Source organism: Lissotriton vulgaris, chromosome 4_1 (genome assembly GCF_964263255.1).
Source record: "Lissotriton vulgaris chromosome 4_1, aLisVul1.2, whole genome shotgun sequence".
Taxonomy (NCBI): Eukaryota; Metazoa; Chordata; class Amphibia; order Caudata; family Salamandridae; genus Lissotriton; species Lissotriton vulgaris.
The window spans coordinates 819,475,937-819,620,115 of record NC_141691.1 but is presented as its reverse complement, the minus strand read 5'-3'; positions in this window follow the sequence as shown (position 1 = coordinate 819,620,115).

Below are 144,179 nucleotides of genomic sequence, written 5' to 3'. Positions count from 1 at the left end.
AGGGGTTCACTATAGGAATTGACTATAATAAATTGTTTTAAATACAATAGCAGGATCTGTCACTATTGGTAAACATTTCTTTATGTAAAATGAATGTGTTACCTTACATTGTGCCCTTGAAATGACAGACCATGGGAATTGTTCGGTAATCTCAAATTAAAATATTCAATAAATACGGTATTCATTGAAAGAAATACATTCTATTCTTCAGCAATCCTTGTACAATATTTTTAGCAGATCGTGTGTCCAAGTTTTATATTAAGTCCAATGTACACGCATTGAGTGATCAATCCAGACAATATGCAAGACTGTTATTACTTTAGAGATTTATCTCTTTATGTAGTAGAAACTCCTACTTCCTCATTGTCTGGGTGGGGACTCTTTCAACTAGAAGGTTGACACGTCTTACCCCATGTTGTTTAGGCCTCTTCAGGGCACTATACAAGGATATGCAGGGGTCCCAATCTACAAAAGCATGTATAAAAGAAATACCTATTTACTGATTAAAATAAGCCAGAATGAAATTTTAATTACACCCGAGTAATCCGAGTAATTTAATTATGCAATAACGCCAGCTTGAGTAATGAACAGTAATTCAGGGCAAAAGATCCTAACGCAGGAGAACAGGAACAAACGAGCAAGGGCCAGATATGTGTACACCTGGTCACAAAATTACTGGTCATAAATTGTAACCAGTATTTTGCAACCAGTATGGTAATTTGCAAACTAATTACTAATTAGTAATAAGTCAGTTTGCAAATTACTCATTCGAAGTTAGTCACAATTCGACCTCCCTCATGTATATTAATGAGGTAGGCTGCAAACTGTGAACTGTCTAGGTATCTCAGCCATCAAAGTTTGCGGTCAGCAGACCACCATGTCTGTGATTGCTTTTACATAAAGCATTCTTTCATCGTTAAATGCAATTCAGCTTCCTTAAAGCAAAATCGGATGCATTTAAACAAAAAATATAAAAGTTTAATTTTCATATTTTAAGAATAGGCAGTGGTCCATAGACCCACTGCCTACCCTTAAAAACTTCTTTTCAACATTCACAAAGAGGAAGTAGTCCCTTGGGGACCTTATGGATGGCTTACCACTTCCTTTGAGGAGGTGGTAAAATATTAATGTTTTGCAACCTGAATTCGGTAGAAAAACATTAAAACAGAGCATTCCAATTCAGTATTTGAAAGGTACACTCCAAATATGCCCTTTTTCAAATACTAAATCTATATTTAGTCACATACCTGAATTGTGATTTAGTAATGTGTTACTGAATCACAATTTGATGTTTGTACATTTAAAAAGAAAATGTTGCTGTCGCAAATGGCCCAATTTACGAATTGGGCCATTTGTGACCTCAAAAATACTTTGTGCCTCTTGCCTTAAGGGAAAGTGTGTGGCATGCCGGCTACTGATGTTCTTGTCTGTAGCAATCGGTTATATTTACTAAATTCAAAATGCATGCTCAGGCCCATTTTGGATGCACATATGCATTTTGCACTAAGAAAATATCACTAAATACTGGATTACACTTCTCAAGCAATTATGCATAATTACAAGTATTGTAGTAGTAATTACAAGTAATTATACTAGAGAGAATTAAGCCACTTACACCCACCCCAATAAATAACAGTTTATCATCCCATGGTCCAATTGATAAGTGTGAGCCCCATCCAGGAGGGCGTTGCAAAGCCTGTAGTCAAATTCACATACAGTTGTGCACTGTAACATCACATCTCATCTAGTCTCAAAGACATATTTTAATTTGCTAGGAAGCATTATAAAGTGTTAAGATCTTATCTCATGAGTATGTGGTTTACATGCAGTATGATACAGGCAGCCTATGGAGCCAAATATACGGTCTGATTTCTCTGGTCCATGATCTGGTAGATGTCTTTTTTTCTGGTAACCTTAAAAGGTCGAGACAGGGTGTCCAGTCTCTCTATGTAAGCCCATCTAGCAATTGCTCAGTCTCATTAAGGGCATAATGAACAACATGTCTAAGGGCCCGCTTACGAGTTCGGCTGTCCCAAGGCCGCCATACCCGAGGTGGCTGTCTGACCACTCAATTACAAGGTTGGCGGTCGGACCTCCGCAGCCTGACTCAAGACCGCCACCACTTCCAGGATCCTGCACCCCGATGGGCAGCGGTAGAGAAAGTGGTGATCAGTGGTGGCTGTGCTGATCACGACCTGCCTTTCCGCCTGCCTGTTCATGGCCAGACCCTGCCATGAAAAGGTTCACAGAAAGTATGGAAATGGTCCGGACAGGGCCGCAGGGTGAACTTTCCCACAGGGGTTGTGCATGTTGGCACATGTTGTGCCTCCTTCTGCTTGCACTATCATGTGTACACTGTGTGCTATACACAATTTGGAGCATGGTGCACAGTGCACTGTCATGCAAGTGGTGCTGCTTCAGTGCCGGCATATGCTTTAGGCTCTTTCTGTGAGGCAAAGTATGCCACTACTGTGGCACCACCGACAAGACACCACCAACCCGACGATGTTACAGTTATATGGCAGTCAGGATGCCGACAACTTTTTGGCGTTCTACCAACCGATGCAGCAGCGGTTTGGCAGTCGATCCGCCAAACTCAGAGTAAGGCCTCAAGTGTTGTCGCCAGACTGTAAATCAGAATGAAAAGGGCAGTAACTACAGCTGCGGTCTTACTGGGTGCGGGGGACGACCAACTTGAATTATGAATGCCAGTCCAGTATGGCTTTATTGTGTGCACCTGTATTAAACTGAGTCAAACTGTAAATGTTAAAAACGTCCATAGCAAAATGGTATAAATGGACTCAACTTACTATGTGGGAAAGTAAATGACCAAAGCTCTGTTCTTACCGTGAGTAGTTGACAGCTGAATTAAATTGCAAATCCTAAACTGGTGCACATCCTTATGAATTGTAAATGACATGGAGGACCCATTATTTACACGGCGGCTGTCTCGACTAAAACAGACATCACATGTAAAGTGGTGATAAGCCATAAAATTAGTCATGGGAAGGAATTACCAGTGCAAATTCTGTAACTAAGTATTCCTAGTATTTCTAATGATGGTGGGAATTGTTCAGAAAATGTTGTAGCACTGCCACATTGATGCTAACTATAATAACTGTGACAACTATGATTAATCTGTATAGAAACTTCAGGTCCCAAAAGATGCCTATCACTCAGGTGTCCCTTTCATTTTGTCCACCAATAGAATCTGCTCATTAATAACAGCAACAAAATGAACCATGTGTCGATGACACACAGCTCACTTTAAAGTCTCTTCCACCCCAGACATCAGCATCCATATCTGAAATAACAGCACATACAATAAATGTTGATTATGCTCAAAGTCTCTTTATTAAAGAAAGTAAAACTATTCCTCCAAGAAAGTGACTTCAGAACTGCTGTTCAAGCCCTTGTGATATCACATTTGATCCATGGCAATCCCCTGCTCCAGGGCCTCCAGACTCCACACTGCCACCCAACGGGTATCCAACATGTTGCAACACACCTCATCAGGGACCAGAAGAAATGTGACCGTATTCTTATGGAACTTCACTTTTTTCCCCTAGCTAGCCTACACCATCTTTAAAACCAGCTTCTTCTCTACAAAACCTTCATAACCCCCTGCAATCTGAATGGCAAGCTCACCATCTCTGGTGGCGTTTGGCCAACCAGCATCTATTACACTACCAGATATGAGATGAAGAAGTGTAAAAGAGAGAACATATGGACACATTCCCTTTCCATTATGCACCCAAGATCTGTATCAATGAGCAATATCCATCAAATCAGCCTTAACACTGCTCCAATTTTGAAAAGAGCTGAGGGCGCATTTTTTTAAAGAATGCTACTTCATGACTAAAGTAATAGTTCCTTCAAAGCTAAATTACTCTTCCAATCATTCATTGAATGTATTGTTGCCCTTTGACACTGTGCAGGACTCCACTGCATATCAGCTAGGTCTGAGGTATAGCAGCACCACATACATGCATACCTAGCAACAATATATATGCCTAGTAATGATCAGTGGTGCTGCAGCCTTCCTTTTATAAAATCGCATTGACTGCACATTATTACAACCAGTGGTACTGAAACTTCTAATCTCCATGTCATTGTATATTGTATGGCCATGTCTGTCCTGCAGTAGAGCCTCTCTAACTCTGAGTTAATGTGATCATACCCGGTTCATCTCATGGGCTAGTTCTTGATAGCTATCACGAAAGAGAAAGGAATGATTCTTGTTGCTTGGACTCAGTTTGAAAACAATAAAACCAATTAAAAGTGGTTGTATGTCAGAACCACGCCAGCCATTAAAATGCATGGCTTTAAAACAAGAACTTTCCAATGTCCCATTTTTACCACTGCATTCGTTTATCACCCGTGTCTTTATCATGCGCATCGACTTGCCTTAGGGAAAAGTGCTGGACTTTGGAGAGGTGTCAATTAATATCCCAACTGCAGTCTGTGCAACAGTAGGGAAAGCATTAGGCTTCAAAGTCCAATGGCAGGTCATTGTAAAGACTCTGGTGGTAAAGGAATGAAGTGGTAAAGACGCCTCGCTATAAAGACCACGTTGCAAAGGCAGTATGTGGTTTAGACATTGTGGAAAATCCTGTTTCCCATTAAAGTTAAACATACCATACCATCAATTAATCATAATCACAATAATAAATAAAATCTTCACATTCATAGTAGGATAACATACATCAGTAATATAAATAAAAAAAATTATAACAGCTCCTAAAAATACAGCATATTAAAACACTACAATTTTATGATTAAGACACATAATTTTTCCTTAGCTTTATAGCAGCAAGAAAGTACAGAGAAACACATTTCTTCTGTAGCTAGGGATTGCAAATACCCCAAATCATCTTTATATGTGATAAAGTGCTTATGCAGTAGAATGGGGCATAACAACTGACCTCTTAGCAAGCAATACAAATAACAGAATAGCATAAAATGCACAGTTCATTGCGAAGAGACAGCATCACATGGGCAAGGAGGACAAAAGGTAACCCAAGAGTCGGCCGGAGTAAATGCAGCTAGGTGATGGACCTTATTTAGTCTTAGCCTTGTCAAATCAAATCTGTGCTGAGAGATAAATAGGATTTCAAACCTGAAGCATTAAACATTTGCTTCTAGCTGATGATCATTGCCATATTAAGGGACCTTTCGGTTTTCCTCCCTATATGAAGCAAAAATTATTTTGACCCTGTCTTTTGTTTGAGGACCTACTGCTCCAGGAGAGTCGAAAGGGTATTCAGACCTAAATAATACAAGCTATATTTAACATAGGCTACCCACAGTATGGCAGCCATATTCTCAAGATTTAAGTGATCCTCCAGAACTTCCCTCGAAAAGCCAGCTTTGGGAGTGCTCCATATCTTCAACCACAACTGTAGAGGAGCTACCCCAATAAAATCCTCCAAAAAACCTAATCCTAGTTCTAGGTGTAAAATAAAACTTTGTGTGCTTTGGAGAACTGTTAGAAGTCTACAGAAAAATGTATTCTCTGCTACCTGCAACTTCCCTGGAGCGGCACATCCCCACCCTCCTGCACCATAAACACCAAATGAAAACACTTTGGGGCATATTATCAAGACAGGCGATAAAATTATCGCCGCTTTAGCGGCAGAAAACTGCTGCTAAAACGGCGATAATTGGCTTGATAATATGCTCTATGGAATTCCAATTGAAGCCCATGTTAAATGCGAAGGACATCTAACATGGGCTTTATTTAGAATTCCATAGAGCATATTATCAAGCCCATTATCGCCGTTTTAGCAGCAGTTTTCTGCCGCTAAAGCGGCGATAATTTTATCGCCTGTCTTTATAATATGCCCCTTTAAAGCTGGGTCATCTCCCTAATTGATTTACAGAGGATCCTTTTGCCAAATCTAAATCTCATTTCACATGTCGCCCCATGTTATGCATTTTTTGGTTAATTAACCTCTCCCAAGACCCATTAACATCAAGCAAAAAGCCTGCATAATTAAAAAAGGATACCTTTTCTATGGGAGTCCCCCAACGTTAAAAAAGTTTTGACTTTTTATGTTTGGGCCCACATGTCATTATAAATGATTTATGGTGATTCACCTAAAGATTACATTTTTTCATATAATTATTAAAACCGATTAAAAGCTTCTGAAGGCCATTTGCTGTTAATGCTAAAAAGTGTTAAACATACAAAACATAGTTCCATATTAGAAAATGAGAAAGGCACGTACAGTTTTCTACTCTTTTGAAATCAGTGGCAGAAAAAGTAGAATACCATCATCACTGCCATTCATTGCCAGCAACAAAGCATCAACCGTGAGCCCAGTTAACAAAGCCATGTAAATACACAAAGGACGACTCCTCCATACAAATCTAAAAATACAGTCACAAAAATGAAAGTCAGGCCCAATTCGCTGAATTTACAACCAATGCTACATAAGTATTACCAATGTCTAACAAGGCTCAAAGGTACAGCCACTAAACCTTGAAGTAAGTCAGACACCACAGTGACTCCACTTATAGGAATCGTAGTAAAATCACACCAAAGCCAATAGCGGATAGTAAGAACACTGATAGGAAAAAGGTCAAGAAATAAAATAAAAAGTGACAACTGTTTAAATCCACCCACAATGAGCTCTATAACAACAGCCACATACAAGATGAGAAGTGTTCTTCTCAGAGAGCTGCCATATTAAGTCAATCCATCACACTTGCATGGTTCATTTGACCACCTGCTTAGCGAGAAGATGATGGGCTGACTGTAGGGGTCGTCCAATATGGCAAGTGAAGGTAGAGAGAACCCAGATGCTCACCTGGATATCCTATGTGTGTGATCTGAGACATAATATTGTAATTGCACCTAAGTGGGGTGGTGTTACTGGGGAGTCATCTGGGGATAACAGCAGGGTAGGTTTGTATATATGTTAATCCAGTGTAACTGAAACAATCTTGGTCAGCACACTTGGAGACTGCCAATCTTGATGATACATTAAGAAGTGTATAATAATTGTTTGCAAAAGCCTTAATATAGAGCCATGGCAATGCATCACATGGGTCAAATCACATGTTGGATGAACCTGTCAACTTAATGTGCGTCTTTTGCAGTGTCTGCTTTATGAATGATCACCCTGCACAATGAAGTTATAAAAGGAGATAAGCAAATAAAAGTCAACAGAGAAAACCAAAGAATACTAAAGAATATGTTTTCCTCTGGTGCTGTCATTATTGTGCTATGTGTTCTAGAAATTGCTTTGTTTAAACTTTCATGGCCTTATTTACAAGATTTTGCAGAGGGCAGCATTTATTTATTTATTTATCTGGAAGTCTTCTATAGCGCTAGCCAGACCCGAGGGTATCGGAGCGCTTTACAACATGATGAAGAGGAGACAAAATACAGGGCAAAGGCATAGAAGGAGAAATACAGACAAGGTTCAAAGGGGAGCTTTACAGATTCTGCTGAGTGTCAGAGGTAAGCAGTTGAGGGAGAAAATGTTCAAAAAGGAGGCTTTACAGTTCTGCTGAGTGTTCGTGGTGATCCGTTGAGGTAGAGAGGTCGAAGGGGCCGAGGCGAGGCATTGAGGAGGAGGGTCAGGAGGTAGTTTCAAAGTCCCAGGGGAGGCATGACTGGTGCTGGAAAAGTTTGCTTTGTGGTGCCGACCCAGAGGTTGAGAGTTCGGAGATGTAGAAGAGGTAAGAAGTGGTTGTGCGATGACTGAAGGCTGCCAGTTGGGGGAGTGCTGATGGGTGGCAGCCTGGTGGAGGTGAGAGCATCACGTAATTGCGTTCGGGAAGGCGCAGTTGAGGTAGAGAGTTTTTAGGAGGCTTTTGAATTTTGGAAAGGAGGGGGTGGTTCTGATGTTGACTGGGATGGTGTTCCAGATTTTCGGGGCGTTTCCTGCAAGAGAGCGGGCAGCAGTCTTTTGTTTACGCGTTTTTAAGGGAATGAGTAGGAGAGAGTTGGAACTCCTGAGGCTTCTTGCTTGTCCGGCTTTCTTTAGCTTGGAGGCTAAGTATTCCGGTTTCCCTGTGTGCAGGGCTTTGTGTGTGAGGCAGGCAGTTTTGTAACTGGCCCGCATTTCAACTGGGAGCCATTTTAGATCTCTGAGCGCAGGAGAAATGTGGTCAAATCCCGGAGAGAACTGCGTTCCCATAGTCCAGTCTGGACAACATCAGGGCTTGGGTGGCTTGCTTGAGGTCAGAGGAAGAGATGTGGGTTTTGATTTTGTTAAGGAGCTTCAGATTGAGGAATGATTCAGAAAAGGGGGTGGTGATGAACAGAGTGTCTGAATTAAGCAGACCACTCTTACCCAGTCCAAAGATCAGGGCTTGATCCATCACCGTTTATTAGCTCACAGCACCATCCCAGCTCAGAACTTGGCTATATGCAAATTAGTCTGACCCTGGCCCAGTCCATCATGGGAACAGGGCAGACCAAACTACCAAGCCAATTCTTATACTGGGAAGGAAACAAGCTTCCGGGGACCGGTTTCTGGCATTTCAGCCGTCTTCGGCCCGGCTTGCTTGAATCCTGATGGTGCAATGAGCAAGGGACTCACATCTGAGTATACCCTTCCACGCGAATGGTGGACAAAAATGATTCAGAAAAGGGGGTGGTGATGAACAGAGTGTCTGAATTAAGCAGACCACTCTTACCCAGTCCAAAGATCAGGACTTGATCCATCACCGTTTTTTAGCTCACTTTACCACCCCAGCCCAGAACTTGGCTATATGCAAATTAGTCTGACCCTGGCCCAGTGCATCATGGGAACAGGGCAGACCAAACTACCAAGCCAATTCTTATACTGGGAAGGAAACAAGCTTCCGGGGACCGGTTTCTGGCATTGCAGTCGTCTTCGGCCCGGCTTGCTTGAATCCTGATGGTGCAATGAGCAAGAGACTCACATCTGAGTATACCCTTCCACGCTAATGGTGGACAAAAATGGTTCAGAAAAGGGGGTGGTGATGAACAGAGTGTTCTGCTTAATTCAGATACTCTGTCCATCACCACCCCCTTTTCTGAATCAGATTGAGGAAGGCGCTCTTGGCGGAGTTCTTGATGAGATTGGACATGGAGAGTTTGTGGTCAAGGGTGATTACCAGTGATTTGACCGAGGTTGCCAGGGTGAGATTTCCGTTGAGGGCATCAATAGCTTTCAACCATTCAACAATTTGTGGGTTTTCATCCTTGTTGGAGATGAGGAGGATCTCGGTTTTACCCTGATTGAGTTTGAGGTGGTTCGTTGATAGCAATTCTTGGACTTCATTGAGGGTATTGTTGAGACTTTGAATGTCGTTAATGGAGGAGGTTTCCAAGTAGATCTGTGTATCATCTGCATAGAGATGAAAGGGGATGTTCACTTTTTTCAGAATGGAGGTGAGAGGTTCCATATAAATGTTGAACAGTTGAGGGGAGAGAATGGAGCCTTGAGGAACGCCTCTGTTAACGGGAACGAGTTCGGAGGCAAAGGATTTGATTTTTACTCTTTGTGAGCAGTTTTGGAAGAAGGACGAGAACCACTGAAGGACCACTTTCTCTGTGCCTGCCCGTTCTTTGACAGCTTTGATGAGAAGACTGTGGTCTACAGTGTCAAATGCAGCAGACAAGTCTAGGAGGATGAGGAGACAGCAGTGGCCAGCGTCGAGGGAGTTGAAGATGTCGTCCATGATGTTGAGGATTGCAGTTTCGGTGCTGTTTCCTTTTCTGAAGCCAGATAGGTGTTGGTCGAGCAAGTTTATGTTGTCAATATGTTTGTTCAGTTGACGAAGGACACATTTTTCGAGGACTTTGGCAAGGAAAGGGAGATTGGAGATGGGTCTGAAATTATTCAGGTCGGTTGCGCCTAGGCCAGGTTTCACTTTTAAGAGAGCAGTCTTTGTCTGGGGGAAGAAGGTTAAGGTCCAGAGAGAGTTCGATCAAGTTGATTTTTTCATTTAAGAAGTTGGCAAAGTTGTCGCATAAGGTTTTTGAGGGCTGGACGAGGGATGTTGTTGGTTTGGACGTTTATTTTTTAATGAAGTCAAAGAGTTCTCTAAGTCTGGTTTTTGGCCTGATCCAGCACGGTGCAGAAAAAGTTGGATTTTTCGTTGTTGATATGTTGTTTGTACTTTCTTCTTGCTGCTCTGAGTTCCTCGTAATGGCTGAAGGAGGGGTATATTCTCCAGAGGCGTTCAGAGGCTCTGAGTTGCCTTCTTTCCTCATTAATGTCCTTGTTGAACCAGGATCTGGAGGGAATGTTCCTGGATTTTTTCAGTTTCAAGGGGGCTAGTTCGACAAGGATGGAGGTCATGGTAACGTTGTAGTGGGTTGTGAGTTGTTTAGTGGAGAGGCCTACCGGGGAGATGGGCAGGCTGGAGGATATTTTCTCTTCTAACTCATCTGTGTTGATCTGCTATAAGTTTCTCGACCATGAGGGGGGGGTTAGTGATGGAGGGCAGAGGCAAGGTCTGATGAGAGAGGTGGAATAGGATAAGGTGATGGTCTGACCAGTCAACGGGAAGGATGTGGTCTATGGTGATTGCGTCATGATTGGCGATGATGGCATCCAGGACAGCTCCTTTGTTTTGGGTTTCTTGAGAACAGTGCTGGGTGAGGTTGTTGGAAAAGAGAAGGTCATTTAAGCTTTGTACAGGAGCACTGTTCTTATCATTCCAGTGAAGGTTAAGGTCGCCTAGAATGATATTGCTGGAATCTTGGAGCGAGCAATGTGAGATTAGGTCAGATAGGTGCTCTGTGAAAGTGACGGAGTTGCCTGGGGGGTGGTATAGGAGGTGGAAGTGCACTAGGTTATTTTTGGTGGCTTTGATGATGGCGGTAAGGCATTTAAATGAGTTGTATATGAAGTTATCGATTTCGGACATCGATAGGTTATTGTTGTGGATGATTGCCACGCCTCCACCTTTTTGGTCTATTCTATCTTTCTTGATGATAGAGGACCCCGGGGGGACGAGCATATCCAGGATCGGAGAGGAGGAATCATTGAGCCAGGTCTCGGTGATGAAGGCAATGTCAGTGTCATGGGAGAGAATGGCTTTGGCTAGTTCTGTTGCATGTTTCGAGGCAGACCTGCAGGTTATGAGCATGCAGTTAGTGCGGTGGGTCTCATTCATTGGTTCCATGGGGATGGTGATGAGAGAGGAGGGGGGTCTGAGGGGTTTCTGGACAGAGGGCTCAGTTCTGGTGCCGATTATTACCTGTATTGCTGAGGGCAGGTTGGGGGTTGGAGGGGAGAAATAGGAGGGGGCCAGCTCGATCGCTTCCTCCGGGGACATGGCATCCTTAGCCCTCCTTGGTCTCGGGGCCTGGGGAAAGGGAAGGTGGACTGACTGCTTTGGGGCGCGGGGTTCGGAGGCCAAAAGTGGGTGTAGGAGGGTGGCGGGGGCAGGGGGTGGTGGTGAGGGGGAGTGATGGGAATTTGGTTAGGATGAGACTCATGCCCTGTAGGAAGATGGAGAGTAGGCGTTCAATGTTGGCGAGGCGGCAGTCTGTGAGATGCCGTTGGGGGTGATCTCTTCAGTGCGGGGGAGTGCTGGCAGATTTAGGATGACTTCTATTGTTAGTGAAGTGATGGGTTGGGTTATGGAGAGTGAAAGGGGATCGGGGAGAGATGACCTATTGTTCTTGTTAGGGGGAGGAAGACAGGGGGGGAGGCTTGCGGAGTGGGTTGTGGGTACCCAGCATAGGATGTTGTGGGTTCCGCGCCGGAGGTAGGTCAGGGGGGAGAGGTAAAGCGGGGGGAGCATCATTGGAGAGAGTGGGATTTCCGATGGTCAGAGGATGCGCTTCGGAGGATGGGGTAGCAGGAGGTGGAGTGTGGTAAATGAGGCCCTTAGTTTTTATGCTCTACGGTGCTGTGCACAATTAAAAGCTCATTAAGCATACCACAGACAGAGTCATATTTCTCAATATAGCATGGAGGTAAGGAGCACTTCTGAATGAGAAGGGAATTTAGTACATTTATTGTTTAGGAATAACGATGAGGTGAGGCTCGTATGGACTTAAGGGACAAAGCCATTAGTTCGTTTAAGGGTACAGGGGTGCTTAGAGATGCTGACCAACAAAAAGAATTGTAGCATTCCAACTTTAAAGATCTTCGATAACAAAGGTATGCTAAATTTAATGCCAGAATATGAAATGTGTGCTCAAGAGCAATCGTAGATTAGCGGACCATGTACAGCATAAATGTAAATCTGATATATATTAATGGGGAACACTATGAACACATGCTACCTAGCATCAATGATGAAGAGGCAAATTGAAAGAGGAGCACAATTATTCAGGATCTGGTTAATGCAAACTTCCTTCATGCAATTCTAGTGCTGTTGCAATTTTACTTACAAAATTAGCATTGATGATGGGTTTACAATGCTTGATTTGTGCTTGTAGTATAACTTAGTCATGGAGATCTACAGTTCCTGCTACTATCATTCCAGAACTCTATCCATGTGTTCAATTCTGGGCTGCTCAGGGTTGCGGAGTGGGTTGTGGGTACCCAGCATAGGATGTTGTGGGTTCCGCGCCGGAGGTAGGTCAGGGGGGAGAGGTAAAGCGGGGGGGCGCATCATTGGAGAGAGTGGGATTTCCGATGGTCAGAGGATGCGCTTCGGAGGATGGGGTAGCAGGAGGTGGAGTGTGGTAAATGAGGCCCTTAGTATTTATGCTCTACGGTGCTGTGCACAATTAAAAGCTCATTAAGCATACCACAGACAGAGTCATATTTCTCAATATAGCATGGAGGTAAGGAGCACTTCTGAATGAGAAGGGAATTTAGTACATTTATTGTTTAGGAATAACGATGAGGTGAGGCTCGTATGGACTTAAGGGACAAAGTCACTGCAGGCCTTCGTGCTGCGCTGCCCTACGGCAAAAGAAAAGGGCAGGAATGTGCCATATCTATCATATACAGCACATTCCTGTCCTTTTCCCTTGCGCTGGTGCAAAATGTGCTGCCATGCACCAACGTAGGCACCTTTGTGCGATGGTGTAAGGGTACCTGTGTTGCAGGGATGATTGTTTTTGTGCAGGAAGCGACCTTCCTTTGCAAAAACAATCACAAGAGGCATCTTCCTCTTTCTATGTGTGCTGCACAATGCAGCACAAGGAAAAGTATTAGGAGAAATAAAGGTATTTCCCCTTGTTTTACCTTCTTTACACTTGGGGTGGCGTATGTTTTTGGCGCTGCCTCAGAGTTACGTAAATTTGGGGCATTCTCAAAAAGACATGAGTGTTGCTGGGAACGCCCATAGCAACACCCTTTGCACACCCCTTTAAAAACGGTGTTAAAGGAAACAATATTTTCAAGGCTGCATTAAGCCATGCAAAGTAACTTAGTGCTGCCTAGTAAATATGAAGCAGGCCCATTCGCCACCGGAGCATTGCAAAAGCGACGCTCTGGTGCTACAGCCTCATTGTAAATGAGGCCCTTAGTATTCATGCTCTACGGTGCTGTGCACAATTAAAAGCTCATTAAGCATTCCACAGACAGAGTCATATTTCGTAATATAGCATGGAAGTAAGGAGCACTTCTGAATGAGAGGGGAATGTAGTGCATTTATTGTTTAGGAATAACGAGGAGGTGAGGCTTGTATGGACTTAAGGGACAAAGACATTAGTTCGTTTAAGGGTACAGGGGTGCTTAGAGATGCTGACCAACAAAAAGAATTGTAGCATTCCAACTTTAAAGATCTTCGATAACAAAGGTATGCTAAATTTAATGCCAGAATATGAAATGTGTGCTCAAGAGCAATCGTAGATTAGCGGACCATGTACAGCATAAATGTAAATCTGATATATATTAATGGGGAACACTATGAACACATGCTACCGAGCATCAATGATGAAGAGGCAAATTGAAAGAGGAGCACAATTATTCAGGATCTGGTTAATGCAAACTTCCTTCATGCAATTCGAGTGCTATTGCAATTTTACTTACAAAATTAGCATTGATGATGGGTTTACAATGCTTGATTTGTGCTTGTAGTATAACTTAGTCATGGAGATCTACAGTTCCTGCTACTATCATTCCAGAACTCTATCCATGTGTTCAATTCTGGGCTGCTCAGGGTTGAACTATTCAGTGGTGGCTGGTACGGATAGGGGGTGGCGGGGTGGGGAGTAAGGGAGGTGTATGAAAAAAAAAGTACCTTATAGCCGCGTCTCTCCCACATCGTCTCTCCTCCACGTTGGAGATGAACAGGAAGCAGGAAGCGTTGTAATTGGTCTGAGTGCTGTGGTTCGGTGCTCAGCCAGGGAATGGCGGCCTAGGCATGTTCTCCACCCAGGCGGAATGCAGCCTGAGTGGAGAAATGCCACGTGTGAATGACGTTTGGCTGGTTCGAGACGGCCAGCCAAAGAGTCACGCTCACTTACAGTGTGTGCCAACCCCTCCTCCCTTGCCCTGCTCATGAGCAGAGCAGACCCGCCCCACCCAGCCAACACGCTGCAGCAGGAACCCCAAAAAATGCTAATTACATCAAGTTCATATCATTTTATTTTTCCTTTCTTGCACTGCTGCTAAGCAGTGGGGCGACGCTCTCCGCCTTGGCGGAAGAGCTCCCACTGGAACTACTAGATACTGTTCAGTGGCAGAAAAGTTGATAGTTGTGATGCAGTTAGTACATCTCTAACTTGGGTAGCTCAACTTTAAATTTTCCTTGAATTGATATGGGGTAAACTGGGTGCTTGATATCTGTAAAATGAAAATTGAAGGGGGAGCTTTTTTCAAGGTCTGAAAGATTCCAGAGTTGTGAAGGTTGTTTGTGGAGTTTATCTAATAGCCTAACATGATGGTTGGCCCATTTCTTCAGGTGATTGCCATAGCTTTACACTCTTTCACAATAGGTAAAGATACGATGACCACGTGCCAAAGAGATAAGCACCGTCATAAACTAAGTAAAGCCTAAAATATTGATATTATTGACTTGGTAGTCAAAATGAAGAAAATGAATCATATTCTAATCAAATCTTCTGATATCAGAGCATCACACGATAATTGGCTATTAATGTACATATGCATATATGTGTTTATGTATGTGGTGTATGGATAGCATGAATCTAAGCTAAAGGCAGAAGAACACTGTAATGGGTCAAAAACAAATACACAGTCAACAAGTGATTGTTGTAGGGGTATGTGGGTTTGGAGAGTGTAAGTGGAATGGGACAGTGCCATGATGTAGTGTCCTTTAAGGAGGTGTGTCTTTAGTTCTTTCCTAGAATGGACATGTTTGGGTCATTCCTAAAAGATACGCAGATTTTTTTTCCAGGTTCTGGGAGCATATCTGATGAAGGCCTGCTGCCTTGTTTTTTGATTTTTTGCACTTCTTTGTCTCTAGTGTAGTAGTGTCAAGATGCACCAGCAGACCAATCTATCATGACTCGATAAATCCAGGGAGTGGGGCAATACATTTTAAGTGGATTGATTGGTATGCATTAGGGCAGAAGCAGAAGGACTGGTGGAGTACTTTAGGTAGGGCTGTATTTGAGGTCTTGAATGAGTTCTGACATAATATGGAGCTTATATAATTTCTGAAACTACGCCTAGGTAAGTCTGTTAGACAATGTTCTCAACTCACAAAATGAAGTAGGAGTGAGAAAATAATAAACCCTTAAAGAGTTATAGTAGAAAAAATCAACGTGTTTGAAAAACTGTCCCACCCATATAAATGTGGCACGCTTCATCATAGGGCTGCTAACAGACCCCTGCGCAGACCAACGCCTAAGGTGGAGCAATAAGGTGGGGGAGACAAAACAAACACAATGAATAATGGGGATCAAGTGTGTAAAAAGTGGATAAATTATTGTTAAAACTAGCTCAGGGATGTCCCAAAGCCTATTTTATTACTGGACACCCTGGCCAAGATTAAGAAGGTCAAACTACGTAGAGGATGGTGGTGAGCAAGGTCTATTATGCACCGTTCGCCCCTCCTTACTGCATAATGGAGAGGTGTGGCTCACTGGTTAGAGGCGGCAGACCCGGAGGCTGAGAACGGCCCGGGACCAGGGTTCGATTCCCGATGCGGCAGGGTCGAGGACCAGGGTCAGCGGACTGATAATTCTCGCCTCGGTGTCCACTTTGGGCAGTGATCACACTCGGTAACTCTGGGCATTAAGCTTGCCTCATCTCTACAACGGCCCCCCACAGACGCCGGGGATGCCTGGCTTCACCTTGGAGATACCCAGCATGGGACCATCTCACAGGGAAAGCCAGGACGGGTTCCCCAGCGGTCATTCGCGCCAGGATACTCCAGTAGTAATTGAGCGCGCTATAAAACACCTTACATTTACATTTACATTTACATAATGGTCAACTTGTTTCAGCCGGCTATTTGTGTCTTCCCCTGCTTTCTTCAGGACTGAAAAGATCCCTGCAGTCCTGCCCTCCTTTTTATATTAGAGGGTCTAAGACTAACCCTACACTTACGTATGGGTCTTATATCCACACTTTGGATTTTGATATGTAAGTGAAAAAATAATAATAAAGTGAAAGATATGTGTTCGTGTTTGCATAAAAAAGCATGTTGCACTGTCACTCTGAACTTAATCAGCACGTACGGTTAATTGCATGTATATTTAATAACCACATGTTAGGATTAAATCTCCCCAAATTATCTTGACAATTGGAAATCATCATTTAAAAACTCAAGGGCTTATTTACAAGCCTCTTGCCCCACTTTTGCGTAATTTTTAACATGGGAAAAGTGACGTATGGGTGGCGCAAGTCGCTTCTAAATAAGCCCCAGAATTTACCACCATGTCCCTCTCCTTCTTAGGGCACCTTTATTTTATACTGAGGAAAACAAGTGAAACCAGTCAATCTTCCCGAGTTTCACTGTAGTATGTGCTCGAAAGGGCATCGGAGTTAGGGCAGCACCCTGTAGTCACACACTGATGTGGAATTAAAATGATAATGCATGAGAGGTTAGGGGCAAATCACATACATAAAGTGCGAGGTCAACTGTGCCAAGGATGTCCCCTCAACCTTATATGCTATAGTTGTTAGCTATTAGTGTGGGTGGTCTAATATGCAAAAAATTGACAAATAAGATCATCTCACTGTCTCATGCTTCTGCAGTTATTGCAAATAGCCCCATGAGTGCGTGGAGACACAAAGGAATCTAACCCTACCTCATAACCCCCAATGACAATGTTCTGTCTTACGTAAGCTAGACTGTGGCCTTAGATTTCATCACCAGCATCAATACGGTGGCCAGAGAGAAATTTGGTTTTAACACTTCATACTAGTAACTACCTGCAACACCTCCACCTTCTTTCTTTGTAGTCCTTTGAAGAGCTACATATTAAGCATGGGCGAATTTTGCGAATCTCGCGTTCGCGAATTTTGCGGATTTGCGAACTCGCAATCCGCAAAATCCGCAAATTCTCGCGAATTTGCGGATTTTTTTTTGTGTTCGCGCGGGTTTCTGCCAGTTCGCGAGGGTTTTGTACAATGTCGCAAAACGCGAACTTACCTGTCGGGTCGCAAGTTTCGCGAACTTGTTGTTTCTACGTGTCCAGCCTGTTTGGGACACTCTTCTTCATCACTGCCACTCTCTGTCACCACTGCCACTCTCTGACTACTCATGCCACCCTCTGGCCCACCCATGCCACCCTCTGTTTCATCACAGCACCCTCTGGTTGTCCAGTCAGTGTACATTATTGTGGCAACGCAAGCACACCTTCCCTGCCTCAAGTGACCTGAATTAATTTGGGGCTGATTAATGTGTCACAGAATATTTTTTTAGCTGGCACCTGCTTCCTTAGTGCTTCCTGATTAGTGATCTTTTGCACTTGCTAAGTGCTTTCATTGTTGCAAAATTAGTTACAACACCTGCCCTGCCCCAACCGACCATAATGAATTAGGGGCTGATTAATGGATTTGAACTTCCAGCCTGGCTCCTGCTTGTCTCCCTTAGCTGTAATTCAGGACCTTTGTGGCATATGTGTAACTATTCTGAGGTTCAGAGCAGGGTCACATAATAGTTGCAACTGGCAACTGAACTCTGGAGGGGCCCCTCAGGAAGCACTACAGGAAATGGCTACTAATGATGAGCCTGAACTTTTGAACCTGGTAAGTAGTTTCAGTTTTGCTAAAATCGTATTTCTGCAATTTAGCGCTTATTTGCGGGGCGCGAAGTTGTACTGGGAAGCCGCGAACTCACGCGAACAGTGCGAGCAAAATCCGCTGCTCGCGGATTTGCGGATTTTGCGGGAGATTCGCGAATCTCGCGGATTGCGAATTTACCGAAAATCCGCAAAATCCGCGAGCGAAACGGATTTTCCGCCCATGCTTACTACATATTCTTTGTAACAAAGTTAAATCGGGCTTATCAGCTGATCCTCTAAAGCCAGATCTGTTCTTTGAATTTCAGTGTTGTCTTTTTCCACTCTGTCCCAAGCTGATTAATATTTCCTTGACATTAGTATCTTTACCGGCTTCTTGGAAACATGCCAAAGTAATTCCCCTTCTGTAAAACCCTGCTTTTGATGCTTCCCAACCAGGAAACCTTCATCCCATTTCCTTACTGCCATTTCTCTCCAAAGTCACTGAGACATATATTAATAACATCTTAACAATTTTTTGGGAGACAAACCAAATTCTAGACAGAATGGTTTTAGACCACAACACAGCACCAAGTCGGCTCTGCGTGCTGTCATTAAGCATCTTCGCGTCTTTTCATATGAAGGCAGAACTTCTGTTCTGAACTTGCTTGACTTAAGTGTCGCTTTCGATACTGTGTCTCATGATATTTTGCTCCAGTCTATTTAAAATGTATATTCAACCATTAACTCAGGTCTTGAAAGCCCTGGGGTTCATGTTGGTGTCCTATGCTGATGATACCCAGCTTGTGATCTCTCTTTCCAACAAACCTACTCTGGATCTGGCTAAATTCCAGTGCAGCATGGTTGCTGTTGCAGAATGGATGGTGTCCAATTACCTGTGACTGAATACAAGTAAAGCTGAAACCCTTCTTTTAGGAATAGATATCCACCATTGGGGTGACCATTCATGGCCCTTTTCTTTACGCTCCCTCCACAGCCCAAGGTGGTGGTAAAAAATCTAGGTGTCTGAGTCTACAATGCTTTGACTTTTGAAGCCTAGGCAAAATCGGTGGTAGGCACGGTCTTTGGACTTCTATGTGGGCTCAAACCTATTCTTGGATTCTTTGACTCCCACACCTGACAGATTACTATTCAGTCTACCATTCTCTCTAGGTTAGGTTTCTGTACCTAGGGTCGAACAAGGCAGAGATCAAAAGACTCAAGTGGGCTCAAAATGCTGTAGCAAGGTTGCTATTTTCCCTTATAAAGTTTTACCCAGTCTCTAGCTTCATCCGCAGGTTGCATTGGCTCCCTGGTGACAAGTGTGTCCACTTTAAGGACCTGTGCACAGACCATAAAGTCCTACCCTCCCAAGGGCCTCCCATTCTGTCCACTTTGTTCCTTCTATTCCTGCCCTCGCGGGTCCTGCGCTCAGTTAACTCCAATTTGGTCTGTGTTCCAAGTGTTAAAAGTTTAAGAGCACCTGCTCCCTGGAACACACATCTGGATCATTCAGAACCACTGGGCATTCAGGAAAGCCCTGAAGACCTGGCTGTTCTCTCTTTAAATGCTCCTGTGGTCCTCTCTGCTAGTCTTTTACAGCTGTCTTTTCCAGAGACTAGCGGTGGGACACACTGTTGCTGGGGCAGCCATGCACTTTACAAATATTTTAACATAACATAAGTGTGCATTTGATCTCAGATTCTGTAGAGATCAGAGAAGAGTGGCTGATTGAATTATTTGATTAGAAGATGATGATTCCATTGTCTTGTCCAAGTCTCAGCCATAATGGATAAGTGCTGGACAAAACATTAGCAAGTGCTTTCCTAAATATATTAGGAAGTGCTATTCTAAGGGCCATCTAGGCAGCGAGGCGAGTGGGTGGCTAGTAACCAGTCCAGAAGGCCTGCAAGAATAGAAAAGTGTACCTTGAAGGCGCAAATTACAGGCAAAGACTTTGTTAATGTGAGTCTTTTGAGTTTTAATGCATGTCATTATCCAAATGTCATACATCACTTGCTTGGTAGCCAATGATGAATATTCCACCTTGTAATGCAAGACTGTGTAACAGTCTAGCACTACTAACAGTTGGCACCGGGAGACCCCCTGTGGGTAGCTGCGTGCCTTATAAATTCAACTACAAATACAAAATACAAAACAGTTCAAAATGGTATTGCACACAATTTTTGCCTCTACAACATGCTACGTCAGAGAGTTCTAGGCATTTGAATTCTGATTTGAGATTGCCAAAAGGCTTCTCTATAATATTGTGTGTTTTTCTGAGTGCAATATTGTATACTTCTTGGGAGTCAGTGATAGGATTGCTCTATAGTGTCATCAGCTGTTATCTCAATCCACTGCTAGTAACCTTTGTCATCAAATAAATAATGTAATGTGCATATTGCTTGTCATTTGACACCAGCTTTAGTGGCTGCTTGCACCCATTAGGTTATACACACCTACCAAGAGGCTTTGCCCATAAATACAAATGTTAAGATGGTGATATTATGATGATGATATCATGGCTGAAAATGTAAAATCCTGTCTACTTTCTTGCCGCTTGGCTACCACATTTGTAAAGTAGTACATTTCTCACATACTGCCTTCACATTAATGGTGTGTGTTCCTGTTCCACAGCAGGTGTACAAATGTAATGTGTGCAATTTATGGCACCTTTGAGATTGAGGAAATTTACTGCAGCAGAGAAGCTAGCCTTAGGTGCTGTGCTGTGACGGTAAAGATGATTTCCGAACCATGTGTCAGAAAGGCAAAGAATGCTGATTGTGAAACAACAGCTACTGCTGCCTAGGGTAGTAAGTACCTTTATATCTATTGGTATGGCATGTGACCTACCAGCTGTTGGCTCGAGGACAGTGTAATATGTTAAAGGAGGTCTCATATAATTATGCACCTTGTTCTGTATTTTTACTTTATCATGTTCTATGTTAATCCAATGTAACTCACTGTGAGATACTTTTCTCTACACTGTGTTCTCTTGGTTGGCTTCCTTTGTTGCCAGCGGTAGTTTTCTACGTATGTGTGGTGATATAATGGCCATAATTCTAGCTCACATGAGCAGAGGCTTCTATGTGCCATTTGTATAAGACACATTATTGACCTTTTTACAATTGGTGCATGAGTGTAAAACAGCAACACTTACAATGCGGTTGTGTAATAAAGTGGGTTTCTATTGCAGTAGCACACCTAATTTTTGCCAGAGTTCTGATGCACTTTGACTTGATGTGCCCTGGGTCATAACCAATCAGGTTCCCAGGGCTGTGCTCTTTCCCAAAACTGTACCTTTGAATTCACAATTGGCACACCTCTGACCACAGGTAAGCCCCTTGTAAAAGGTACCATAGGTACCAAGAGCACTGTGACGAGGGAAGGCCTCTAAGGACAGCAGCACCTATTGTGCCACCCTTAGAGATACTGCACCTTAACACCCACACACTGCCATTGCAGGCTGCATGTTTTGGCGCAGAGAAAAGTGAAGAGTCAACATGGCACACATCCCTGTGTGCAATGCCTGCAACCCACTGCCTATGGCTTTGTTTTAGGTTTGACCATAACAGCACCAAGGGTAAACATTTGTTGTTTTCCATGAAAAGGACTAATCGCTATCAAAACAAATCATTGCCATGGAAAACGAAGTACCATTGGCATGCGGAGGGAAGTGAAAAGATTCTTCCCTCTACATTGCAGGGTGAACAAATATTCTCAGCCATTGGTGCATCTAAGGAAGACATTAAACTAACTCATTCGCACTGATGCCATATCCACAGCCTCTTGGGACCAGAAGCTCGAGGAAGAGATGGTGTAATTAGTGGCCAGACGATGTCAGGAAGAGAGAGGCACACAGTACTTCAGAGTTCCTGAACACTACCACAGAAAAGCAACACACACTAGCCTGGCATCTCAGGGGTACAGCACAAGCAACTGCTTCCGAATGGACCAATGTCAAAGCGGGCCATCCCCAACTCGTGTCCACAGGAGAACTTTATGCACCAACAGACAGGTGTGGGATCTACAGGGCATCCTAAACTGCCCAAGCGTATGGGCTGCCAACATGAACCCTACCTGAGACTCTTGCGTTCCTCCTACTGAGGAGTACTAGCCCAAAAACTGCTACCCTGCCTGGGAGTAGAGCTTAGCACACAACCTACCCAAATTTCTCTTTAGCCCCTACCTAGCAGCTGTAGTGAGAAAAACAGAATGTCCCTCTCAAAACCCCACTCGTTGCTGGAGTCCCACTTGTTTTGCTGGAAAGTTCCCCCTGCCCTCCAATGTTGATATTCCTAACATTCCAACTCCTGTGGAGCCGGATGTTGTGCTTCCAGGAACTGCAGAGGCTGGCTCTTCACCCCTGGGATCAACCCATATTCTTCCAATGTGCCTCGAAGATGTCTAATGTAAAGATGGGTGCAACAGAGTCCGCCATCTTGAACTATCATACTTCCTAGAGCGCACAATGTAACAGGTCTGCCGTTCGTTCATAAGTAATTGCTCAATGTGACAGATAAGACTTATAGCTGTATGTCAGCTCTCTAGTTGCCTAAAATGTTTCCTGCGCGTGCGAGCACTAAGTGCGTCGCATGAGTCGCCTTTCAATTTGTCAGCTTCTGATGTGAAAAACAGGCCTACTACCAGTGGGCCACATTCTTTGTGGCAGGTCACTTTTACTTCAATATACCAGACCTTCAGAGGGATGAAGCAGCCATCCATTATGGCCATCCATTTTGAGAGGTCCCTTCCACAAAGTCAAACAAACCCACATTATCTGCTAAGCAGCAGTGGTGACCTCTCCCCAGTCCTTCCTGCCCACCCACCGCATAATTCCAGCACTGCTAGTATTGTGGTAATTCTTGCACTATTGTAGGCATGCATTTCACAGTAGTGCCTACCACTGACAAAATATTGACCCTGACAATTTGTGACAATGCTTGGCATATCATCGGTGTCCATGGAACAACAGTGTCCACCACCTTATCTAATGCTGCCCACGCATCAGGGGGATAATATTTGGAATCTTGTGAGCATTTATATCATGATACTGCCTAACCTGCCTTGCTAATTCTAGCTTAATGGCAGTAATTCCTCGTATATTGTGGAATCCAAGGTTTAATGGTGCCAAGGCATGAATTAATATATTTCTAAATACATTAAAGCAGGTACGTAGACCAAAAGGGGAGTGGGGGTGTTGCTAGCACTTCCTAACGTGTATGGTTGTGGACATACTTAGAAATACCCTCTCTTAAACCCAAATCAGTTTTGTTGCCTATTTCTGGTTTTGGAAATAGGATCATGACGGGTCAGACCTCATGCCTTTGTAATTGGCTGTTAATACGTTCATTAATACTTAGGTTAAAGTTGGATTTTGATGTTTAAAAAAACCTTCCAGTGTCAGAATGTTCGAAGCTATCAGCCAGGCCAGGCAAAGACACGCTGCCATTTGCTGTGGAAATCAAAACATTTAAGTGGTTAATTTAAAATGAACAACTAACAAGCTATTTATGTTCCCAGTATGCTGACAAAGTGCTTTCTATAAACTGCAGCACCACGAGAAAAGTGACCTGCACCCACAAAAACATAATTGTTTTTGCATGTGACTGTTTTTGTTTCCCTGGTTCTGCTTGCGTGATCTGGTTTCTGAAGAGAAAGCAACAGTTTAAGAAATCTTTTCACTGAAAGCTGCAAGAAGTAAAAGTTGTTAGAAACAAAGTTTCATTTGTTTAATATCTGCAAAACGGGAAGTTCAGTTATGGAAATTCAATCTGTGTGTGCCCCTGTTCCAGCAACATATATTTAGTGCCAATGGAAAAAAAACATTTATTACATTTATTGCGCCAAGACTGAAGGTAATTGGCACGGGGCGCTCTTCAGATTCCTCCTCTCGTTGTAATAAACTCTATCAGATGGTTGTTCCATAAAAATGCTGAAATACAAACGTTCTGTGAGTGTGCGAGGGTAGGAGTTTATTGAAAGGCAGAAATTGATGATTAAATACTTTTTTCTTGGTATGACCTATTGTCTATAATAATCACTGTTCAAAAAAATATAAACCGTTCAAAAAAAGATGAACCCAATGACTAGTAAAATTCCCAGTTTTCTCCAATTGTCAAATTAACAATTGATTAAGGGATGTTGTAGGAAATGTAAGTACTTCAAAGTAAGGACCACAGGGTGTACTAAACAAGGCCCTTTTTGTTTAGTGAAACTACATTCCTAAACAGAATTTTTAGATCAAAGAGGCAAAACACTCTTTCTTGGGGGCACAAACCAGTTCTCATTTTATGCAACATATATATACAAACATGTGCTGGATCACTTAACGGCCACATGCATCAATGTTCCCGTTTGCGAATTCTTATTTGCGAAAATTAAGGAATCGCAATTAAGAATTCGCAAACGGCTATGCATTAAGAAATCACAATTTTTTTTGCGATTTCTTAATTTTCCCTAATTGCGATTCACAATTTGTGAATCGCAATTAAGGAACCTCCTTTCATTGACTGTGAAGGCATTCTCATTTTGCGATTCGCAATTAAGGAATCGCAAAATGAGAATGCAATTTCAAGGGTGCAGGGGGGGGTCCAAAGGACCCCCCCCCCTGCACCCCTGAAATGTACCTTTAAGTACTTTTTACACACACACATGCCCCAAGGGCATGTGTGTGTGTAAAATGAAACTTCCAAAAATTGAAAGTTATCGCAAATTACCATGAAGTTTAACTTCATGTTAATTTACCACTTCCTATTTGCGATTTAGCAATTTTAACAAAATCATGCATTGCATTTAAGAAATCGCAAATAAATTGTGATTTCTTAAATTGCGAAAAAAGCAAAAAAGCTTAAAGATTCCCAAATCAATGAATTGCATTCGCAAACGGCCGAATTTTGCGATTCGCACCATTTGCGAATGCAATTCAGTTTGATGCATGTGGCCATAAGCCTTTTTAACTGGTGTATTTCACCTACTCGATGGTAGGATAAGGCAGGGCTTTTTGCAAAGACCAGGGCATACTTACTAATAGTTCACATAACAAAGTGCAAGGCAAGTTGCTGTGCTGCATTGAGTGGACAGAAGAGAGCTAAACTACTCCATGTTTGCCAAGATATGGCACTGTTCAGTTCCCTCTATACGCTAGCACACTTTTTGCTGACTAGTAATTGATCAGGCACCCTTACACCATCGTGCAAGGGTGCCTGTATTATGGGCAGGATTGTTTTTGTGCAGGATGGGATACCTTTCTGGACAGAAACAATCCTTAGAGGTGTATTCCGCTTTCTATTTGTGCTGTAAAATGGAAGAAACATGGAAAGAGGATGTATGAGGAGAAAAGAAGATATTTTTTCTCATTACACTTCTGTCGGGTAGGGTCACCATTTTGGCATAGGTCTAGGTTTCCAAGTCTTTGTATATCTGGGTTTGCTTCAAAATACATGGGAGGAGGCACAGGAATGCCCATGCTACACCCATGCAATGCCTATCTGATGCAAAGCAATACAAGGCAAAGCGTTGCATTACTTTGTATTTACTAAACCATGCACAGCCATGTAAATCGACCTGCATGGATTAGTAACTGCCAAAATGGTTTTCGCATTAGCTGCACCACAAATGTGGCACAACCAACGCAAAATCGTAGTAGATGTGGGCTACTTTTACCGTTGTGCTTTGAATATATGTTTCTGAAGGTTGCAATGTGTGATGAGAATAGCTGTGCGTATTTGTTGTGAGCCATTTTTTGCAGCAATGAGGTGGTCTGTTATTTTTCGTGCTGCTATATTGCAATGTGATGTTGCATGCTCTTTTGATTGTTTTGTTGTGTTGTTCCCATTATATGTTAATCCTTTCTGTGTGGGTGTAAACAGTGACCGATATCCGTGCTGCCTTCTCAGTGCAGCCGGGGATGCTTGGAATCTACAATGCAAGCACTGGAGGCTTCCTTCTCTTGTTTTTCAGGTCATGGTCAAAGTAGAATTGTTTCCACTTCAGCTCACATTCCTTTCCACCCAGTGTGTGATGACCATTTTCCATATGGTGTGCTGATGTGACAGATAGAAATAGAAATTTGTAGGTGCCATTAGTGCGAACTGGCTTCAAATCCTGATCAGTGTCTGGCCATTTCTCTGTCTCACCTACCCCGATCAGGATGGGAAACATCCAGTACTACGCAGCCAGAACCACGAGTTACGGAAGCTCTCAAGCGTAACCATGCCTGCCCAAACAACACATTTGCCTCAACTATACACATGCGTGGTTAAGGCAAATGAGCTCTAGTGTTCGGGATGGGCTTGGACTCAAAACAGGAAAAGGAACATCTGAAAGGGATGCGGACAAGGAGAAGTAAGTGGGGCAGGGGCCAGGTCTATGGGTCTCTTTTGGGGGGTGGCTGGCAAGTTTTTAGGGCTTAGGGAGGGGGTCAGGGTACATATAAGAAGGGGGCATGGTTTTAGGGCTCAGGGCAGGAGGAGGGGTTTGGGGTAGGTTTAAGGGCTGGGTTTGGGGGGTATTTAAGGAATGGGTTGTTTTTAGGGCTCAGGGTGGGAGGGCCGGTAGTGGGTTTGTAATTTAGGGTAGGTGCAGGTGGGGGGTGTAATTTAGGGCTCAGGGCGGGGGGAGACAGGTAGGAGGTTTGTAATTTATGGTTTAAGGTGGGGGGCAGGTAGGGGAGCATGAAGTGTGGCTCAACGGTTAGAGGCAGCAGACCCAGAGGCAGAGGTCGGCCCGGGACCAGGATTCAATTCCCAACGCGGCCGGGTGCAGGACCAATGTCAGCGGGCCCGATAAATCTCGCCTCGGTGCCACTCTAACCATGGGGTCCCACGCTACAACTCTGGGCAATAGCTTGCTTAATCTCCACTCCGGCCCCATCACCGATGGGGATGCCTGGCTGCACCTTGGGAATGCCCAGTAAAGGGACCATCTCACAGGGAAAGCCAGGACGGGTTACCCAGTGGTACAGTGCTGGGACGCTTCCGGGTAACCACGCGCTCTATAAATCCAACATTCATTCATTCATTCATTCATTCATTCATTCATGAAGGGGGGTTGTAATTTGGGGCTTAGGGCAGGGGTAGGGGAGTCAGAGTAGTGGCAAACTTAGCCCCGCATACACCCTTATCATTCATGCCCTTGCAAACGAAATTGAGCGCTAAAGGCATGTGTGGTAAAGGAATCTGTGGCTAAGTCACATTCGTGGTTCGGGCTGCGTGGTAGAGACACACATATTTGAGCCTTGCGTGCCTCTATCCTACAACTGATCAGGTTGGGAGAGGCAGTGACGGAAAAGACACAATGTCCCAGCACTGTCTCTTCCTAGTGGATCCCTGTTTGGAAATCCCCATGAATTGTGCACTGTCATATATACCAGGGGGTTTTGGGGTGGGGAACTGCCCCTGGTGCATGGGTCTTTGCTTCCCAACCCTCCCTGACACTGTCAGGCTTTCTGACACTCAAAGGGTGTGCATGGGGATACTTACCCCCAATCTGCTTCTCAGAGAGGTAGACAGACACTAGACACCAGGCAAAATATTTTGAAGGGGAGGGGTGTCCCACCCTGCCATAGGGACATGCCCTCAATCCAAAAGGTGGTAATCCAGTATTTCTATCCACCAAGAGGTAGATTGGGCATTGCCCCAATCCTCCCTCACCAGGGTGTAGAAAGCTCACTAGACAATCAGGATTTTTAGGCCTAATTTTGTGAAAGGGGTGGTGTCAGCATACCCTGGAATTGGGTCATGCCTGCACCCAAAATGAACAATTCAGTCTCGTTGCCATGCCTAGGAGGCACATTGGGGCAACAAATGATGCCTGTAATGCTGGATAAATCAAACATTCTCCCCCAGTCAAGGGATCTTAGTTAAATACATCCTTATTTTGCTCCCTACTCCACCCCAGTTTGGACCCAGCCATATGCAAATCAGTCTTGACCCTGTTCCTCATAGGAACAGTCCAGCCCAAACTGCCAAGCAAGGTCCTCCCTGGACCAGAAACAAGCATCCTGGGACCAGGTTTGCAGTTTATCACCCCTAATCAGCCAGGCTAGCTTGAATTCAGTGGCACAGTGATCAAGGAACCCATGTCTGGGTTCGCAGTATATCACCCCTCATCAGCCAGGCTAGCTTGAATTCAGTGACCCACATCTGAGCATACCCATCCCACTTAGGACAAAAAGTGCTGCGGCAACAAATGATAGATGGAATGCTGAATAAATCAAACATGCTCCCCTAGTCGAGAGATCTGGGTTAAATCCATCATTCTTTTGCTCACTATGGCACCTCAGTTTGGACCCAGCCAAACCGGTCCCAGGATGCTTGTCCCTGGTCAAGGCAGGACCTGGCCTGGTAGTTCATATGGCTCGGTTTAAACTGGAATTGCATGGGGAGCAAAAAACAATGACTTTAGGCCCAGATCTCTGTACTGGGTTGAATGTTTGACATTGTTCAACATTCTGTCAATCAATTGTTCTTTCTGCTTTTGTAGGAGGCAGGTTGTGGCATTTGCCCAAAATTCACCACCCCCTGGGATAGAAAGACCTTCAGACACCAGGAAATGTTAAAACATCATGTGGATGTCCCACTCTAGCACTCTGCCATACCCCACCCTGAAAGGGGCAATACAGTCTGTTGTAATTTAGCAATGCTTAGGTTAAGCATTAGCAGAAGACATCTTGTATTTAGAGACTATCTTGTCCGTTTTACGGAATCCATTTTGTATTTCTGTCGGCCATTTTGTTTGCCATGTGCTCTGTCCTACCTTCCTGTTAACTGCTCTTGAAATATGCCTAGCGACAAGATATATTTATCCTCTTTTGCTCTGCACATGCCCAGTTCAGCTTACAGCTGTCTCCATTTTGTAACTGTCAAGATGTGTCCACCAGAATTAGCTTACTGTCAGCCCTTCCCACTTGTTGCTAGCACACTCTCTGTATGACCTTGTATATATTTGAAACCAGCATTCTGTACCTTGTACCGCCTTCTTTTGAGCCCCTGTGTGGGTATAAAAGGACCAAGCTCCTTCCAGTCAGTGTGGTACCTCATACACAACCGAAGGGTGTTGTGTGAATGTAGTTCCACCTCATGAGGTTTAATAAACTCTGTCTTTTCTATTCCAGTTTCTGTGCCAACTTCTTTTTATTGGTCTAAGGACTCTGAGCAGGAAGGGCGAATCCCTTGGACTGGTAGGCCTGGCAGATGCTTGCTACTACAAGTCTATAAACCAGGTATTTTCTCTTTTTTAATTAAAAAGAATATGGGATGTGGGTGGGCCTACCTAACGTTGGACCTAGGCTTCACCCCTAAAGCCCCATCATTCGTTCTGCCTCCTTGGGATATAGAGCATCCACAAGGCAAACAAGAGACATTTTTGATTCTTTTGGGCATAGTGTTGACATATGGAGCAGCAGAGTAGGGGTAAATCTAATTTCCTCCTACATGCACTTCAGGATGGCTGCATTATTCAAGCCCGTGCTAAGCCGCCACCTAGGGAAATCAACTAAATCCAGAAATACCTGACAAATAGATACCTAGGGTGTCCAGGGAGGTGTGCCTTGCAAGGATCTCATAAGGTGCTTGCATGGATCTCACATGCTTTTCAAACCTCAATCATTGCGTGAAATCACAAATATTCCTCAAATTTCTGTGACCCAGATCTCCTGAATCTGTGGGGGATCTACGTTCCTACCCCCTGGCATCCTCACACTTCTAGCAATAAAAAGATATTCACACTTGTGTGGCTTGTCCGAGCACCAGTGATACAAAGGGCACCAACAGCCTGATTCATGAAGTGAAATTGCGCCCGCAATCGCTGCGAAAACGCAAATGCGGGCGCAATTTCCGTAATCGGCATTCAACAACAAAAAAGCGAATTCGCTAACACATATTTGCGAAGTCGCTAATATAATCGCAGAATCCCTGCTGCTGAGCATTAGCGATTCGGAAATTGCGACACACCACGGAATCTGCGAAAACAATAGCGAATACGCAATAGAAAATCGCTATCGGCATTCAAGAACAATCGCAATGTGCGAAAAACCCAAAAATCGCTATTTGCACGGCGCTAAATAAGGACAACTCAAAGCAGGTGGTAACCATGAAAGGCATAGAATTTTTTTTTCAAAAAACCGTTGACCTATCACCAACAGGGCCAGGCCTGACCAATCACACATAAGGACATTCAGCAGCAGCATTAGGCTTTCCACAATGCCAGGGATGTACATGGTGGTGAGGCGGCGAAGGCTACAGCGAGCAGCACGGAGGAGACGCATGAGGCAGGCAAGGATTTACCGGCTGCGGGTCACCTTGCTGGGCCAAACCAGAGAACAAATTTATGCTAAATACAGGCTGAATGGGGAAATGATCACCTGGCTGATACAAGAACTCGACCCCATCATGCAGCACCCAACAAGGCGAAACAATTCTGTGCCCACACATGTGCAGGTATTGTGCAGCCTGCACCTCCTGGCCTCCGGCAGTTTCCAGGGCATAGTAGCCGCTGCTGGGGGGATATCCCAGCCCACCATGTCACGCTGCCTCCACACTTTTGTTGACGCCATGCTCAGCCAGCTCCACCGGTACATCACATTTCCCACGAGCCAACAGGAATTGGACCTCACTAAAGTACAATTTTATAATGTTGCACATTTTCCCCATGTCCTCGGATGCATAGACTGTACCCACGTCGCCATCTGCCCACCAGCTGGCACGGAGTATATGTACCGCAACAGAAAGTGCTACCACTCCCTCAACATACAGATGGTCTGCAATGCCAAGAGCATCATCACTGACATTGTGGCCCAGTACCCAGGGAGTACCCATGACTCCTTCATCTTCAGGCACAGCGGACTCCACACACGACTGATCAGGGGAGAGTTTGGGGAAGGACACCTACTTGGTAAGTACACTTTGTCGACAATGTCACATTGCTATGAAGTAACTGCGCTGCACAGGCAATCAACATCTGCTCCTCTCATTCAGGTGACAGTGGCTACGCCCTACGGGAATACCTCCTGACCCCTTACCTCAACCCTGCCACACCTCAGCAACGGCGCTACAATGTTGCGCACATCCGGACAAGGAACTGTATTGAAAGGACATTTGGCCTGCTCAAGAGCAGGTTCCGTATACTGCACAAGACAGGTGGGGCCATGTATTACAGTCCTGCAGCGTGCTGCCGCATTGTGGCTGTCTGTGCTATGCTTCATAACATTGCTACCAAGCGGCGGATACCAGTTGACATCTCAGGAAGTGAATCTGAGGGGGACGATCGGCCACCACCAAATGCGCACCATGCACGCGGGGAGAACCCAGCTGAAGGCCACAGACGTCGCAACCACATCACAGATAACTATTTCTAGCCCACCCCCTTCCCCCACCCCACATATCACAATTGCATGCTAAATATAATGATAACACAAGGCAAATGTATGCTTCAAAATAAATGTATTTCTTTGATTCACAACAGAAAAGGGACATGGAAAGAACTATTTACAAAAAAAATACAGTATTCCAGCATACTGCATGTTATTTTGCTTGGCAGGCTTATCCTCAGCCTGTGCCTGTGTCCCTGACACAATGTCAATGCTGCTTCCTGCGCACATTTCCCAGTCGCCTTTGAGGCTCCTCATCCTCATCCTGGCCAGATGGACCAGGCGTAGCCCTGGTGCTGCGCCTAGGTGGGGGGGCCTGCGTGGCAGAGTTGCTGCTCACGCTGGAGGCAGCCTCACTCCCATCGTCTCCCCCAACGACGGCCGGTACCACAGGTTGGAGCAGTGGGACCACGGCGGTGGTCAGGTGCTCCAGCACTCGGGTGATCTCCTCGCAGCACTGGACGAGCTGGTGCTGCTGGGTCATTGAGCGTCGGGAGAGCTGGGTGGTGGCATTTGCTGCCACATAATTGGAGCGACTATAGGTTGCCATCTGGCTCACCAGATGGTGGTGGCGCCTGCGTGCAGCACTGCGCTGCTTCCCCAGCGCAGCAGTGTTGGCCTCCATAGCCACCGCCATGCGCTCAATGGCCGCCGTCATGCGGTCCACCCGCTGGCCCACTCCTGCCACATTGCGGCCGATCTTCTGCAGCTGGAGCTGGATGGCTCCTTGCTGCTGCGACTGCCTCTGGTGGAGACGGAGCATTCGCCGCTCCACGGACATGCAGGCATGGAGATGCCCTTTGCCCCTCCTGCTCTTTTGCCGCTGTGCTGCGGATGTGGCTGGGCCAGATCTTGGAGTGCGAGCTGCAGGTGTTGTGGCAGCTGGCGTCGCAGGTGCGGCAGGCACTGGAGGCACATTGGTGGGGGGCCTGAACTTGGCTGGCGGTGGTCCTGCGGATTTTGCTGCAGGTAAGGTGGTGGGCCTGGCTGCTGGTGTTGCCGCAGCGGCAGGGGATGGTGGCAGGGTGGCGGGTAGGGATACCTCCTCCTGGGCCTCCTCCTCCTGCTGGGCCAGCCTCTCACTGTCACTGCTATCGTCTGCACCTGTGAGGGTAAGTGGATACTCATTAGGTGCATGTGACTGTCAGACGTGCAGATGTTACATGCATGCTGGGTGACATTCCCTGGATGGCTGTGGATATGTGCGCTTAGGAACCTTTCAGGCCGCATAGTGGTACAACTACATTGTGGACATACTACGTCTCCCACAATGCCTCAGGGCATTTCCTGATGCACAACATAGGCATGATTAAGGGCCAATGAGTGAGCCTATTTGGGCAGGGACGGTCATAAGGGACAGGGTCGCAGTCGCATGCCACTTACCTTGGGTGTTGTGGGTTGGGCGGGAGGAGTCCAGGGAGGTCACACCAACACACGCCTCCCTCTCCAGGGTGTCCTCAACCTGGTCCTCCAGGGGGGTGTTGGGTGGGACAGTCGGTCCACCACCTCCGGTGCCTGATGACTCTCCGAGACGCGCCGCCACCCTCTCCTTGGCACGCCCTCGGAGGTCGTACCAGCGCTTCTTGATCTCTTCCACCGACCTTGCCGCAACACCAACTGCATTCACGCTGGAGGCAATCCCCACCCAGATCCTCCTCTTCTCCTGTTCGGGGACCCTCCTTGAGTTTGCACCAAACAGCTGGGCGTGGTGGGCCACCACCCCTTCAATGAGGTTCTCCAACTCCGACTCGGAGAATTTCAGCTTGCGCTTTCGGCTAGCGCTGTTGCTGGGGCCGGGCAGTGGTTCTTCAGCCATGGCGGGCGCAATTTCTGCCGGGTCGGGAGTCGCTATCGGCGGTTTGGCGGCTGCTTTCCGTCGTGTCGAGTCGGATGATTGCGTCACTGTGGTGTTTGGAGGTGGGATTTGGCAGCTTCCTGGTTGTGATGTCATCACGGTGCTCGGAATGCGTAATCCCGTATTTCCGGATCCCGCGATAATGCGACACGCAATCCCGATCGCACGGGATTGCGAGTCGCAAACCCGTGCGATCGGGATTGCGTGTCGCAATCCCGATCGCTGGTGGGCGGAAATTGCGATTTTTCTGCGTTTTTTGTAGGTCGCTAACGGGATTTGCGCCCGCGTGCAAGTCGCTATTTTTTCCCCGAAAAATACATGAATGCCGTTTTGCGTTTTCTCAATAGCGAGTCGCTATTATTCGCTATTAGGGACACGCAAAACGGCCCGTACATGAATCAGGCTGTATGACACAACATGGCGACCAGCAATAGGATTAGTGGAATTTTGAGTCAATCAGTACCATACTTGAGCAGCGTTCCTGGAAGGAGAGCACATTGAGCACATTATTAGCAGAATCTGAGACTAGAGTTGCGTAATGTTCCTATGTCCTGAACCTTATAATGACCTCATACATATTAAATTTATTTAATACACATTAACAATTTTATATTTCAGTGAACCAAAAAGGTGTTTTTTAAATGAATCCTTATGCCCTTGATATTTTCAGTTTGTTCTCAGAAACAGTTGTATCCATTTTGACACAAGTTTTATACATTTAGTTTGAAGCTGTCCCAAGCTCAGGAATTATAGGAAAAGTGTTTTTAAAGCATTAAATAAAATAATTGAACATAATTTGGTGCCATATCCCTTGATTGCAAATTTAGAACATGTAAAAGAAATCCCAAAGTTGAGATGGAACCACACTAAAAAGGCTCTCATGCTAGGGAAACGCGGGGTGGCCTTGGCCTGTGGGAGGGGTCGCCTTCATGGGTTTGACGACTGGCCACGAGATTTAGTATGGTGTAACACATATTCGGAGTTACATGCAGCACTACTGCTGAGTGCACCTAAGCCGAAAGACATCTGAGGCCCATTACTCATATATCTTGTGGGGAAGGAATAATGAACAAGACCCCAAGCAAATCACAAGCAGGGACTATAAAATCAGGAGAAAAGATTAAGAGGTTTAAAAGATCATCTTTTGTGGAGATTGTATGTCGTGTTAATAAAATTTGTAACTCAATCTGTGGTAGACAATATGCATGAGCTATTGATACCAGGAGGGGTCACATGAATGTATTTCTGTAACTTCTACAGTAAAATAAAAGTAAAACATAAAAAAACAGTTTCACCTTTGTTCAATGATCTTTCTAGCAGTTTGCCCATATATTACATCTTCTTAGGTAGCCAAAGTATATTCCATGCACTGTCTATTTCAATGTTTTCAGCTACATCAGTTATCTCAGTTTTCTGACTGGGCAGTTCTTTATTACTCCGATTCCATGGTTTCATACTCAGAGTCCTTTAATTACCTTCCTCCCTAATCCCACACGGCTTCTCCCACAAATATGGCTAGGTATGTATCAGGAAGATGATGTGGAATAGGAACCTACTATGGTGGAATACATACCTAGCAGTAACTGAGAGAATACAGACTTATTTATGGATTAGATTCAGCAATCCTGTCCATTGCTGTCTCTTTAACAATGCAAAATGGAATTAATGACCGACGACTGACACAGTATTGGGGTAAAAACTATTGTTGACAAAAATATTGTGGCAAAAATGTGGTAGATCACAATATTGTGCCCCTAAACTTATAATGGTAAGTACCTAAATCTTGGAAAAAATATCTTTGATCTTATTAGACTCATAGCATTTTGGAAAATGTCTGGGGATCCCTGGTGCACTACCTCTCAAGGGCCTTAACCCTGTGTGCCTGCCCCACTCGGACAAGAGCCCTACATCTCTTTCAGTTTTGACCGGACTTTGCAACCACTTCAAGGAGTTGAACTTGACAAGGGGTATTCCCCGCCGCACTCCTTCGCGGGCAAGCTGGTAAGCTGAGATATAGACACACATAGCTAGATGCTCAGAAGTACACAAGTGTAACTGAGGGGTTGAGTTGGAGGGTCGGGGTAGGAACATGGGCGTTAGGGGGGGTTTATTTTATTGTCTACACAGTAGGCGATAAATGTGATCTAGTTATATGACAATTCCATTTGAGCACAAGATACCTCAAAATAGCTATGAGGTCTATTAGGATGGCAGTCGGAAAATCACTCTGAGCGCCATGGTAGCAGGAAAACACTGCCTGCTAGGACCGCAACATAACCACCGGTCCAATTAATATGCTCCGCAGTCGAAATCTGACCGCGGCAGTCAGATCCCAGCATTTAACATTGCAGTGGTTGATGCTGCCAGCAGCACCGCCGCGATGTCCAAAAAAGCATGTCCTGCATATCCCTGCACTGTATGGCAGACCCTCCACAGTGCCTGCCATCTGGTACAGGCACATCCCAGTGCACCCACATTGGGAGCACACAATGGGCTCCCGGAGACATGCTCTGCATGCCTTTCCATGGAGGTTCCACCGCTGTGGAAGGGCTGGCTAACGCCGGCATCATAATCATGCCAGCGGAGCCTGGGCCTGCACCGGGCCCGTTTTAGCGGTCCGGCTCTTCCCACCAGGCAAGCGTGTGTACTGCTACCGGCGTAAAAGTGGCAGATGGACAATCTCACGGCCGTGGTCGTCACCGCATGCTATTGGGACCAGCGGTTTTCTGGGTTGCGATCACAGGCAGATGACCGCCACCGGCCCGGCGGTGGTCATCAGACTACCATCCTAATAGACACCTATGTTTTTTCTGAAGGAATTGTTTCATTGCAGGATTGTACTGAATGACTACTTGAAAAATATTAAAAACTGTTTTGACAAAAGAAAAGATCAAAAAACTATACAACAATATCAATTTCTTAATATAGAGTTTAAAGTAGTAAATGTTAAATATTTTAATATATAAATGTAATTATATAGTGTCAATTAAATACATTCAACTAATATTTCATGCTATATAAATAAATATGTATATAAACACCCAAACATATGTAATATATATCTATATATCTATGTATGTACATACAACTAATATGTCATGCTATATAAATAAATATGTATATAAACACCCAAACATATGTAATATATATCTGTGCATGTTTATATATATTTATATATACATACACACATTTATATATAGTGTAATGGTAAACAGACATAATATCGAATCCAAAATATAGACTGGACATAATATCGAGGAAAAAATATAGACTAGACAAAATATCGACCAGAAATAATATAGACTACAAAAATATCGAGTTATATCGATATTAATAGCCAAAATATCGAATCAAAAATATAGACTAGACATAATATTGACTAGATAGAATATAGACAAAAGAAAATGGAAAATAAGGTACATTTTTAATAATTGTGTAATATAAATCTGTAGCGGGTAGTGGGTTTATAGGGGAATAGGGTGGGAAGTAATTTAAATATAATTAATTAATTATGAAAATTGATATTAATTGTAAAATAATTAATAATAGTTAATTAAATAAAAAATAATTGGTAATTAATAATAATTGATTAATTGATAAATAATTAATTTATAGTAAATTAGTTTCAGTAGCGGGTTGTGGGTTTATAGGGGAAAAGGGTGGGAAGTAAAGCAATAATTAATTAATTAATTAAGTTAATTAATTAAAGTGTTTAATTAATTAATAATTGTCCATGAAATTAAAATTCATTGGTAAATAAAAGTTATTGGTATAGGAAATTAAATTTACTTGGTACTAATATTTCTATAAATTATAATTAATTATGAAGTTTTGCCTTTTTATACTGTTGCACTCACTGGAGTGGGAATAGTAATTTTTACCCCTACGCTATCCAACGCTTTCCCTACTGTAGCACCCACTGAAGTGGGAATAGTAATTTTAACCCCTACGCTATCCAACGCTTTCCCTACAGTTGCACCCACTGGAGTAGGAATAGTAATTTTAACCCCTACGCTATCCAACCCTTTCCCTACTGTTGCACCCACTGGAGTGGGAATAGTAATTTTAACCACAACGCTATCCAACGCTTTCCCTACTGTAGCACCCACTGGAGTGGGAATAGTAATTGTAACCCCTATACTATCCAGCACTTTCCCTACTGTTGCACCCACTGGAGTGGGAATAGTAATTTTAACCCCTACGCTATCCAATGCTTTCCCTACTGTTGCACCCACTGGAGTGGGAATAGTAATTTTAACCCCTACGCTATCCAACGCTTTCCCTACTGTAGCAACCACTGGAGTGGGAATAGTAACCTTAACCCCTACGCTATCCAACGCTTTCCCTACTGTTGCACCCACTGGAGTGGGAATAGTAATCTTTACCCCTACGCTATCCAGCGCTTTCCCTACTGTTGCACCCACTGGAGTGGGAATAGTAATTTTTACCCCTACGCGATCCAGCGCTTTCCCTACTGTTGCACCCACTGGAGTGGGAATAGTAAATTTTACCCCTACGCTATCCAACGCTTTCCCTACTGTTGCACCCACTGGAGTGGGAATAGTAAATTTTACCCGTACGCTATCCAACGGTTTAGGTGTTGTAGAATTTACTACAGTTGTTACAATACATTTTAACCATTTTGCTATGCTACGGTAACATTATTATATATGTTTATTTAATAAAAAAAAATTATATAAATATATATGTATTTTTTTTTTAATTTACAATAAATATTTATTAATATAACATTAATGTAATAATTTTAAGTACGTTTATAATAAATATATTTATTATTACATTAGTTTTAACTTAATTTAAAGACATTTAAAAAAAACGATATTTTTACAGTCTATATTTTAGTGACTCAATATTTTAGAGTCGATATTTTAGTACTTACCTGTTTAAAGATAGCCAGTCGATATTTTGTCCATCGATATTTTCTCAACGATATTATGGCAACTCGATAATTTTGAGATCGATGTAAATTCAGTGATCCTATATATATTATATATATATATATATATATATATATATATATATATATATATATACATATATATATATAATTCCACTGTCTTTGACTTCATTCTGCAGCCGGCAGGCATCCTCTAACATACAAACCCAGAATGAAGTCAAAGACAGTTGAATCGAGGTGAGAGGCCACTGTCAATACAGGATGGGAGGCCTGCTCAAGGCATATTTAATTTGTAAGCATTTGTCTGGTAGCCAGGATATATGGGGGGAGTATCCTCCAGGCATGCCGGGTGCGTAGATGAAAATTATTTTGCAGAGATTTCACGGAAGTAGTGAAAAGATTTCGATAACAAATACATGTGAACTGCAGAGATTGCGCCTCGATGAGTCACCGAGTATACTACTGTTCTGCTTTATAGGAAATTGATTTCTCTTTGAGACAACACAAGTGCAATATTGTTTAAAGTGACTGGAGGTGCTATAAACTGTGGAATTAAGAAGTGGAATGTCAAAAAAATCCAAGTTGGGTGCAGTTGAGCGCACCTGATGCATTGTGGGACTTGTGGTCTGAGCTAAAAAAATGGATTGAAATAGCATAATGAAATCCTTTTTTATAACAACCAATGGTGAATATTCTTTAAAAACATTATTAAAAACTGCTAATAATAACCATGGTACCCAATATTAACGACTACAATAGTGCTAAAAAAAGTTGGAACATCATGATAAGTCAGCTGCGGTCCATCTTCAATGTTTAATGTTGTGGCTTTAAAAGAAGGACAACTGATCAATTATCTCATGATGCATATGATTAAGACTAAGGAGGGTCGAAATGTGTAATGCAATGAACTCTCTGCAAATAAATGAAAGCTTGAATGCTACTTACAGGCTGGTGGGCTCGTTTTATCCCTGGACGCAGGGGTGATTTCATGCTAGACTATATGAGCTGTGACGACCGTCTATGAGTCCCTATCCGACAGGCTGGGCATCCATTTTAGCGTCAACTTCGTTTGAAGATATATATATATATATATATATATATATGTATATATATATATATATATATATTACACACGATAAAACCATAAATCATATAAACAATGCAATAAGCAAAAATATATTAATGTATATTAAAGATTTAAATCCCCCAAAAATACATTTACTGAAAATACTATAAACAATAAAATAACATTAAAAAAATGAATAATATAAAATATTTGTTTTAAACCAATTAATTCTTTAAAATCTATTTTACCAATAATATTAAAAATATTGGAGTCTAAGGTTAAATTTACTATTCCCACTCCTGCTTTAGCAACAGTAGGTAAAGTATTTGACTTTGGATGGGTTACATTTATTACTCACACTCCAGTCTGTGCAACAATAGGGAAAGCCTTGGTCTTTGGATGATTACATTTATTATTCCCACTCCAAATTGCACAGGGAAAGCATTGAACTTCGGAGGGCTAAATTTACTATTCCCACTTCAAACAGCACAACAAAGAGCACAATAGTAGAGAAATTCTTGAACTGCAAACACGCTAATCTTACTATTCCATTATGATGATGGATGCCAAGAAGGCTTTTGATTTAGTAGACTTGAGTGCTTTATCTTTTATTCTGGATAAGTTTGGTTTTCCGAAGCCAAAATTATCATTAACAGATCAGAAGCCGGTAAGGTAAATATCAAGCGTGGCACACTGCAAGGATATCCAGTATCCCCCCTACTGTTTTCTTTGTTTATTGACCACTAGCTGTTAAAATTTGGAAGAATTTAATGATATTGCCTCCCATGGAGGGGACGGCAAAAATCAAGCGATATGCGGATTATATTATTTAATATCTCAAGGCAGGGGCTTATAATGTACAGAATGCACTCGATGAAATCCAGAATTTTACACAGGTGGGGGGATATAAAGTAAATCAAGCGAAAACTGAAATTCTTACATTTAATTTGATTCTCTAAGATATTCCAGCTTTCCATTCAGTTAAGGCCACCGCATCCAGTTAGATATTTGGGGATACAGGTTAGAAATGATTTTGGGCAATTGTTCTCCTCGAATTACAATAGCATGCTCATGAAAGTGGAAACATTATTAGATAAATGGTCCCTGCTTCACTTCCTAAAATATCCAGATAGAAGATGATACTGACATTAGTAGAAAGAACTCAGCTATTCTTGAATTACACAAGATATTCCAACATTTCATGCTTATACCCCTATTCAGGACTGTGCAGTAGGAGGTCTTATATTGTCTAGAAGGCTTTATCAAGCATGGCAAGAACTAGGTTTTGCTCAGCTTGGGGATTTTCATAACCGTGAGACAATAAATACCTGGTAAATGGTTCAATCGCAAGCTAGTACATTAACTACTGCCCTCCCTTTGAGATTTCTTCAGCTAGTTAATTTTCTCAAAAATAATTCAATGATGGGTGAGGCAGCAAGTCAAACCGCCAGACAGATGGCAAATAAAATAGTGAGGGTTGGATGTTGGTATCGACTTTTACATCAAAAGGCCCATTCAGAAGAGATTTTGACAAAAGAGCTCCAGAAATTTACCTAGAGACGGGTTGCGAGTTTAATGTTAAAGAATGGAAACAGCTTAGAGAGCTAGCGAATAAAGCACCTAGAGGTGCTAATTTTAAGAGAATGAATTTCTTAACTAGATGGTCAGCATATGACCCCAGAGATTGCACAAAATGTTTCAAATGAGCCCGAACCAATGCTTTAGAAGTAACAAACAGGGTGATGGAGAATGGGTGCATATATTTTTTTATTGTAATAACTTACAGCAATTCTGGGAAGAGGTCTTTGCCAAGATTTCTCTAATTATGTCTTTGATAATTGATCCATCAGCTATGATGGTTTTATTTGGTTCCTCTGGGAAGTGAAATGCTTAACTACTTTATACTAATCTCCGTAGCAGTCGCTAGGTCACTTGTCCTCCGAAATTGGAGAACCAATAAATAACCCAGGACGGAGCACTGGTTTAACGAAATGTGCAGGGGGGAACATCCTTTACAATGCAACTTTTACCACACAGTGCCTTTACGACGCAACTATTACAACGCAAACCATTACAACGCATTGCGCTGGGGGGCGCTCTAGGATAGGGAATAGATTTAATTTACTATCCAACACCTTCCCTAGTGTCCATGGGGACAGGAGTTGGAATAGTAAATTAAACTATTCACTATCCAGCACCCCAAAGTGCTATGCGTTGTAAAGGTTTTCGTTGTAACACTTGCGTTGTAAAAGCATGCGTGGTAAAAGCATGCGTTGTAATGTCATACATCCATGCGCAGGACTTTCAGATTTGAGGAGGCCTATGCAAAACGTGTAGAAGCAACTGTGAGATTTAGAACTATTTGGCAGAATTTCTCTACCCTTGGTGATGTGGAAGGGTTGGGTGCTCTATAGAGGCATGTTTAATAGCGGCTATTAGCCATATTCGCATTTTCTATAATTCTTCACAGTTGATTTGCAAATTGTGATGAAGGTATTTTTCAGATATTTGATCAACTTAGCACTTTATAATAATCACTGCTACTAGCACAATGCACTTTAGATAGTATGTGACCTTCCTTGTCTGCTAGGACACCGGCAAATTGCACGTTTTATGGGGTCAGAGGTATATTTGCTGCTAATCTTATATGCACTTTAAATAGAATGTTCGTCAGTTTGATGTAGCTATTTCAGATCATAGGTGTCATTAACAATTAAGGATGGATATATGCATTTGTGGGAATTCAAACAGAGTATGCATGAGTATTGACTATAGCTCAATGTAGGTTATTGAGAACTATGTTATATATTCTCTATATTATATTTTTTATGGAATGTTTATATAGTTGTCATTAATTCAGATTTATCAATTTTATCGTCATGGAATTTGGTGTCGTTATTACTTGAATATCTATTACCTGCAATTCTTGTTATTTATTCTGTGATGCTCTACAGTTTGTCTGTTTGCTCTTGGTTGTTTTCCTGTTCTAATAAAAAAAATATATTAAAAAAGCACAACAGTAGAGAAATTCTTGAATTGCAAATTTGCTGATATTACTATTCCTATTGCAGTCTAAACAAGAGTAGGGAAAGTAGTTCACTTTAAATCATTACATATATAAGTAACCCCATGAATTCAGAAAAAATATTAAACTCTTAATGTAAAAATTGCCAATGAACAAGAAAAATATATATGTATTCAAAAAAACTAAAAACAATTAATCAATTTACATAATTACCATTCAATAAGAGAATGAATTATCGCTTAATAAATAATTGTTATTCAATTATTGATTAATACACTTCCCACACTATACCCCTGCCGATCTATTAACTCGCACCTAAAAACTAACTAAATACATCAGTATTCCATATATTACATAATAAAAAATCAATAATTAGTTAACCATTAATAATAAATACTTAATTAATTGTTGCCTAATTACCTTCCCACCCTAGACCTCTAATAACCTAGGAGCCCGCAAATAAAGTTTCAATTAGATAAATAAGCTTTCCATGAATTATATATTTGAAAATCAATTAAATAATTACTTATCAATTAATAATTGATTATTCTCTTCTTGTGAGTCATAGCCCCTTCCCACACTCAACAATTTCAATAAAGAGTATGTCACCTTGTGTGCAAGGGCAAATCTTCTATTTTTATTGCTACTCATTGAAATATTCCAAATGCTTATTTTTGAAAGCAACACAAATCCCTTCATCTATTGAATAACCTTATAATATATAAATATGTACTGCAACCATAAAGCAACAAAAATTGATTAGCGTTGATCGATTTGTAACCTCAAAAAGAAAAAAAAAAATGGACAAGACTATGTGGGCTAAGGAATCAACATTAGTCTTCAGCAAGTAAAATTGATGCATAACTCAAGCTCAATTCACATTAGTTACTTTGTAGAAATTCTTTACGTCACTGATCCCTTTAATCATTTTTAAAATTCAGAATAGTAGTCGTCTTCCTATTACTGCCCCTTCATTTCTTTAGTCGCCATCCTTAAATGATAGTTTAGTAGTTAAAAAAATTCATTGATTGTTAGCAGATACTCGTTATCTCTCCTCTGCATATGATTTTAAGACTTTTTTGTTATATGTGAGAGAGGGCAGAGTCACTTTGTGAAATGGTAAGTGTCTGACGCTAATTCACCATTTTCGTACTTTTTTATTGTATATGCAGCATTGCTATAAACAATGTGATGGTGCTGAACAGATGAACCTCTGACTGAAGTGTTTTTCTCACTCTAATAGGATTCCCATGCAATGTAGTTTTATAAGGTGGGTAGTCGGATATGAGACACCCCAAAAATATTTGGCATGATCAGAGCAGTCAATCACTAGAATAGTTACCTGTGGGGGTGCGGGCGATCCAGGCGCTATTTGGGCCTGGACGCTCGGCTGCGACGTGGAGGACACGAGAGTAGCCAGCAGTGTGAGAAACTAAGGAACTGCTGCCTCACAGCTTTGGCAAACGGGTTGGAACCACACGCAGGTGTCTAAGCAGCAGCACTTGCCCTTTATGGATACAAAAACAAAATCAAAGCTCTGCTGCATTTTCACATCTGTAGGCATCAACACCTGGGCAATTAAAAGCAACTGAGCAGTCTGGATACGTCATATTGTATTAACCTACCTTATACTCATCATCAACTCTTCCTCCCCCCCCTTTCCACCCTGTGGGGCCAACGAGGAACTTGGAAGGTGGCCAGGCCTAGCACTATCCAGTGAAGCTCTGCAATGGTACTCTGACCACCACACGTAATGTTCCGCAGCAACCAGAAGCAGCGCAAGTTGACTTTCAAAAAGTCCAAACCCTCAGGGTAAGCTCCCAGACTCGAGATGGCAGAGGGAGGGACCAGCACAGATGAGACCCTCATGAAAGAACTGCAGCAGTCTTTAGGGCATTGAACACTAGATTTGACATGCTGGATAAATGTCTGGACTCAATGGGGGCACGCCTGGACAGACACGAGGGATAGCTGGACACAGTGGAGGGCTGGATATCGGACTTAGAGGATAAATCTGCTCAGACAACCAAAAGACTAGAATGTTTGGAGAAGCTGTGAAATCAGTTGCAAGTAAGAACAAGGATTTGGATGCCAGAAGTAGATAGAATAGTATCCGCATTCTGGGTGTTCCTGATTCCACGAACATGGGCTGTCTTGATGGTTTTGTGGAGCAACTCCTGATGGACCTGTTTGTATAAGCGTTCTTTACAGCAACACTTGTGATTGAAAGAGCTCATCAAACTCTGGGGAAATGCCCGAACCCCAGCTGCCCTCCCCACTCTCTCATTGCCAGGCTTCTGAATTTTCAGGAGAGGGACACAGCACTGCACCTAGCTAGAGAAAAAGGTCCCATCAGTTGGCAAGGATCCTCCATCTCAATTTACCCAGACTTTACTGCCATGGCCCAGGAAGCATGTTGTAAATACGCTGGAGTCAAAGCTACACTCCGCAGGTCTTAAGTACGGGATAATTTACCCTGTGAGCCTGAAGGTGTAGGTCCATGGGAGACCACGTTTTTTTTACACCTCTTCAGCAATCCAGGAGTTTTGCCAAGCATTCTCTGCAACACAGAGAACGAGCCAGTTAGACTCCCAGGGGCGCTCGTCCACTAACTCCAATTCAGGTGCCAGTGTAGACCTTTTTTCAGCGAGCTAACACTTCTGGGTACTGATTGCAGGACCTGAGATATTGGAAAAACAATGCACCGGATCACATAGTGTCAGAACGCTCCAAAACGTAAGCTGAAAATACCAGATCTATGCATGGCAAAAGACACGCTACATTATTAAAATCTTGTTATTCCTAAATCAGCAAGCGGGGACTCAACAAGGCATTGCCACTCCCCCAGTGTGTATGCACGCCATAGTTGAATGTTTGTCTTTTGGTTTATATTCTCTATGAGTAGCACAATTGTTGGGATTGGGATTTCACTGATGTGTCAGATTCGGGGATGGGTTGGGGGAACCTTCATTTACTTGTTGATCAGAATATTGTTGGTACCACACTACTGCCACAGTCTCCATCTAATGTATACCACTTAGTATAACATTGATGTCTGAACATGAAACATGTCCCAATGAGGACATTAAGCTAACAACCTGGAACATCTAAGGGCTCAATAATACATGTAAGGGCAAGCTAGTGCTGCACTAGCTACTGAGACACAAAATAGACATAGCCTACTTAAAGAAGACACATCTATCCCCAAGTGCACCCACCACCTTTGCTGCAACATGGAGGCCGCATAGGTATTTTGCAGGCTACAGCTCATAATGCATATTGGTCCACAAACTTGTTCCCTTCCACATGACAGAAATAAAAGCAGACAAAGAGGGCCCATACCTGTTGGCCAAATGCTGCCTTTTGGGTTACACTGTGCTTCCGGTGAATGTCTATGCCCCAAATATCGACAGCTAAAAAATATTACAATAATCTCATGGCCCAAATAGACCTCATGGGGGCGGAACAGATATGCATTGGGGGAGACCTCAACCCATTGTTGAACCGACAACAATATAGCACAACAAATACTTAAGACACTAAGCCAAAGACAAGGCGCACACTAGCAAAAGTAAGAGCTACATATTGGCTCATGGATGCTTGATGACACTGGTAACCTACACAGAACATGTACACACTCTATTCTGAGTAACATGACACATGGACCCGACTGGACTATTGTCTTCTAACATCCACCCAGACACAGGGATTGATGATGTATAACATCTACCACGTGCACTGTCTGACCACTCACTGGTCATTCTGCTGCTCCATATTCCCAGGGCCTGGGGGGTGGAGAGACACTGGAGGTTTCCCAAAGCAGCCCTTCGGGATGATGTTTTTTTGTTCTGAGCTACAGGCGGCAATACTGGAATATTATGACACTAACAAGGGGTCGGTAAAATCATGGGCCACATTATGGGAGTCTTTTAAGGCATATATACACGAGAAGTCTGCATCTCTAAACATGCAGATATCCTCAAAGTCTTGCGGTGTATGCTATATCAGCTGGAAAAGAGACTTACAGAGATAGACCAGGCTTCAGTGGGCCTGAACTCTGCAAATCAGCTACAAAACCACAATGCCTTAATGGCAGAGTTTCATGAGGCGGCGGAATGTGAAAAACACTACTTAGGGAAATACGCAGTAGCCCGTAGATATGGGGAAGGAGAGAGGCCTGGCCGCACACTTGCAAGGATGTTACAACCCCCGAGGCCAGTCTTACATTGCTGCCCTCAGGAACTCAGACGGCGCGGCGCCTATATTGCTGACACTGTGGGCATTCAGCATGAGATATTAACATATTACACAGATTAGTACACAACACAGGCGACCCTAGTGAAGGCACCCAGTAACAGGTGCTTGGGAAAGTGGCCTTGGTGTTGCTTGATCAGGCATTCCAACAATTCTTGAGTGAACCGTTTATGGAAGAGGAGATTGTCCAGGCCATTGAGGCCATGGACGGTTCTAAGGGGCCTGGGCTGGATGGATTCTCAGAGTGTTCCTATAAGGCATTTAAACACCTGCTGGCCGGGTACCTTTTAGAGACTTATCAAGAGGTGGTTGAAAAAGGGGTATTGCTGCATAGCCTCTGCGAAGCTGTCATAATATTGCCCCCCAAGCCGGAAAAAGACCAGTTGCAATGCATTTGTTTATTGTCCGCCATCGTTGTTTATTTTTGACAATAAGATACTGGCCAAAATTATAGCCACTAGAATTTCACTATTGCTAGAACTACTGATATCACCAGCCCAGTCTGGATTTCTTCCCCTTAAAGCCATGTTCATGAACCTTTGCACGCTCTTCTCAGTACTCCACAGAGTCTTTCCATCTGTGCCAGCTGTTGCAGCGATTTTGGATGCGGAAAAAGCATTCGATTCATTGCAGTCACCATTCCTACGGGTGACATTGGGCAGAATGGGATTCCCACTCTGATTCATCGCGCTTATTAAGTTGTCCTACACTGAGCCATCAGCCCGCACATGCTTGTATGGAACATTAACAGCGTCAATATTTCCCACTTGTGGAAAGTGGCAGCGGTGTCCGCTATCCCCCTAATTCTTTGTGCTTGCACTGGACCCATTGGTGCACCACTTGCAGGAACGTCACCATCACAGGGGACTGCAGTTTAAAATGGGTCCATTATTAATTACTCTATAGGCCGATAATATAATCTTATATGTACAGCACCCCGAGGACAACATGGGTCCGGTGCTTGGAGAAATTCAGTGCTATGGGGATTTGTCTGGTCCGCATATAAACTGGGGTAAATCAGTGATGTTTCCCCTAACCCCTGCCCCCTTTAGTGTGGATGACGAATTTCCACTTGTGGGATGTGACAATTCGGTCCAATACCTGGGAATCCATATTCATAAAGAATCAGATAAAATACTACGGCTTAACTATAGACCAGCATTAGAAAAACTGTTGACTCGTATAGAGCGATGGTTAAAACTGCCGCTTGGCATAGGTGGACGCATAGCAATTATCAAAAGGGTAATATTGCCCAGGTTCCTATATCTATTTAACAACAGCCCAATCCCTCTAATTAAGGTTTTTTTGCTACACTTCGCACATCCTTAATCCACCTGGCGTGGGGTGGGAAACAACCAAGGGTAAGATGGTACACCTTAACCCTTTCATATAAACGTGGGGGGTTCTTAATTTTTATATTTACTGTTTGGTGGCTCGGTGTAGCTATGCCGACATTGGTATCATCCAGATGCTAGGCTACCATATATCAAGCCTGAGGCCGACCTCGTGGATCCAATCCCGCTGTCTACGATGCTGCCAGCTGAAGTGCTGCGTGATCCACATGATATCCAACTAGCTGGGCATGGAAGGGGTTGAGACGGGAATACTTATACTCATCTGCTCTTCCCATAGCGGCCAACACGTGGCTGCCCATTTTGCAGGAAACCCTTGTTAAACATACTTTAACAAAATATTCCCTGAATACCTTTGGTGATATGTTCCCTGATGGGCATGCCTTCTTACGAACAGAGGATGCTCATTTTGAGGGCGTTCCTCTGAAGGAATATTTTGTGGTGAGATGAATACAGGGAGCATTAAGGGCTCAGATTCCAAGTTATCCTCTTAAAACAGAGGACTTCCCACCATTAACGGTAATAATCACAAACAATGTTGAGCCGGAACTTAAGAAGCTCTAATACTCTACTTTTGAAACCCCCTAATTTCAATAGGAAAAGAACATACAACCATGCTTTCTCTGGTCTTGCTCCAAGAATTTCCTCCCGAGATCAGATCCAACCCATCGACTGCCTCATTCAAAAAACATGTCAACTGGCTACTCCTAAATGACCATGAGAGAGCGCAATTTGAATAAAAAGTATATCCGTATCATATTTACAAGCTTATAATGTAAAGTTAGCCGATGTAACCAATGTAATAGGAAATGTACTTGTATTTACTCTAGAAATGTATTAGAATTAGGAAAGCCGTATATAATGGGCTAATATAGAAACGTGTTTAAATGCTTAAGAATAGTAGAACGTGCTAAATAGAGAACGTGCATATGTAATTATAAAACGGAGAAGAAGATGAAATGCAAAGTGAAGAAATGTGCAGACTATATAGCACTGTGTAAGAAACGAGAGCATAACGTTGTATTTATGTAAAATGAATTCAAGTATAATCAAATGATTTGCTAATTCGATTATATATATATATGTGTGTTAAAAGTTATACTGTGTAGAAGAGTTGTAGGAATTTTAGAATAGTGTGGTCATGTGTGATTTTAACCTAACGGACCAAGGGTTCGCAAGAGTGTAGTTCACTGCATGTAATTTAGTGGGCTCACAGGAATAGGGGAATAGCTTTGATCTGTACTTGCGAGCCAAGAGTCAAAGGTCTTGTTGAATTTAAAGTGACAATGCTGGACGAAGTTTATGGCCCAAAATGAGATAAGGGACGCTTGGAATTTGGGGTCTTGTTTCTAAGTGTCTGTTCGCAGGACCAAACGAGGTTATAATCACAACTGTAATGAATAGAGTTCTGTTGAGGTGATAGACTTTGGACTGAAAGTGTCAACTGGAATGTCATGAGGTTACCAGCACGAAGATGAAGTTGGCGCCTAAGAAGCAAGGTCAACTTAACAGACGACGCGAAGAGACGAAGCTATGGAAGGAACCAGAATGAGATCATGTGAAATGTGTACGTGGTGGGCGTCAAAGGGGCGTTCCACCCATACTGTGATTGTGTATTTAGGGACAGCACCCAGGGGAGAGGTTAGCTCAGAGCAGATGGCCTGAAGAAGATAGCGCAGAACAGAAGATCAGAGAGCAGAGCGCAAGGGAGCAGTAGGCCGAGAACCCTTAGAGAGCAGATGGGTAGGCAGAGAGGGTACTGCTTCTCGACATAGGTTTCCATCAGAGACTAAGAGAGTTTGAACTTCTTTGGAAGTCAAACTGCTGACACTTTTAGGTAAAAGGACTTGCTAGTAGGGATGTCATCTAGCATAGAGTAGGGACAGATTTAACTTGTGTATTCTCTTTTGTAAATGACGCATCAGATTCAATTTGTGTCTATGCTATTCAATTTGTTAGTATTGGAATTGGTTTTGATTGTATTCTTTTGTAGACTGAGATTCTTTAGGGAATTTATGTTCCTTTTAGTTCCTGTATACTTGTTGAATCTTATCTTGAGAGGATTGTATATGCAACTAACTATGATTTTATATTAAACTTTTAAACTTTTATCAGTCGTAAGTGGTTCTTCAGAGTTGTGTCAGTCTATGGGGTTGATTTAACTTATGTGGGTTTGCCTTTTACTCAATGACAGATAATAATCGATCCAAAATTGGATGAATGAGATAGGTATCTAGGTGATCAGAAAAGGTATCAAAATCTCATTCCCCGCAGTTGGTAGCAGAGGATGGTTTTCTTCTTGAGGAAGGCAACCTAGGTCAGGTCTAGATTACCCCAAGGTCCCTAGTCATCGACGACCAGAAGAAGAATCCCTGCCGAAGAAGGTGCTGACGGTGCGAGAGAGAAAAGCAGCAGAGTCGGTCGAGAGTGAGTATAAGGGTCATGCGTTGCCAGATTGCAGTGTTTTGTGTTGTACCTGTGTTGTAATGTCAAGCGGAGTTGAATGCCTGTAGTGTGATTGAGGGAAGGTTGTGAGCGCGCGCAACCGGATAAAATCTTAAGTCCAGAGAAGGGCTTAAGTGGTTCGGGTGTATCGAACACCCAGAGTAATTGTCTACCATTGTAAAGGGGGTCATGAGGTACCATTGATCGCCCGCAGGGCCGTTGATAGGGGGAGTGTCAGAGTGAGTGTATGAGTAAACGGACGCTGGTCGGACGTTTACTGTGTGTAAGTAACCTATCAGTTAAGGCGAGCGTCTGAAGTGAGAGGAGGACGTCTCGCCAGTTGAGGTGACAATTACAGTTAGACGGTGGACGTACAGTCAAGAAAAGTGATCGCTTGGTCGGAAGTAGTCATTTTTCGGTGTATGAATGAGACGCATGCAAGACCGCGAGGCAAGTTAAGAAAGAAGGGGAACTGCTGCAGAGGGGACGAGTGACGTCAGCGTAGAGCCACGCTGGGATCGGCCGGTCAGCGTAGAACCGCGCTGGGATAGGCTGGTTAGTGAGAGCCGCGCAGGGATTGGTGGTTTGTCATCGGGAAGTAAATAAGGAAGAGAATTAAGGAAAATCGTAGATTCTTGAAAATGAAGTGTTTTAAACGTTTAAGGGCGATCTTTAAGAGAGACAGAGGAAACTCATATGCAGGGGAAGAAGCCCCACCAGAAGGCACACCAGCTTATTATATGGCTGTGAATGTAGGGTTACACTCAATACTATGGATCTCCGAGTGGAGTAAGCTAACAGAAGGAAATGAGGAACTGACGTTCCCGAGATACGGAACGTTTAGGGTAGAAGCATTGAACCAACTGAAAGCGGTAATGCTCGCAACAAGACCTCTACCGAGGCCAACACAGTTCGAAGCCCTTAATGCATGGTTCAGGGCGGCACATGATAAGAGCTTGAATAGACGCCAAGAAAGAGTGAGACGATCGGTAAGAGCAGTGCAGGATGCTAAATGGGCGATGAAGCTAAAAAGTGGAGGGTGCAAAAAATAGAAGCAGACAAATTGTACCTAATGCTAGAGGCTACGGGAGAAAAGAAGCCTCTAGAAGAAGATGAGGACAGCGAGTCGGATGATGGTCTGATAGAGAGGCTATTAATGGACAGACCACCTCCGTACAACAGAGAAGCCGAAAGTTCCGAATTACAGCAGGGGGACGGGGCTAGGCAGGGGGAATATAAACCGCTCCCCATGTCGGAGTGGGAACCCAAGAAAGGTGAGGAAATACCTCAATCTAGTCCCATACAGAGAGTAGTAGGAAGGTTCGTGGTCCAGAAGGTCCCAGAAACGGAGCGTGCAAGGTCGTATCAACTGCCCGATGCTCTACAAATACCTGTTACCATAGGTCCTATAGTGTCAATCTACAACCCGGAGGGAGCCCAGCAGGAGGAACAGGCACGGTGGGACAGGGAAAGGACAGAGATGGAAAGTAGGAACAATACGATCAATTCCCAAAGGCAGTTGCTAGGACCAAGGAGTCGGAATACCCCATTGGATCCAGTAACGGATCCCTGGATAGAACAGGGGGGTCAGAGAGGACATATGGATTTGAGGGGACCGAAACCGAAATCCTTTAAGGAATTAAGGGAGTACTTGAAAGAATGGGATGCTGCCGTAGAGACTCAGAATAAAAGAATAGAAATAGAAACAGAATGGAGAGATCAGGATAACAGGATCCTCTCTCACTGCGGAGCTGGCGAAAGCAGTCCGGAGTGGGAGGGAGGGAGTCAAGGAAGCAAAGGAGATACTTGCCATACCATCAGTGGCAATAGACAAGTGTGTGAAGACAGGAGTACAGGATGTGGGGGAGTGCCTCGCCCCATCCTTAGTGAGGGAGAACGAAAGACACAGGAGTACCGAGATAGTTTCAGGTGCCCGCACCATACCCCGGACGAAAATGTGCGACATTGGAGTCACGAGAGTATAGGGAGTCGCGAAGGGTCTCGCCATGCATCCGGTGATCACGGACGAGATCGCGGAAACATGGAGGTACATGAAGGATCTTATTGTTTATTGAGCGACACCAGACAGCAAGGGAATTGCAGTGATTTAGAACAGAACGGAGGATCCTATCTTGCACCTAAAGAGTCCGAGCCGAAAAGACAGAATGCAGTAATGGGGAATAGAACATTGTTCCACCACACCCCTAGGGAAGATGGGAAAGCTTGGGACCTAGAGAGGTGGGAACAAAGAGAGGCAAGAAGGACTCCTCATAACTCACCTGTGCCTAGACGTAGGACTCGTAGTGGGGGTGAGAGGGATGTAAAAGAACCACCTAGGAGTGAGGTACTGAGAGCTGAGATAAAAGCAAAACGGCTCGATGTAATGGGTTTAAAATCAGACTTGGAGGAAATAATAGACGGCACATTGCCAATGGAAAGGATCGATCTGTATGAACAGGATGAAATACTGTTTATGTCTAAGGATGTTACTCGGAAAGCGAGGTCAGTTCATGAAAAATTATCTGAGTTGGCAAACAGGTATATGATAGACCTATCACGAACTAAAGCTTTACAGGGTAACCATAGGCTAAACTGCACGGATCAGGATCTAGATGAGCGTAGGACGATTGGGCTGAAAATACACATAAAGGAACTGATCTTGAGTATCAGAATGTGGAGGGATTTGGATAAATGGGAAGAAAGATGGTCCAAGAGGGGAACCGTCAGAAGGAGTATACTTGCGGGGTCCCCGGAGGGAGGGCTAATGCGAATGGAAGCTTTCCCTTTGCGAGAAATCGCGAACGGAAACTACGTGCATGTGCCCTGGAGTAGGGGGGATCTAGCGGCATTTACCAATTCCTTCCCAAAGCTAAGGGAGAATCCCGTTGAATGGTACAAACAGGTAGAGAGGTTCGTGAAGATCTCTAAGGTGCTGTGGGTCGACTTGAACACCCTGTTTGACATTGTGGTACCCGGAGATTTGTGGACGGCATGCAAACTTAATGTCGAATGGCCCATTTGTGAACCCGAGAGGGATCCCCGGACGAATGGACCATCAGAGAGAGTAATGGAAAAGTACGAGAGGGTAATGGCATGGTTGAAAGAGAAGGTGCCGTTGCAGGACATAGACTGGGTTAAGATAGATCGAACCACTCAGGAACCTAAAGAGACCGTTCACAAGTTCTATGAGAGATTGCTGAAAGCATTCAAACAGTACAGTGGAATGGACGTGATGGATCCTAAGGACATAGGACAGTTCATGTCGAAGTTCGTCCTGGGATTGCGATCAGACATAAGCTTAATGATTCAACAGCATTTGATCTGTTGGCAAAACAAACCTTTAGATGAGATCCTGAGGTATGCGAGGTACTGTAGCGATGAAATAGATACGAAAGCAAAGAAACTTAAGGAGAAGCTGATGTTAGTGCAGATGCAGTCAGCTGGAAAGGGTGGACAGCGGCAACAGGGAACAGGAACCCTAGGGAAGAAACAGAATAATCAAAGCAGAGATGAGGAGGAAAAACCAAGACCTAGGGTAGATATCGCGACGCTGAAAAAGACAACGAGGTGCCATCAGTGTAACGAGGTGGGACATTGGAGACGCGAGTGTCCCTATAATATCGAGACGGGGGAATTAGAACAGGAGGAGGATGAGGTTCAGAACAGCCTGGTAAAGGGAACAGCGCTCCCGAAGGGAAGGTTTGTCAAAGGGGGGACTCAGACTCCTCGAGCTCAGTTTCCTCAACCGCCTCGAATTGCAAATGGAGGGAAAACCTATAGAAAACTGCCACTGTTCGTAGGTGGAGAAGAATGCTACTACGTTGATCCCCTTACGGGACAACGAGTGAATAGGGATGAAGACTGTACTTTAGGAGCAGCCCTGGAGGTAGACCAGAGAGGACCATACGTGGAAGCTGAAGTAGCTGGATGTCCTACGACCTTTTTGGTGGATACGGGGGCCACTCGATCCACTTTGAGATCGGCGGTAGTCCCAGGTCTGCCAATGTCGGGAGAGACGATTCAGGTGGTAGGAGTCGCAAATAGGAGAATGACGAATCCTCTGACAGAGCCAGTGTCAGTGAAGATAGGGAAATATAGTGATGAACACCAGTTTGTGATTTGTGATTCTAGCCCTGTGTGTCTGCTAGGAAGAGATCTGTTGTGTAAACTAAACTGCACAATATATTGCACACCTGAAGGAGTAGAAGTACAGACTAACGATGATGATGCCGACTTTAAGGTTGTAAACTCGCAGGGATGCGTGGAACTATACCCTACCTTAACGGTGGAGGAGCTTCCGCAGGATTTGAAGGAGACTGTGTCAGCTGAGGCGTGGGATTTTACTGGAGAAGAAATAGGACTGATCAAAGGAGTAGAACCGGTAAAGATCATGGTAAAACCCAATGCCGAATATCCAAGAACGCCACAATATAAGTTGACACCGGAGACGATTGCAGGAATAAAGCCTGTGATCGAATCCATGATTAAACAGGGAAAACTGAAGGAGATCGTGGGAAGTCCATGTAACTCCCCGATTATGGGTTTGCAGAAGCCTAGTGGGAAATACAGAATAGTGCAGGACCTTCGAAAGATTAATAATATCGTTGTTTCATGTTGTCCAGTGGTACCGAATCCATCAGTGATATTGTTTGAGATACCGTTCCAAGCTGAATGGTTCACAGTGATAGATTTGTGCCAGGCTTTCTTTTCAATCCCTTTAGATGAGGAGAGCCAGTATCTGTTCGCTTTTAAGCTGGAAAATCGCGTTTTAACATGGTGTCGTATTCCCCAGGGGTATACAGAAAGCCCATCGATTTTTAACCAGCTGCTGAAGAAAAATCTTGAAAGTCTAGTACTGCCCATGAACTCGGTTCTGGTCCAGTACATAGACGACCTACTTGTGGCGTCAGAAACTGAGGAAGCTTGCAAAACAGACACCATCACCTTACTAAATCACTTGGTCGAGAACGGACACAAGGTGTCTCCAAGTAAATTGCAGTATTGTCTGACCGAAGTGCAATACTTGGGTCACAGGATTGAAAAGGGAAAACGGAAGGTGTCTCCAGACAGAATAGAGGCGATCATGAAAATGAACGCGCCTAAAACACAAAGAGAAGTCAGGATGTTTCTAGGCATGGTCGGTTATTGTCGGCAGTGGATAGCCAATTTTTCACTGAAGGCAAAACCTTTACAAAAACTGACGCACAAGGGGGTGAGTGATCCGGTACCATGGGACAAAGATTGTTTGATGGCGTTTCTGCAGCTGAGGGAGGACTTGTGTCGTGCCCCGGCTTTGGGAATGCCTGATTACGAGAAACCATTCTTGCTTTACTGTTGTGAAAGGGAAGGTTGTGCTTTAGCAGTTTTGGCCCAGATACACGGAAATGCCCGTAGACCAGTTGCATATTTTTCGGCTACCTTAGATCCAGTAGCCGCAGCGTTGCCCGGATGTCTCAAATCCGTTGCTGCAACGGGTGTCAGCATTGAAAGGTGTGAAAATGTGGTTATGGGACATCAGTTAGTGGTGTACGTGCCGCATTCTGTGGAATTGTTAATGACCAGGACCAAGACTCAGCATCTGACGAATAGCAGGCTCACACGCTACGAGCAAGTCATATTGGCTGCTGAGAATGTGACCCTAAAGAGATGCTCTGTTTTGAATCCTGCTACTTTGATGCCACTTCCAAATGATATTGATGATGAAATTTGTACAGATCATGACTGCCTTGATGTGACTGAACTATGCACCAAACCGAGACCAGATATCGTAGATGAGCCATTGACTGACCCCGATGAAATTTTCTTTGTTGATGGTTCATGCGTAAGAGACGATATTGGTCAGCTGAGAGCAGCATATGCAGTTTGTACAATTACCGGAGTGGTGGAAGCCGCCTGCCTGGAAGGAGTACATTCCGCTCAGGTAGCTGAAATCATTGCTTTGACCCGTGCCTGTTTGGCAGGCAACAAAATTCGAGTCACCATATACACCGATAGCCAGTATGGTTTCGGGGTAGTTCACGACTACGGGCAGTTGTGGTCTCAAAGAGGTTACATGACCTCCTCGGGTTCTCCTATTAGGAATGGAGAATTCGTGAGATTATTGTTAGAAGCATTACAAGGACCAGCAGCTATCGCGGTTGTCAAATGTGCCGCGCACACAAAAAATACAGATTTTGTGTCGCAGGGTAACCGATATGCAGATGAAGTTGCACGTTATTGTGCGGAACAGGGGTATTCTCACACCAATGTAGAAGTGGGGGGAATACAAGAAAGAACTGAGTTGACTATGTTGTTAGACACTGTAGACACGTGGGATGAACTGAAGAGTGTCCAGGAGAATGCGCCTGATTTTGAGAAAAAGGCATGGGAAACAGCAGGTTGTACCAAAAGTGAGATGAATTTTTGGATTTCTGCAGATGGGAGAGCAGTTTTACCAAACGAGCTTGTTAGTCCAATGGCAAGGAGATTGCATGGACCAGCACACATAGGTAGAGATGCTATGGTGAGAGTATTCAGACAAACGTGGTACAATCCGAAGTTTAGAGTAGCGGAAGAAGCAGTATGTCAGCGTTGTGCGATCTGTCAGCAACTAAACGTAGGGAAAAGAACACCAGTCACATTAAGTCACATAGGGAAGTCTGGGGGGCCTTTCAATGGAATGCAGCTGGATTTTATTGAAATGCCTAAGTGCAATCGACTCAGATACGTCTTAGTGATTGTCTGTATATTTTCCAGATGGGTTGAAGCTTATCCTACACGTAGGTGCGATACACTTACAGTAGCAAAATTGTTGCTTAGAGAGTTGATACCGAGGTTTGGGGTGCCAGCCTCTTTGGAATCAGACAGAGGAACTCATTTCAACAGCGAAATAGTGAAGATGCTATGTTCAGCCTTGAGCATAGACCAGAAGCTCCATTGTAGTTATCGACCAGAAGCTTCGGGGATTGTAGAACAAATCAACAGCACAATAAAGTCCAGACTCGCCAAAGTTTGTTCATCGACATCCCTGAGTTGGCCTGATGCACTTCCATTGGTCCTTATGAGCATACGTAGCACACCAGATAGAAGAACAGGTCTCTCTCCACACGAGGTGCTAATGGGGAGAGCTATGAGACTGCCATCGGTTCCGACTGCAGCATTGTTGAACATCACAGACGATTTGATCTTGGACTACTGCAAGGGACTATCTGATGCCATTCATTCTGTGTCCCTCCAGGTCCAGGCTGCAGAGGTTCCATCAGCTCAAGACTTGTGCCATGACCTGTGTCCAGGGGACTGGGTCCTGGTGAAGAAGCATGTCAGGAAGAACTGTCTAGACGTGCGTTGGCGTGGACCATTCCAAGTCATACTAGTTACGAACACTGCAGTAAAGTGTGGAGGCTTGCCCAACTGGATACACGCCTCACACACCCGAAGAGTTCCAGCACCTCTGGAAGAAACAGCTCCTCTCTCGGATGAAAATCCAGCAGAAAGCGGAGAAGCCACAGAGAGGGAAAGTCAAGCTGTAGAGGTGATCGAAGAGGCTGAGCCTGTGTCGGAACAGGTTGATGACGGTCAAGACACCAGTGAGACCGAAGCTGCCTCAGAAGAGGAAAGTAGCTGGGAATTCGAGTCAGACATCGAACAAGCTGTAAGTGGTCAAGAAACGGGTCCAAGAACAAGGAGCAGGAGGACAAGGAATGGAGAAGCTAGTTGGCCAGAAAGAAGGAGAAGGTCAACCTTGAGAGCAAATCCAGAGAACACCCTTGTCCCGATCTCTGAAGATTCAGATCTAGACGAAGAAGCTACGGACTCAGGCTCTGAGAGTCCGAGAAGATCCAGGAGGGTACGTGTGCCCTGCAGAAGATACGCCACCCCAGAGTGGACTTATCTAGCAGATGTCTTGGGGACAGAGATCTGGGAGAGTGAGAGAAGTGCAAGTGACCAATCTCGATCCAATTGTGACAGTGGAGATATGGATGTTGACGCCTGGAATCGAGACTGAGGGGTTACTGACCTTCACACTTCCCATTCCCCTTTACCTAAGTCGGATCAAAGACCTGGTGCTGAATCGATTAGAGTTTCCGACTTTTGGTCATCCAATACCAGCACAAGAAGAAAAAGTCATTCGTTTAGAACTATTGGAATATGCCATTAGAGCTGCAGGTATGAGAATCATTGTAGATGCATAAAGACTTTTGTGATTAAGCTATAAAGAAGAAGATAACCTAGCGCCGAGTGGAAAGAAGAATAAAATTAGGGATTACATTTAGAGGACGGAGAAGAGTTAGAGTTGTCTGTTACTGAGAATATAAGACATTGTTGTGAAAAGGAGACTTTTGTTGATTAAGAGCGCTTCACAGACTGAGAAATAAAATAAAGAAAATAAAGACTTGAAAAAGAAAACTTTTCCACGAGAAAGAAAGAGCTACATTGTTTGATAACATGGAGAATGGCAACCCAAACCGAAAAGCCAAATGCATAATAGGTACACTAATAGCAGTAGTAATTTTTCTCATTATTACAGTAGTTACCATATCATACATAGTAGGACATACAAGCGTAAAGGAGACAACAGATGTAAAGCCTGTAACGACTTTGAAACCTGCTCTTGTTGGGAAGAAGGAGGAGAGCAATGTAATCCGTGAAAAGGCGTTACTGGCAGATGAAGCTCGTAGGTTACACATAGACGAGTCGCAGGGAAATTTTAGATCAAACGCATATGCCAAACTGTCGTACGAGTATATCGATGCCATGGAAGCCAAAGATTGTTATGTTTGCATGCAATTGCCGGCTTCTGTAGATGAAGGCATCAGATATCATCATCTCCCACTGACATATGGGATAACATGTAGTTTATTGCTCAGTATATTTTATGGTCGAGAAGGGTTTGAGTACTACTTTTCAAATTATGATTCGGTACTGCCTGAAGTCCCGAATTATAAACAAATGAATAAGTGGGACTATTACAAAAAGGAAGATAGATTGGCAAAATTCTTTCTTCCTTGGGATACATTAGATACTTCATATGCAAGCAGAAATAATCTGACTTGCAAAGTGTCAGAGATTGAGAAGAAATTCATTGGACAAGTAGATGACAGGTATAGGAGGCAGAAGATTCTAAAAATGTCAGGACAGTGGAAAACAGATTGGACCGAAGAGGAAAAGGCACACAAAAGGAAAGGTAGCAATGGTCCAATAGCTTTGGATAGAACGCAGAAAGGAAAGTTATGTTTAACTCGAAGCAAGACATATTATGAGAGTGTATTTGTAGGTGAAGTTAATTGCGAACATGCTTTTAGGTTAGAGTATTATACGAAAGATTTTATGAAAGAGATGCAAGCGATTCCTAATGTATATTTTGTATGTGGAAGAAATGCCTATGTAAAACTGCCTGGCAATTGGTATGGTTCGTGTTATTTGGCAATTGTCTTCCCCAAAATATATCATGCAAAGGATTTAGAGATCATAGAAGGAAAGGCTTCGACAAGAGCGAAAAGGGAAGTAGGAGATGCTGAGGTAGTTGGAGACATATTTGGAGCAATGTTTCCTCTTTTAGGTTTGGTACTTAACGATGTTAAGATCAGGAGACTAGCTACAGTTGTGGATAGATTGTCTGCAAGTACTGCAAGATCATTGATGCTAGTAGAGGGAGAGATGCAGTCGATTAGAGCAATGGTTCTTCAGAACCGTCTTGCTTTAGATGTTCTGCTAGCAAAAGAGGGCGGAGTCTGCAAGGCTCTGAAGGTCCAGGAATGTTGTACTTACATTCCAGACAATTCAAAACCACTTGAGAAAGTCATACAGAACATTACAGAGATACATCAAGAAATCGAAGATTTAACAAAAGTAAATGTTTGGGAAAAAGTAGGTTATGGAATGGGTAAAGTTGGAGATTGGTTTGCTAATCTTGGTAAAAGCGTTGTGTGGTACATTTTGAAACCTGTCTTAATAATATTGATTTGCATAATCGTATTGTGGGGTTTAGTGAAACTGTACAAATGGTATAGGACGAACCGGTTGCAAAGGTCCGTGAGAGAGCAAGAAAAGAGATTAGCTGCTTTACAAGATCAACAGTATAAAAGTTTGAGAGCTCTCGAGACGATAAAAAGAGGGAGCCTTGTAACTAGTTCTGTGTAAAGTAACATTCAAATTGAGAATTAGTGATGACCCCTAGAGGTCATCAAAGGGGGGAACTGAGGGAGCGCAATTTGAATAAAAAGTATATCCGTACCATATTTACAAGCTTATAATGTAAAGTTAGCCGATGTAACCAATGTAATAGGAAATGTACTTGTATTTACTCTAGAAATGTATTAGAATTAGGAAAGCCGTATATAATGGGCTAATATAGAAATGTGTTTAAATGCTTAAGAATAGTAGAACGTGCTAAATAGAGAACGTGCATATGTAATTATAAAACGGAGAAGAAGATGAAATGCAAAGTGAAGAAATGTGCAGACTATATAGCACTGTGTAAGTAACGAGAGCATAACGTTGTATTTATGTAAAACGAATTCAAGTATAATCAAATGATTTGCTAATTCGATTATATATATATATGTGTGTTAAAAGTTATACTGTGTAGAAGAGTTGTAGGAATTTTAGAATAGTGTGGTCATGTGTGATTTTAACCTAACGGACCAAGGGTTCGCAAGAGTGTAGTTCACTGCATGTAATTTAGTGGGCTCACAGGAATAGGGGAATAGCTTTGATCTGTACTTGCGAGCCAAGAGTCAAAGGTCTTGTTGAATTTAAAGTGACAATGCTGGACGAAGTTTATGGCCCAAAATGAGATAAGGGACGCTTGGAATTTGGGGTCTTGTTTCTAAGTGTCTGTTCGCAGGACCAAACGAGGTTATAATCACAACTGTAATGAATAGAGTTCTGTTGAGGTGATAGACTTTGGACTGAAAGTGTCAACTGGAATGTCATGAGGTTACCAGCACGAAGATGAAGTTGGCGCCTAAGAAGCAAGGTCAACTTAACAGACGACGCGAAGAGACGAAGCTATGGAAGGAACCAGAATGAGAACATGTGAAATGTGTACGTGGTGGGCGTCAAAGGGGCGTTCCACCCATACTGTGATTGTGTATTTAGGGACAGCACCCAGGGGAGAGGTTAGCTCAGAGCAGATGGCCTGAAGAAGATAGCGCAGAACAGAAGATCAGAGAGCAGAGCGCAAGGGAGCAGTAGGCCGAGAACCCTTAGAGAGCGGATGGGTAGGCAGAGAGGGTACTGCTTCTCGACATAGGTTTCCATCAGAGACTAAGAGAGTTTGAACTTCTTTGGAAGTCAAACTGCTGACACTTTTAGGTAAAAGGACTTGCTAGTAGGGATGTCATCTAGCATAGAGTAGGGACAGATTTAACTTGTGTATTCTCTTTTGTAAATGACGCATCAGATTCAATTTGTGTCTATGCTATTCAATTTGTTAGTATTGGAATTGGTTTTGATTGTATTCTTTTGTAGACTGAGATTCTTTAGGGAATTTATGTTCCTTTTAGTTCCTGTATACTTGTTGAATCTTATCTTGAGAGGATTGTATATGCAACTAACTATGATTTTATATTAAACTTTTAAACTTTTATCAGTCGTAAGTGGTTCTTCAGAGTTGTGTCAGTCTATGGGGTTGATTTAACTTATGTAGGTTTGCCTTTTACTCAATGACAGATAATAATCGATCCAAAATTGGATGAATGAGATAGGTATCTAGGTGATCAGAAAAGGTATCAAAATCTCATTCCCCGCAACCATCAACAGCAATAGCCTGGATGCCATCTTCAAACTACTTCCATCACCTGCTTGACAGTCTTTTATACCTTTTGCTAAAAAATGTGCTATGTTTCTCTTCACAGATCCTTTTTGATGTACTGCTTGCTGGAACTTTTCTTAGGTACTTCTTGCGTTCTATTTTGTTCTGTACTCATGCCATGTACCTTCCTTTGTACAGCGCTCTAATACCTGTTTGAGTCATGTTTGTGCTTTATAAAACTTTGCAAATAAAATAAATATGTAAAATGGGGGTGAACATTTAATCTCTAAGATCTACAAAACAGGATCCAAGCTGTTTGGGAAAAGGACTTGGGACACACGCTTACTGATTTTCAATGGCAATAGTGTTGCTCGCAAATATGCTAGCCAAAAGGGAGGTGGCACTACATTGGGGGAGGCACCCACCTGACTAGAAGGCATGGTTAAAAGCTTGAAATACTGCAACACAAACAGCGATATAGATGCACAGACACTGCCACCTAACTCACGGCCAGGGGATATATGGCAGCCATTACATACTTATCTCCTTAAACTAGATAACCCCATTGATACATAAGAGGGTCATCGAGGGTGACATTGAGAAACTGCCGCTAAAGCTGCGATTATGGGCTTGATAATATGCCCTTGTGATTTCCCATAGAAGCCCAGGTTCTGGTGTGAACCTGGGCTTCTATGGGATTTAACAAGGGCATATTATCAAGCCCTTTATCGCCACTTTAGCGGCAGTTTCCTGCCCCTAAAGCAGCGATAATGTTATGGCCAGTCTTGATAATATGGCCCTATGTCTCTGGTTATAGTCAACAAAGCTTTATTTCGATATATGATACCATAAAAGCACAGATAGAGATTAAAAACACAATTCATAATAAATACATAAAATATTAAAAATATTTAAAAAAGGAATTTCATCTAAAAGACTTTTTACAGCGGGTTAATAAAAGATATATTAAACATTAGCAACTTTGGTTATAGGAATATCATCGATATTGTACTTGATAACATTGCCTGTAATACATTGGGACAGTACCATTGTATAGAAAATGGATGGTTTGCTGGAACAACATGTACCAGCCTACAGTTGTATATGTTTGGTACCGTATTGTTTGAAAAAGTAAAAATAAAGTTATTAAATAAAAACTACTAGAATATTCGCTCATTTCAAGAGGTGGTCATTTTTGAAGCTAGGCTGACGGAACTATGAAGAAAAACCTTCATAAATTAAGGATTCTATTAGTGTATTCATTGTTTCCGCACCACAGCAGGGTGCTGGACACGATGGTCCTTTCACCTTTACAGCTCTATGGAATCTATTAATCACCTCCTAGCGACACAGTGATGGATAGTTTTTTCAGAAAAAGAAGCCTAGAGCCGGGTTTGTATTCCACTGTTGCAATTTTGCTATTCCACAAGAACATTTACCAACGATATGTGGACCAATCGACAGAGCAGTGCATAAAGGCATTTTTCGCTGTCCAATTAATGTAAATGTTGTGTTTACCTTAACAGGCAGTACACATGTTGGGACAAAATTCCGTTGTTAGCAGTGTATTCAGTGCATTCCGGGAATGCCACCACAACATTGTACTCACACAATCTATGTATGCCAGGATAGACATCTTTTCTTATTCTTCTCTGAAAACATAGAGTGAACTATTGTGTTAATAGTTTGGTGTTTAATAAGAAGTGTGTCTTGAAATCTACAAAACAGGGGATCTTAAGATTGGCAATTGGAGTGCATAATTAGAAAATTTAAAAAGATAAATAGTATTTGCAGACCATTCTATAGACCAAGGTTCTCGAAAGTTGGCACTGGATGGAGGATTGGCAGATTTTTAAGATAACTATATTTATCCAAACTGACATATGCTAAATGTCTGGCATGGACTTCCAGGACCGACTTTCGAGAGCCCTGCTATAGACCACCCATTTGAACAAAATTAAATTGTCCCTAGGATCTCATTTACTGCTTGATGGGGGCACAAACCTTCAGGATTTGCGAACGCTCTAGCCACCATCCTATCCTGAGTGGAGGAACACCCACTATATTAAAAATTCTCCATGTTCTTGCCAAGATTATTGGTGATGAAAGTGCTGCAGATGCAATTTCATCTCTGCTGATTACTGAGGGGGCTGCCGTAGTTTTTTGCCCGGCTCGTCATTCTCTTTTGTTTTTCAGCTATACATTTCCCACAAAGTGGGAGATTTGTTATTAAACTATCCTGATGTGCAGGGAGTTTTCTTCTCTCTACATCATTGATATTTTGTGTTTTAATTTCTAGGACCACCATTCCTCTCATAGCATTCATGTGAAGGAAATGTTAGATGTAGGTGTCCCGCCCAAAATATAGTAGGGCTACAGCTACTTTGACATCAATCAACCAATCAGTATTTGTAGGAAGTAGTAATCACCCGGGAGGGGGGGGGGGGGGTATCCAGGCGCTGTATAGGGTGGGTATATTTGAACAGCCATGACATGGCAGCTTAGTGATGGACGAGCTTCAAGGTCACAGGTTTTCATTGCATAGCCGACTGAGGCTTTGCCATCAGAAACTCTGCAGTTCTCCTACCCCTAAATAAGGGGTTAGATCTGCAAGTTAGCAACTGCAGGGACACCACAAATGTATTTCACGGCTCTGGACCCACCTTTATTCTTCGCGAGGCTGGACTATCATAATATAAGCCATGTGGGCCTATACAAAAATGCAAACATTCCAAAGAATACAGAATCAGGCAGCCGGGTTGCTCCAGCCTATTAAAAGCAAACGATCATGTCACTGTGCTGTCACTGTTCTAAGCATAATACACAATCCAGGGCTCCATAGCATTTATGTCACAAACCTCCTACGGAATCCCTAAGGCTATTTAACAGCACACCTCACTTACAGAGTGCCATTAAGTATTAGTTATCTGAACATCCTCAGTGTGGTGCTGCTGACAACAGTGTTTCTCACTCCCCGTTTTACTCAGGTTTCGTGTTCAGGATCATCATACAATGGAAGTGACTTCCTCTTATAGTGGACTGGCTGTGCCTCCCACCAGTGGTGGCTGATATTTGTTGGCAGGGGGGGGTGGGGGGGATCGTGGGGGAGTGGGGAGGGAAAAAATGGAACACTTACCTATGTGCCGCCGCCTCTAGAGCCTCTTCGCCCACTTCCAGCACTCCAGGGCAGGAAGCACCCGACTAAGCATGGGCGAATTTTGCGAATCTGGCGTTCGCGAATTTTGCGAATTTGCGAACTCGCAATCCGCAAAATCTTTTTTTTGTGTTCGCAAGGATTTTTGCCAGTTCGCGAGGGTTTTGTACCAGTTCTCAATTGCGAACTTACATGTCGTCTCGCAACGGTCGCGATTATGTTGTTTCTACGTCAGGTTCATCATCACAGGTTCGCAGCACCCTCTGTTTCACCCCTGCCACCCTCTGTTTCACCCATGCCACCCTCTGGTACATCAATGTCACCCTCTGGTTCATCATCACTGTAGATGATGGGAGAAAAAGCAAGCACACCTGCCCTGCTTCAACTGACATGAATTAATTTGGGGTTGATTTATTACTGTGTCACAGTTTTAAAATTCCAGTCTGGCACCTGCTTCCTTATCTGTAATTTGCTTTCTGTTGCAGTGCAATTTTTTTTTTCCAGGACCTTTGTGGCCTACTTGTAGCTATTCTATGAGCCTGCTGTGAGGGTCAGAGCAGGGTCATACAATTGTTGCAACTAGCAACTGAACTCTGGAGGGGCCCCAGTCAGGAAGCACTACAGGGAATGGTTACTAATGAAGAGTTTGAACTTTTGCACCTGCTGAATGCTTTCACTTTTGCAAAACTCGTTTTTCTGCAGAACAGCATTACAGCAACTGTAATGCCCCAAACAAGCTTACTTGTGAAAGTTGATTTCTAATCCAAAAGTGATCCAAAGAAAGTCAAAAGGCCTCAAATCCAAAAAAGTGCAGGCAAATGTCAACCTGAGAAGTTATTCTGATAAAAATCATCATTTTCAGAAGGTCTATGCTGCTTGCTAGTGGATTTCTTGTGCAGAAGTGCAATTTTTGTAATTTCGCGAGTGCGAGATTGTTGCTGCCCGCCGCACCTACATGTTCGCAATTGCGAACTTACACCGCACGCCGCAAAATTGTATCACCAAGAAAAAAAAATCCGCTGCGTGCGTATTTGCGGATTTTCGGTAAATTCGCGAGCGTTCGCGGATTGCGAATTTACCGAAAATCCGCAAAATCCGCGAGCGTAACGGATTTTCCGCCCATGCATAGCCAATCACAACACTGCAAATCAGCGTTGTGATTGGTCTGAGCACTGTTATTCGGCACTCAGCCAGGGAATGGGAGTGTGGGCATGTTCTCCACCCAGACTGTAATGCAGCCTGAGGGGAGAACATGCAAAGTGCGCATGATAGTTTGGCCGGCCCGAGACAGCCGGCCAAAGCGTCATGCACACTATAAGTGGGCAAACCACTCCTCCGCAGACCTGCTCTGTGAGCAGAGCAGCCCCACCTCTGCCCAGCTGAGCAAGGACAGAAAAATAAAATGATTATAGCAATGAGGTATTATCATTTTCTTTTTTCCTTTTTGACCGGCACAGTGGGGCGATGCTCCTCCACCTCAGCGGAGGAGCCGCCCCTGCCTCCCACAATAAAAGCAATATTCAGATTTCAAATGTCAGAAAATTCTCAGAAGCTAACCTACAATGCTTTCTGCATTCTTTTAGTGTCTTTAAAGAACCTGCAATAATGTTCAGTTTTTCAGTGTTCTTACAATATCTGAGCTGTTTTTTTAATGTTTGCATAGTAGTCCTACATAGATTCTCTCTCTATGACACATGATGTTGCCTCTGTGCATTGAATTTGATACCTTGCACATAATTGCATAAGCAACACCTCCTGGACCCTTGAATGGAAGGAGTGAATAGCCTCCAATGGGGATGGAGTAGCCAGAGAAATTGCACAGTTTAAAAGGATATTGGCCTTGCACTGTAGCCATGAAAATCAGCCTTAAAACTGAATTTATTGTTAGGTCAGGGCCCAGATTGACTGCAGCAGAAGTCAGGTGTCCTATCTGATACCAGGAGTGTCACTCCGGAGTTGAGAGAAAACAAGGACCCCCTGGGTATCAATAATGCACAGATTCCTAGGGCAGGGTAAGAACCAATGTGAGTACAAAATCCTAGGCCATCCACAGGATAAGTGACCATAAAGGCTAGGACCAGTGAAGAAAAAGAATTGTCGAAAACTAATGTGTATATATATTTTTTAATATACACATTAGTTTTCGACAATTCTTTTTCTCCACTGGTCCTAGCCTTTATGGTCACTTATCCTGTGGATGGCCTAGGGTGTCACTCCGGAGTACCACCAGATGTTAGACATAGCTATCATATGGCATGGAAATTCATAAAATACATGTGGAGGCCCACTGTATAGCCCAGATGCGACCATCACATACCCAAGCATGGCTATCATAAACCTACAGATTACCATCACAGTCAAAAGGATTGAATTCATATGCTCAGAAACTACTACTGTGTGAGTCTAGATGATTATATTACATCCTGGAATTTTCACCATAACATGCCTAGATCATTATGTTATGTCAAATGATTTCCATTGTATGACCAGAAATAACACTCCTTGGACTATATAGTACACAATATGGCCAGGCATTGCCTTTACATGGGCAGCAATGGCCTTTACATACCCACAGAGCTTTAATATTAGTTGGAAATTACCAGTGTTTGCGTGGTTTTCCCCATATGTTTGCTTTCATTAGTTGAACTATTTGTTTTTGGGCAACAAGACCTTGTGCACTTTGCTCCTCTTAACCAGAGGTAAAGTACTTGTGCTACCTCTTTTAAACATGGTAAAATTGGAATACATTCAATTTACTTTTGTGTCTCTAGTATATGGTACTACAGGTGCCCAGTAGTAAAATTAAATGCTAAAAGTGGGCTGCAACACCCATTTTACCACCTACTGTAATACTGTGAAGAAATGTCTACAGGCCTCCCTTACAGCCTGTGTGTGCAGTTGTAAACTACCTCTTTGAACTGGCAAATCAAACTTTTCCAGGCCTAAACCTTCCTATTTAATATTAATAAGTCACCCCGGGGTAGGGATTAAATGCCCATAGGGCAGGCTGCGTGGTATTTATAAAGCAGTATATGTGTGGATAAGTTTTACATGTCCTTTCAGTGAACAACCTCCAAAGTGATTTGTTTTTACTGCTACTCTCTTATAGAGAAGAACTGGGTTGCATTTTAACTCTTTACAATGCAAAACATCAGTTTGGAAATTCGCTAGAAAAATGATTTAAGGACTCAAGCCTAATGGTAAAGTAGAATTTGAAATTATTATTTTGAGAATCCCACTTTTAGAAAATGGTCTTGTTCCTGCCTATCCCGATTGTGCCTTTCTGTCAGTGCTGAGGGTCACCTGGCTATTAATGGCTCTTTTGTGGAAGGTGTTTATTGCTCCCAGACAAAGGACTTGGGTGTGGGGTGGTGTGGTGTGGGTCTTTTTGACAGGATGGCCAGGAAGGAGCTGTGTTCCTGCTTATTTACACTCATCGGGGCTTGCCCTAGCCCACACAGAAGAACCTGTCACCAGGCATGTCTCTGCCTATGTTTCAATAGCCAGGCTGGAGCCAAACCCAGAAGGAAAAGGGGGGAACTGTCCAGACCCAGTTTTAGGGGTGGTCAAAGAAGTGTCCACCACCCACAGGCTGGCACTGACCATTAAAGTGGCATCCTCAGAACCTTAGATCAGAACACTCCTGAATCTTTGAAGACTTGAGGAAGGACTACGCTGCTGTCTGAGACCTAAAGGAAGAATGGATCTGCTTGCCTTGAACCCACAACCCCAGAAGTAACCCAGGGGTCAGTTGGCTGAAGCCCTATATGAACTACGGAGACACAATCAATTCCAAGGGTATTTCCTGCTTCCCAGAAGACCAATCCCAACTGTACCTAACCTGGTCTGCTCTGATAGCCTCCTTTGGAGAAAGGCAAAGGTAAACTTGGACCAACAGTTTGAGTTTACAACTTTTGGTATTCACAAAAGTAAACTTAGACCAAAAGTCCAACTTTGCGACTTTCGGTATTCACAAAAGTAAACTAAGACAAGTATAAGTTTACAACTTTCAGTATTCACAAAGGTAAGTTACAAGTAGTAGCTTTATGTCGCAGTCTGCCCCGAGTGCGTAGATTCCACTCCGTACCTCCGACTGCAGACGTAAAGATACTACTTGTAACTTACCTTTGTGAATACTGCAAGTTGTAAATGTAGGGCTGATTACGAGTCTAGCAGTCCGAGGACCGCCAGACTCGTGGGGCATTGCTGTGGAAGTCCAGCCACCACTGCACCGGTGGTCCAACTACTGTATTACAACTTTAGTGGTTGGACCCCCATTGCACCGCCTCAGCAGACAGGGAACCGCGTTCCATGGCGTTCCTGAGGTGGTCAAGGGCCCATGCATATTACAAGTTTCAGGACCGCCAGAGCTGTCATGCAGGTTCTTCCTTCATGAAGCTGTTGGCGGTCCTGAAACAAAGGGGACCACACAGGGTCCCCTCATGCCCTATGCATGGGGAACATGTTGTGCTCCCCTGTGTACATGCGCACCCAGTTCAGGCACGGCATGGACTGCACAGTCCATGCCACGCTGTGGTGGTCCTGCAGCGGTGCCTTTCCAAAGCATGCATAGGTTCCTTTGAAAGTCACCGCTGCAGGACCGCCATTCTGCCCACTCACCAGACCACGAAAAACTCATAATCTAGTGGGCGGACAGCAGCCCTGTTTGGCAGTATCGGAAAGGGGCGGTGGCGTCCCATTACAGGACTGTCAATCTCATAATCGGGCCCTTAGACTTTTGATCTAAGTTTACCTTTGTGAATACTGACAGTTGTCCCCCAATGCAGGGATTCCACTCCACACCCAGAGTGTACGGAGTCCGCCCCCACTGCAGATGTAAAGATACTACTTGTAACTTATTTTTGTGAATACCGAAAGTGGAAAACGTAGACTTTTGATCTAAGTTTACCTTTGTGAATCGGGCTTTAAGAGTTATCCTCAAGGTCCAGAGTCACAGTGCACTTCTGCAAGCCTAACTGAGGGTTTCACCTGATCCGATGTACAGCCCCGTAGAGCCACACAGCTCGTCACTAAATGTATCAGTGGGTCCAATGGTGAGCGGTGCAGAGACACGCAGCTTCCGACACAGAGTGCTGTAGAGCACCACAAAGGCACACCATAGAGTTCCTCGCCAAAAGCTTCACTGAATCCATAGAGCCCCACAGAAGGTCCTCACATTGAAGTCAGAAGGTAATACTTCCATTGTCATGAACCGGGTGCTGCATTTGGCCCACGCTACATTGCAGTCAGCCCGAACTTGTGAGTTTGTACCGGTCCATTGCGACTGGATACCCATTGTTGGAGCTATTTTAAACCTTACACTTTAAGAATTCTTAACTCTGGTTGTACTGACTGGATCTTTTTAGATTTGGTGTCATTTAATTTAATAGAATATGCTCTATGTTTATAAACTGGCTTAGTATTTTTCTTGTGTTGTGTTTTCACTTTATCACTTTTTGAGTACTACATAAATACCTTACAAATTGCCTCTAAATTAAGCTGACTGCATTGTGCCAAACTACTAGGGGGTGAAGCCCATGTTTTTTTTTTTTTTGCGGATTACTCTGTGGTTCACAGTGTGAATTTTCTTTAAAGTGGGCTCTCACTCCCTCAACAAATAGTCCAATTTCTGACAGTGTTCACATGGCTAGACACCATATTCTCAGGGATGTTATGCTAGGTTATGCATTTTCTTGTAAGGTGTAGATTTTACCAATTAACTTACCTATTGGCGCTGAATTTTCAAACTTGGTATTGTCATGTTCACATTGTGCTTTAGCTGATAGAGTAGACTTCATAGCATTCATCATCCTCATATCTTCTTTTTGGGATTTGTTAGGTGTGCTTGATCAATTTTCATGTTGTGGGCAGTACTAGTGGAGTGTGCTCAAAAAGAGAGCCTTGTGACCTTCTGCTGAAACTACACGCTTGCACAATCTGAGAGGGGTAGTGGGTGATCCCTAAGTGCCCTAATGTCGCACTATGTCTTCACAAGAACACAGGCTTTTTCAAGGAGCTGTGGCGTAACAGCTGAGCTCAAAATCCTGTGATTTTGGCCAAATCACTTAATTTCCCCGTGCCCAAATAAAATAAATGTGACCTTGGGCACTGGAACTGTTGCTCATGTAAAGCACTCCAGTACCTTCGGGTCAAGTTCGCTCCATTTAAAACTGGAAATGAGAATTTTTGAACTCTTCATGAACAGTGAGCTATGGAACTGTGTATACAGCCACACAAATACCCACTCCCACTCAACCATGCACAGACTGCACAAACATACAGACACATGTGGATGTGCTCAAATATAAATGTGAACACACATAAATTAACAAACATTCACACAAAAAGCATGTGTGAGCACGGGTGCATAAGCACACAAATAATCTCTCTAGTTATTTTCTTACTGACCTGTTCAAACTTGTACCTGGTGGTACTCTCCTACTGATGGAAAGCAAGTATGAAAATACAAGGTGGGTGTCTGGACATGGCACATTGTCAGACATCTCTTCTCCCTACTGGGTTCAGGCTGGACAGGATTTAAGGCAAGAGAGGATGAGGGATCATCTACGTCCTGCAGGAGCTATGTATCCCAAGGAAAGGTGAGTAAAAGGTTGTAGGTTTAGTCTGCTAAATATTGCTGATTCTGCTTTGTATTCCTTCCATAATTCACTCTTTTTCCATATTGGCTGCTAGAGAATCTGACTCAGTTTATGTGGCGAGATAGAAGGATGTGGGCTGTGCTAGATGATCACCCATTCTCAAGTCTACAAGCAATGAGCATGCTCCCCGCTCTGATTCCAGTCTCTCTCCAAATTTACTATGCAGGTGAGTTTAGGGAGTTGGTAAAGTCACCCTTACACATATGGAAAGAGTGTGTTTAACAAATTAAACTGAGGGCCTGTGTTAAGCTCAGGCCATAAGCTTAATTACAGTGATGTCTGGTTGAAAAGGGTTACAGAGCTCACACAAACATACTGGATGAGCAATAACTATAAACATCCATGTTAATATATAGCATATAATCTTTTGAGTACATGAGATCCAGTGGTCAGGGATTTCATTCAACTAGGCGTGGTACCAGAGAATCTTTACCAGAATGTTGTCAATCATAAATATTTTGGTTTAAATATAATTTACAAAACCATTGCCCAATTGGAGGCATTAATAAAAATCTGCATACAAGTGGAATGATATTTGATACAAATCTGACCCTGGTGGATGATAATTTTGAAATTATATTTAGCGCACAATATTTATGAATGATTATATTTCTGTATACTAAATTCTCAAATATGACCATAAAATTGTGGCAGGCTGTTTACTCCAACCTTCCTCCTTGTAAAGTTTGATGTTCAAACCTACCTTACTTTTATCTTAAAACTACACTCTCTAAATAAGAAATGTAGTCCTTGAACAACACTCTAGACAGCCTCTTTTAAAATGCTTAGCCTGTCCATTATTCTCCTTATAAATCACCCAATCAAAACACCACTACTGCTAAATTTTAAACTTTCATTCCTCTAGCCTGAATATCACACTAGTATAGAAAACCTGCTTATGAATTTCTAATTACCACAGTAAACAAGCATCCCTCTCTTAGGATGCACATTGTAGAGATTTAAATGTTGTGCTAGACCTTATAGACCTTATAGCTGAGCATTGCATGAACATTTAGGACCCAATTGACTACCATTTAGGTCCTTATCCTTCAGCGGTCCTCCTGCCTGCCTCCTTGGGGGTTCGATTGCCCGATTACGAAGTGTGAAGGAATATGGTCACAAGACCACCACCTCAGCTGATACTTCTGCTCCCGCAGCGGGAGAGGCAGAGGCGGACCATGCAGAGGTTCCTGCAAGCTTCTTGCCAGCCTAATCATGACCTGCCTTTCCGTCGACCTTTTCCTGGCGGGAACACCACCATACACACGTCGAAGGAAAGTCAGTTAGTGAGCCTAAATATTGAGCCAAGGGTGATTTTGCCCTTCTGTAATGTCCCTGGTGCACATGGAAAGCGCTCCAATGCTTTTGGGTCGCGCTCGCCCTATGTCACTCAGCAAAACAATAAGAAGAAAATCATTGCGCGTGACTGGCTGGTATCACATAATGGGGTGTCCGTGTCCAGGAAGTGGAACAACACATGCTTCAAAGAGAGTCAATGACTTAGAATTGTTCACCAGTGGCACAAACCTTACATGTATGGCATTAGCTGCATTTTGTTAGCAATGTAGTGTAGGAAGCATGGTTTTCTGGCTCATTTGCAGTGGCGAAACATGCCGCTGTCATGACTCCACTGCTGTGGTACCACCAGCCCCATGGGAAACTCCTAATACGGTGGGCGGGGAGTCTAGCTGCTCAGCGGAGTACTCGGTCCTACCAGAGACTGTCAGTAAGACCACTGAACTCATAATTGAGCCCTAAGTAACAGCAAAATCTTTGTCAATTGAGCCCTCTACTGTGAAATTAATTGCAAAGTGGAATTTAGGAATTAGTCTCTGTGTTACTCCAAGGCTTAAACCTTTCCAACTCACAAACTATAAAATTGGTGATGGCAATAAAAGGAACTCTGAATGTGCAAAACTACAGGTTTAGTAAGGAAAAAGCCAAGCACTGTTCATCCCAACTAAAAGCTTTCCCTTAACCAGTCTTGTTTTAAGATCCTACTTCTATGCTACACAGCACATAAAACAAATCTACTAGAATCCAATGACAGTTGTACATTTGTTCTTGATACTGCTAAATTTAAACAAAACCCAAATCACTTGATATCTTTCAATAATAGCCATAGGCATTACTGACCCTCGTAATAGTTTTCCTCTCAATGCCATTAAGTTCAGTACACTCATTGGTGCATAGCTTTAGCCACCACATGAATGTTACAATCTGAGGTCTAGTGCACTCCAACGTTTTTAGAGCCAACTTCACAAAGATTTTGATATATGTAGGTGTGGATTTCCCTTGTAATACTCCTAGTTTAGTTCTAAATTCAAGGACTAAGTTATGAGTAGTCCTGATTTGCTGCAGGCTCATTTGTGAAGTTCAGTAGTGGACTATGAGTAACCGTAGCATACTCTCGAGTTACTCCCGAAATTTAGGAGTGAGTCATTGTAGAAGACACTTATGAGAAATATACAGCAAAATATTTGTGAATCAGGCGCTTGGTGTTTAATTCATAGAGTGAGTCATACTTCACCATACAAAGTATGGCTTTATTATGACTTGCATGTCCCAAATCAAAAATTCATAAAGAGTTTGGCATCATTAAGCGTAATTTACTCTTGTACTCCGAGCTTACCCTGATTCTCTGAGTAATCAAGGAATAGTGTGCAAATCTCTGGAGTACAGGAGTAAGCTAAGAGTACTACAAGTGTTACCCATAGCAAATGGTTTAGTGAATTAGGTTCACAGTGAACTGAAAATAAGTTTGGGAAATATAATGGGCCAATTTGTTAAAAGAGTTTGCTGTGACTTACTCTCGTAGTATACTGGCATACTCCCAAATTCTAGATTTAAGTCATGAGTAAGCGAAGAGTAAGTTACAGATTCTCATAGTATAATCTTTGTGAACAAGGCCCTATCAGTTTACTACATGTGGGCACTGTAGATCTTTGTGTACGTATTCCTCTATGTCTTTCTGTGTACCTTTGTGTGCATAAGTGTGTGTCTGTGTTTTGAGTCTTTATTTGTGCATTTGTCTGTCTGTGCCCGAGTTCCTGTTTTGGTTGCTTACATCTCTTTGTGTGTTTCACTGTGGATATGAGATAGTGCTGTTCCTCTCCAAATATTGACATTCCAACAAGTACAATACCTCTCAACAAGCATGTACCACAATCAGAGCAAGTGCACCACCACCCTTAAACAAGAAAATTGCACACTTGTAGTGACTGCACGTAAAGTTGTGTCAGACGCAAAGCATGTGCATGAGCATTCTCCAACAAGTATTGCAATTTCAAGGGGGCGCTAGAGGGCACGCTTACGGAATGGCTGCCTAGACGCGCAGCTCCCGTTCCTTGGCCTGTAATCCTTCATCTATCCTGCGCCACGGGGTGCTAATTCACCCCAAAAAGGTCAGATCCTGTTTCCAGCATCGTTCCCCACACTCGCTCCAAGTTTGGCGGCTCTGCTTGCTCCGGGACCGGAGATACGGACGGTAGCAGATTGACCGGCTCTGCCACTGGAGCTCGGGCAGGCGCCGGACCGGCTGCTGCATTCACGCGACCCTGGGGATCGCCACGAGACTGCAGGCCGCACCTCGCCACCACGGCCTGCGACCCTGCTGGGAAAGCGTGCGGCGATCGCCGCGGAGGTAGGAGACGACTGGCCACCCTGCCTCGAGCTCAGTCCCCCCCCCCTCCCATCGCTGTTGGCCCCTTGTTGTTGGTGCTAGGGGGGGGCTGCGCCTCCCGTGCTGGACGGGGCTGCGGCCTGCCCGGACTGTTTCCCGCCTCGCTACCACGACTGGCCGGCGCGGTGAGGCTTGACGGACCTGCAGGGTCAGGGACCTGACTCCGCCGTGCTGGGACTTACCTCTGCACCGTGCTCCCAGCTGGCGGGCCCCTGCACCGTGATCACACCAGAGGATACTGTCGAGTCGGGGGCTTGCTGTGTCTCCGTCCTGCGTGTGGGCCCTGGACTACCCCCCTGGGTGGCGATCCCCGGGGGAGATCTCTTCTTCGCTGCTGGCCGACGCTGCCTGACCTGCTGGCCCTGATCCTACTGAACTGGAACTGCCACGGGCCCTGGAGCCTGGGCTTTGTCTCGATCACCCCACGCCACTGGTGTCCTCTGGGTACTCTGCACATCTCTGCTCGTACATCCTCTGACGCTTCTCTGGAGCCTGGGGGGGTGCAAACCGATAGGGCTCACCGTTATCTCTCCTGTTCTACGCTACACAACTGCGCTGCGGTGGGGCCATCCTGCCCCCTCCCGACTGGCCACTCCTTCTCAAGACCTTTGAACTGCCCTGCTACTGCCCATCCGGGTTTGTGGACTGTCGCTGGGAGCTGCCATGGGGCGACCTGAACACCGCCAGCCTAAACTGAGCTTCGACAATGCTCGCAGAAGCGCTAAATCGGCGCAGATGAACCCAGGACCTAGCACATCTCCTCCGCAACTCACCCCCCCCCCCCCCCACCCCCGGCCCCTGAGGCGGATCTCACGAGCCTGATCCAAGAGATGCGACAGGGCTTTGCCACTGTCGTGGAAAAAGTGGATGGCGTAACGGCTCGATTGGATGCCCTTGTTCACAAGGTTGACCGCCATGAGGAGCGCATTACGGCTGCGGAGCAACGGATCTCCGACAACACAGACACCACCGCGACCCATACGTCGCAATTGGCCAGGATGGACAATTTGCTACGCGTCATAGCGGCGAAGAACGAAGATTTGGAGGCGCGCAGTCGCCGCAATAACATACGCATAACGAATGTGCCGGAATCCACAGCCACAGGCAGAATGGAGCTGTACGTGGAAAAGTTGCTTAGGGGTTCCATCGGAGAGGACGCTTTCTCTCCTCAGTTTATAGTGGAGAGGGCCCACCGGTCACTGGCACCAATGCCCCAGCCTGGCTTACCTCCTAGGCCTATAATAGCACGGCTATTGAACTATCGAGATCGTGACACGGCCCTCCGGGCGGCCCGCACTCAGAAGTCATTGCAGTACAATGGGGTCGCTTTTTCAATATATCCTGATTTTACGCCGATGGTCCAGGACGAAAGGCGCAAGTTTCTGCCCGTAAAGAAAAAGCTGCGGGAGGCCCAAATTGACTACGCCCTCCTATATCCGGCGAAACTGCGAGTTACCCATCAGGGTAAGCAACGTTTCTTTACTAACCCGCAGAAAGCAGAAGACTTCTTGAAATCTGTACGTGCAGCGCGCAGGGGCGGGAACGCGCCTGCAGAGGACCTGGAGAATGCTGATATGCCCCCGGAAGAACGAGATGACTAACTCTACTTGCAGGATGTGTGCACCACGCCGGCCACGCCTGCTGTCTTTCCGACAGTGTATGGAACTTTGGAGGCTGGAGCGACGAGAGAATGATGGACATGCATGGACACTGCACCCCAGTGGTAATGTATGCCAAGGACCACTCCCTTGGCCTTAGTCTCCACCGAGGGTAGTACAGTACTGGAGCTAAGGACCAGGTGGTGGCAGTACGCACTCTATGCTTTACCCCTACTGGGTGCTCCCCATTACACGGTTGAATTTTTTGTTGCTGCTGTTGCGGTTGAAAGGGAGGTTGGGGCGGGACTACGAGGGGGGGATCCATGGCTACTGGCATGTTTGGGATGCTGGGGTGGGTGGGGGGAGGGTGGATTTCACGAGGCTTTTGTTGCTTAGACTGTATCTTTATCTGCTGATGTGGTGTCTCTTAGGGTCTGGGCGGGATGGCTGTGGCTATATCACTAATGCCCCTCAGGCGCTTTCACATATTGACTTGCTGTATCTATGGCAGTATCGAATGCAAATGCGAGATTGACATGCATATCGTGGAATGTCAGGGGTCTAAATAATGCTAAGAAATGCAGAAATATAATTGCCTACCTGAACAGACATCATGTGCAAGTTGTTATGTTGCAGGAGACGCATCTGCCTGCTCGGGGCATGGCCACGTTTGCGACAAAATGGGCTAGTACCCATGTTTTTTCCTCATACTCGACATATGCAAGGGGGGTTGCGGTGCTCGTTGCCCGCGGAGTGCCTTTTCATCATCTCGGAGAGGCGGTGGACAAAGAGGGGCGTTATGCTTTACTGTGGGGAAGAATTGGCTGTGATGTATATGTATTTGTCTCTATGTACGTGCCGAATGTTGATACACCTGCCTTTTATTCCACATTGTGGGGGAAGATTGTAGCTGTTGGGGCTAGACATGTAGTGTGGGGTGGGGATTTCAACCTCGCACTAGTGCCCCCCTTGGATAGGGCGGATGGTGTCAGCTCCTACAAGCCCAAGTCTAGGGAGACGTTGGAGGGAATCATGGAGGAGGGTGGACTCTTAGATGCCTGGAGACACCTGCATACCCAGGTGCGGGAAGGAACACACTTTACCTCACACACTGGGACATGGGCGCGTCTTGACTATTTTCTGGTTGACAGAGAAGTTACTGCGGAGTTGGTAAGAGTAGAGCACCTGCCTAGGACCTTTTCTGATCACAGCCCTGTGTCTATGCAATTCAGCATTCCTGGGTGGGACGATCCACGTCCTCAGTGGCGACTGCGTCCTGATGTGCTTTTGGACAATGTCTTCTGCACTGAGCTAGGTGAGGAGATAGCAGATTTTTTCCCAAGAAATAAAGGCTCGGTAGAGTCAGTTGAACACATCTGGGAGGCTTTCAAGGTCACCATTAGGGGCTTCTGCATCTCCAAAAGTCACGGGGTGCTGCGTGATATCCTACAGTCCATAGCTGCACTGGAGCGCGACCTGCGGGCTCTGGAACACCGCATGGTCACAAATTCTGACCCACACCTTCACGTCACCTTTAGGGAGACACTTTCAAAGTTTGAAGAAGAGGCAGCCAGGGAGGCGAAGTACCGGGGCAAACACTGGGTGGCTCGGAAATATTGTGAGGGGGACAGGCCTGGAAAAGTGCTCGCTACAATCACACGACCAACACGGGTGCACAACACTATACTGGAGATTACTGACGACACAGGCACCGTAGTCAGGGAGCCGGCAGAGATACTGTCCACCTTCACAACACACTACTCTTCACTTTACACTTCTACGGCAGTGGAACACACCTCATACGCTGACTACCTTAACGAGGTGGCGTTGTGCTGGCTCAGCGATGGAGACAGGGAGTTTCTTGCGGCTCCTTTCGAGCTAGACGAGGTTCGTGAGGCCATCATGTCCCTTCGTAATGGCAAGGCGCCAGGGCTAGATGGCTTACCGGCCGAATTTTATAAAGCCTACGTCGACATCATGGCACCGGTGCTCCGCGAGGTCTTCACGGAATCCCTAGCCGATGGAATACTTCCCCGCTCTATGCGTGAGGTGGTCATCACCTCCCTTCTGAAACCGGATAAAAACCCCGCCACCTGTGATTCATACCGACCACTATCCCTCCTAAACTGTGATGTCAAGATTCTGGCCAAGGTCTTATCCACCCGACTGTCGCTGCTCATGACCAGGCTGGTCCTACCTGATCAGTCTGGATTTGTGGCGGGAAGGTCTACGTCCCATAATCTTCGCACCCTCTTTGCCTTGCTTCGCACAGTTCACCCCGACATCCCTGTCGCAGCTGTGTTCCTGGATGCCACTAAGGCATTCGACTCGATCGAATGGCCTTACCTGTTTTCGGTTCTAGCCAGCATGGGTTTTCCCAAATTATTTCTCTCTTGGGTTCGACTTTTGTATACGGACCCCACTGCGAGGGTGCTCATCAATGGCCGCCTGTCACTACCTATTGCACTTACTAGAGGCACCCGGCAGGGATGCCCTCTCTCTCCCCTACTTTTTGCCATTGCGGTCGAACCGCTCGCCTGTCGTTTACGGCAGCTACACCGAGAGGGAGCGGTGCAATGTCTGCAACGGCAAATAGATGTGTCCCTATATGCTGATGATATCACACTATACGTTAAACATCCCGAGACGCATCTCAATCCCCTGCTTCGAGAATTCGTAATGTTCGGAGGGGTATCGGGTGTCCACATCAATTGGGCAAAGTCGCAGTTTTTTCCCCTCACGGATGCAGTGCGTGTCTTCCCTCTCGATTACCCACTTGAGTGGTGTAGCGATGATCTTAAATATTTGGGGATTCGCATATCTCGCGATAGAGATGAGACGTTGCGTGCCAACTATGGGGTAGCCATGACCAAGTTAACTGCTTCAGTGGACAGGTGGATCACATTACCGCTCTCCATGGCGGGTAGAGCCTCACTCATTAAAATGGTGATCTTACCTCGCTTCCTGTATCTTTTCCTTAATATCCCCTATTACCCTGGCGTTTTTTTCTTCAGGACGCTCCGCACGGAGCTGCGCAGGCTTTTCTGGGGTGGCAAATCCCCCCGCTTAAAATGGTCGACACTGACCCTCCCCTATGATAGAGGTGGCTTTGACGTCCCAGATTTTGAAACTTACTACCAATGTGCACAGGCGCACTTTGCCTACCATTGGATGGCTCCGACTCCTTTCATGCCGCACATAGCGGTAGAGGACTGGATCGTACACCCTATACCGCTCAACGGTCTGCTGCACTGTCCTGAGACGTCCATCACCACTGCGTACACCTCAGTTTCCTGCACATTAGACGCCTGGCGCCGCATTGCTAGGCACTTGACATGCCCATTACCCTACTCTCCTAAATTACCACTTTCTTACCACCCACAACTATCTCTTTTGGCGGAGCGAGGTTTCCGTCAACTATGTGACAAATTACTCATCGCCTGTTGGGGCGACCTGTTCCATGAGAGTAGTTTCAAGACTAAGGAACTGTTCTTTAAAGAGCAAGCGCACACATCCCTTGAACTCTTTTACTACATTAGGCTACGTGAGGGGATGCGGGACATCCTACCTGATTATCCCAATGAACCTGAGACCCTAGCGCCACTGCACTTCCTGCTGGGATCACAAGATGGGACCCACCTGCTCTCTGGTCTTTACCGCCAAATCCGCAATGCTGCCCCGGAGCCGGTCTCTTGTTCTCGGCTGCGCTGGTCTGCTGAACTCGCCATCGACGTTACCGATGAGCAGTGGAAGTATTGTTGCACGCTCACCTCTCGCGTGTCTGCTAGCAGCAGACTGAAAATTATCCACTACAAATTCCTTCAGAGGATATACTATACTCCGACTCGGAAATATAGGTTCGGTTTGGCTGACAGCGATCGCTGTGAACGCTGCCGTGCTGACCATGCAGATTTTCTGCACCTGGCATGGGATTGTCCTCAGGTTGCTCGTTACTGGCAGCGGGTTGTAGAGGCACTTTCGGAGATGGTGGATGAGGCGGTGCCCACAGACCCCCTGGTCACCATCCTCGGATACACGATGCAGATACCTAAAGGGTGCCGGAAGTTTGTTGACATCGCCTTGCTCTTAGCCAAGCGACGCGTTGCTTGCCGCTGGGGTAGAGGAAGGGCGCCTAAGTTTAAGGACTGGCTTTCAGATTTGACATATTGCCAAGATCAACACACCACTTTTGCTGAATTGATACCCCTCTCCTGCAGGCCCAGAGATATTTGGGAACCACTAATGCATTATCTGCTCTCGCGCCCAGACGACGATGCACGTTCGGGTGACCTGCCTGCCCCTCCTCAGCGTGCTGGCACACCTCCCGGATCGCAGCCCCTTGATACCTCCTGCGACATCTGACTCTCCTCATCCCCACACGCTCACATGACCCTGCAACGTCCTGAATGAACTAGGCCGCCCTGTCTTGGCCTGGCCCACACCCCCCCCTCTTTGGGCATAGATGTTCTCTTTCTTTTTTCTGCATCCACAGCCCGTTTCACACTCTTGCTAGATGACACCCCGTTTTATTTTCTGCATCTATAGTACACACCTTTGCAGACTTCTGCCACACTGGGATAGCAGTCCCGGACATCAGTTCCGCCATGGGCTGCGGCATGCCCGACCCACCTTGCTGCACCACACTTCATTTGCACTTTCATACAGTCACACACGGCCTCGTAGTTGTTACCTGGGTTGGGAAGTTTTGGGTTCCTGTTCTGGAGGACATATAAAAAATTAAAAAAAATACAGGGGAGGGATTTCATCTCTCGCCTACAAAACCCTGTTCGACTGCTGCTCATCCTTGCTTGTCCTACTCCCCGGGCTGCAGAACCAGCATCATGTATGTTTTTCTATACACCGCCGGGCCCCCGGGATGCCGGCTTTTGGGCTGTGTACTGATCATAACTTTTTGCTGCCGGCCTCCGGGTTGTAGGCGGACCAAGCTGTGTACCATACTGGTTACTCCAATAAAGCAGGTTGAACCCCAAAAAAAAAAAAAAGTATTGCAATTTCAAAGCCATGGTCCTCATATTTAACTTCATATAATATTCATTATTTAATTTGGTAAACCTTATTTCAAAATGTACAGTGTGCCTACATTGCACAGGGTCTGCACAATGGATATCCCTTGGAAAGCCATCATAGTCCCAATGTTGAGAAAAATGTTTCATTGGAATTCTACATCTGTGTTGTTCTCATTTGCCTCAGTGTGAATGTTACTTTTGAGACGTGACTTCTTGAAAGTCTGTCATGTCATTCGCGAGATTCATTGAACTCAAGCATAACAACAATATCTTGTAGCCCACCGCACACATGCTGATATGGTTGAATGAATGCACAGCCCTCAGGAAGAGAGAACCACATGGCCACACCATTATTGTTGGAGAAACATTGCTGCAGGTTTATTTGAAGAAAGCAAAGCAATGGGTTATTTTAAGTGCAATCCAAGGGTGGTTAGCAGTGATAGGACCTATGCTGATTTTCTGCCTGTTTAGCCACCGAGCACCTGGACTATCCTTCATCAGGTGATTTTCTTTCTTTTTTTCTTTTTGACAGAGTTTTATATAGTGCAAAATTGACCTGGTATCAGAGCGCTTTACATAGCACCAGTTGTGTTACAGGGCAGGGGAATGAGGCGCTAAGCCTCAGCCCACTTAACTGCTCCTATATATATATATTGCAGCTTAATTAATGAAAATATTTGACATTTTATTAATATTTTATATTTTCGATGTGTTTCTATGAAAAAATATATAAGTAATACAAACCTTTATTTTACACTATTGTAATTTTTTATGTTTTGAATTGAATTAATATGAATATATATATGTATGTGATAAAGGCCGTGGTAAAGCGGTTTCTTTGTTGGCACACCTGGAAGTCTTTCAATTATTTTATAAAAAAGGTCCAATATTGCAGATCATTTGGATGCGACCATACACAGTGCAGTCGAAAACATCCGATTTCCTATGGGAGCTTGTGTGGCGGATGGAAAACTCCCGCAGTATAAACTCCCTTAGTAAAATGGATGTTTCCAAACAATTTCCTACCACACGGTGCAGGGCCAAATGCAGAGGGCCACAGTGAAAGAGGGCCCTGCTAAGGGGCCCCAGAGTCAGTTTCTGACAGCCAATCCATGTGGGAAAGGCCAACATGGATTGGCTGTCGGAAACCGACATCATATTCCCGACAGCGGAAATTACCTCCATAAGGGATTATGATGTCTTTCCGACTGGCCGACGGCTCCTTGTACCCCTTGGAACCGCGTCGAATTTGGCAGCCGGTTTAACCTCTGACTGCTACCATCATAATACGGCGATTAGACTTTAAACCTACCATGTCGGTTGGAGGCTTTCCGACCTACATCGTAATCAGGCCCTAAATATATATCAATATTTGTTAAAAAATGAACAATTAAACAATTTATATAATTACTAATCAAATAAATACTTAATTATCAATGATAAAATCATGATTTACTATTTTAATAATCATCAGTTACTATTTTAAAAGTAATTGTAATAATTTACTATTTAAATTTGTAATTAAAATAATGATCTAACTATTACTTAATTAACTATACCACTACAAACCTAGCAGCCCACACCTGAAATAAAAATAAAATGAATAAGTATAGCAAAATATACATAAGCATTAATCAATCATATAACAATTAAGAATGAGTTGTTAATTATTATTCCAGACCATCCAGAACGTCTCAGCTAGACTTGTCCTCTGCAACCCTCGACAACACCACATCACCTAGCTCCTGCGAGAACTCCACTGGCTTCCCGTCGAAAAGAGAGTAACCTTCAAGCTCTTCACTCAGGCCTATAAATCCCTCCACAACATTAGACCCCAATACCTCAACGAAAGAATCTCTTTCTATGCACCCACGAGAAACCTACGCTCCACTGATCTTGCCCTGGCCGAAATCCCACCTATCCACAAAGACAGAGCGGTGGGTGATCCTTCTACTACACCACAGCCAAGACCTGGAACAAACTTCACCTCAGCGTCAGACAAACCCCCACACTGCAAGCATTCAGGAAGAGACTCAAGACCTGGATCTTCGGATGAGACAGAGCTGCCCAAACCCCCCGCCCTGCCAGGGCATTGAGAGCCTCACAGTGAGTAGTGTGCTTCAAAAATCCCGCCGGTTGATTGATTGATTTATTCAATTGACTAAATTAATTCCCCATCCAAAATCCCTACAAACCTAGTAATCTGCACCTAAAATATATCTAAAATATATAAGTATTGCACAATTTACATAATAAAAGTTGTTAACTATATTTAAAACAATTAATAGCATCTACACAAATAAAAACAGATGCAATTAATACATGAACTAAAACTCATTCAAATAATTGAAAAACTATGTTTGTTGCAACTATATCACTGAGAATGATATTAAAAACAACAATATTCTTAAAAGTATGAGGTTGATTTAGGTCTTGGCGGATCCCACAGGATATAACTCCCATTATATCCTGTGGGATCTATATTTTGGCGAACAGGATATCTGTCACTGTTGTGATGATGTAACCCATCCGCCAAGCTCTAATTTGGGCCTTGTGTATTACTTAATGAAAAAACTATATTCTTGACAATGATAGTTTTGCACTGCAATATTTTTGCATCACACTATTTTATTTCTGATACTTCTGTCTCCTGATATTTACAGCTAGATATTTTGTCCCAACACCTTTTAAATTAGCACTTACAGTACCCTTTTTATATGAAACGGCCCTTCTGTCTCTGATAACAAGGTGAGGTTGGATAATAACTGGGTCTAAATTGCTCTTAAGTTTCACATTCATGTCAAAAAGATTTAACATATTCTCATTGGCTGCTTGTGACTTTATCTCATTTTTTAGGCTTGGTCACGAGCCAGCTTTGGCTCTCTTAACAGACTTATGCATTTAAAAAGAAATTCAGGACTAAAAAGAACATATATGTCTACATACCTAGAGGGGCTTTGGTCAGCCCTTTTTCATCCAGGGGTCTGTTCTGCTGTCATTCATATTTTGCTGCCAACTACCACAGCATTACAGCATTGGACAATGGATCACCCTGGCTTAGTCATTGCCTCTCTTGAACCGTGGGGGTTGGCACTTTGCCAGATCAGATGTGCATACCTGACAGAAAGAAGTGTACTTCGGAGCCAGGGCTTGTTTGCCAAAGCTTTACTTTGCCAATGTTTTTTTCTTTCCATTCTTTGTCTTTTTATGTAATACCTCTGTGTTTAAGCTATGTCTTCAGGTCACAGCAATTCAAAGGGAAGTACTCCCTTTTCTTTGTGCCAATAGGAATCATATTTTCCTGTGAGGTGCACTGAAACTAAAAAGGGTTTCTATACCTGTACAAAGTACATCTACCTAAGAAGATTCCATACTCTTCTATTAAATTAAATGCAATAGTTATTACTTGTTTAACTTAAAGTTTTATTGAATACATTTTGGTGGTTGCATGTTTTTTTTTTCCCTTCTTTTATTGTTGTATCTTATTTCTGCAATTAAAATGTAAAGAAACACATATCCATTGCACCAGTTTGACAAGCCAATGTGTGTTGCCAATGTGTGTTTTGTGTTCCCCTCAATACCACAGCATTGCCGTTTCCGTGCACTGCCAAATAACAGGAGTTAGTATCACCTATATTCAGGGTCGGACTGGGACACAAAATAGGCCTGGCACAAAAATAAAAGTGGCCCACATTAGTGAAGTATATAGTTAAAAAAGTGGTAATATTTGCGAAAGAAATCATTACAAACCTGCTCACCTTGCCATAAAACCCAGCCCAAAACTGCTAAGAACCCAGCCCTCACACTGATTTGTCAGACCAGCACATCAGGTACTGTCCGTTTTAATAGAATTTAATGTGCAGAGTATTGTGATGTTATATCAGTAGTTTTTCAAGAGCACATAACTACCCAAAATGGGCTTCCCAGAACTAACAGGAGACATGGGAGAAAAATGTGCTGCTTATGTTAACAGATAGGTCCATAGCTGTTTTCTAAAACTAAGCAAGTTATTGTTAGCTCTTAGTTGAATAGAGAGGGAGTTCCGGAGCTTTGCTGCAAGATTGACATAGGATCGCCCACCAGTTCTGGCCCTGTTGATTCTGAGGGTAGACAGAATAAAGGGATTGTTCGACCTTAGATCCCGTGCTTTGCTGTGCAGGAGGATGAGGTGACTAAGGATATGTGGTCTCTGAGCAAGTTTTACTTTGTTCACAATACATAGTGTTTTGAAAGCTATCCTTTTCCTTACTGGTAGTCAATGGAGGCTGACCAAGGCCGAACATGCAGACTGTGATCTAGGAATGTGCAGTACAACTCAGGCTGCAGTATTCTGAATAATCTGCAGCCTCCTGGTACCATAACCAAGGCTGCCAAGATAAAGTGAATTGTCATTGTCCAACAATGACAAGATATAGTACCAGATGATCGAGTACAGCATGCATTAAAGTATAATGGCCAAAATTTAGCCTACCATGATATTGTGAAGGTAAGTATACATAGACAGGTATACATTTCATTTTACTGATTCTACATATATGACAATACATTTCCCATCAAGGTACACAGACGTGAAGTTAAGAATAGTAAATCATTACTTATACATACCCATATGATATCACCAATTGGAAGTGAATACAATGGTTAAAATATTATTGTACTCAATATATGGATGTGAGAGTGGCGAAAGCTGGATTAGCTCTGATGCGTTGTGAACTTTCTGACCTGCTTGCGAGTTAGGTGCATTTGCGTCGGTTATCTGCCAGCACAGGTGTGCCTAATGCTCGCAAAGACCGTTGAACGTACCACGAGTTGAACTTGTGTTACATAAGTTTAATTCAGGATACAGTCGACTTTCCTTTGCTATTCCCTGGAAAACAGGCACCACATTGGGAATGGCAAAAAAGTTCCGGTACGGCATGGGCTGTGATGTCCATGCTGTGCTGGAACTTTATGGGACTACAAACAGGGAGGCACATGTTGTGCCCCCCTGAATCTATCCCCATGGTGGGGGGGACATGGGGACCCAGACAGGTAATCAGGCCCTTAGGTCCTTCAGGCCCCTAACAAATATCAACAATATCTTCTCAAATAAGTGAACTATATTGCAAGCTGTTGTTGGAAGAGGCAATTTGCCTAAGTGAAGCCAACGTCTTGGCCTTCCGTTTCTTATTGGGCTGTGTCATGTACTGTTTAGTGGTATCTCAAACAGAGGGTGTTCCTCCTGTTTTGCAGTCTAGCTGCATCAGTTCAAATGCACTTCCATTTCCCTCACAAATCATGGCACCTTTTCTGACGCAGGTAAATCAACCCTACTGGACCTTGTCGCAGCCATTTTAAAAATACCACTCCCCAGACGAACGAATATGCTTAAACTAAGCAACCACTAATGTGGAACATGTGTGCCCTGAACCTGGCTTGACTCTTTCAGTCTCTAAAGTTATCTGTGTGATCATTTCTTATTAAAGGTTGGAACCACCAAGGATAGGGCATATGAGTAAAAGTAGGTTTGCCACTTGTAGAAACATAGCCACTCCCATCATATATTGCTCCATTCTGTTACTAACTTCTGAAAAGTAGTGTTTTCAAGACTATTCAATAAATTCAATAAGATTCTGGAGTGACTGGTAAGGTGCATCGGAGATTTTGGACAATGGGAGGGGAAATAGAGGAACGACGTCACGCCAGGGGAATGGCTCAGTTCATGGCTTTTGAACGTGAAACGTGCAGTTCTGTGTCTTGCCACAAGGTGGTGGAAGGATTAACAGCACCAATAGCAAATAACAGCCTAAGCATCCTTGAGATAGACTCTATTTTCAGTTATTTATAAATCAGCAATATTGTTAATTTTCTAAATCCGATCCCTGAAAGTAGTTCACTTTTAACCATCCTTCACTTGTTTACTCACTCACTTGGACCATACTTTTAATCCTCGGCTCCCTTGAGTTGCAAGCAGGTGAACACATTGTTACCAAGATAATTGTCAAGAAGCTGCAAGGTGCTATGTTTAGCACTGCAACAATCCCAAGGAAAATTACACTTAGGGCAAGGCCAGGCTTGACAGAGGTTTACCTGGAATAGAATAGTCATATAAACTCCAATTACAATTCAAAGCATAAGGGTGTTTAAACTGTTCAGTCTTCAAGAACATTCACTGGCGCTCTCCCAACAAAACAACCTTTGAGACTATTGAGCTCTGGAGGAGGCCACACTCAGACACAACTCCAGCTAGATCAGATGTCTGGGTTTAGAAAAAAAGAGCTTTGTTTTGTAGTAATTAAAAAGCAAAAAACCCCTGAGGGTATTCTGTGTCAGGCTGCGTGTTTGTGCCAGCTGCCCTGGATTACTGCGGGAAGTGCAGCTCAGACTCACACACAATTAGTCTCCTTATTACTAATGGACACACTATATTTTATGGGCTTCAAAAGCCAGATGTAGTATTTAACATTATGGTTCTCTCTCTCCCACTATTTCTTTCTCAATTACTCTCTCTGCATTCTACTCACTTATTTCACTTCAGAAGACATTCTTTTTTTAAAGTTAATTTAGTCATTAAAATGTTTTGATTTGGGTTTCTAATTCCGCAAATAATGTGGTTCACTTACACATCTACTCATCACCCATGGTCATATGTCGAAAGCAAGTAACCTGCACCTCCTAGGGCCCTGAACCACCTGACTTGGGGATGGCTGGTATAAATCAGAAACATTTCAACCAACACCATCATGCAGATTTTGTTTCAAGTTGTTCTTCAATAGCCTCACTCTCTGAGCAGTTCAGATCCTGCAAAATTACTATATTCGTACATTATTTTCATTAATGCAGTCGCAGCATAGTGGAGGCATTGATGATTTTATTGTCATGCCTGCGTCTATTTACATTTTATTTTTTGTACAAGAACACCGTTTTTCATCGAACTCCCAGTCTTCAGCTCTCTCTGTTTGTTGGCTCCTCTCTGAGTCTGTACACCATTGCATTTGTTTGTGGGTTTATCTTAGTGTTTGCTTTTTAATACTGCATTGATTGTTTCCTGCAGATGATGCCTATCACATGAGTGTCTTAGTGCCCCCTGTCCATCCTTTCAGCACTTGCACCTTAGGGTGCTTGAAATTGACTGTCTACCTACCCCATAGTGGTGTCTTTGTTTAGGCTTCTGTGGCACTCTCAAGATCTTTAATTCTCTCTGATTTGCAGTTCCTTAACGTAATTGTGGCAGCGACTCCTTTTTTTTTTTTTTACCATAATTCACTCTGGGATGTATTATGGTAGATCCATTTGGGTCAGAATCTCAGGCACCTATCTTTTTTAAGTCTTCAGCAAAAGTCTGAAGCTTTTTCTGAGATAGGTCTCCTATTTTCTTGATTGTTTTCTTTTGTGTACCTTCGCAAATATTCAGCACCTCAACACCAGGCCCTACTCTTTACATTTTGTTGCTCCTACACATAAATCTAACCCTACACCTAACTGGAATAACCCTAACCATAATCCTAGCCATATCTATAACATTATTCCTACTAGAACTATTAGCTCTAAATACTTAACTTACTCCGAATCTGACTCTATCCTAGCTCCATTTATCTAAGCCTAACACCCACTTTACATTTAACTGGAACCCTAATTCTATGCCCAGTCCTAAACCTTACACTAACACTATATCTATCACTAATAGTCTGCTGAACAGTTCTCTGAAGTTTGTATTACATTCTCTTTTGCCACATGAGGAATAAATGAAAAATCATTCTCGACCCTGTCTCATATATCTTAAAAGGAAACCTCCAGCCCAACCTGCAAGCTCATATCCATTCTGCATGGGAAGTCAAGTAACTCTAGACTTGTTTTGGCCTCAATTGTGCCTCATCATTTAGGGGAAGCTTGTATTCTGTGGGACTGTAGCTGCACCTCAGACTGATTTCTGTGCTCCCTTTCTGTAGTGTAGTGGAAGCTAGGATAAGATGAAGGTCCTCTTGTCATTTTTCTAGAGGCAAATATTTATCTATTAACAAAGATCGAAAAGCCCTCCCTATTTTTAAAGATTCTGGGTTCATATGTAGAATCCTGTGCTTTTGTTACCTATCAGCCACTTTACTACTCTGCTCCAATGAAGCTATAATAGCTAACCTTCTAAAACACACAAGTATATTTAGCTTCCACGTATTGAGAAACACATAACATTTTTCATTTATAATTTGCAATGCCTTCAATTTCTCTCTCTAGGATGATGGTAACCAATCGTTCGATGTCTCTCTATTCATACATCAAGGGGCAAAGCGTGTCTTTGCTCTGGGCATAAATGTAAGTAACTGTATTGATCACTTGTTTCTTTTCAGTCTTTCTTTCTTTGCTATCAGTTCTAAGCAAGCTGTGCACATCATTACTCAAACTATGCATACACCAAGCTCTCTGTCTCCAACCAGAAACCACAAGCCCCAGTCCCAAAAAGTCTAGTTGTCATCTCAATAAACTGAGAAACTCTTCTTACCAACTTCCCAGACATGGAAAGATGGTTTGCACAAAGTGTGTACAGTCAAACAACAACAAAAACTATAACTTGAAGACCTATGTATGAGGGGCACAGGTAGTCAGACAACAGGCACTGTAAACTCAGCTGGAATGAGGCAGATGATATGGCACTGTGGAATGCCATCTCGAGTAGAGGTGCAAAGGCTCACTATGCTATGGTAGCATAATGGACTTAGTAGCATTTTGTTCTCCTTCAAAGGTAAACCCCAAATGTAGTGGATTGGTTTTTAAAGGGAAAACATAAATGCCCCTAATATGGTGGGAGTTTTTTGCTAACATCTGGTGAACATTGATAATTTTTTCCTGCCCCGGAAAGCCATGCATTTAATTGCATAATGGGGCAGGAATAATGTTTGTTGAAAAACCCACCCAAAATAGTGTGGACTTCCTGATACCACTGTATTGTGTCATTTCCAGCAGCTCGCATGTCAATAAGATGCTTCAGAGGAAGGAGAAGGAAAAAGCCATCACAGTAGAAGAACAGTAGTTCCTCCACCTCTGAATGAAGTTGAAGAACTGAGCTTTGGTCAGAAGTCATCTGTCAATTTTTTTTACAGATGTCCTGTTACTCACAGACCCCATGTACTACTTTATAATGGGGCTTTAACTCTTGCTTAGAGATTGTATGCTTCCCTTCCCCTAATCACCATAGTTTTTGTTTACGATGTAATCATGTTCCTGCAAGGATCTTTTGGGTACTACTTATACAAAAAGTGGTACTGAAAGCTCTGTCATATGTTTTTGTATTTCTCTTTTAAGAAGTGTCTGTATTTTATGTAGGATATAATTTGTAATTCTCAACACATGGTGGATGGAGGTGTACAGACTGCCTCACTATTTTCGGAGGGGAGACTGTCTCTTTTAGAAGGGTGTGTAATGTTCTAGCTTTACCTGTCTATGCCCTACCTTTACTTTTGCCAGGAGCGGCTGAGAGGTGTTTGCAATATCACCATTGCCCTCTATCTCATCCGCTCACATTTTGAACATGGTATGTGTGGCATATATTATGTAAAGTTATGATGTTCACCAGATCCTAGAATGGGAATCAGAACCCTGTGAGGTGATACAGTGGACTGTAGATGAAGGACTGTTTAACAAGACTGTCAGTTGTTGGTGGCCGGAGTTCCTGGAATAAAGACACATCTTACCTTGGCTTCGGTCTTGTCATCTGTAGGGAGGTACACCACATTTTGGCAAGGGGAGATGAAACCTAAACATGGTTGGGAAGCTCTTTGACTGTGAGCCCTCACGCCCACAGGAGTGGGTGAATGCGGAGAAGCATCACATCGAAGGGGATCAGCTATGAGGCGGAGTGGGAGAGTATCTGTGTGGACAGCAGCACAACAGTGGGAGAGTCTTTGAGGACTTTGGAGGGTCAAACAATAAAAAGTTATACGGTGTACATGAGGATTAGCTCTGAGGGGCATGCTTGCAGGAAGTTACAGCACTATCATCTCTGTTGAGCGGCACACATGCACAGACTTGGTGCAACACTACTAGCACTCAAAGCAAGGCTGTCAACATACGCCTGAAGGGTGTGTGTGCGCAAATATCACAAACAAACTGTTGGTAACCAGCGCTAGGACAAGGAGTGTGTGTTTATTTCACAAGTGCATACAGACGAAGATATGTGGGTGTCTGTCAGATTGTTGCAATTTGAGAAATATCAAAAACGACTAACGCAGACATTTTAGATTGGGAAGAGTGGTTGGATGGACTAGTCTGTTCTCATTTTTCAAGATTTTTTTTCCAAAAAGAATAACAGCATTTTATATAACTCCACCTGCAAGCAATAGCTCCACATCCAGATTTGAGGTTTGCTTTATGCATAAGTATTAAAATTATCAGTTGCGTGAAATGCAGAATGTCACTGCACCTCCATTTTTTCCCCTCTCCCAGTAAACTAATTCTCAAATGGAGTAAATGGATTAAATTGAGTAAATGTAAGGAAGTAATTGGGAATTATTCACGTGTTTGTGGAACAAATCCGACTGCTGAAAGGAAACATGCTCTATTGTTAGCCTGTTTTGGGAGCAGAGGGACAAGAATTCTTGGAAAATTTACCTGACCAAACTTCAAATGAGATGAGACCTAAATGAGTACGAAATTGCTTTCACTAACTTGACTTACATTACTTGCCAAATCACGGAAAAGATGAATCCATGGAGGGGTTTGGCACTAGTTTTAGGAAATTAGATCTCAGCTGTAAATTTGGAGGAACTTTAGAAGAGAGGATCAGAGACCAATTTGTAATGTATAGCAACTGCCAGCATTCGGGAGAAACTCTGAATGAACGGTGAACCACCATAACCATCATAAGAGGAAGTGCTTTTGGTAGTGAAACATGTGGAACACATGTTGAAATGCATATAGGAACTCAGTGCTTAAAAGGGACGGGAATCTAATGTAGTAAAAGACAACACAGCTGAAGTGTGAGTGATAAAAACAAAGGTTCCACAAAGGTAAAATATTATAGAGTTCAATGGGACTTGTTTTAGGTGTGGATTGGAAGGCCACAGAGCTAATGATAAGTCATGCCCAGCCTGATTTCAGACGTGAAATGGTTGTGGTGGTAAGGGCCATTTCAGCAAGTGCCAGAGGAGCACAGGAAAAAAATTGCTAAGAGTAAATTTCAGAAGTGTGTCAAAAAATCCCTGCCACTTCTCCCAATGGAGAGCAGGAAGATCGTGGTACAGGCACCGATAACCACAAAACTTGATTATGTCAACTGCCTGTATCTGGGCCTCCCTAAATCGCTGATCCAGAGATTGCAGGTGATTCAGAAAGCCGCAGCCAGAGCTATTTCCAAGCCTAAACCAAGAGCCAGGATGACTCTGATGTTGGCATCCCTTCACTGGCTCCACATAAAAGCACCGGTTAATCTCAAAGCCCTTACCATCTACCTTAAGGCCTTCCATAAAGTAGGCACAGGCTATTTAACTAAACGGGTCTCTCATTGCTTTCCCACGTGGCCTCTCCATTCTTCAAATGCCAACCTGGCCTGCATCCCCAAGATACGTCTGGCTTGCACAGGAGGCAAATCCTTCGGCTCTCTGGGTGCTAAGCTGTTGAACAGCCTCCCTGAAGTCTTGAGATCAAATACAAATATTCTGTCCTACAGGAAGAACCGGAAAACGTGGCACTTCAGCCTTTAATTGGGGTCTCACTCACTTTTTCCCACTGTTGTCAAAGGTGCCAGGACACTCTAGTTCGAGTAGCAGTGCTCTTGAATAAATTCCTTATTTCATATTTCATTTCATTTTATTTCATAGGAAGTGGTGATCGATGGAACACAGGTACCCATGGAGTTTGACTTGTGCTCACATATCACCTTAATCTCCAAGGACACATTGGAGAAATATTTTCCCAAAAGGAAAAAAGTTATGAAAATGGATGTAAACCCTGGGGGGTGTGGTGACTAAGCATGGGCGGAAAATCCATTCCGCTCGCGAATTTTGCGGATTTTTGGTAAATTCGCAATCCGCAAACGCTCGCGCATTTACCAAAAATCCGCAAATTCGCACGCAGCGGATTTTTTTTTCTTGGTGATACAATTTTGCGGCGTGCGGTGTAAGTTCGCAATTGCGAACATGTAGGTGCGGCGGGCAGCAACAATCTCGCACTCGCGAAATTACAAAAATTGCAATTCTGCACAAGAAATCCACTAGCAAGCATCATAAACCTTCTGAAAAGGATGATTTTTATCAGAATAACTCCTCAGGTTGATATTTGCCTGCACTTTTTTGGATTTGAGGCCTTTTGACTTTCTTTGGATCACTTTTGGATTAGAAATCAACTTTCACAAGTAAGCTAATTTGGGGCATTACAGTTGCTGTAATGCTGTTCTGCAGAAAAACGAGTTTTGCAAAAGTGAAAGCATTCAGCAGGTTCAAAAGTTCAAACTCATCATTAGTAACAATTCCCTGTAGTGCTTCCTGACTGGGGCCCCTCCAGAGTTCAGTTGCTATTTGCAACAATTGTATGACCCTGATCTGACCCTCACAGCAGGCTCATAGAATAGCTACAAGTAGGCCACAAAGGTCCTGGAAAAATAATTGCACTGCAACAGAAAGCAAATTACAGATAAGGAGGCAGGTGCCGGACTGGAATTTTAAAACAGTGACACATTAATAAATCAACCCCAAATTAATTCATGTCAGTTGAAGCAGGGCAGGTGTGCTTGCTTTTCCCCCCCATAATCTACAGTGATGATGAACCAGAGGGTGGCATTGATGTACCAGAGGGTGGCATGGGTGAAACAGAGGGTGGCAGGGGTGAAACAGAGGGTGCTGGGAACCTGTGATGATGAACCAGACGTAGAAACAACATAATCGCGACCGTTGCGAGCCGACATGTAAGTTCGCAATTGCGAACTTGTGCAAAACCCTCGCGAACTGTCAGAAATCCTTGCGAACACAAAAAAAAAAATTTGCGAGAATTCGCGGATTTTGCGGATTGCGAGTTCGCAAATTCGCAAAATTCGCGAACGCCAGATTCGCAAAATACGCTCATGCTTAGTGGTGACTCAGTGATTAAAATGCTGGAATATTTTGAAGCATGCATTGAAGTAAAAAACAAGAACATACATGGGAAGATTTATGTATCATATGAGGGAGATGACTTGTTGGGATGGGTTCATCAAGGTAGCTTAGGAGTGAGCTTAAACCCCCAACAAAGAACCACAGGTTCAAATTGAGGAAGCTACATCTGGGGATTACAAGTTTAGTAGGAAATGTAAAAGTCAATTTTGGAACAAACTTAGGAGACTGATTGGGTACAAACACAAGATAAAGCTATGGGAGAGGGCAGTTCCTGTGGTGGAAAAGTAATGTGCATCCCGCTGAGCATACAGGATACTGTGACAGATGAATTACAGAAATTGTGTGAGGCGGATATGATTGCACGATTTAAAGTGACCCAGGGGTTGGTTCCAATTGTCGATGCAAGCAAGGGAAATGGGGACATTTGCCTCTGCGTTGACCTGCATGCACTCAACAAAGAAGTGATTGTAGACAAATTTCCGTTGCATAATATTGAGGAAATGATTTCAACGTTTTCACTTGCAAAAGGTTTTATGATACTTTATCTAGTATCAGCATACCATCAGATGTAGCTGGATGAGGTATCACAAGATCTCACAGTTTTTGTGACACCTATGGCAGTGTATCTGTTTAAAAGAATGCCTGTTTTTCAAAGGGTGATGATGATGGTTTTAAAATGTATTTCTTGGGTAAAATCTGACCAGGATGGAATTTTGATAATCAGATCAACCACTTCAGAACACGATGAGAGAGTTTGAGAAGTACTGAGCAGATTGCAGGATGTGGGAGTGTCTTTAAAAGCTGAGAAGAGCATGTTTGGTGTGAGTGAGATTAATTACTTTGGTTATAAGATTTTCTGGGATGGCATTCATCCTTGTAAAGAATTGGTGGACACAATGCTGTTTATGAAGGAACCAAAGTATAAGGAAGAGTTATTAATTTTCCTTAGAATGGTTGAATATTATAGCAAGTTTGTGGGAGATTTTGCTAGTAAAACATACATGAGAAAACTGCTAAAGAAAAAACTTGCATTTCTGTGGGGAAGTGAATGTTCCAAGGAATTTAAGTGGGTTAAAGTAGAACTGAACCATGCTCCATCTTTACAAGCATATAATCAAAGATGTAGCACAAAGGTGGTCTGCAATGTGAGTGCAAAGAGCTTAGGGGACCTTCTCATTCAAATAAGGGGGCATATTACCAAGCAATAGCGATAATTATTGCTATTGCTTGGTTAGAGACAAAAATTTATCGCCGACCTGCGGAGATTTTTATCGCAGATAAACCTTGGTATTACCAAGGTTTATCGCAAATGCGAAAAAAATCGGCCGCAATGCATGAATATCGCTGAAAATTCCGCGATATTCATGCATTACCGAGCTAATGCTCTTAGCCATGTTATCCACCTCCCATTGGATAACATGGCTAAGAACTGCTCAGGGCAGGTGTTAGCTTTTGGAGATATTCGCGCTTAGTGCGAATATCTCCAAAAGTTGATAATAGGAGATAGCGATGTTAGCGACTGTTTCCAGTCGGTAACATCTTGGCACGCCCACTTTGCATGTCATTAGTGATAAATTTCTCTGACATGCAAAGTGGGGCCCAAGATGGTCGCTATCTCCTACTAGCTGCCGCTAACTGGTGTTAGCGACAGCTAGGTAATAGGGAGATAATTTTATCTCCGCTTTCTTGGCTTTTAAAGCCAAAAAAGCGGAGATAAACCCCCTTGATAATATGCCCCATGAAGTGGTCAGGAGAAACTCATTGAATGTATTTCCCGAGCCTTAAGAGATACTGAATGTAACTATTTGGTTATCAAAAGGGAGTTCCTAGCAGTGTTTTGGGCTGTAAACAGATTAACAAATTTTTCGTTGCGAATTACATTTGTAGTACAAACAGGCCACAGACCATTTGTGGAAGTTTTCAAGTGTAAGGTTCTTCATTGTATCTCCTCTAGTATGCAAAGGTGGGTTTTGGTTTCACAGGAAGATTACGTCACTGTTCAATATATTCCTGGAGCAGGAACCTTCTGCTGAGTGTTTATCAAGACTGGTTGATGTGTGTGATTCTACTGATGTGGACATGGGAGACACTGTGCAGGAGGAGGTCACCCAAAGGAGCATTAAAAAGACAAATGGTTACAAGACCTAGAGACATATAAGGAATTAGAGAAAGTGATTGACTTGTTGTCTGCTGAGAAACTTAATGAGAGAGTGTTGAAGAAGTGTGTTGGAAGTTGGTGGGTGGTAAGGCAAGAACTGGCCATTCACAAAGGGTTTTTTTTTATAGGGACAAGACTAAAACCACCACAGAGTCTACAGTCGAAACTAATACAACTGGTGCATGAAGGTCATTTAGGAATAGTAAATGCAAAAAGGAGACTTCACAGAGATTTCTGGTGGCTAGCGCTTGATGTTGATGTTGAGTGTATGGTTAGGGAATGTGTTGATTGTATGGCATGTGACACAGATTTGAGAACCAATAATACTCCTGTGATATGCAGGAAGCTACCCTGTTATCCCTGGGAAGAGGTCACCATTGATATTTTGGGGCTGGTGCAGGTAGAACAAGCTACTCCATATGTAATAGTGCTCATGGATTTATACTCAATGTGAGTGGAGTTGTCATGTTTACAAGATATTTTCATTTCAGTTGTGATAATGTTTGTAGAGAATATTTGCAAGCAGGAATGTCACCAGCGATATCTACTCCTACATAATGGATGTACAGTTCTGTTCCAGAGAGATAGAGAACTATTTAAAAAAGTGTGGAATAGAACACAAAACGTCAGCTTTATATCACTGTGAGACAATTGGTGCAATTGAAAGCATGATAAAAACATTGAAGGAGAGGATTCAATTGGCCATAGTGAATGGTATTGATTGGAAGATGGGGCTGTCCAGGAGGATAGTTGGATTTCACATGTCTCCACACTCCACTACAGGTATATCTCCTTTCAAACTGTTCAAAGGTAGATTCAAATACAAAAGTATGTCTAGGGTGCATGTTTTGAAATAAAGGTAATGGTCCCAAAAGATTGGAGAGAAAAGGAAATGTACCTGCAAAATGGTGGACAGAGATCTAGGACAAACAAAAGAATGTGGCAAATGTTGGAGTCTAGGTGGGAGATTATTTAAGGGTGAGAACACTGATTGGTCTAAGTTTACAAGGACGTTGGAAGTAGCCAAAACCTTTAAAAATGCTATGAAAACACATGATGATAGGATCTGGAACAAAAACAAAGTGACTTTTCCACCAAATACTTGTTAGGAATCCGAAGTTTATTCCAGAAAATCAAAATGGCGTGAGGGATGAACCAGAGGTTATGGGTATCAATAGTCCTTCTGTGGTGGTGCCTGATCGAAGAAAGAGTGGGAGAGTAACCAGGAAACCATCCTATTTACTGGATTTTGTTCCACAAAACCCAAGATGTTTCTCTGGTCCTATTCAATTTTCTTGTCTACTGTATTTAGCTTTCAGTGGCAGCTTTGTGGTGATAGAAGTTTGGAACATCCTTTCAATATAATGAGTTCTCTGTTTATTTTAGTAGCAATTTTTATAGTTTTTTTTCTTTGCTTCTCCTTTTGGTTACTGTTATTTTTGGGTTATTGTTGTGGGAGGGAGAAGTGTGGCATACATTATGTGCTGTGCTGACATTATGGGAGGGAGACCTGTTGCATATGTTATGTAATTTTAGGACGGACACCAGTTCCTCGAATGGGAATTAGAACACTGTGAGGTAATTAATTGGAATGCAGTGGGAAGACAGTTTAAGGAGACTGCCAGCTGGTGGTAGGTGGGTGTGCCTGGAATAAAGACACTTCTTACCTTGGCTCCGATACTGTACGGAGGAATACCACAGTATGGCATCATAGACACGTGAAATATTACCTCAGGGTATTTCATTTCTTCATCCCACTGGAAGCATCCTCTTATTTGTGAGAATTAGGCAACAGGAGGTATTTTCTGGCACAACTAGGCATACAAGTAAACCTTCCGTGGTTTAATGGGGTCGGAATGCAAGACAGAAATCCAATAACAGCAAGTGATTAACACCCAGAACTTTTTACATACTCAGTAAAACCAGTTTCATAAGTATTTACCAACGTCCGCAGTCAGTTTAAAAGTATCGCTTTTTGTTATTTTTTAACTCAATTACTCATTAATAATTGTAGCTCATACACGAGTCACTACAGTAAAACTGAAAAAAACATCCAAGTGCAAGTATGACTTCACTCCAAAATGTAACACAAAAATGCCTTTTATATATCAAACACTATGTAGTTTTGGCTGTAAGATAGGCTTGAGGGATACTATAACGGTGTTAAGTCACTTTCTGTTGAATTATTTCCTGTGATGTGACCGCATGCAATGTTATTACATATGTTAATTACTCTTCCCACTATTCTTTCACGTCTTGCATCCTTTCTCAGACCTTATTCTAGGTTATATTTTCAATCTTCTGCCTAACTGTGAGTGGTCTCTTTTTCTAGTAATATTATTTTTAATATCAGTGCAGTGTCAGAACTCACAAATATAAACATTTTTAATGCAACATCTTATTGATATTTATTTATCTTTCTTTTTTTGAGTCAACAGAAACATGTCCCATTCTTCCCACCACCCCCCTCCCTTCCAGGTGAAATAAGATCCAGTAGTCGGGCATTGGTGAAAAATTTGTGGTGGAGTCTTCCAAAGTGGGTAACTAGGTTGTAGTGCATTCGTCTCTATGTGATTTTAGCAGAACAGTCACTTGCTGTTGTTTGCTTATTTTTGGTGCAGGTCTACCCATAGCACTTCTCATATGTGCATTGAGGGAGGCCATACTACCCTCTTATTTCATTCTTGTGTCTCTGCCGCTACCATGTCTTCTCAGGTGCTCAGTTCTACTTTCACCTGTCTCCATGCTTTTAGATCCTCTTCAAGTTTGTCATCCTGTCTAACCTGGCTCCTTCTGACCTCTTAGGCCGTGGCCAGCTCCACCAAGTCTTACGGTCATTCCCTGTGATCTGGCGGACATGGGCTCAGTCATCTAACAGCCCTACAGTGTTTAGCCAGAACCAACCTCAGGCTCTGAAATCTACGGGTACGTTTTTGTTTGCTGGGGATGGTATGAGACCCAATAATAATTCACGTGGGGTACCTTCGAGTTCCCATCCTGTTACTCATTGTAGAGTAGGTTGTATGACGTTTCAACGCATGCTTTTACCACGCATGCCTTTACAACGCAGGTATTACAATGCAAGTCGTTACAACGACTTGCGTGAGGGGGCGCTGGATAGTGGAATAGTTTAATTTTCTATTCCAAATCCAGTCCCCGTGGATAGTAGGGTAGGTGTTGGATAGAAAATTAAACTATTCCCTATCCAACAGCGCCCTCCAGCAAAAGTCGTTGTAACGACTTTCGTTGTAATACCTGCGTTGTAATGGTAGTGCGTGGTAAAAGTTTTGTTGTAAACAATGTTCCCCGTAGGGTAGTAAGTATCTCCTCCCAATATGGCTTCATGTCCCTGCATCCCCAGACCACATGTAGAAAGTCTGCTTCAGGTTCTCGGCAGTGTGTACACTCGTCGGATCTGATGGGGTAAATAGTGTGCAGGATCTTAAGGGTAAGATAAAACTGATGCACGAAATTAAATTGGATCAGTTTAAACCTAGCATTCGAGCTAATCGTGTGTGTTCCCTCATGTTTTTTTTACCGGTCTTGTTGGGTTATGTCTTCCTTAAGCTTCTCTTCCCATCTAACGTGAGCCTTTGTGGTGATTCTGGGGACATTCTCCCTTATGGCCCTGTATAAATGTGTAATGAGCTTTCGACTCCCTGTCATGTCAAGTAATCTGCTCAAAGTCTAAGAAGAGACAGGCTCGTTGGGAAGCCTGGCCATATCTCTCGTGCCGTGGCTAACATATTTTGGTATTGCAGAAGTCATAGGCATCCTCTATAGTTATGTATTGTCCGCCCTGGGTAGAGGTCTCCCAGGATTTCACAGTGTTTTCAATGTCTCTGAAAGACTTGAGTATCCAAATTGACATGTCTTTTGTACATGGGGCTCTATGGAGTACCAATGTGACCAGTCTATCCCACACTCTGCCCGCCAACCTGTCCAAATATGGGTATTTATCTGGGATACGTGTCTCCAACATAAAGAGCTCAGCCTGGCTGATCTGACCGTCCAAGTCTCCTAGTAGCCTTTTCTCCTAGTTATCCCCCTCGTCAAACTAATGGACCATGTTTAACAGAACCGCAGCCATATAATAAATCTATAGGAAGTTCTACTCCTCCTCTATCCAATGTTTGTTGTGACATACATATGCTGATGCGCTTTCACTTTGTAGACCGTAATAGATCTCCTATTAGTTTATCAAGTTCACCGAAATAGTGACGGGGATTTCATAAAGCGAATTCTACATAACATACAGGGCAACATAACCCATTATAGTCAACGGAAGATCCCTTCAGAGCAGGACTGAGGCCTGCAGCCCTGCAAAGACTCTGCCCATGTTTAAATCTAGGAATCTCTATTTACCTAGGGCAAGGCTAATGCCTAGATAACGTGGCCACACCAGGGAATAGAGAAGTATGGGAGCAAATCGGGCTTTAGAGTCGCAAGTGCCCCCAATTGCATAATTTGTGATTTCTGTAGATTTACTTAAAGACCCGAGACCGTTGGGAATTCGGATAAAGCTGTCTGTAGCACCAGCACTGCCTCATCTGGGTTCCTCAGCTATAGTAGGGTGTCATCTGCATAGAAAGACACCACATGGGTGGACCCTCCAGTTTGGATGCCCCAGTTTCCCCGTTTGCTACGAAGCAGCACTGCCAGCGGTTCCAAGGCCATCGCGAATAGCAATAGGGACAGAGGGCATTCTTGCCTGGTGCCCCTACACAGAGGAAAATGCTCTGAGATGTAGCCACCTGTTAGCACACGCCTGTCGGAGCAGCGTAGAGTATCTGCACCCATCTGATATACTTGGGTCTAAACCCCATCTCAAGTCAAATGCTTGCTCTATGTCAAGAAAGGTGAGGGCACATGGACCCGTTTGGGTGTCAGGGGCCTGCAGGACACGAAAAAGTCTTTGGATGTTCAATGCAGTACTTCTTTTAGGTATAAATCCACATTGGTCCTCGTGGACCAGTGTAGGCAAGTGAGGGAGAAATCGGGTTGCCAAGAGTCCCCTGAGTATTTTAGTATTGAAATTAAGCATTGAAAGGGGTCTATAAGACCTCACTTCATCCAATGGTTTTCCCGGCTTGGCCACCATAACTACAAGCGCCTAGCGCATTGTGTCAGGGAGACGCCCCACAGTAAAGGCTTCATTATATACCTCTAGCAGTCTACCTGTGACTGCAGCAGCAGGCTTATGTAAAACTCAGTGGTCAGTCCATCCCATCCCCCCTCCCCCGGAGTTTTTGCAGCCTTCTGGTTTTTCAGTGAAGCGAGGATCTCCTTCCCAATCAAAACTGGCCAGTTATAGACCCATTGCGTGTCTGCCCTTTCCTGCCAAAATATGCGAATCTCTGATGAATCAACAACTCTCAGAGTTCGTCGAGGCTCACCAACTCCTCGACGAAACGCAGTTTGGGTTCAGGAAAGGGCACGGAACGGAGACCGCCTTGATAAAGGCCTCAGATGAGATCAGGGCTATCATGGACCAGGGAGGGACGGCTGTCCTGATCCTTCTGGATTTGTCTGCAGCCTTTGACACGGTCGACCATGTTACTCTGGCCGACCGTGTCATAGCCCTGGGGATAAATGGTAGGGCCAGGGACCTTATTTCATCCTTCCTGGAAAACCGGACCCAAACAGTGAGGCTGGGAGATTTCTACTCCCCTATCGCTGCACTCCCCTGTGGAGTCCCACAGGGCTCCTCGCTAAGTCCTATGCTATTTAACATCTACGTAGCGGACTTAGCGAGGGTAATAAAGGCCCATGGGGTACGGCTCACATCCTACGCAGACGATACCCAGCTGGTTCTGGCAATCCACAAAGACGGCCCTACCGTGGCAGCCAACTTCCAGAAAGCCATGCTCGAGGTCAGTACTTGGATGGCCTCAAATTGTCTGAGGCTCAACTTGGATAAGACCGAGATTATAACCTTCGGTAGGCTCTCTCTACTGAGGGGTCTTCTATCTGGTGGCCTGAAAAGCTGGGCCCTCCACCTGTCCCAGTAGAAAAGGCCAGAAATCTGGGAGTGATTTTTGACAGTAAACTGTCCTTCGACCTTCACACAAACAAGGTTGTTTCTTCAGCATTCTTTATCCTGAAAAAAATTAAGAAACTTTTACCTTATCTCCCTACCTCAGCAGGGAAGACCCTGGTCTCTACCTTGGTTTTCTCCAAAATAGACTATGGGAACGCTCTCTTTTTAAACACACAGAAGCGTGTCCTAATGAAGTTGCAGTCTATTCAGAATGCGGCTGCAAGGATTCTTCTCAACATCCCTCGTCGCAAGCCCACCACCCCTGCCATTCGCCATCTCCATTGGCTGAGAGTCGAGAGCCGTATTAAATTTAAGACCCTCTGCATTGCCTATAAGGCAGTACATGGCGTTGGACCCAGGTTCCTCACAGAAGCCTTTCAGATGTACATCCCCAAGAGGCAACTAAGATCGGCCAACACCTGTCTCCTCCCTGTACCGCGTACAAGAACTGTCACCTGGGGAGACAGACGTTTTCTGGTGGCCACTCCGAAACTTTGGAATTGCCTGCCACTGGTTATTAAAACTGCCCCGAACCTGATGAGCTTTCGCAGGCTCTTAAAAACATGGTTATTCAACCAGTAAGTTAATGGCTGATCTCTAGTAGCTCACAAGCGCCGAGACACCCTAGGGTATTTGTTGCGCTATAAAAATTTCGAAATAAAATAAATAAATAAAATAAATGCAATAATGTGTTCCTCTGACAACATTGGTAATTCAAGGTCAACTTAATAGTCATGTGGTGCAGAGTCAAGGATCAGTAGGAGTAGTGCATATACCTGTTTAAGATTTTCCTTCATTAGTGTATTTATGGATGCCTGAAAAGTGCGCAGAGTGCCCACTGCGTCTCGCAATGCCATGATCGGGTCTCCTGTTTGTGTCTGTCTCGCGAGTCTAGCTAACAAAGCCCCAGTTTTGTCACCCTCCTCATGCAAGTGCTGTCTGTATACCTTATGAGTGTATTTTTCTAACTGAATCCCGTCTTGTAATGTTGAGGTTTTCAGTTGTCGCAATTCCTCTAGTCTATGCGATTGTGTAAGGAGGATCTGCTCTATTTCTAGTAATTAAGTGTTGTCACGGTCTAGGTGACATTCTAAATGCTTCTTCACACCATATGTATTATTGATGCACACCCCCAGAGGACCACCTTCATCACCTCCCAGTCATAAGTTCTTGACGTGGAGTAACCCCACGTTTTCACTAAAGTAATTGTCGAGTGTCATATGTACCATGGCTAGGTCCATCAATGCCTCCGCATGTAGACGCCACTGTGGTATAGAAGGACGTGGTTGACCCCGCGCGATGGCCATTAGGAAGGGGAAGTGGTCAGAGAGGTATCTAGCCAGATATGATGATTCTATGACTAGGGTGGTAATGTTTGGGGTTGTGAAAATGTAAACAAGCTTACTATGGGTGCCTGCTGCCGGTGTATAGAAAGAGAAGGCAAGATAGGGTGCCTTTCACACAAGACATCTTTGAGGGCAAATTCGTGCTGCAGTGTTCGCAAACAAGCAGTCATATGTGGCTTCATGTTTGCCTTAGGGGTTTTACGGTCCAGGACAGGATCCAACATGCAATTACAGTCACCCACCAGTGGGTTGTAGCCTTAAGTAGGTCAATGAAAAACTATAAATGGTCTAATGTAGGGGCATAGACTGAGATCAAACTAAGAAAGCAACCATCTAGTGAACCCGAAATGATCACATATCGGCCCTCACGATCCACAGCATGACTAGTGTGTCAGACTATGAGTCCCGGGGCTATCCAGATCAGGGTACCTCTGGCAAACCCTGAGTAGGAAGTTACATACAATTGTCCCCTCCAACGTTTCCATAGTGCCGGGAGACAGTTTTCCCAAATACGTGTCTCCTGAAGGAAGGCTATTGCAATATGATATCTCTTAAGGTATGTGTATATTCTCTGGCATTTTTCCGGTTGTGCTAGGCCTCTAACAGTCCAAGTGTATTTTCCATAAGCTTTTTAAACCGTAGAACGACTGTACCATTTCTGCATTATATATGACATGCCTCCACCCCACTGTCAAAGTCTGTACCAGTTCACCTGTGTGTCCCCAACCCAAAATGTGTAACAAACTGGTAACCATGGTAACCCCAAACTCCCCCCACCCTCTAGGCAGTACCACCAACCGTCAGAAAGAGTCGCTGGTCCTGTCCCATCCCTACAAAAACACTATAACCACAAGCATTGGCATAGCCAATAGGGGTCGCCTTTGGGACCTTATGTGTTTAGCCAACACTTTTGGCTATGTTGTAGAGCATTGTGGCTGCTGTGCATCATGCTGAAAAGTTATAATTAAAAGTGTTAAGCTTTTTTTTTACTTTTACACAAAACCAAGACAACATTATATACAACTGAACAACCTGATTAAAAAATGATTTTAACATAAAAAATGTCTTCTAGTTTTTTTGTAGTGGCACTGCTGGCAACTTATTCCTGCCTGTTCTCATGCTTGTTTGTTATAATTCTTTTTGTTATGGGGGAGTGGGACATAAATAACAGAGGAGTGGAGGTTGGAAAACAGTAATTTAATTAGAACACGAGCAGTTGGCAGACACTAGAGGAGAATCAACAGATGCCAGATTCCGAGGGCAGATTGGTGTGATGCTTAGGTGATTTTTAGGTGATGCTTAGGTGTGTGTAATTATGTGGCACTGAGTGGTAATATGTGGAGTGTATTTACGTTTCATTGATTATAGTAATTGTGACGTGTGATTATGTGGTACAGAGTGGTATTATGTGGAGTGTATTTATGTTGCATTGAGTTGAGTGTAATTACGTGGTGTGTAATTATGTGGTACTAAGTGGTATTATGTGGAGTCTATATATATTGCATTGAGTAGAGTCATTATGTGGTGTGTTATTACATGGCACTGAGTGGTATTATGTGGGGTGTATTTTTGTTGCATTGAGTAGAGTGTGATTATGTGGTGTGTAATTATGTGGCACTGAGTGGTATTATGTGCAGTGTATGTTGCATTCACTAGAGTATAATTATGTGGCATGTAATTAAGTGGCACTGAGTGGTATTATGTGGAGTGTATTCATGTTACATTGAGTACACTGTAATTATGTGGTGTGTAATTATGTGGTACTGAGTGGTATGTAGAGTGTATGCATGTTGGATTGAGTAGAGTGTAATTATGTGGTGTGTAACTATGTCGAACTGAGTGGTATTTTGTGTAGTGTATTTATGTTGCATTGAGTAAAGTGTTATTATGTGGCGTGTAATTATGTGGCACAGTGGTATTATGTGGAGTGTATTTATGTTGCATTGAATAGAGTGTAATTATGTGACGTGTAATCATTTGGTACTGAGTGGTATTATGTTGATTGTATTTATGTTGCATTGAGTAGAGTGTAAATATGTGGTGTGTAATTATGTGGCACTGAGTGGTATAATATGAAGTGTATCTGTGTTGCATTGAGTAGAGTGTAATTATGTGGCGTGTAATTATGTGGCACTAAGTGGTATTATGTGGAGTGTATTTGTGTTGCATTGAGTTGAGTGTAATTATGTGGCTTGTAATTATGTGGTACTTAGTGGTATGTGAGATGTATTTATATTGCATAGAGTAGATAGTAATTATGTGGCATGTAACTATGTCACACTGAGTGGTATTATGTGGAGTGTATTTATGTTGCATTGAACAGAGAGTAATTATGTGACGTGTAATTATGTGGTACTGACTGGTATTATGTTGAGTGTATATATGTTGCATTGAGTAGAGTGTCATTATGTGGTGGCATTGTGGTGGTGCAGAGTGATGCTATGTTAGTGCTCAGTGATGGTTTGGTGGCGCAGAGTGATGCTGTGGTGCTGCTGAGTGATGCTGTGGTGGCGCTGAGTAATGCTGTGGTGGTGCTGGGTGATGTTGTGGTGGCGCTGGGTGATGCTGTGGTGACGCTGAGTGATGATGTGGTGGTGCTGAGTGATGCTGTGGTGTTCTGAATGATGCTGTGGTGCGCTGAGTGATGATCTGATTGAACTGAGTGATGCTGTGGTTGCACTGAGTGATGCTGTGGTGTGCTGAGTGATGCTGTGCTTGCGCTGAGTAATGCTGTGGTTCTGCTGAGTGATGCTGTGGTTGCACTAATTGTTTGCTGTTGTGCGCTGAGTGATCCTCACCATGTCGTTTGAATACAGAGGGGAAGTATAGTAGTATAAACAGCTAGACACTGAAGGAGGGCTGCTTGCATTTTATAGTACACTATGCTATCTGGATGCTATATTAAAATAAAAGGAGATATCAAGCTATCTACAATTAAGACACTTTACTTCAAATCATTTTTACTGCTGGGTTCTAGTCAGGGTCTTAAATTTCCATTCAGTGTTTCCGTGCCCGGACACGTTTGTTATTAAGTGACATGTTCTGAAAACAACGAACCCCCAAGCGAAATTGCTGTACTACTACTCTTACATGAATGAAAACTGAACAAAAACACATACTAAGATTAACAGAATTGCACTCCCTATTTTTCTGTTTGTATTGTTAAATAACGTAAAACTGCAAAACAAGTGGCATAAATGTAACTGAGCTTTCACTCAAAGCTTTCAAGGAAGGAGGCATGCAATGTGCGTGTCTGCATATTAGACTATGAATGGGCATTGACAAAAAGTGTTTGAAACCGAAACTTGCAAGCCTTAGTGGGAGAGAAGCTGCGAGGAGGGGGAGAGGCAGAGAGGGGAACAGGAGGAGGGACTGGGTAGAGAGGGTGATGCATATACTGAGGGCGGGCAGGTCCAGTGGAGTCTGCAGAGAGACGCGTGGACCATCTGTTTACAATTAACGCCAACGCAATAATTGAAAACAAATGGCAATCAATGCTCGCTCCCAAGGACCCTAGACCACCAAACAAAGAAGTCGGGACAATCACCCGCCTTACACCCATTGTGTGCTGTTTTATTAGTAAACACGCATGCACAAGCCAATTGCAAGTTAGGGAAAAAAAGCACATGCACAAGCGTGTGTTTAGAATTCAAAAGACCTTACTTAAAGTCTTGTAGAGCAGCGGATGAGCGATGGCTCAGCCAGACCTAAAAAGCATGTGTTAGTTATTCTGCCATGCTAGGGGTTAGCTTACCACCACCGGTACAGGAGGCAAGTGGGAGCAAGCAATACTGCGCACTCCCTACCCCGCTGTCCAAATAAGGTCAAACTACCCCTATAGAAAAGTTTGAAATGCTATGAGTTTTGCAACTTTCACTTGTGAAAGAAAGCAATGAAGTTATTGACATACGATCCTCTGCTATACCAGTCTTACAACTGTCTCTTGGGCCAATGTCACTGTCACTAAAAGGCTCCAGTATTAGTCTTCAAGTTATTCATAGGTATCCCACTCCCAGTTTCCGCACCCGCTAGATTTAAAAAATTTTGAGTTTGTGTACAATTATGGCATTAACATGTAGCAATCCTCAGTCAGGCCTCGGAGATTGTATAAGGCCTTCATAATGTCCAGTTAATGATTATATTTTGCCGTTGTCCGTGCTGTCTGAGGAGTATTCAGGGCCACTACATCTGTCAAGGTGGGAGGCCAGTGTCATCAACTGTATAACTACCTCACGGAGTGTGCCATCTTAACAAACCTCTATGCACCCTCGCACTGATTGAGACTTCAGACGTGCAGGCCTCAGGGCTCAGCGTTTTTGCCTTCGATGAACGTCGTCTATGCACTGAGTCAACTTCGGATTTTGATGTTCCTGTCAATTGAGTGGGAGGGCTCAGTAGAGCGTTAATCCAGTCCAAAGCCTCTGCCGCTGAGGCAAATATATGTGTTTTTCCCTGATATTGCACCCTGAGTTTAACGGGGAACATGGTTGAACATCCTGGCGATGATAGGTCTGGGGGTGCCCCAGGGCAGGGTGGCGGTGCCAAGGCTCTATGCACCAGTTCTACTGTATAGAACTTCTCAAGAAATAATTCTATTGACTGTCCCTCCGATTTTTAAGGAAATCCAATGAAGTGGAGGTTGTTCCTCCTAGAATGTCCCTCTGAGTCCTCTACTCTATCTTCCAAATGAGTGGTCAGCTTCTGTAATGAGGTTATTGTTTCACGGAGGGACACTACTTTGGATCTTAAGTCCCCCACTTCTGTCTCAGAAGTAGTCACTCGGTCTGCTAGCCCATGTAAGTCTGCCCGCAGGAGCATTACATCTATGGCGACTGAGTCTATTTTTTGGACGAGGTCGGAACGTGTGGTGTGTATTGCCACTAGAAGATCTGCTAGTGTGGGCTCTTTGGGTGGGACATCATGTTGTGACTGATCATCTGTGTCCATATGCGTTTCCGAGGTTTGCCCCGTGGGTACGATCACTTGGGTACAATGGCCGATTTTATTGGACTGGGATGGCTTGGTGTTCTTGTCGTTAACCATGATGTCACTGTTGCTTACTAAAATACCACAAAAGTAAGCAGGCATCTTTAGTTTAGGCAATTGACGTTGTGCCACCAGGGCCGGTGAGCAGTTTGGTGGTATTATCTACTTGGCTGCGTTATTGTGCACATATTACAGCAACAGTCCATATGGGTGCCCTTCAGACCATTCCTATTGTGAGAAGTTGGCCTGGCATATGCTGTCCACTAGTTCTAGTGGGCACCTTACACCAGTCTGAACAACCCTTATTGATGATAGGTTTAAAGACAACCTTTATTGAAAGCTATCCTATTGATAGGTATTGAGAGCAGCTTTCAGGCTAAGTCTTGAAGGAGTGTAAAGCAGTTTGGTTTACCAGATTATAACCTCTTGAATGACCAAATGAAAGGAGAACCACACAAGATATATATGAAATATGTATTTACTACTAAACACTCTCTACTAACCTCTTTATGAGATTAGAGAACAAGGTACATAATATCAACACAATAGAACTTCAGTTAGTAGCACAATATACAATCGGCCCCAGGGGAGACCCAAACATATGTTAAGAAAGTGGTACCACAACTTGACTAGACACAGTGCCTAGAGCACATAGACTCACAGGGATCCCAAGTAACCACCCCAGGTAATGACACAGGGGGCCCACGGGGGACGTGTGCAGTGTGAGAACACAGCCGCGAGCTCAGTTAGCTTCTATGGGGAAAGTAACGGTTGGAATTTTAAAGTTTAAGGACACTTAGGAGAGGATTTTGAGCAAACTCCTTTAGACTTAGGGGGTTCTAGGGCCAACACCCACTGGAGCCCCGGAGTACTCGAGTTACCTCACCCAGGGAAGCCGGGTGCATAGGTGTCAAATGGTGTTGGGTCGTGTCGTAGTTTTCAATGGCGACCTGCTGCAAAGTGCTGCTGCCAGCAAGAAGGGAAGTGTCAGGAGGGATCCAAGCCTGGTTCAAATATGTAAAGAACCTGAAAGCAGAGGTGACAGAATCGGGTCACTTGCCAGTGACCAGGGGCAAAATAGACCAATGCCCACCGATATCGGGGGCTTCAGGTGAAAAGAGGTGAAGCTTGGCTCTGCAGCCACGAGGACTAGGAGGCGTTGACGACAACCAGGAGCTGGATTCGAGCTGTCCCATAAAGGATGTCGAGTGCTAGGATCTCGGTGCTCGGATTTAACACAACAAGCCTTGGCAACAGCAATCCATGCAGGAAGAGAACAGATGCTTTGGTGCAGACCAGCAAGGTTCGGGCGACTCCCCAAGTCCTGGTGAGTCAGGGCACTTCTTGAGCAACCAGGTAAGACTGTTGAAAGTTAGACTTGCCTTCACAGGGACCCACCAGCTGACGGACCAGGGATTGTGAAGGGACCTCAAGAGGAATCACACAATACCAGCCCACGGGACACTCGGTGAGTGTAGGCCAGTAATCTTCAGAGGAAACGCTGCTAGGGACTTGGACTACAAGTAGCCCAAAGCGCAGCACAGTGTCCAGGGGTTCTGGTTCCACGGTCCCCACGAAGGCTACAGGTCTCAGCTTTGCTGGGAGCTCGGGCGGCTTCTGGGAAGTCTGGCAAACCACTGCCTGTGTTGGGCAAATTTTTCGGAGTCCGGCGGGAGCTCCAGAGATGCAAAAAGGTCGAACGCGTCTTAGGTGCCTGCCAAGCAGGGGAGTAACTCCTTTACTCCAAGGGAGAATCTTCAGTTATCTAGCACCTTGTACATCGTCGAAGTTCCAGGATTATGTATCAGAGTTTCATCCAGGTAAATCTAAAGTCCTTTAGTCAGAGTTTCCTACTTTATACCCAAGGAAGGGGTGGGACAAACTCTGGGAACCGACCTATGGGAGGGTCAGGATAGAGGGGTGGTTACACACATATCCTTTGTTTAGTTTTATGCCAGAGCAGGGGCTGGTAGCCCCTACAACTGGTTTGAGCTGGACTATGCACAGGAACACCAAATGATCCCCAGTGCAGACTTCAAAGCACTCTTGGAGTGCCCCCACCCAGCTCCAATACACTAAAGCCTGTCTGGGTGGTGGTTACACCTCCCTGTGACAGGAAACCTAATGTCGGGCCTCCCCTGCCAGAGTTTCATCCAGCAGCAGGAGGTCAGACTTGTGTCTGTGGCTGCAGCATCCATTTTGTGATGCCAGGGTTCTGTTAAGATGGTACCGGGTGTACCGGTGTAGTCACATTTCTTCCTCTAGGAGGGTGAAATCATACCTCTGCCACCAGGACTGGTGGGGAGGTATGATTCCAAGGTGTTGGACACCAAACACAACATGTTTCCTTGCAGCCATTCCAAAGTTTGCATTTACCACAAGGTTATAATGCACTTAAGAGTATGTCGTCTGGTTGCATCACAGAACAACCCTGGATAATAGATTTAGAAGGCTGCAGAGGGGCCCTGCTCATGCATGGGCACCATCTCACACAAAACCCAGCACCCTGCCTTCAGTATTGATAAGGCCTGCCATAGGGGTGACTGATAGGTTTATATGTGTAGTGATATAAGGTTGATATAGGGAACCTATATCTAAAGTAAGGGGTGCATACACCACCTTACACAGGCTGATGTAGCAGACCTGTGGTGTCATTTTGAGTGGTCTCTCAGTGGTGGCATAATACATGCTGCAGCCCCTGAGAAGCCTCTGGTGTACTAATGCCCTGGGTATATAGGATACCATACACTAGGGGCTTATAAGGGTACACCAGAATCCAATCTGTGGTGTACCTAAAGTACATGCAATCATTGTACAGAGGAAGCAGCTAGGCTGGGGTCCTGGGTAGCAGAGCCCCATCCAGACTAAAGTCGAAAAACAGTGAAACATCAGCAAAAAGTGTGGGTAACTATAAGAAGCAGATTCTACTCTCCTACACCTACCTCCTAGTTACAGTCAATCATACCAGTTATAGTTCCCCAATGGGCTTAAGTGCAGAATCCGACCAGGCCCCCCTCTTGTCCACCCTTGAACTAGGCGGTTGGTTGCTCAATGCACGGGGCAGGGCCCGGGTTCCCGTGGCCTCGGAAGTCCACAATGCACCGCTTAAGGAGCCCCCTTACACGCTGACCCAGTGGCACACAGTCCAGGTACGATCAGCGTGGTGACATTGGCGGTGCCCATGACCCCAAGCTTACCTTGGGTCTGTCCGATCTGCAAGCTCAACCACAGATCATCAGCAAGCCAATCCCACTCTCCAGGTGCAGCAGCAGCAATCGGCTCACAACAGTCCAATGCCCCAATCCAAATTCACTCTGTTATTCTCTTTTTTTTTTCTTTTTCCCTTCCTTCACTTGAGCGCTCGTCGGTTTAGTTGTAGTCCCAGGGAGCTCTGACCGCTGGCTCCTATCCCACCATCTTCACACTCTTCGCCAGCCAGGATGATGCACTCTGCCAGTCATACAAAGCGTCAGGTGAGCGCTGCTCCTCTCCACTACAACTTCCCGGCTGGGCCAAACCTCAGAGCCTCATCAGGGACCGGCCACAGCTCCCTGGGAAGCCCGCAGGTTGCCTTCGCTGGAGAGTGGGGCTGCATCAGGAAGGACAGCTGTCCATGATCGAGGACGCAGGTAGGCCCAGTCCACGTCACGGCCGGCGCTCGCAGCAGATACCGAATCAAATTCACACTCCCAAGCTCAGGGGGTCGCAACAGCGTTGACTCTGACCCAACGCTGGGAGACAGGGCTATCGCTGCCTCATTTCACAGCAGGATACTGTTGGTTGCCTGGGGCAAGGTCGGAGCTAACCTGGTCTGCGTCCACCATCAGGGTCATCCAGGCCACACCACTGTGAGTGGTTTCATTTTATGTGGCAGTTGAAATTTGTGGGGGTGTACCGAGGGGACATGGGCATTGACTCAGACAACAGGGAGCATGGGGAGGAGCTGAGGTTGGGACAACAATCTAACCATGGAGGGTAAGCGGGAGGGGCAGTGGCAGCACATCATACCATGCAATACAACAGGGAGGGGACAACAAAGGGCAGAGTGGAGGTGGGTAGGTGCAGCACGTTAAGCGCAGAGGACACGTAGGAGGGACAGTGGCAGCACAAAAGACCACTCAAGGCTGGTGGGGGGGCTGTTCAAAAACGTAAAAAACAGCGTGCAGAGACGATGGGCAGTAAGCTGACCACTGAGGAAAGTCCTGTATGGGCAGGGGAAATACAAAGAAACATGGAGGAAAAGAGGGAGGGGTTAGGGACACGCATATAGAAAGTTCGAAGGACAGAGAGAAGGGGGAAATATGAGCAGCTGGCATGGGCAGTAAGCTGTCCACAGAGCGCAGGAGGTGGGGGCAAGGGCTTGCAGATGGAAAACAGAGGGCAAACAGGCAGGGAGCAGGGGCAGCAAGCTAACCATGGAGGGCAGGCTTTGGTGGGTTGGCCACCAGCAAGGGACGGGCCCAGTGCTTAATTTGACCCTGTAGTTTCCGGTGCTGGGCACTGGCACTTAATTGTCAACACCGGCGCTTGTGACAGTCTGCCACAAGGTCGCGCTGTCTAAGATGATCACAACAACAGCAGTCAAGTTTTAATTCAATATACATTAAAAATGATTATTACCTGCCTTCCAAGCCAACCGTATAGCTTTGGGGGCCTGGAATAGTTTGAATTGTCACACATGTGGGAGTGTGATGGTTAGGAATTGTATTGTTACTATCGTTGAGTACATGGCAGGGGCAATGCGTACTGCAAGCTATAGTGGGCTCTTGACGAGAGCCCTGGCACTTATTTATTAACAAATTAAGCACTGAGTGGGCCTGTGCCAAACCCATCTTGCGAATGACCAAAAGTGGTGCACAGTGGAGGTGTTGACTGAATATGCTGAAAAACCCTAGAAATGTATGAAAAAGAACAAAGGTTAAATAGACGTTATAGACAAGAATGGTAATAAGATCTTCCCTAACTTTAAAAAACTGAAATTCTATATATTCACTGAAAAAAAGATTAAAGTAACGTTATAGTTAGGTTTTTAAATGAGTTAAAAACGAAAGCTTAAAAAACTAAAAAAACACTGAAGTTAGCCGGTAGAAGTTCAGAGAGCTACTCCTAAAATCACCTAAATAAACCATAGTTAAAGTGCAGTTAGAGTTATGTATTAAAAAAAAAACAAAAAGCCACTGAAATTTACAAGTTATGGTTACGGACACAATCCATTACTTGCACAATGGCCATGCAAACTATAACTTGCAACACTAAATGCAATGTTCACACTGCTGCGTGGGTAACCAAACCTTGCTGCGGATGGCTGAAGGCCATGCACAGCAGGAATGGCCATAGGACCTTACCTGCAGGCCTTGTGCCCTACCCTCCACTGAAAGCCAACCAACACTGCATATGGCCTTTAACCATGTGCAGTTGCACTAGCCAAATGAACAGGCTTCTAGCCAAACACTGAACTCAACCTTCCTTGGGTGCCATAGTCCTCTGCACATGACATTTGAGAGATGGCTGTAGAGCTTGGCTACCGGCCATCCACTGTGCCCAACTCTCATTTGGTGGTCGCCACCAGCAATGGATGGTACCAATTAGTAGGCCAATGTCTGTGAGTTTTGGACATGTATGAATTCCCCCCAATCTATGAAAATTCAAAAACATACGCCAGCCAAATTGATATCTTCATAGGTCTTGACGAACACATCTGTTTCTCCTCACACTACGTCTGTGAATAATCTGTTGAATGGAGAATTAGCAGTATGGGGGTGAGATCAGAATTTGCACCATTTGTTCCCCTTAATTTCTTCAAATAGAAATGTTCATGCATGTGAAGGTATCCTTTGCTCTAACCTCATTTAAAATGGGGTCCTAAGGACACTTTCAGACACTTGAGATACTATTTTCATCATTGTTTTTAAGTGTGTTTGTGTATGTGTGTAAGGCTGGCCCCTTTTACGGATGGATGGGCTAGTTTTTCATCAACTCGTTTATCTTTTCTGTGTTGGACATGTTTCCTCTGGTATGTGGTTAGCACTGCTTACTAATTTGAGGAAATGGAAGTCAGCATGAGGTTATCGGTATGCTGACTTCTTATTTGGCCCTAACATCATGCTAATCTAGCATGCGCACAGATGTCTGTGCTTGGTATTGTAGATTCACAACCTGTTCTGTGACCTGATGAGACACACAAAACTTCCTCACACCTTTGGTGAATCACTTACAGCAGCATCTCAAGTTTTTGTTAATGATTCACATTGCTAGGCCTTTCTCTTTGTCTCACAGATAGTCTGGCATACTGGCTCTCTCTCCAGGAGCGGCTGACAGGGAATGAGGGTGGAGGGAGGTGGGGTGGCAGGGGGGCAATATATTTCAAAAACATGTTTCCCTTCTGCCGGCTGTGTGTCTCTTCTGCTTCTCCGACGAGACCGGGAACCAAGAAGCACCAAGGCTGCCCATAGCCAATCCCAACGCTGCAATGCAGCGTTGTTATTGGCTCTCCTAAGGACATCAAAATGTTGCAATGCAGCATTGTGATTGGTCTGAGCGCCATGAATCGGCTCTCAGATGGGGATAGGTGATCTGGCCATGTTCCCCATAATGCTGTGTAATGCAAACTGGTAGGGCAAGTGCACAGTGCGCATGCCTGTTTGGCAGGCCTGAGATGGCCGGCCAAGCAGTCATGCGCACTTGGAGTGTGCAAACCACTCCTCCCCCTGTGTCACCAGCCCTGCCCTGCCCTAACTGAGCCCCGAACCTGCGAAAACTAAAATAATAACTATGTTATTATCATTTTATTTTTCCTGCTCAAAGAGCAGTGGGGCGACGCCCCTCCGCCTCAGCGGAGAAGCATCCTCTGTCCCTCTCATGTAAAGTTTCACTACTATATGAACTGCAGATCCTTACGCTGGCATTTTGTATGCATATTGAGTGCATCTATGTGCAGTGAGTTTGTGATACATTACGATAGCTGGACTCTGTTTGTGGTGAGAGTCTGAGTACTGGAAACAATTGGATCCATTACATATAGCTTCTGGTATAGCATGGCAAAAGATACTCTAGACAGTGGAAGTGTATAGATTGCATTCCTGTGGCTGGAGATTGAGACCCGGACACTGAAGAGAAGGAGGATGGAGACAGTGCTCCCTTTCAAAATTCCATAAGGACTTTGTTAGCAAAGACCTGCAGATAAGTTCTTCCTGAAAACTGCTATTTAGAGATCATAGGGGTAAGGATCCGTACAGCAGTTTCTGTTGTTCAGGGTGAGGACGTATCTAGGCAGAACCTGTATATTTATGTCCAATTAATAAGGCTGGTGAAAAACAGGTGCAGTGATCTCACTATCAATGTTCCCTTGTTTTGGATTCACTTGCTTGGAGCCAAAAATCACCATTACCTGCTCTGAGAGCCATTAGCTTGCGCATTGGATGCATCTGAGCCGAAGCCAGAAAATTACATTCGAGTAACAACCAATGCAAACCATTTCTGAAAACTTAAACAGTGGATCCTCATTTCCTGTCGGGAAAATGTGTAAAAAAATGGGGTTCAAACCACAGATGTTGTTCTTCATGATCAAGGAACAGAGTGCTCTGCATGGAATTCTAAGCACTACTATGTGAACAGGGATGGTCTCTATATGACAGACAGTCTCCCAGAGGTGACAGGTTATCATCTCACATCTGCACTTTCTGCTGGAGGAGTCGAGTGTCTGTCTATTGCTTAGAAGTATGTCTGCCTGCTGTGAGAGGGGAGGAGTGTGCCTGGTACTGAGTGTCTAGGTGGAGAAGTCCAGCTTGTTCTTAGCTTGGGGACTAGCCAAAGAGCATAAGCGACTACCAGGGATCAAAGTCAAGAGCAACCCATGTGTGAAGAATCCCTATCCCCAAATCTCTCTGAATGGCTGTGCTCATCTACAACTTAACCCATTCACCGTGGTGTGGATTTCGCCACGGTGGGGGGGTCTAGGGGGTGAGCATTGCGCTGCGGTGCTCATGACAAAACCATGCTGTCATGAGTCACCGGCGGTGTGTGCTCATAACGGGATGGTTCCATCACGGCACTGCCCACTCATTAATTCGCCCGCACAGGCGGGGAATTAATGCCACATGGTCGGAGCGGCAGCTGCATGACAGAACCACGCCGTCATGAGCACACGCCGCCCGTGACTCATGACGGCATGGTTCCGTCATAAGCACGCAACGGGTTAAAGCCTCACAAAAAAAATCATGTATCGAATGCGACCAGAACTTCACTGCAACTGGCAGACTGCAACTGCCAAGAACAGAATCAGAGCACTCCGTCAATGCAGAGGTGAGTGCTCCGATTGGCCCAAAAGTCACAACTGGTGAAGTCATCCGCATGAATGAAATTTGCCTGTAGACTGCCACTTCCGTACAAATGTCCCATGTACACCCAGCCAAGGGGCGCCACAAACACAAAAATGAGAGCTGTTGCAGGCTGCTACTGCACTTATCTACCTAAAGTCTTAAAATTTCAAGTGAAGCCACTAGCACAGCCTCAGCAGTTCAGACACTGCCTCTGCCGAAGCTGCACCCCTGAATGCATTAACCCCACACCTACCTAGACTGCAGCTTCCAGGTGCAGGTAAACACACTGCTTGAGAACTGTGTGAGAATGAGTGACTGAATAGCAGCCCGGGGTCTGCAGCAAGACTTTTATGAATAACCTTAAGAAGTTAAAAGCAAATTGAACTCATGGGCAGATGCAGGGTCAGTTTGCAGTGCCATAGTAGAACAGACTGCAGGACACCAGTGAGAAAACGTAAGAACCGCAGATTTCGCCCAGTAACCCTTGTCAGCTATGTGCCCCCGCCAAACAGGATCTGAGAGATATCTTGATTCCCCAGCTCAAGAAAGAGCTATAAGTGGTCTAGAGCTTTGCCATAGGTACTGGAAAAAAGGCCATGTATTCTAGCACTATTTTAGATTGGACTGGGACCCACAGCACCTCCATCTGCAGGAGCACCTCCATCTGCAGGGTTGCTCCTGTGGTGGATTGTAGCATTAATTGGGTTACAGGCTTTATGGAGGTGTAATGCAGCTAAGACTCAAGAGGTGAATAAATATAGGCAGTAAACCTTTGACCCAATGTGTGTGTCTCATTGGCTTGTGAAGCCAAGTGGATTTAGAAGATCACCAATGACTTCCCAGGGTGGACGTGGCCAAGATGGCGCAGTGGATGGTAGCTTCACTGTTAGGATCCACGCTACCTTGGGCCCATTTACATTGATCTTGATGATCGAATACTCATTGGATACCCCATTTGCTGGTGGTGGCCTACTCTCTGCAACCTTACTGCCCGTGGGGTATGATTTCACGCGAAGTAGTATGCACAATTGTGGTGAGACAGTGAGGTATTTGCTGACTGCAGCTGCCCTTGATCCTGGGCTGATCGGAGCACCCATAAGGGAGTGGTGTCTCAGCCTTTTGGTGTGGACCCCCAGTCTTCCTGGGTCAGAGAATGGTGTCACTAGCGAGGTGAGCCTTGTACCCGCATTGCAGGGACTTGTGTGCCCAAGTGGGGTGTACTTCTGAGATCTGAGCTGAGAGGAACCCCGGACTTGTCTGTTCCCTTGGTTGTGACAGTACTGGATGCTGCTTGGGGGCTGGAAAACTTTTCAGTGCTCTTCCCTGGATGCCCAGCTCCTGGGGACACCTATGCTCCGGCCTTAAATAAACCCCACACCACTTTGTTTATCTGGTGACCTTAATTCGACTGTTGCAGTAGGTGTGTTGAGACAGCAGTGAGGGGACTACACAGAGGACCACGCTGCTGACCTGGAAGTCAGTGTGGCACAATGCCAAAGGATAGCACGCACGATCTGATCCTCTTGTCTACACTCCCTGGGCACCGCAGGTGGTGAATCAAGGCATGGTCTGGCCAAAGGTCCCAAAACCCCGCCTCAAAAATTGATTATGGCCATTCTAACAACATCTCCCGCATTGATGGACACAATCCGTCAATTAAAATATACCCTTGAAAAGCCAGTTGAGATTTTTGACAAGGTCCTACAAGCCAATCAAGAGTCCAAAACTGCTATGGAAGCTCAGCTGGGGGTGATACAGGTGGAAACTGGCCTGCTGTGGGCCGATCATGTTAAACTTATGGACAGGGTGTACGCTACGGAATCTTCCTTAACCGTATTACGACCCTCCTTGGTTGTCATGCAGTACCACCTTAAAACACTGTAAGCTGAGGTGCAGGGACTCAAGGCGAGGGTGGAAGATGTCGAGGGGTGCTCCAGGTGCAACAAAATCCACTTTCCGTGTTTTCCCAAGGGGTAAAAGGGACCCAACATTGAGCTTTTTCTTGAAAACTGGCTGGCATTCACGATCTTGGTTTCTCAGGATCCTAAGTTTTTCTTCATCAAAAGGGCACACCTGATCCCTGATCAACAACCCCCCATCCCCCCCTCCCCAGCACCTCTGGGGGCTCTGCCACACACCGTGATAGCACACCTGCTTAACTTTAGAGACAGGGAACTTTTATTACATATGTTGCAAGCAAAAGGCCCCTGGACCTACAATGGCATCAACATTAGTACATGTGTGTAAGAAGAAAGGGGGTATCCCCGACTATAGTTCCTAATACGGGATATATGAATCAATTGAAAAAACAGGTAATTAGGAACAAAGATAATTGGTGGACAAAAACTGACATCAGACAGTAATAACTATATCTTAACAATCTGCATGGTACAAAAATATATATTTATTTTATTTAATTATGGTCTAAAAAGCATATGTTTTTATCTCCTATGTATTTGTGATATACAATCTACATATACATAATGTTGTTAATTTCAGTTTACAGTACATTGCATTACAGTTCATTGTACGGAGACTTTGTTTTGGATATTAATCCAACTAACATTACAATCTAAATACATGGCTAAAGAGTACTACGCGCGTTTCGACTATTAGCCTTCATCAGGAAGCCATGATGAGTTTTCCAAATGAACCTGAAGGACGGGTCGTTGAATTGAAAGTAATCTTGTGAAGGATAGACCGTTCCTACGCCTCTGTGTAATGAAAGCTTATTCGGTGATGTTGGGAGTCTCAGAAACCATAAATGTGGATGTTCCCAAAGCAATTGACTCGAGTATTGTTCTGCTCACAAGGTCCGCCGCGTCTTCCAATGGTGGGATCTGTTTAACTGGTGCTTAGATCTACGTTTTAAATGAGGTTGCAATCTCTGTCGCAGGATTATCTGCTCACGCGGTCCCCCGCGTCTTTCAATGGTGGAATCTGTTGGTCGGGTGCTTCAATCTACGTTTTGTATGGAATTAAAATCTCTGTAGCAGGATTATCTGGTTAAAGGGTCCCGCATGCGTTCCAATGGTGGGGTCATCTGGCGTCTCGGTAGACTGTCTGGGTGTAGTTATATCTGGACTACTCAACTGAGGTCCAAAGACATCGTAACACCTTCAGAGCTGTCAAGGCACAACTACCTACTTTAGGATTATCACATTCCCTGCTTTTTCCTGCCAAGCTTTGTGTGGTGGAAGCCAACACAACCCACTTCTCCTCCTCAGAAGAGACCTGGATGTGGCTGCACGCCAAGGAGGTGCCCGACCCACCTGGCATGTCCAGAGATGGTCTGCTGGGAAGGAAGGCCTAGGTAACGCCGGCACCCTACTGAAGAGCAGGCAACTAAGAAGTGGGTGCTGGTGGTACCTCAATCAATCAGGATTAATAAAGCGTGGCTAATCACCAGATAGGGTATCCAGGCGCTTGCAGGCCCTGGAGGCTTATTCGAAAAGCCAGGTCTGAATTCTGGAAATTAGGTATTGGTCTGGAGGTGCGTGGATAGGTTGTTCCAGGTCTTTGCTGTGCTGTGGGAGAAGAAGCGTCCTCCACTTCTGCTTCGGTAAAGAAGGGGAGTATGGGCAAGTGAAAGGGAGGTGGAACATAGTCTTCTAGATGGTTGGTGGAAGTTCAGGTGGTGGTTAATTTAGGTGGGCCCTTGGATGTGTAGAGCCTTGTGTGCGTGGGTCAGCAGCTTGAATTGGCAACTCTTCTGTACAGGGAGCAAGTGGAGTTTCCTGAGGTGGGGGTGTGATGTGGGTTCATCGGGGAAGGCGAAGGATGAGTCTGGCAATGCCGTTCTGTATGGTCTGAAGTCTCTGTAGAAGGAGTGTGGCGATTCCAACATAGAGGCCATTGCCGTAGTCCAGTCAGCTGGTAATGAGGGCTTATGTCACAGTGTGTCTCATGTGTAAGGGTAGCCACTTAAAGATCTTGCGTAGCATGGGCAGAGTGACGAAGAAGACGGATGAAATGCCGTTGATCTATGATTTCATGGTGAGATTTTTGTCAATGATGATTCTGAGGTTCCTGGATTGGTTGGTGGGAGTGGGTGTGGTCCTGGGTCTGATGGCCACCAGGAGTCATTCCATGTCTTGCTGCTGTTGTCAAAGATCAGTACTTCCATCTTGTCTGTGTTCAGCTGCAGGCAGTTGTTTGCAGCACATTTGTCATGCATCTGTGGAAGGTGTTCTGGTGGTGGCGGGGTTGTCGATGAGTGAGAGGATGTGTTGGGTGTCATCTGCGTAGGAAATTATGTTGAGACCGTGGAATCTGATGATGTAGGTCAGCGGGGTCATATATGCATTGAAGAGCCTGTGGCTGAGGGAAGAGCTCTGGGGACACCGCAGGTGATCTCCTTGGGTTCAGAAGTGTAAGGTGGGAGGTGGAGCCTCTGGGTTCTTCTGGTGAGAAAGGAGGGGATTCACCTGAGTGTGCCCCCTTGGATGCCAATGTGGTTGAGTCGTTCAATCAGTGTGTGGTGGAATACGGTGTTGAAGGCTGCTGAGAGGTCGAGAAGGATCAAAGCTGATGTTTCTCCTCAGTCAAGGAGTGTTCAGATGTCGTCGTTAGCTGTGATCAGGGCCATTTTAATAGTGTGATTGCTGAGGAAGCTGGATTGGGAGGCATCGAGTAGCTGATCCTGCTCCAGCTGTGTTATAAGTTGATTGTTGATTAACTTTTCCAGTACCTTCACTGGGAATGGGACCACAGAGTAGTTATTGAGGCTTCTGGGGTCAGCAAGGGTTTTTTGAGTAGTGGTTTGACTTTGGTATGTTTCCAGACATCAGGAAATAGAGGTGGTGATAGGGGTGTTTAGTGAAGTGGTGAGTTCCTGGCCAATCCTTTTGTTTCTGAGTATGAAGATGTGGAGCAGGCATGGGTCTGTGGGAGCTGCTGAGTGGATGATTTTCATGGTGGAGGTCGTGTGATGGGTGGAGATAATGTTCCAGATGGTCAGTGAGTGGTTCATGTCAGTTACAGTGGTGGCATATCTTTTGAGGAAGTCCGTAGGTGCGGGTTGGCGTTTGAAGTTTCTGTATATGGTTGCGAACTTGTCATGGAAGAAGTGGGCGAGGTTGTCACACAGCTCCTTTCAGTGTGCAATGTTGTTTTCGCTGGCAGCTGGGTTGGAGAATTCCTTAACAATGTTGAAAAGTGGTGTTGTTGGTGCTGGGTTCAATGCATGTGGTAAGGGCTGTCTTCTTTGTTGCCCTTATCAGGCAGTAGTAGAGTTTAAGGGAGGTCTTGAAGGCTGCCCTGTCGGAGGTGTCCTTGCTGGTCTGCCATCTCCTCTCTAACTGTTTGCTGTCTCATTTTGCTGTTCTGAGTCCTTGGGTTTACCAGCTGGCCTTTTGGGATGATTTTCTCTAGAAGTTGCTCTTGATGGAGACAATGCTGTCTGTGCAATTGGTGATCCAGGCATTGAAGTTTAGTAGTTGAAGTCTCTACTCACAACACCAACAGATTTCAGGTCCTAGCCCCAGACACAGACCTGGACTTGGAGATGGGGCCCCCCAGCTCAATGACATCTGACGGAGAGACCAAATTCACACTGGTGGGATCGCCTCACTAATAGATGCTGGTTTCAGGACATTTATTGGATGGCAAATGCTGAGGAACACCACTTTAAGTGTTTATGATAGTTGGGGGGAAATTTGGTTAGCCCCTGCAGTCCATATAAATTGAGTGTGGGACTCTTGGGCAAGTGGGACCCGATCTTGGACCCCGGGCTGGACAGTTTTTGAACTGTTCTTCCAATTTATCGCTCTTGGCCCATCCCACCAGAGACTTCTGTAAGGACTTTTGAGCATGAGAGACACATACTAATTGTTTTTTGTGTTTTTGAATATTGAAGCATGATGCCTGTTAGCGTGCAAGCCAAGGCTGTCGGAGTTGTTGTTTTCTTACAGTTTTACTTTTTTTGCTTGACCAGGGCAGGGTGGCAATGAAGGGTAGATGGGGCTAGGGATGGGGATATGATGGGGCTTATGCAGAGTCCCTGTTCTTCGAGTCCTGTGCAAAATGTATAGCTACTATATATAATGTACTGCCCTGAAACATTAGGGGCATGGCAACTCCAGTAAGGTGACACATTTTTCATGCATACTTAAGGCAATAGGCATACACATAGTGCATGCTTCCAGGACACACACCTCAACACTGTGGAGCTTGACAAGGTTCCCCGGTGCTGCAGTGGGCTGATATTTGGGACTGGATAATCTGCAAACGCCTGGGGAGTTATAGTCTGGATTGCCCCAGGGGTGCCCTTCATACAGAATAGAGTGGTAATAGATCCACAGGTATTAGCTACTGTTAGGCACCTGGATGGTTGAGCCCTTGCGATAGTATCCATGTATGCTATGAACACCCTCCAGGACAACTTCTTTCAGGCTCTGTCTCCTGCCCTGCTTGTGGATCCTCGGGCACCAGGGATTTGGGAGGTGATTTTAATTGTGGACATTGCACAGACATTGAACGCATTATCCCTCACCTACCAGGGACTCAGGATCTCCATACGACGAGACGCTTTCGGCAGTGGATGGAGGCAGCACACCTTTATGACATTTTACGGTTGGGACAACCTGGGGAGGTGAAATACTCTTTTTATGAGTCGGACACCAGGTGCATACCAGACTAGACTACAAATTCTGTAATGTAGTGTTTAGGCCTAGGGTACACAACTCTGAGTATTTGAGCTGACCCTGTCGACTACAGTCCTCTAAGGGTTACTTTCCACTGGGGGGACTCGGGCACTGATACCTACGTACCGACTGCGGACGGAGGCCCAGCTGGATGCGGTCTATAGGGATACAATTGGCACACACCTAACTCATTACTTCAAGCAAAACTAGGGCTCTGTGGGGATAGGGGCAATGGAGTGGGATGCCATGAAGGCGGTTATATGAGGTCATTGTATTAAGACCTCATAGAGCGCGAGATCCTCCTTACTCTACATTGTAGACCTCTGAGATTGAAGCGGTGCCAGATGCAGACGCAACTGACGGAGCTCCGTTGTCAACACTGGTGAATGGCGATGACTGGTCAACATAGATCATAAGGCTTACCTGGCTTGGCAACCCACTGATGGAGACAAGCCAGGGTGTACCTTTGCATGGGTACTATGATCAGCAGTTCCTAGAACCCTCATATGAGCAATTCCTGACCTGACTGGGAACACTGTCAACTCCAGCAAATATCAATGTGGTCTTTGTTCAATATTTTGAGACGCTGTACTCCCCCTCCCCCGATCCTCAAATGGACTGCATTCAGCAGACTATATCTAGGGGATTGCTCTTCCTTACCTGATGCCCCTACAGGTATCGGAATTGGAGCAGCCTCTCCAAATAGAGGAGATACAAGCAGCAGTTGTCAAATGGCCTGTAACAAGGTTCCTGGAACCAATGGGTTTCCTGTAGAATACTATGCTAAATTGTGAGCAACCCTCACCACCAAGCTCCTGGAGGTCTACCAAGAGGCACATTGGCAGGCCGTACTCCCGGATTTCCTATGAGAGACCCTCATCGTAGTACTACATAAGCCTGTCCGGGATCCTCTAGAGATAGGCTCTTATCAACTGTTATCAGTGTTAAAAATTGGTTATAAAATACTAAGCAAGCTACTTGCCAATCGACTGCTCTCTTTGCTTCAGTCATTGGTCCATCCAGACCAATGTGGGCTTATCCCCCAAAGAACCGCTTCCTCTAATACTCTTTAGGCTGTTTCAAATCATGGGTGCCCTTGAGAGGACTGCTGGCTTCCCAGTGGTGGTCTCCCTAGACTTTGAGAAGGCCTGTAAAAGCCTATTTGGTGTTGCTACTGGAAGCCCTGGGGATGGGTTAAGAGTTCCTTAAATGGGTCAAACTACTCCATACGGGGCCACGAGCCAGGGTGCAGATGGGACATGAGATATCACTCTAGTTAGAGATTGGGAAGGGTACCTGTCAGGGTTGCTGCCTGTCATCCATAATATTTGTGCTTGTTATCGAACCACTTGCAGAGTTACTACTTTCCAGAGGGCTAGATTGGGGTGTGCAGGTGGATGCGGATTAGCATACGGTCTCCTTGTACGCGGATGATGTGTTAGTTTTTTATATGAGACCACATGTAGTCACTGTCAGCCTTGTACAACCTACTAGAACTTTTTGCCACAATGACAGGCCTCCGAATTAATTGGGGGAAGTCCTATGTCTTTCCCTTACATATAGTGCAGCGTGATAAACAGATGGGTTAGAACCTGCATAGTTGCCTTAGCGTTTTGAGACTTTCCAATACCTTGGTGTGAACATTTATCATGCTAGCAAAGATCTTCTGGATGGTAATCATGGTAAGGTCCTGACGCCGATGTGTCAGTCCCTGGATTATTGTATGCGCTTGCCCTGTCATGTCTTTTAGGATAGTCTCATCATGTATACCCCATTTTTACATACATTGTCCCATCCACACAACAATAATGATTCTAAACAGGTGACCTTTTACCTAGTAGCTTGCTCCTGTCTCCTCGTCACCAGGCTCTTATTCTATCATAATCCCTGTACCTGACATACATAAACATGTCCCCTGGCACAGCAGATTTATTCTGTATAAGGGTCACCACTTTTTTCATCCTTTTCCAACAGCCAGCTTTGAATGATCACACTTTTTTTTTTTGTGTCCTCATTAGCCATTTAGTCGATCCAACTGTGCTCATTTCCGCACAGACAAGAGGCCCGACCCCCCTATAGCACCAAGAAGCCCAATACTAAGCTCCAAGTACTCAGAGAGTCAGTCCCCATGTCGCCAGCAGAGCATGAACGAACATTCTCCCTTCAGACCAATTCAGCCAGTTGTCCAATAGCTGTGCGGTGCCTCCCTTTGGACAGAGAGATTTTAGGAATAATCATCGGACCCGGGGAAAAAAAACAAAAAAAAAAACCCCGGGTTGACTAACTGTCCCTTTTCCAATTGATCAAAAGGTCCCAAAATCTCAAAGAACGAGGACTACAAGTTCTAGATAGATCCTGCTTTGACGTTGCATATAATGAAGACAGCCACTCTGCATGTGTTGGGGGGTTTATATTGATCCAGTTTTTACAGATCTCTCTTCTTGCCAATAAAATGGCGTAAAACAGAAATCTCTATGTAGACGACATAATCATTTACACAACTGATCCCGCGCTGGCATTCCCAATTATTATAAAGAAAGCGGAGAATTTTGGAAAATTTTCGGGATATGAAATTAACGCAGGGAAAACCGAAATTATGGTTTGGAATATTCATAATCTCCAGCTCCCGGTAAAATCTTCATTGAGGTACCTGGGTATTACAATTACTAAAGATCTAGAACACTTGGCTCAAAATAACTTAGCCCGTATTTCCCGAGAATCCCAAACCTTGATGAAAGCTTGGTCCTTCCTCCCGCTCACCATCTATGGGAGAACCAGCTTGATAAAAATGAGTATCCTCCTGAAATTTACTTTTATTTTTAATTCTATCCCGTTTGTATTCGACACCAAACAGCTTGCAAAATGTCAGCAAAATATTAATTCATTTGTTTGGGGGTATAAATCCAGCAGATTAGCTTGGAAAAAATTGAGAAGGAGAAGAGAAAAAGGGGGGCTCGCATTGCCAGATTTGGAATACTATGCTTGGGCATTTCATCTGACCCACTCCAGGATGTTACTTAAGATCCCTTGGGAAAATGCAAATGGGCGTATGTACAAAGCAATGCTAATGGGTTCGGATCTTCCAGTGAACGGATTTCTCTTTAAGTTCGGCCACCAGAAGTTCTTTAAAAAAATTAGATTAAAGTCACTATTGGGTGCTTTAAAAGAATGGTCTCAAATAAAGTCTAAGATCGGGACAGGATACCTATCCAAACATGCCCCGATTTGGGATTTATCGGGACTAGCGTCACAAGAAGCCAACACAGTAAAAAGAGTCTTGCTAGATGCAGGTATCACACAGTGGGGCGATCTCCTGGTGGAAAAATCAATCATAGATTGGGAAATTTTTAACTTCAAGGTAACATCATCATTCTCTTGGTTAGTATACTTGCAATTAAGTAGTTGGATTCGGATTGAATGATCACACTTGTTTAGAAAAGCATTGTAGATGGTTTTCAAAACATCCATGGTTGTTTTAAAAACATATTGATGCTAGAAAAACCCCTGGAGCGACCACTTTAGTATAAAAGACCCTCACTCCCCCGACAAATTAGAGGAGAATACCTTCCAAGCTGAGACGGGGGTCCTGCATGCCACATCTCTGACAACCAGTGGTCTGACATCCCTTGTGGGCTGTCATCCTCGAACCAGAGACGAGTTCCTAAATTCCCAACCATCAGGTGAGGGGTCTGGTTCTTCCCTGGGGGTTTCTTGGCTACAGATACACATATCTATTCACACATACACACCTACCCATCCAGGTTAGGCTAGGTACATTTTAGAAAAACTACTTAGAGTGCGCATTTTAGGGATATGCAAGTGCTAGGGTTTTCATCTGAGGTGCTTATGTTCATCTTATTAGCACTATCATGGAAATGTATCGACTATTTACTATATTGGTACTAGCAATCTCTTTCGTATGCTTCTGTCTCCTGATTGTCGCAGCACATATGTTTTACAGGAGGCTGTGGCTGGACCAATAAATACTTATTCAAACATCCTAATCGCCATCCTGTGTATTTTCTGAGAGTAAGCATGCACGAGTGTCGGAGAGAAACGTACTGTACTGTTTTCCACGGTCCCTGAGAAATCAAGGTTGTCATGTTCAGTGGTTGCCAGAGACTACCTACATCACTGGAGAATGCAGGGGGATGGAAGTAGCACTATAGAGCTAGCTGGTCTAACAGCTGACATATCCAGTGGGGGTGTCCGGAAGCGGTTGGGACATCAAGCCCTCAGTTTAGGTCATCTAAAACGCACAGGTCATGGGGGACTCCTAGGAATTACACAACAGCACTTGTCGCCTATGTGCTGAATCTCTATAGCAAAGATGCTCATTTTACTGTGGCTCTTATAGTTTTTCTCTGCAATACCAGTGATACTGACCAGGTCCTTCTTTGCTGAACTGAGGGAATTTAATTCTGATGCGATATGATGCGGTGCGCGGAAACTGGTGTCTATTCAAATGCTTCAGCTGGCATTGTTGGAGGGTGGTCTGGGAGCACCTGACCTCGAGCTTTATTTTGCGGCAGTGCAGCTGCAGTGGCCCATGTGGTGGCTAGTCTGAGACAAATTGGCTGAAGATAGTCAAAGTCAAAGTCAAAGTCAAAGAATTTATATAACGCGCTACATACCCAGAGGGTCTCAAGGCGCTAGAGGAGGGGTGGGGAATTACTTGTCGAATATCCAGGTTTTAAGTTGCTTTCTAAATGCTAGGTGGTTCTGAGTGAGGCGCAGGTGAATGGGAAGTGAGTTCCAGGATTTAGCCGCCAGGTAGGAGAAGGATCTTCCTCCCATGGTGGTTTTGTTGATGCCAGAAATGTGGTCTTTACGCGGGACGTCTAGTATGAGTCTGGCTGATGCGTTCTGGATGCGTTGGAGTTTATTTTGAAGTTTTGTGGTGGTACCGGCGTATAGGGTGTTTCCGTAGTCCAGGCGGCTTGTAACCAGTGCGTGGGTGACCGTTTTTCTTGTTTCGGTGGGGATCCAGCGAAATGTTTTTTTCAGCATGCGAAGAATGTTGAAGCAAGACGAAGAAACGGCGTTGACTTGTCTGGTCATCGAGAGTGAGGAGTCCAGGATGACGCCCAGGTTCCGTGCGTGGTCCGTAGGGATGGGTGCATTTCCTAGGGCCCCTGGCCACCAAGAGTCGTCCCAGGCGGAGGGGGAGGTACCTAAGATAAGGACTTCTGTTTTGTCTGAATTCAGTTTCAGACGGCTGTGCTTCATCCACTCGGCTACTTCTTTCATTCCTTCATGGAGGTTGGTTTTGGCGGTGCTAGGGTCTTTGGTGAGTGAGAGGATCAGTTGAGTGTCATCAGCGTAGGAGATGATGTTGAGGTTGTGTTGGCGTGCGATGGCCGCGAGGGGGCTCATGTATACGTTGAAGAGGGTAGGGCTGAGTGAAGATCCTTGTGGCACGCCGCAAATGACTTCAGTGGCCTCTGACTTGAATGGTGGGAGGCGGACTCTCTGTGTTCTTCCGGCAAGGAACGAGGTGATCCATTCCAGTGCTTTTCCTTGGATTCCGGTGTTTCTGAGGCGTTGTAACAGGGTGCTATGACAGACTGTGTCGAAGGCTGCGGAGAGGTCGAGGAGGATGAGGGCGACTGTGTCTCCATTGTCCAGTAGAGTTCGAATGTCGTCTGTTGCTGCGATGAGTGCGGTCTCAGTGCTGTGTTTGGCTCGGAAGCCGGATTGTGATGAGTCGAGGGATTTGTTGGTTTCGAGGAAGGCGGCGAGCTGGTTGTTGACAGCTTTCTCGATGACTTTGGCCGGGAATGGAAGGAGCGAGATGGGGCGGTAGTTTTTGAGTTCGGTGGGGTCCGCTGTGGGTTTTTTCAGAAGGGCGCTGAGTTTGGCGTGTTTCCAGCTTTCCGGGAAGGTGGCGGAGTTGAGGGAGCAGTTGATGACGTCTCGGAGGTGTGGTGCTATGATGGAGTCTGCTTTGTTGAAGATGTGGTGGGGGCATGGGTCTGTGGGGGATCCTGAGTGGATGGAGTTCATCAGGCGAATGGTGTCCTAAGTGGAGATTGGGTTCCAGTCATTAAGGATGTTCAAGGGGGGTGAAGGTACGGCAGAAGGTTGGGTGGGTTGGACTCCGGGTTGGTTGTCGAAGCTGTTGTGGATGTCTGCGATTTTGTCGTGGAAGAACGAAGCTAGGGAGTCGCAAAGGGTTTGAGAGGGGGTGATGTCGTTGGAGTTGGCAGTGGGGTTGGTAAACTCTTTGACAATGTTGAATAGTTCCTTGCTGTTGTGGGCGTTGTTGTCTAGTCGGTCTTTGAATGCGGCTTTCTTGGCAGTCCGGATCAGTTGGTGGTGTATGCGGGTGGCGTTTTTGAAGGCGTCCCTGGTGCTGGTGTTTGGGTCTTTTTTCCAGGCCTTCTCAAGGGATCGACAGAGTTTCTTGGATTTCTTAAGATCATCGTTGAACCAGGGGGCGTTTTTGCTGCCTAGTTTGATTTGACGTTTTTTCAGAGGTGCTAGGTCGTCAGCGCTGTTGGTTAGCCATTGAGTGAAGTTAATGGCTGCTTGGTTGGGGTTAGAGGAGTGGGTAGGGGGGTTTTGAAGAAGTGATGAGGAGATCTGGTCGATGGTGATTTTGTTCCAGTTTCTTCGCAGAGTAGGTTGAGGATGGTTGTGGGTTGTGGTCTTTTTGTAGACAAAGTGAACACATAGAGTTATATTGACAGTGCTGGGAGAACCGGGTTTGCTGGAATAGCTGCAGTCACCTGGAGGCCTCTCCAGGTAACTTGGCAGATTAGCGCGAGTAGCTACGCTCTGCTGGAGCAGATATGCCCAGCCCAGATGAGGACGAATGCCATAATATATATATGCCCCACAGTATAGCTATGGAGTGCACATGAAATGAAAGCCTTGCGAACAGACCCCCCCATGACATGATGCGGAGGTGACCTGAATAGGCGACGCATATGAGGAAGTGGGTCTACATTCTTTTCAGGACAAACAGAACCACCAGTATGGCCTTGGGGCTGTTCTTTTTCTGGCCTATACTACATTGGTCTTGGCAGTATAAACCCTGGGGGGAGGGGAGGCTTAGGAGGAGCCGAAGTCCATCAGGGGTTACAATGCATCCTCACACATGGGTTGGGCAGACAAGCCATCATGGTACGCTACACAACAGTGCAAATGCTGATACAGCCCATACATTGCGCAGTAAGCCCCGGTGGGCGGCATGCTTGTGAATGGCTTTGACGACCAAACAGTGAGAGATGGCACTATAACAAGTAAAACGCGTCTCTAGGAATGCCCACCTGAAGTTCACACAGTTTAATTACTTACATCACATCCACCTTACACCACATTGGCTCCATAAGAGATTCCTTGCCGTAGCACCACTGTGCCTGCGATGTGGACACCTATATGCCCTTTTTCTTCACATGGTTTGGGAATCTCCCAAGGTAGCAAGGGTTTGGATACAGGTGATGGAACACATTTTAGCTTTGGTTGATATACACTAATATCCTGGTCCTCTTTTAAGCCTGCAAGGAATTCCTCAGTGGACAAAACGCACCAAATGTTACATGAAATTAGTTGATTTGGCCGTGGCCATTACGTTTACAGCAAATTGCAATGTCATTGAAGTCGACGCAGCCCCCCAGCGTTCCTTGTTGGCTCCACGTAGTCCATAAAGGGGTGATGGCAGAGGTGGATGAAATGTCTCATTACCGGCATCTTAGAGAGAGTGGAGGAGCTGCCTCGTTCCAGGATACTTAGGTGCTTAACCTGGCTGATGAACTGGACCCCGTGCCCAATCAGTGGTTTCCTTGGGATGGCCTAGATTCACTGTTGTTCCTGGTTATTGTTTAGATGGGAGTCAGATGGAAGTTGATGCACCTCCCCGCTCTCTGCCTTGTGATGGATTTCTGGGCTACCTCCTCCATGTCCCCCTGGATTCCCGCTGTCCCTCACATACATTACTTCTACTGTGCACACATGCAATATCAGTACTGAGATCATGCTACTGTAATTAGGATGCCACTTCCGATACCCTGGCCTGTAGATTGTAGCTTTGTTGTTATATTTGGACTCTTATCTTTCTTGGCAGTACTCCTATAGAGTTGGTAAGATGTTGTTCACTTAATTTTCTGCATTATTGTAACATCGCATCTTAGTGACCACTGAATCAATGTGTGTTGAGCCTTCTATGTTTCTGCTTACATCGTTGTGAACTTGAGTGTTGATATTTTCTATAGACATACATGCAATATAATCTAGGCGTCTCCTCCATGTTGGTCGTCAGCGCATCTCTCTACTACTTTCTCGCAGTGCGAGAAGCAGAAACGTAAAATGGTATAAATAATATTTTACGTTTCTGCTTCTCGCACTGCGAGAAAGCAGAAGATGGGTATGCCTGGTTGGGGACGAGTAGGTGGGCTGATTGGGGAGGAGTGGCTAGCCCAATGTTTTGAGCGCTGGCTGTTTAGTTGGCCCCAGGCCCAGGGCCAACCAAACTGGTCATGAGCACTCTCCCGTTTTCTCCATGTAGGCTGCATGCAGCCTGCATGGAGAAAAAGGCCTTCCAATAGACTCCTGTACCAACGGCGCGCTAGGCAATCACAACGCCACCATTGCAGCGTTATGGTAGGCTTAGGGAAGGAGAGGGAGGCTACCTGCTTCTGCATCCTATAAACAGAGAGAGAGCAGGAGACGCGACACAGGAAAGCAGGAGTCCAACCCCGGAGGCGAAGGTAATTTAAAAAAATATATATATATATATTAAATTAACCACCCCTCCCAGTGCGACCCCCTACCCGCGCGACCCACCGCACCCCCCACCCACGAATCATGCTGGCCACGACTGAATATAATGTTGTAACTAGTAAAATGGCAATGAAGACATGTTTAAAAAAAAATCTATGACTTTCCAGCAACAATTGACTAAAATTATGGAAGGGTGAAACTCAGGTATGGTACAAGGTCTCTTATTGGACACGTTTTTCTGTGTGCTATTGGGGATTGGATCGGTTGCTGCATTCATCTCTGGGAGACAGAAGTAATTTAAGGCCCTGTGAACAGTGGCTGGTATTCTTCAGTTACTGACTAGTAAGAGAGAATGACCTGAGAACTGGTACTGCATCAGAGAAGTGTAGTCAAGGAAACCAACCTATTTGAGCAGCTCTTGCATATTGGTGCTGTTTTTCAGGGGAAGGACACTGGGATAAAAGGTTTCTTGTGGTGATGTACTTCAAGGTGCCTGAGCCCTCTCATCAACTGGAACCCAGACGCACTGAGCCCTCTCATCAAACGGAACCCAGATCCCTTCAGAATCACAAGTGACTAGCAGCCTGATTCATGTAGCTAAATTGCACTCGCAAAGGGCCAGATTCTCAGAATCTGGCCCTTTGCGAGCGCAATTTTTGCATTTGGTATTCATGATACCAAATGCAAAAATCGCTATTTAAGAATTCGCATATTTGCGTGGAATGGCATTTAAGGAATCTCTAATAGAGATTCCTTAAATGCTATTCATGACACACAACAAAATAGCGATATTGGACATTTGGGGCCGCTATTTACCGACAGGTCAGACCTGTCGGTAAATAGCAAAAACTCAGAAAAATGCTTTTAAAAGCATTTTTCAAAGTTGCATGTAGCACACACACATGTCCTTTGGACATGTGTGTGCGCAACACCTGTCCAAAAGTGCATTTTAGGGGTGCTACAGGGCGTCCTTTGGACACCCCTGTCACCCTTAAAATCGCTATCTCAGTTGCGAGTAGCAAATTTCTACTCGCAAATCCCCATTCATTCCAATGGGCCTCTTGGCCCATAGGAATGAATGGGGAGTATTTGCGAGTAGCAAATTGCTACTCGCAAATAAAGAACATGTAGGAATCGCTATTTAAGTAGCAATTCCTACATGAATGCCGTTTTGCGTGTCCTCAATAGCGAATCGCTATGATTCGCTATTAGGGACACGCAAAACGGCCCGTACATGAATCAGGCTGTAGGTATTACTTTAAAATACTTTGAGGCTAACTTTGCGCTTGACACCTATCCACCTGCTGGGCTAAGTGAATGTCAGATCCCACTATATTGTCATCCCCTCTGCAAGGCAGCAGCGAATGTTAAATATTCATTAATAATTAATATACTGTAATAATACTGTCCCTGAATGTTGCACTTAAGATATCTATCAGCATTTAAAATGCTGCATAATTTGCATTCCTAGTTGCATATTTGATTTTCCCTTTGCCACATAATTTGGCCTTTCATCGGAATATAAATTCAGTATCCCTGTTCTTTGCAGGACAATAAATAGGATTTTACCTAGCTCCTCCTACCACGAATTTCCATTGAGGTTTTTTCAAAGCATATATTGATTCTAAATACAAGGGTAAAAGGGGTGGTCTATTTAAAATTCGCCTTTCTCTCCATTCCTCCATTATATGTGGGGAAGGCGCAAAGGAAATGCGAGTAACTGTATAAACATTGAAAAGGTGTGATCTCTACTTCTGTTTAATAATGAAACCCCAAGGAACACTAGTAAACTAACAATACAAATATGGAAGCTCTACGGTTTAACTTAAGAGAGTTCAAAAGGGGTTTTTGGTTAGCATGAATGTCATTTTTATTAACACTATTTTGAGGTTGATGAAAATCCTCAGTCTGCCAGAGGTCCTCCTGTGGAGCAGAAACAGGAGTTGGCAGTAAGAGGCGCATGGGCATTTCTTGCAAGAAATGTGAGTTTTCTCAAGGATTATCCAGACGACGAGGAAGAGGAGGAGGGCGCCCCGGGGACGCAGCAGTACAGGTAAGTGGCTTTTAATTTACTTTTAATTAATGTAGAATTAATTGTTAATAGGGGGGTGGAGGCAGGTGGCGGAACGGAGTTCCAAGAAGTTTGTTCACTACTCCACATAGCCCCGCTAAGCCCACTACGCCAAGAGTTAGCGATAATACCACATGTGACATTATAATGGATGAATAGAGGAGCCCTTCTCGCCAGGTCAGACACAACATAATTATGGGGCATATTATCAAGGACAGGCGATACATTATCGCCGCTTTTATCGGCAGGAAACTGCAGATAAAGCGGCGATAATGGCCTTGATAATATGCTCTATGAATTCCAATCGAAGCCCATGTGAGATGTGTTCACATCTAACATGGGATTCGATTGGAATTCATAGAGCAAATTATCAAGCCCATTATCGCCGCTTTATCGGCAGTTTCCTGCCAATAAAAGCGGCGATAATGTATCGCCTGTCCTTGATAATATGCCCATACATTTTTATATCCACAAAAAAAACAAAATTCTGTTTGAAAAACTCACTTCCCCATTCCATAGGAGACAACTTTGAATCATGGCGAAATTTCACTACCTGAAATTACATTGCCAGTGGTAATATTAAATTACAGGAGTGAAGAAACTCTGTAGGGGCAGATTTATGCTGGGAATGCGCCACGTTTGCGTCACGCAACTGCGGCGTAAACGTGGTGCATCCCTATGATCCATTTACAACGTGACGCATCTAGGCAGATGCGTCACGTTGTAAAGCCCTGCACCAGTTGTGGGCGTTCCGGGGCAGGTGCGCCTCGCAAAAGTGGCTGAGTGAAATCTATAAGATTTCACTCAATCACTTTCAGGCCAATGCTGCGTCAAAACCCTGCGCCTGCTTGAAGCAGGCGTAGGTCTTGACGCAGCATTGTAAAGATGGGGCACCCCCGAGCCTTGCTGGAGCTGCGTCGCGCTTGCGACGCAACTCCAGCAATGCACCACCTTTACGGCACAGATGCGTGACGCATCTGTGCCGTTTTTGCCCCATGGTGCGCCGCATTGTAAATGCGGTGCACCATGGATGGCGGAGCAGCGGCGCAAAATAACTGGCGCATCCCCGGGGATGCGCCAGTTATCATAAATCTGCCCCTATTGTGTTTACTGATGTACCTCGAATGGAGACTGAATCTGTATTACAACTTTTCTGGTAAAACTGCACTGGTGCAAAAAGAGTAAAATCCTGTGTACCATTTTTGCTGTTTCTGTAATATGGACAAACAAATGATGTCTGTGTCGCGGCAAACGGTGCAATCCGTACCACTCTATTTTAGTTCTGTTAATCTAAGAAAAAATTAGGAACTGTTGAAATGTCCGCGATGAGTAACTCAATTTTCTTTGTGCAAAATAACTTTCTTTATTTTTTATGGGTTTTCATGGACTATTATGTTCATCTTTTATACCGTTGACAGTCATTAGAAAAGTTTTATAAATATGTTTTCACGATCCGTTTCCTCCAATTTGCTCAATGTTTTTCGAATACTTTAGTAACACCAACCAGCTCTAAACCTCTTTGCTTCAATCTGTATAACACAGATGCAAAAAATGGCGCAAGTGGATTTCTCCTGTTAAGTTCACAAGTGGCGCAAATCATATGCAATATGGCCTATACATTGCGAAATAGACTTTTCTGCCTCTCTATTTTTCTTGTTGGTTCTCATCAGGCGGTAGTTCTAGCAGAATAACCAGGCTTCCGCGGAATTCCCAGAAGGCCTAGCAGTTGCTTTTTTCCCATAGATTTCCATATCGAATGAAGCATCTAGTCAAATCCGTCAAATGACGGATGGGGCAGGAAGCTGTTTTCGAAAGGAAAAGGAAGCTCTCCTACAATGTGACTGTGCATGTGTACTCCTGTACTCGTGATACTAAATGCAATGAGGCTACTGAATTAGACTTTTAAGTACTCTGAAAAACCTTAGTGAATCAGCTCAAAGATCCCAACTCCCTATAAGTGAACATGCAAACAGAGCACTGTCCTTTCTATTTGTACTAATTGTATATGAATATTCCCAGAACAGTTCCATATTATTCCCATTTTAGATGTTTTGGGGCCAATTCACAAAGGGGCAGATTTACAATAACTGGCGCATCGCATCCCCAGGGATACGCCAGTTATTGTGCACCACAGCTCCGCCACCCATGGTGCGCCGCATTTACAATGCGGCGCACCATGGTGCAAGGAAGGGCAGATGCGTGACGCATCTTTTGGCTTACGGGCGGCGCATTGATGGAGCCGCATCGCAAGCGCGATGCAGCTCCTGCAATGCACAGGGGCCACCCATACATTACATGGAGCGTCACTCCTTACGCCTGCTTCAAGCAGGCGTAAGGAATTGACGTAGCAGCTTTGGGAAAGTGACTCAGTGAAATCTTGTAGATTTCACTGAGTCACTTTCCAGGGGTGTTCCTGCGACGGAACGCCCCACCCCCCTGCACCGGAACGCCTACATAAAACCTGGCGCAGGTTTCATGTGGCGCAGGGCCTTACACCGTGACGCATCTCCATAGATGCGTCACGTTGTAAATGCCTCGTAGGGATGCGCCACGTTTATGCCGCCTTGCGTGACGCAACAGCGGCGTAAACGGGGGATCGTAAATCTGCCCCAAAGACCCTTAACAGTATGTAAAAGAGTACTACATGAGCACTTGTTAAGGAACTCCAACAATGCCTTTGTGAAGAAGCCCCCTACAGGTGGAGTAGCAGGAACAACAGACTTTGCATAAGCAGCATTAGCGGACTCACACATGCTGCCACATAACTTGGTGAATTGTGATACACCTTATAAAAGCAGGTTTTGCTGAACATGCCCCCCCACATATATGGATATATTCCCCAGTCCACATGTGCCATGCCCTGATTACTTTTATTGAATTGCATTGGTCCACATTTGCAGAAATATACAGTGTAGTATATATATTAAATTGATTTATTTAGGGTACATCTATCAACCGGACCCCCCAGCGTGAAAGGGGTGTACATTCTGCCACAACATCAATTGATTTTGACGCTGCCTCCTATTTACCAGAGAGACATAAATAGGAGGCAGCGCCAAAATTAAGACCAGGGCAAACCGGGTCTTAACATGGCGAAATGAGGAGAAATAAATGTTTTCTCCTAGTGTTTGCTGTTTCAGCAAATTGCCATGAATGATTGTTTATGTGAAGCAAGGTGACCCTTCCTGCACATAAACAATCATTACAAAAATTAAGATTTGCAACTTCTATGTGTGCTGCACAATGCAGCACACATAAGAGTTTCAAATCGCCATTCAGGATTGTTTATGTGCAGGAAGGGACACCTTCCTTCACATAAACAATCATTCCGGCAACACAGGCACCTTTGCACTATGGTGCGAGGGTGCCTGCTTTGGCGCTAGGCAGCTGAATTTAGCGCCTGCGCAGGGAGAAATGCAGGAACGTGCTGTATAATTGTAGATACGGTGCATTCCTGCGTTTCTAAAGGGACAGAGCATGGAATTACCAATTTTGGAGCTAGCCCCAGCTTGTCACCGTACCCGGTGCAAGACAGGAGCGGCATGAGGTCCGATTAACAATACACGGAGAAACCAGAATTTGAGTTGGCAAGGAGAATTTTGCATTTGACTGATTAATTTGGACACGCCGCACAGATGGGAACATCAATGTGGGTCGGAAGTATCACCACATTTCAAAATACACATATCTGAAGGATTTAGCCTTGAGGAAGTCGCAGGACTACGCCCCTGAAAGCGACGAAACATGTGTTGGCTGTGGCCGTTGGCAACTGATTTACAAGACCACGAAAATAAACCCGGAAAAAGAATCAGACGCAATTGTTCTTAATTTATGTTGTATGATAAAGATATAATAACTTGTTCTCAATCACAATATGGAAACCAGTTTGTATTCTGACGTGTGCTGGGGAGTGAAGTATATTGTGGACAGAGTTTAGGCTCAGATCTGTGGAGTTTTGTGGTTCTCCACACCTTACAGCACCGTCCATATAAATGTTATAAACCCCAATTAACTTGTGTGATTCTACCAAGAGGCGTCATAATCCTATACATTATACCACGTTTCGGAGGATTTAACCCCCGCTACACCACTTTTTTGTAAATATGCCCCTCAGTCTTTCTACTATTTCTTTAGCAGAGTGGACGAATGAGGTAACAGTGGTAGCCCCTGCAGGACTGTTTCTAAATGAATCAAGGGGACTTGATTTCTGCATCTGTCCAATTTCACTTGCCTACCCACGGTGCAATAACGTGAAAGAAGAGTCTTTCTACTATGCTAGTGTTACAATACTTACCAAGTGCTAAACTCCGATTTGTGGACTAGTAAACTGCTCTGCAGGTCTATAGACTTCTCAAGTGAGTTCACCCCCTTTCGACTTTTTCTTTCTGGCAAAGGGCAAACGGTTTAAGTAATATAACTAAAGTGATTCGAACAAATGGATCTTTTTAAGATTTCAACTTGCATTAAATGCTGAGAGTACAGAACAATGGGTCTGTGTATAGGAAGGTGAATTATTCTAAGAAAATCTTTGTTTTTCCTTATTTGATGAACGTGGGCAAAAATCCCACTACTCACTTTAAAACAGAACATTTTACCTACCCCTAAATGCTGGCATGTGTTCAGGGGTATTAACAATACCCATGGATACTTTTATTTTTAAGGCTTGCCAGTTCATTGATTAAGATTTAGCGGAAATGCATCTTATAAAAGTCTTCTGCCTTTTGTTAGTTACAACACTATTCCTTGTGTACCACATTGCAGCCGTGGACATGCATACTTAGGGGCAGATTTATGACGGACTTGCGCCACGTTTGCGCCGGCGTTGCATGACGCAACGGCGCGGAAACGTGGCGCATCCCTGCGACCTATTTACAACGTGACGCATCTAGGCAGGAGTTGCGTCGCACTTGCGACACTACTCCAGCAATGCGCCGCCCGTACACTACAAGATGCGTTATGCATCTGCCCTTCCTTGCACCATGGTGCGCCGCATTGTAAATGTGGCGCATCTGTGGTGCCGCAAGGAGGGAATTGCGTGACACATCAGTTCTGGCACATCCCTGCTGATTTGCAGAGATGCGCCAGAACTCATAAATCTGCCCCTTAATGCCGTTTCCCCCTTCCATACACCGTGGCACACTGTAAATTAAAGGCACGATGTTGAACACTGAATAAAACAGCTTTACATATTGTACGATACTGTGGAATCAATACACGTCGCTATCATATCCTTTCAGATTAAGGCCTTCAGTTCCCTGAATGCATTTTATCCTCAGAAGCATTAAACTTGAGCTACAGCCTGTCTTGGGTTTACGCTCGGTGTCACACACAAATCTTGGCATTTTAATTTTATAAACCCCACACTAGGAATCAACCAGTCACAGTGAGGCGCAGGGCTCGCTAACAATGCCTGGCATTGTATAAAGAATTCCTTCAGGCCCCGGCGGTTCTCTCAAAATTCCAAACTGCTATTACATTAAAAAAAAAATCTTATCCTATGTAGACTTTTTAAAAGAGAGCAAAAATGCAAATTGAGTTTAACAGCATTGAACACATTACAACGTTGGCCCAGTAATTGTATGTCTTATGATTCGCATTTCGAGCTATAGGTGGCTAATATTGAATTACATAAGAAAACAGTTCAGGGGTTGGGACATTACAGGCCAAGGGGGAGAACTTCAAGAGGATTATGTTATGTCCCAGACCCCTTCGGTGCAATTATGCTCCACTCATTCAGAGCCCATATATTATGTATGCCTATGCCTGCCGTCCACTGCAACTTTCTCTGTCTACAGTGCAGAGCTTAATTCTAGACAACTAAAAATGCAGTTTGTATTACAGCTCCTGTTGCACTTATATGTTGTACTTTGCTGCAACACTTCTCGAAAAACGACGCTACTCAACTATTAAGTATTATGCGAATTTGTGTACTTAAACTCAAACCATATCTTTCTTTGGAGGACTTGTTTTTCATGTTATCTTCAGGTTTTAAGGAACTCAAATTTGAAATAAAAAAAAGCTAATTGTAATGTCCCTCGCGCTCTGATATCCTGGGACTTATTTATGAGAGGTTTGCGCCGCAAGGACGTCACCTTTTGTGACGTTCCGACCGCACAAACCTCTCAACTATATCTATGAGACCATGGAAAGCAGCTTTGCATGGCCTCATAGACATGGAGTAAGACAAAGCAGCGTAATTCGCTGCATTGCCTTACTCTGCAACAGGGAGGGATTACATGGCCGTTGTGGTGGGTTTTCCCACACAACACCCACGCGGCCCCAGATTTATTTAATCATGTAAACCTGGGGCAGTAGGTATTGATGAAGGTCTGGACTTTGGTGGTGGTGGTTACTGTTGTCCTACAGGTTTCTGCTATATACAGAAGGACCAATTTTATGTTGATGTTGCAAAGCATGATCTTGGTTTGCTGTGTTAGGTCGCTGGAGCTCCAGAGCTTCTTTAGTTGAGTGAAAGCACCCCTTGCTTTGCTGATTTATGTCTTGACACTGGCGTCTGCCCCAATTGCTTGTCTATGACACTGCCTAGGTAGGTGAGGGCCTCAACCTCTTCCAGTGCATTGCCTGCAAGAGAGTCTGCAGCTGTGATGGCCACGTTAACCTTAAGGATCTTGGGGCCATATTATCAAGGGCCATATAGCCGCTTTAGCGGGACTTTTTCCCGCAAAAAGCGGCAATATTTTTATCGCCCTATTAGCAAGCTGTCGCTAACAGCAGTTAGCGGCAGCTTTTAGGCTATAACTACAGGGTTGGGGCCCGCTTTGCATGTCAGCGATATTTATGTCTAATGACATGCAAAGTGGGCGTACCCAAACTGTCAGCGACTAAAAACAGTCGCTAACAAAGCTATCGCCTATTAGCAAGGCAGGCTAAGCGACAAAACAAATTGCGCTAAGCGCGACTATCGCTATAACCCAACACCTGCTAACAAGTTGACTTACCTGTATAGTCAATGGGGGGTGTATTATCAGATTGAGCCCCATTGGCGTTAATGCGAGAATATCGCTGGATTTCCAGTGATATTCTCGCATTTTGCCGCTTTTGCAGGATATTTTATCGCTTTAGAGATAAACGTTGGTAATATCACGTTTTCTCTGCGATAATGTCCGGCAATAGGCGGGGTTAAAAAAAATATGCGCTAAGCGCATTTAGCGATAAATATCGGTATTTCTTGCTAAAGGCCCCTTGCTTTTTTCCCCTGTGCATGTTGAGGCCAAGTTGTGCTGACCTGGCTGCCACATTGTCAGTCATCTCTTGCATCTGCTGATGGGTATGGAAGAGTAGGGCCAGGTCATCTGCAAAATCCAGGACGTCAAGCTGCATCTCAGGTGTCAACTGGATCCTATTTGTTCTACCAAAAATGGGATAGAGCATGTCTAAGATGTTTCAATGACTGCCTTCAGTGCCTCCGCAGGAATGTTGTCCGGTCCTGTTGCCTTCCCATTTCACATGTTTGATGGCTTGCCGTATTTCTTCTTATTGCTGCTGTCGATTGGCAAATCCTTGTCAGCTGGCTGTATGTCAGGTAAAGACTGTGGCATGGGCTGGTTCAACAGTTCTACAAAGGGAGCCACTCATCTTAGTTTTTGCTCCTTGTTATTCATGATTATATTTCCACCATTTTCGTTAACTGGTCTTCCTGGCTAGCGGAATCTGCTGGAGAATGTCCTCATTATGTTGTAGAGTTCTTTCAAGTGTCCTTGGCTTGCTGCTTGTTGGGCTTTGGTGTTAAGACCATCATTGAATCTTTGCTTGTCTGCTTTTAAGCTTCTCTTTGCTTCCTTGTTGGGTTCAGTGAACTCACCCTGAGCTTTCACTTGTTCTGCTCTTGTTCAGCTTGTGTTGACTGCAGCTTCCTTTTCCTTTCTCTCTTGGATTTTGCAGCGAGGGTTGGTGGAAATCCATTCTTTTGATGGTGTTTCTTGGGATTCAGTACCTCTTGGCAAGATTATGTAATGTTTTCGTTGATCTACTCCCACTGACTTTCTACTGGCTCTTTGTCATTCTCTAGTCCTCGCAGGACTTCCAACTTGTTAATGAGTATAACTGAATATTTACAGAAAGGGAGTGAATATTCAGTCACCCCAATAGTCCAATATGAGGCAAGTGAATGCCTGGAACTTGCTTACAGTCCCATACCTACTGTAGTATGTCAGCTGTCAGGAAATAAAATGAAATGAAAAGAAAATTTGTAAAGCGCAGTAGCTACCCTGAGGCGTCCTAGCGCCTCAGACTTGTGAATAGTGGGGGTCGGGGGGAAGAATATTTAGGGTGTGAAAAGAGCAGGGTTTTTAAATGCTCTCGGAAAGATAGTAAATTGGGTTCAGCGTGCAGCTGATGTGGAAGGGAGTTCCAGAGCCTTGATGTGTTGTATGAAAAGGACCAGCCTCCGCATCAAGCTCTTTTAATCCTGGGGACTGTCATCAGGAGAGAGGATGATGATCTGAGGTGTTTGGCGGGGCTGTATGCAGTGATCAAGGAATGATTAATGGCAGGTCCAGTTTTCCAGTATGCTCGGTGTGTGATACAGAGGGCCTTGAACTCAATTCCTCAGTCCGGTCTTAACCGAGAGACGACGGAGGATTTGGAGTAATGTGCGCGCCGCACAGTTCTGCACGAACTGGAGTGTGTTCAAGGTGGACTG